Source organism: Dromiciops gliroides, chromosome 3 (assembly GCF_019393635.1).
Source record: "Dromiciops gliroides isolate mDroGli1 chromosome 3, mDroGli1.pri, whole genome shotgun sequence".
NCBI classification, from domain to species: Eukaryota; Metazoa; Chordata; class Mammalia; order Microbiotheria; family Microbiotheriidae; genus Dromiciops; species Dromiciops gliroides.
The window spans coordinates 188,951,872-189,096,050 of NC_057863.1; the positions used below are offsets into that span (position 1 = coordinate 188,951,872).

Here is a 144,179-nt window from a genome sequence, read left to right on the forward strand (position 1 = left end):
TGCCAAGAAAATTCTAAATGGAATCACAAAGAGCAGGACATGACTGAAAAACAACCCCCAAACTCCTTAAAAAGTAGAACAGAAACCATTCTGGACAGCAACTCAGAACTACGCCCAAAGGGCTATAGAACTATGTATGCCCTTTGATCCAGGAATACCACTGCTAGGTTTATATCCCCAAAAGAGAAAAAAGACCTATTTGTAAACAAATATTTATAGCAGCTCTTGTTGTTGTGTCTAAGAATTGTAAATCAAAGAAATGACAATCAATTGGGGGAATGACTAAAGAAGCTGCTATATATGATGGCTATGGGATATTATTGTGCTATAAGAAATGACAAGCAGGATGATTTCAGAAAGGTTTGGAAAGACTTGTATGAACTGATGTATAGTGAAGTGAGCAGAACCAGAAGAATGTTGTACATAGTAACAACAATATTGTTTGATGAAAAACTGTGAATAACTAGTTAATCCAATGATCCAAGACAATCCCAAAGGACTATTGATGAAGCACACAATCCACCTCCAAAGAAAGAACTGATAGTGATTGAACACAGACTGAAGCAGGCTATGTTTCACTTTCTTTCATTTTTTCTTTTATTCAAGTTTTCTTATACAAAATAACTAATATGGTCATGTTACATAATTACACATGTATAACATATTTCTGATTATTTACCACTTCAGGGAGGGGCTCGAGGAAGAAGGGGGGATAGAATTTGAAACTCAAAACTTTAAATAAAAAATGTTTATTATTTAAAAAATAAATAAATAAAATATAGGCCAGACTTCCTAGGAGGTCACAGTTGAAAGCAGGTCCAAGGATAAGTATGGTTATTTGTTGTTGTTGTTCAGTCACTCAATCCTGCCCGACTCTATGTAGCCCCATGGTTTTTTCATCCATGAAATTTTCTTGGTAAAGATACTGATGGTTTAATATTTGCTTCCCCAGTGTGTCCCTATTTTACAGATTAGGAATTGAGGCAAATAGAGGTTAAATGACCTGCCCAGAGTCACACAGTTAGTGTATCCGAAGCTAGATTTTAACTCAGATCTTCTTGGCTCCAAGACTAACGCTCTAACCACTTCACCAGCTAGCTGCCCCAAGTGTTATAGACTGAGCCAAAATGGATTTGGTACTAGCAAAACATTTAGTATTTTAAAGAGTATATTAAATCTCTAAAAGTCATTCTGAGAAAAAAAGTAAGAATTTAGAGTTTGTATCAGAGGTGTTTCAGTTTGTGAAGTCTCCTGTCAGTCTGTATGGAAGTACTTTGTGAGCCTTGCTGTTACCAAGGAACAGACATAATGACAAGGCCTTTGCCATGTTCAGTCTTAAAAACCATTTGCCAAAATCAAGAAGAAACAGACATGTAATCAAAGCTCAAGGAAAACCCATGGACCTGAATCAAGGCCAGATCTACTCAGTCATTTTAACCAAGCAAACAAAAAAGAGCTGGAAACAACTGAGAGAGGTTGTGCGTATCTTGCAAATTTGTAAGCCCTCTGTAGACCCAGGGAAACAACTTCAATGCTGCTTGTCAGTGAAGCTGCCCTAACCCATTCCCTGTCTCATGAGATCTATGACTGAATAAGAATATATGCAAGGATGAATGAGTGTGTGGATATGTTTTTATGTCTAAGGACAGAAATTAGATTTCTGAATCAATTGCCTATTGGTCCTTATCTCTCCATTCTCAAATCATCTAACAATACTACTTGATTTGGGACATAGATTATTTTGGAGAGTATACAGAAAGATCCTGGGGCAACGCAGAATAGCAAAACCACCACAATTTCTTTGCAGAGATGGGGTACAATGAGTGTGGAACACTGCATATAATGTCATACTTTTTTCAGTGTAATAGTTGGTTTCCTCTTTTTTATTCTGGTTGGTTTTGTTTTCCTCTTTTTTTGTTGTTCTTTGTTTAAAGGGATAACTTTCTCGAAAGGAATGAGGACAAATAGATCAGAGAATGTGTTATATAAAAACAAAAGATCAATAAAAAATGTATTTATAAGATGATAAGGATAAAAAACAGTCATGATACATGCCCCTTTAAGTTTTGGGAAGTATTGTTCTCACAAGAACTCTGTGTAGGAGGGCAACATAAATATTTCAGAACCTATATTGCAGAGGAGGGAAACTGAAGTTTGAAAGACACAGTGATTGCTGAAGCCATGTGGTTAAGTAAATACTTGAGCCAGGATTCAAACATAGATTGCCGGACTCGAGTTTATGAAGCAGCTGAGTACCACAGGGAAGGAAGATATGTCTAACCACATTGGGAATTTCAGGTTGGTCAGGCACGGGTAGGTGGTTCTACCTTTTGCTTTCAAGCCTAAGTTTCACAGATCTTTGTCTTTGCACACAAAGCTGACCAAGGAAGACCTCAATGTGCCCAAATAGGCAGTTAGAGTATCATCAGCCCTGCAAGGAAGGTCTGCCCCTCTTTACCATGCTTAAGGACTGGTTAAATACATAAAAGAAGATGAAACATGATGAATCACCAGCTCCACTTCCGGCAGTAGCCAAGTCTCCTTTGAAGGCCCTGGCTCCATCAGGGGCCCACAGCTGCAGAGCATAGCATGTGAAAGCTGATATAGTCATGACACATAGAGGTCTGTCTGTGAATTACCCACCACACACCAGAAGCAACAATGACAGTTACCTCTTTAAGCCTGTTGCTATTTTTAAATTACAAAATTAATAGTGTGAGGAGATCCTTACCAACCTTTCTAGCAAAGTAAAATCAATAACAAATGACAAAGATAAAACCTTTCACCATAATGGCTTGAACTAGCTTACTTTCCATTGGTTACAATTCAGTGCAGCTTTCTTCCTTCTCAAAAAATCATGAGCTTCAGAAGCCTGAACTTAGCTGGTCCAGCACAGGCATTCAGAAACTTTTTTGTCTGATTATCTCACTTCTAGCACTTACCTCACAGGGCTATTGTAAGAATCAAATAAGATAACTTATATAAATACTTTGTAAAAAATTAAAATGCAATATAAATGTTATTGTTATTTCATTTTTATTTTCTTATTATTTCCTTTTTCTCTTGTTAATTTAGCAAGCTAATTCTTCTCTTTTTTCATTCTCAGTTAAATGGTTAACACAAAAGATTCTCCTCCTCTCTTCTCCCCTACCTTCTTTTGATTGTTAGGGTTTCTTTTCTTTTTAAAAAAAATCTTTCTCTTAGAAAGATATCTTTATTTTGTTGTCTTCATTAATTATATTACCTTTCTGTCTATTCTGAGATTTTATTCTTTGATTCATATTTTTATTTATTTATTTTTTAAATTTGTGTTCCTCATGAAATGGAAGGTTCTGAAGTATTAAGTTTGAGATCTCTTTAACCAATTTCTATGTTACTACTTTTTTAGATCTCACCCCATCATCCCTTTTTCTAATATTATTAAAAGTAAATTAATTTAAATTAATTAAGAAGTAAATTAATTAGTAAATTCTTAGAAGTAATGATCATAGAACCATTGTCCTATCACAGAAATTTCCCTGCATCCAAAATTATTTTGTCCAGTTCTACCCATCTTCTCTATTATCATTCTCCTTCCCTTCTGTTATACAGTCAGCATTTATCTTGCCACTGGACTCTGATGACTCTGGAAGAGAGAGGGTGAGGTTGGTGACTTTTCACAGTTCTGCCTCACTTAAATCCATTTCACCGCTGTGCCCAAAGGGACGGAAAACTGTGCATAACCTTTTATCCAGCAATACCACTGCTAGGTTTATATCCCAAAGACATTCCCCCAAAAGGAAAAAAGACCTATTCATACAAAAATATAGCAGTTCTTTTTGTGATGGCTAAGAATTGGAAATCAAAGGAATGTCCATCAATTGAGGAATGACTAAACAATGTATGATACATGATTGTAATGGAATATTATTGTGCTTATAGCACATTTCTTAAAGAAATGACAAACAGGATGATTTAAGAAAGGCCTAGAAAGACTTTTATGAACTGGTGCATAGAACCAGGAGAACTTTGTGCACAGTAACAGCAATATTGTTCAGTGAAGAACTATGAATGACAACTATTCTCAGCAATCCAATGATCCAAGTCAATCTCAAAGAACTAATGATGAAGCATACTATGCACCTCCAAAGAAAGACATGATATTGATTGAACACAGACTGAAGCATGACATTTTTCACTTACTTTCACTTTTTTCTTTTGTTTTCAAATACAAAATGACTAATATAGTAATGTTTTACATAATTGCACATGTATAACCTATATCTGATTGCTTACTGCCTTGGCCGGGGGAAGAGGGAAGAAAGGATAGAATGTGGAACTCAAAACTTTAAATAAAAATGTTTATTTTTTAAAAATCCAATTTACTTGCAAGTCAAGACATCACCATCCTGATTTCATTGGTCCTCTTTGAGAATAAAATACAAACAAGTCTCCTTTCTATGTCTGTGTCCTCCCTTCTTCCTATTTGGTGGTTACTCACAGGAGCTCTGATTTCCCTTTTCATAAACCAGGATGTTGTGCGTGGATGTACAACACTCTCAGAGGAAGTGGTCTGCTGATGTACCAGCTCTTTCAAGATTAGAAACATTTAAAGATTCCTATCTCCCATTATTTATGCTTTCCTTTGCAGGAAAAAATATTTACCTTTCTTGTGATCCTGTTGTTATGCATGCTTGAAAGTTGAATAATATGCTCCTACCTAGTTTTTATTTGTTTTATTTATTTTGTTTTTTGAAATGCTTCAAAAATCTCTCTTATTAAACATCCATCTTTTTCCATTAACAGTGAGGCTTACTTGGGTTTGCAGGCTATATAATTTTGGCTTGCATCTTGTGTTCCTTTACTTTTCATAATATAAATATTTCATTCTTTTCTGCTGTTTGTAATGAGTTCAGAATAGTCTTAGGAAATACAAATATCCTTTCCTTTATATTTGAAGATCTTTCTCTTAACCACTTAACAAATTTGTTGTTTGCTATTGGAATTGTCTTGAGTTTGAAGTTATAGGCTTTGTTTATTTTGTTTGCTAGAGGAAAACTATGGATCTTTGTTTTCTATGTTCTGAAGTTGTTTTCTTATATTATTACCTGGAACATATTATGATGCGTTTGATTGCCTAAAAATGAGAAGCACAGGAGCTGAGGATGGCATCTGAAGAGACTGGTGAGAAGTGGTAGCTGGAACACAAAAATATGGTTTAAATAAAGTGTTACATAAATGTCAGATATTCATTTTTACCTTAAGATCCAATCTAAGTTAATGTCAACAGGAGAAAAATAAATCAGTGAGATTTTCCCATAATGGACCATTTGTATTTTTGTTGTGAAGATGAATCACTTTATCCTTTAAATTAAGAACTTTTTGACGATTGCTCCAAAAAACATCCAAATAATGCCATAGGACAATGCCTGGAGCAGCAAAACTCACAGAAGACTGTGCTGAAATCATCTTCTAACCAAGAACAGCTTGGAAGGTCAGAAGGAGGGAGCTGCTGTGCTGATACAGCCGTCAAGCCCAACCCCACAGTCACCCTGACACAGATCCAATCCCAGGAAGGCCTCACCAGAGAAGGAGACCCCCAGAGCCTCTGAATCAGCTGAAGCACCAGTGTCATCTGGAACTAAGCTGGTGAGAGGGCTGAGCCCTGGGCAGGGGAGACTACAAGGGTCTATGCTGATGCTGAGGCAGAACTTGGATTTTCACCCCTGCTGAGAAGCAGGAGGTAGGCTTGAGGAGCAGTGGCCCAGGTAGGGGAGGGGCACAAGCTCATCGGAGCTGACAATCACAACACGCAAAGCTGGTTGATTAGCAAGTTGGTCTGGGGTCATCTATGGACCAGGGAACAGGCCAGGTGAGTAAAGAACCTGATCCTCCTTAAATCATACAACTTGGGACCTTCTGAAGCTTGGGATACTGCAGTCTGGAAACAGTGCCCTACTTTAAGGAGCTAAACATCAAGTAAAAGGCAAGATGAGCAGACAGAGAAAGGTGAGGATAATAGAAAGTTTCTTCAGTAACAAGGAAGATCGAGGTGCACTCTCAGAGGAAGATGTCAACATCAGGGCCCCTATATCTAAAGCTTCCAAGAAAAATATGAATTGGTCTCAGGCCATAGAGGTGCTCAAAAAGGACTTTGAAGATAAAGTTAGAGAGGTAGAAGAAAAAATGGAAAGAGAAATGAGGGTGATGCAGGAAAGACATGAGAAAAAAGTCAACAGCTTGAAAAGTCAAATTGGCCAAATGGAAAAGGAGGTACAAAAGCTCTCTGATGAAAATAATTGCCTAAGAATTAGCATTGAACAAATGGAAGCCAGTGACTTTATGAGAAACCAAGACACAATAAAGCAAATCCAAATGAATAAAAAAAATTGAGGGCAATGTGAAAAAACTTCTGGGAAAAACTGCTGACCTGGAAAATAGGTCCAGGAGAGATAATCTGAAAATTATTGGCCTACCTGAAAACCATGATCAAGGAAAGAGCTTAGACATCATCTTCCAAGATATTTTCAGGGAAAATTGCCCTGAAATTCTAGAAGCAGAAGCTAAACTGGAAATTGAAAGAATCCACCAATCACCTCCAGAAAGAGATCCCAAAAGGAAAACTAGGAATATTATAGCCAAATTCCAGAGCTCTCAGATCAAGGAGAAAATATTGCAAGCTGCCAAAAAGACAAAATTCAAATACTGTGGAGCCCCAGTCAGGATAGCCCAAGATCTAGCAGCTTCTACATTAAAGGATTAGAGGGCATGGAATATGATATTCCAGAGTGCTCATGGGGAAAATGGGGTAGGGGGTTAGAGAAAGGAAAGGGGTTAGGGGTCTTTAGGAATCCTCTTTAAAGAATTACACCCTCTTACACACAAAAGCAGTTAGAATAAGATAGTAGTTTACTTAGAGGAAGGGAAGGGAAAGGAAACCAAGAGAGAAATCTTTGACTTCTTCGCATGGGGAGAAAGGCATGGCACAGAGAGTGGCTCTGAGATACCAATCTCCTCAAGCAGGAGATAGGCAGGTACTTTTATAGAGGACTGATGGGGGTGACCATCTGACTGTGGAAAGTTCCCTTAGTGAGGGAGGACCATCCCCCAGTGGTGGTGGCTGGAGGAGTTGGGTGAGGAGTGGCTGCAGATCTCTCAAGCCATCTTTTTCCTCAGGACACAAAGGAAGCAGCCACACCTAATCTTATCTCCCCAGGGTTGAGGAAGACTAGAATGAAGGGTGGAGGTCCTGAAGCTAGCTCAGTCTGATCTGGTTCCACTTATTTCTTTAGGTGTGTCTGTCCTTTGGTTTAGCTTCTCAAGGAGAAGGTTCTTTGCTGTGCCTCAGAGAACTTCTGGGGTGGCCTGGGCCCCATAACAAGAGGGCAAAGGAATTGGGATTACAACCAAGAATCACCTACCCAGCAAAACTCATCATAATATTTCAGAGGGGAAAAATGGGACTTTAATGAAAAAGAGGACTTTCAGGTATTCATGATGAAAAGACCTGAACTGAATGGCAAATTTGACTTTCCAATACAAGACCCTAGAGATCCATAAAAAATTGGAGTTGGGGAACATACCTGGGGTCGTGCAGTGGGTGACTGTCTTGGGTCTGAGGACAGGTTTGGGCTGGGACATCCTGGTCAAGGGTGGATGTTTTGTCAACTGTGTCACCTAGCTCCCTCATGATGATATCGTTAGGGTTAAATTGAGGGGTGAAGGAATGCACTGGGGAAGGGGGAAGGGCAGAGGTGAAATCCTACATGAAAGAAAACAGGAAAAGGTTTATGACTGAGGAGCAGGGCAGTAAATGAATTTTATAGTCATCAGAAAAGGCTCAAAGACCTTAAACTCATCAGAGCTGCCTCAAGAAGGGACTAACACACATCCCCAATTGGGTGGAGTAATCTATTTAATCTGGGCAGTAAATGAGCCTAACACTCATCAGAATTGGCTCAAAGACCTCAATCGCATTAGAATTGGCTCAAGGAAGGAATAACATACACTCAATTGGATGGAGTAATCTCTCTAACCTGCAGGAAAATTAGGAGGGAAGGGGACCAAAGAGAGAGGGGCAAAAGAAGGAAGGGCAGATTGGGGGAGGGGACAGACAGAAGCAAATCCCTTTTGAAGAGGGATAGGATGAAAAGAAGAGGGATATAGAATAAATATCATGGGGAAGGGAATAGGATGGAAGGGAAACAGTTAACAATAGTAATCATGAAAAAGAGAAAGGGGGGAATACTTGTACAAAAAATATTTATAGCAACTCTTAGTGGTGGCTAAGAATTGAGAATCAAGGGAATGTCCATCAATTGAGGAATGATGGAAAAAGCTGTGCTATATGATTGTAGTGGAATGGTCTTGTGCTACAGGAAATAACAAACAGGATGATCCCAGAAAAACCTGACAGACTAATGAACATTGATGTATAGTGAAGTGGGTAGAGCTGGGAGAACATAGTGACAGCAATTCAATGAGCAATTATGAATGACTTAACTACTCTCTGCAATGCAATGATGTAAGACAATCCCAAGGAACTAATGAGGAAGCTTACTATGCACCCCCCACAGAAAGAACTGATAAAAAAAAAGCACTTGTGGATTGTACATATATAACCTGGTTTTGATCTTGTGGAGGGGGGAGAGAAAAGGGAGGGAGAAAAATTTGGAACTCTAAATCTTATGAAAATGAATGTTGAAAACTACCTTTACATGTAACTGAAAAAAATAAAATAAATGTTTGTTGCTGAAAAAAATAAATTAAGACCTTTTTGCCTTCATTAGCACCTGTAAGCAAATAATTAAAAGTATAGATCTATCTACATAGTAAGTTTTCAGTAATTATTTGTTGAATTTAACTGAAGTTTGACCTTCACAAAGATATTAGTGCCCTTATTTATGTGATAGAATGGTTCTTGTAAAGTTATTTATTTAAAGTTATTTGCAGCAGCTCTTTTTGTGGTGACTAAGAATGTGGATACTAAGGAATGCCCATCAATTGGAGAATGGCTAAAGAAGCTGTGGTGTATGATGGTGATGGAATATTATTATGTTATAAGAAATGATGAGCAGGATGATTTCAGAAAGGCCTGGAAAAACTTCTATGAACTGATATATAGTGAAGTGAGCAGAACCAGGAGAACATTGTGCACAGAGAAAACAATATTGTTTGATGAAGAACTGTGAATGACTTAACTACTCTCAATAATCTAATGATCCAAGACAATCCCAAATGACTAATGATAAAGTATACTATCCACCTTCAGAGTAAGAACTTATATTGATGGAACACAGACTGAAGCACACTGTTTTCCACTTTCGTTCATTTTTTTTTTATTTGAGTTTACTTGTACAGAATGACAAATATTACCGTGTTTCTACATAATGACAGAAGTATAACCTATATCTCATTGCTTACCGACTCAGAGAAGGGGGAGGGGAGGGAGCAAAGGAGGGGTAAAGTTTGGAATTCAAAAGTATAAAATAAAAATGTTTATTCTTTAAAATATTTAAAAGAAAAGTTATTTGCCCAACACAACCCACAAAAAGGCTGCCCAGGTAATCTTCCTAAGTCACTACTCTGATCACATTACTTCTTGTTCAAAAATCTATAATTCCTTATTATTTAGTTAACGAAGTCCAAGTTCACTAGCTTGGCATTCAAGGCTCTCATCAATCAGACTCAATCCATCTTTCTGGCTTTATCTCACACTATTTCTATTCTCTATATTTTGAGCAGACTAGTTTATCTGTTATTCTCTAAACATCTCCTATACTACCCCACTTCTATGTCTTAAAGAACAGAACAATTACTTCACAGGGTGAAGATTAGTGCCTTGGACAAAAGGCTGTATTTGTAGTCATAGGGCCTGGATGTAAATCTTAGTTTGGCTTCTTTCTATTTGTGTGACTTTGGATAAGGTCACTTAACCTCTCTGTTTTCCTCATTTGTAAAAATGAATGATTTGGACTAGATGTCTTCTGATTCCCTTCCAGCTCTATGGAGGATCTATAATCCTATCAATCTGGCATGAGGTCCTTTATTCTTCATTGTGAGTCAATATAACATGAAAGAAGATTATTACCCATAAATCACTACCAGAGGGCGCTGTTGTATTGTAGCTATTTCTATTTTATCAACTTCGTTATCCTGTTTGTTTTAAGTTTATCCTGCCTGGAAAACAGAAGAAAACTTTATATTATACATTGTTATATGTGGGCTTCTGTTGGTCCACGTGGTCTTGATGCATATTTTTTTCTTCCTTGTAGGATCATAAATTTAGAGTTACAAGGAACCTCAGAGACCATTCAGTCCAATGATTTGACAAAAACCGTAGAGGAAAATGGTCTGTCTGTCAGAAATGAGAGAACACTTCACATCCATACATCAAAAGAAGTTTCAAATAAATGTATAACTTAGACACTAAATGTGACACCATAAGCAAATTAAGGAAGGAAGGAAGCAATCTCCTTTCAGATTTGAGGACAGAGGAAGAGTTCATAACCAAACAAGAAATAGAGAGGATTACAAAAGACAAAGTGGACAAAATACAATTTAGTTGAAATAAAAGAGAAACTGGGAAAAATCTTTGCAGCAAGTTTCTCTGATAAATGTTTCATATCCAAGATATATTAGGAACTGATTTAAGTTTATAAGATTACGAGCCACTCCACAACAGTGAAATGGTCAAGGATGAGAAAAGATAGTTTTCCAAAGGAAGGATTCCAAACTAAAAACAATCATATTTTTTTAAATAATTCCAAATCACTAGAAATTAGAGCAATATAAATTAGGGTAACTCTGAGATTCTATCTTATACCCATTAGATTAACAAAGATAATAAAAAGGAAAAATAACAAATGAAGGGGCTGTAGGAAAAGTGATGTTGGCGGAGCTGTGAATTTTTCTGGTCATTCTGAAAAGGAATTTTTAATTATGCTCCCAAAGTCATTAAGCTAGCTACATCTCATATCATATGGTATTTGTTAACATAGGTGTACTAACAATACTTAGTAGCAATACTATATCCCAACAGAGATCAAAGAAAGAGGAAAAGGATCCATCTATACAAAAATAGTTATAGTAGTATGAACATTTTTGTCACTGTCTTCAAATAATTTCCAAATTGCATTCCAGAGTGGTTGTACCAATTTGTTGTTGTTCATCCTTCATTTTTTGAAGAGCACCAATGGCTTCACAGGGTGATGTCTTGACTTGTGCATGAATTGGATTTAAGTAAGGCAGAACTGCACAAATTTCAACAGCCTCACTCTCTCTTCCAGTCATCAAAGCCTAGTGGCAAGACAAAAGTCAGGACAACTAGCAATTGTCCAGAATTCAATGGATGATCTTGCATCTTCAATGTCTGACCAGGCTCTAAGCTCATGGAACCTGCTTCAGCCACCTTCATGGACATTGGAACAATGTTTTCATCTGCCCATTCTGACAAAGGAAGTCTTCACATGCTTGGAGTACACATCCCCCAAACTCACCAATGGAGTTGAGGCCCATTTGTCTATCCTTATCCTGATTTTGTTTGTCTGAACAGTTTTACTAAGGTGAAGCCAGCAGCTTCTTGGATCTGTGGATAAAAGAACCAATTTAAAAGTTCCACCAGTAATGCATTAGTATTCCAGTCCTTCTGCAAGAAACATCTTTTGTCATCTTTGCCAATTTGCTGAGTGAAAGGTGAAACTTCAGGGTTGTGTTGATTTTTATTCCTCTTTTTATTCGTGATTTCATATCATTATTTGTAGTTTGTAATTTTCTTTTGGAAGTTATTTGTGTATGTTCTTTGACCATTTATCTATTAGGGATTTTGGTCTTATATATTTCCATTAAAGATAAGGACTAGACTTGTGATTTCATTGTCATAGGAAATTAAAGGGGATATGACTTCCTTTACCTGTATAGGTTAGCACTTTCCCTGAAATTTATTATTCAAGAACATTGAGATATTAAGTGACTTGTCTAAGGAGACGTCAGAGGTAAGACTTGAACTCAGATTTTTCTGACTTTGGAGCCAGCTTTCCATCCACAAGTCAATGCTGCTCTGGGCAACTCCACAAAACTACAAGTTACAGAGAAGGTGTCTACCTGCAAAGGTAGAGTCAGTTTCCTCACCTGAGAATTTCCTATATCAATGAAAACACAGGTTTAGTCCATATGCCTATGATTTTTAGTGTTCAGGCCACATATCCATTTTGATTTACAGTGAAATATGACAAATTTAATTTCTCCCAGAGTGTTTTCCAGTTTTTCCAGCAGTTCTTTTTGGATTCAGAGCTCTTTTCTAGGTAATTTATATTTGGGGAGTTCTCAAATACTGGATTATTAAGATCCATTATTTCTGATCCTCCCTTGTTTTGTCTGCTCCATTGACCCATCTTTCTATTTTTAAGCAGTACCAAATGGCTTTGATTAAATAATCTGCATGTATTTTTTGTTGTTATTCAGTGATTTCATCCATGTCTAACTCCTCATGACTTTATTTGGGGTTTTCTTGGCAAAGATACTGCAGTGGTTTGCCATTTCTTTTTCCAGATAATTTTACAGATGAGTAATTGAGACAAGCAGGCATAAGTGACTTGCACAGGGTCACACAGCCATATTTAAACTCAGGAAGATGAGTATTCCTGACTCAAGGCCTTGTATTCTATCCATTGTTTACTTTGTTTGAGATATGTTACCTGGGAAAAGCAAATACTCACACACACACACACACACACATACACAAACGGCAGCCCAGTAAATAGAGTGCTGGGCCTGGAATCAGGAAGACTTACCTTTTTTTGCCTGGCATTTAAAATCCCTCCACAAACTGATTCTAACCTAACTTTCCAGACATATCACTGTATTTCATTTTAAGATTTATCTTATATTATTAGAAGTTTACTTACCTGGTCTTTTCTTTTCCTATTTACATGTCTTTACTTATGTAATTCCCTACTTATATGTATCTAATAAAAACAGTTCTGGAAGGTTCTATCAAGCTTAAGCATCTTCAAGTATGGGCCTGTTGATGGGTCCCACACTATTTGTCCCAGAGCAGCTGGTGGAAGCAGGCAACACTCATTTATTATGTTCTTACGCTGTGCTAAACACTGGGGAGATAGATTCAGGTTAAAAAAAAAGGCAATCTTTTTTTTTTTTCCAAAAAGTAAAGTGGACAGAATATGAGACTTGGAGGCAGGAAGATCTGAATTTGAATGCTGCTTTCACATGTTCTCATACCTAGTTTCCTCATGTATAAAATGGGGATAATAACAGCACCTCCCTCACAGGGTTGTTGTGGGAATCAAATGAGGTAACATGGAAAATTATTGGCAGGGAGTCCAGCTTGGATGTATGTACACACATGACATCCATTTGATATCTCTTGAAGGTTTGGGGTGACACTATAGGTATGAATTCTACCATATCTCTTGGGGGAACTGGAAACTTCAGGCCCTGCTGAGAGGCCAAGAAGGCTGTCTGCATCATTCTTGGTTGGGTCAGATATCTAGTGGATCCAGAGGGGACAGTGCCACTTTGCTTTTTTGTTGTGTCTGACTCTTCATCTTTAGGGTTGTCTTGGCAAAGATACTGGAGTGGTTTGCCATTTCCTCCCCAAATCATTTTACAAATGAGGAAACTGAGATAAACAGGGTTAAGTGACTTGCCCAGGGTCACTTATCTACTAAGTGTCCGGGGCCATGTTTGAACTCAGGAAAATGAATCTTCCTGCTCCGGGTTATGATGTGCTCTATCAAGGGCACCACCTGACTGCCCTTGCAAATTATTAAAGTGCTATAAAAATGCTATATTGCTACTAGCTGAGTTCAGGGATTATGATCATGAGGTTGGGTGCACTGGGTTAAATTTTTGGTCTACAGCAACTCATCAATTCCAACTACTGACCTCTAGAGGGGCCAGGAACCTGGGAGGTGGGATGGGGTGAAGGAATTGGTGAGGAATACTTACTAATGAAATTACAGCTACTCCAAAGCAGAAAGAGTGCTGAACTTGAATTCTGGGAACTTGGGTTCAAATCCTTACTGCCATACACTTACTGCCTTTGTGGCCTTGGCCAAGTCACTTCACTTCTCCAAGGCTGTTTTCTCATCTGTTAAATGAGGTGGTTCGACTAGATGCCTTCTAAGGGTCTCCCTTCCAGTTCTTTGAATGTAAGATGCTTTAAAGTAAGACTTTGGGAAGAAGTGTGGAGAACAATCCGAGGACTATTCCATGCTTAGCCTCTCTTCCTTATCCAGGTAGATCCTTCAATGCCTGAAAAACTCTTGTTTAAGCCTGACAAGGTGATCTGAGCTCCTAAATTTGCTCCTCAGGTACCTATCTACTCCCTTCTTGTCCAGTCACGCCCAGCTAAATGAGAACACCTAAGAGTCCCAGGCGTCTCCTCTATTTATAGACAAATGAGGAAGTTGCTGTAAGGAAGGCTGGGAAGCTCTCACCGAGGGAGCTGCTGCCTGCCCCAGGTACTCCTACCTTCGCGGGGAACAGGTGAGAGGGGGCCAACCAGTGGGCGAGAAGGGGACTTGGCGCTGGAGGGGAAGGAGAGGTAGCACGTGGCGGTAGGGGGTGGGGCGGGCTCTAGCACCTCATCCGCCACTGGGCTGTGGGCACTTTCTTTCGTGGCTCCGGAGAGCCTGGCTTAAGTGTGGGTGCGAGCAGGTGCTTGCTAGAGCAAGAAACCAAAATTCAAGGAGGGGATACGCCCAGACGCACGCAGCTCCCCTCCCCTCCTTCCCAACATTCATTCTATATCCGGGGGAGTTGGAACGATGGGAAGCCTTGGGGCTTGGGGACCCTTCTGGGGACAGTCTTCCCCGCATCTCTAGGGGAACTAGAAATTCCAGGACTTGGTGCGAAGCGGGGAGGGATGTTGGTTGCGTGTGGCACCCCGACCTCAGGACCCTGAGAGGAGACCCTGCTAAGATTTCGACGGATGCTCTGAGGTCGGGGTAAGGGGGGCGGGGAGAAGGGAGAGAAAAGCTCCAAGGTGGAATCGTTTTTGTTTGTTTTGAGAGGAAACTTGTGGAACACTCCTAACATTTGTCCCCAGTGCACAATGCAGCTTCTTGGACCTAGAGTTCCCTAGGAGGAGGGGGCTATGCAGAATCCAGCTTTGCCTGCACACCTTGCTCCAGGAACACAGAGGCGGGCTTCCAGTTGCAAACATTATCACTCCTGGCTGTTTCTCTGGGGACCCATCCTTTGGCCCCGGGTACTTCGTGGGGATCCTAAAGCCGGAAAAGCTGGGTGACTCCAGGCTGCCAGAATTGGCTTTCAAAGCACGCCCTGTCCTCTCTGTAGCCGAGTATGGTGATTCTGTCCTGGCTTCTTTCCGGTTTCATCTTGGCTTTTCTTCACTTTGCTAGAGCAGGTAAGATGAATTTAGCAAATAAGCATTAGGAACTTGCGTTATATACCATTTCTTTCTGAATCTCTCCACCTCTTTGAAGTCTAGGATATCAGCCATTGTCCCATGAGAGAGATCTCTATCGATTATTAGAACTTTGGGGGCAGCTAGGTGGCCCAGTGGATAGAGCACAGGCCTGAGTCAGGAGGACCTGAGTTCAAATCTGGCCTCAGACACTTGACACTTACTAGCTGTGAGACCCTGGGCAAGTCACTTAACCCCGATGCAAAAAAAATTTTTTTAGACCTTTGGAAAGAGGACCACATTAACCAAGCATCTGATTGATCATAGAATTTGAAGTTAGAAGAGACATTAAAGATAATTTAATCAAAGCACCTCATTTTACTCATGGGGAAACTGGGGCCTAGAGAATTTAGGGAACTTAGGTTACATAAGCAGTAAATAATAAAGCAAGAATCTGAATCCAGGCTTTGTGGCCCTCCAATCAGGACTCTAAATTACATCCTGAGTTGGGTCCCCATAAGGCAAATCCACCTTTAATGAAATGGAAAGAACTCAATTTGGAGTCAGAGAACCTGGGTTTGAATTCTTACATGTTAGAGAAAGTATGCTTAATATTTGAGTTATTTTTTTAAATTACACATTATTTTACTCACCGACCAAAATGAACAGATGTTAAATATGGATACAATAAGGTTTATTATTATATTATTAATATATACTACATGAAGTCAGTCAAGCTATCACATGTTGAAAGATATGGATTTGTAATATACTTGGAAATACCAGAATGAAAATGCTCTCCTACTATGTCTCTATCAAAGTTTAAGTGAAATAAATACATTTGTGATCTTATGGTAAGATAAAAAAGTATAAAATAGAAGTGGTTAGTTTCTAGAAATTTAGGAATTTACGAAAATGACCTCTAATGTACTGGTATTTGGGGGAGTCCATTTGTGGAGAAAACAAAAGGAAACCTTGGAATTTGCCAAATTGTGAGGAAGAGGAATCGAAAAATAGATTGCTTGAAAGAGTATGCAATTGATCAGTAGATTAAATTTTGAGCCAGATTTGAAGGACATCAGAGATTTAGCCAGGCAACATGTAAGACTACCACAGGGGGTAAGGTAAAGGTATGTGTAGAAATGAGAGGAACTATGTGATATGTATATGACATCTTTGAAGAACTCTTTAGGATCTCATTCAACTAACTGAAACTTTCTCTACAAATCTGTCCTTATTTTCAAACATTCATTTTAAATGTAATTTTAACTCTGAATTATTGTAGACCAAATAATGCACATAATCAGCTTCCCAGACGACCCTTGTACTGACTAAAGGGTCAAGGAAAGGCAGCTGAAGTGATCAAGTACTTACAGAATGAATAAAAGAGTGAAGAATTTTCTTTGCAGCTTACCCCTCCACCTTTTTTTTTCTTTTCCCAATAGAAGAATGCAAAGTCAGCACAGAAAGTCAACATTTTGTGGCAGGGCAACCTTTTGCTCTTTCTTGCACAATCACAGAAATGAAGTACAATGTGACTTGCTATAAAAATTCTAACAAAACTCCAATAACTCTGGACAGAAATTCCAGAGTCCATCAGTATCAGGGCCAGATTTTATTTCTTCCTTTGACATTGGAAGATTCAGGAACATATCAATTTGTCACAAGGTAAGTTTGCAGTTTAAAAGAAAGAAATATACTCAAAAGATGCTCTATTTGTCTTGTAGGAAAACTCTACTTAAGTAGAGAAAATGGGACAATGAATTGAATATTGCATTCTCATTATTGTGATATGGGTTGAGTTGAGATCATAAAATCTAGAACTGGAAGACCAGAGAGAATTCAACCCCTAATTTGCAAACTGGTTATATATCTAAGAGTTTGTCATTTTGGCAATTGGAAGATGTTTTCTGTAGAATCAGTGTTATAAATATTGATTAGATTCCAATGAAAACCATCCCAAAAGCCAATTTAACTAATTATATAGCTATAATTTGATGCTAATAGTCAATCAATAGACATTTATTAAGTACCTACCTTGCTAAGTGCTGGGGACACAAAAGGAAACAAAAGACAATATCTGCCCTCAAGAAGCCTAGAACCTAATGAGGGAGATGACAACAACAACAACAAAACCAAGCTACATGCAGGAAAAATAGGAAATAACAGAGCAGAGGCACTAGAATTAAGAGGGATTTTAAAAAGGTTTCCTGTAGAAGATAGGCTTCTAATTGGGACTTAAAGAAGCCAAAGAAACCAGTAGGCAGAGGTGAGAAGGGAGAGCATTCCAGGCATGGGGGACAGCCAGAGAAAGTGTCCAAAGCCAATGTCACTAAATTAGAGTATCTGGTGGGGAATAAAGTGTAGGAAGACTGCAAAGTTAGGAATAGGAAACCTATTGGGGGCTGGGGGGAGGGGGAGAGGGAGGGTGAGGAGTCATATGGTTGGACCTGTGCGTTAGGAAAATCACTTTAGTGGCTGAATGGAGGATGGATTGGAGGGAGAAGAGACTTGAGACAAGCAAACATAGCGACAGGCAAAACACCAGATGTGAGGTGATAAGGGCATGAAATGGAGGCAGTGTCAGAAGAGAGAAGGGAGTATATTGGGGAGATGTCACAAAGGTGAAATTGACAGGTCTTGGGAACACTGGATATGGGGCAGTGAGAAATAGTGAGGAGTTGAGGATAATGCCCAGATTTCAAGCCTGAAGGTGCAGAAAGATGGTGTTTCCCTCTATAGTAATAGGGAATTTGGGGGGGAAGAAGTTTGGGGGGGTGGAAATTTTGTTTTGGACGTGTTGAATTTGTCTGCAGGACATCCAGTTTGAGATGTCTGAAAGGCATTGGAGGTCAGCAGAGTTTGAAGCACAATAGGCAGATTTGAGAATCATTAGCACAGTTAATGAAATCCATGTAATCTAAGGAGCTCACCAAGTAATATGAGGGAGAAGAAAAGAGAGCCAAGGACATATATGTATGTGTGACACCTGTAGTTAGAAGAGGTAATATGAATGAGCATCTTTCAAAGCAGGCTGAGAAGGAGCAGGCAGGAGGATAACTAGGAGAGAGTAGTGCCCCAAAACCATAGAGAGAAAAGAGTATCAATTTTCTTAGTTTTGAAATCTAGATACTGGGAACATGTTTTCCCTTATTAATTTCTAGGCTTTGGAAGTAGGGATTCCAATCGCAGACCCTCAGCCAAGCTCCTATTGGGCCCCTAAATGGTGAAGTCTGAATTCCCTGAGTTCAAATCTGGTCTCAGACACTTAGCTCTAAGCAAGTCACTTCACTCTGCCTCAGTTTCCTCATCTGTAAAATGATCTGGAGAATGAAATGGCAAACCATTCCAGTGCCTCTACTAACTAAATCCCAAATTAAGAGTTGGACACAATTGAAAAATGACAAGACAAACAATTGTTTCTTTAATGCCCTTTATCATACTAAAATAAGAGATGGGGTGTTATATATGAAGAGTTGGAAGAAGTTTTGCTAGACTGGAGTGTGCATGAAGAGTTATAGTATTTAATAGGGGTGGAAAAGTAAGTTGGGGCCAGGTTGTGAAGGACTTTACATGTCGAATAGAGGAGTTTATATTTGACCCTCAAAATAAGGAATAATTGGAGTTTATTGAATGAGAAACTGACACACCTGTGCTTTAGGGAAATTCTTTCTGCAGCTTTGAAGTGGAATGATTGGTGAAAGAAGAGCCTGGAGGCAGGGGGACCAATTAGACAGTTTAGGCAGCTTTTGCAGTAGTTTAAATGAGAAGTGCTGCAGGCCCTAAATGGGGCAATGGTGACTTTGTGACTAAAGAGACAGATGTGAAAAAACCTGTGGAGGTAAAAATGATGATACTCAGCAACTGAAAGGGTGTGAGGGGTAAAGGAGAGTAAGAAGTTGATGATGATACCAAAAGGTCACAAATCTGGGAGACTGGAAGGTGGTGGTACCTTGACAGAAACAGGAAGTTCAGAAGAAGGGTTAGGAGCAGGAATAAGATAACAATTTATGCTCTCCAAGTTACCTGTGGGACATCTAGTTCACAGTGTCCAATAGACAATTACTGATGTGGGACTGTAGTTAAGGAGAAAACTAGGGCTGGATATATGCATTTGGAGTCATCAGCACAGAGATGAGGTTACCTAAAGAGAGTACGTGTTGAGAGAGAATAGAAGCAGAGAGAGTTATTGGGTTTACTAATAATTAAAGGGCCTGATCTGGATGATGGTTCTACAAAGAAACTCTGATAAAGAGTCATAATGGTATAAGAGAATCAAGAAAAAACATTTGTTTGAAAGCCCTAGAGAGAAGAGAGTATGTGGGAGGAGACAATGGTCAAACATTTCACATGCTGCAACAAGGTCAAGAAAGATAACCATTGCAGGGGGAGGGAAGCCATCATATTTAGCAGTTAAGTGATCATTGGCATTTTTAAGGAAGGTAGTTTAGTTGAGTGATAAGGTAAGGAAACAGACCAGGTTTCTATTAGTTAAAGACTTTTTTGTAACAGAAGGCAGCTGAGCATGGATTTAAAAAAAAAAAAATTGGGGGGGGAGAGGGGAAGGAGGGTTAAGTGACTTGCCCAGGGTCACACAGCTAGTACGTATCAAATGTCTGAGGCCGGATTTGAACTCAGGTCCTCCTGAATGCAGGGCCAGTGCTTTATCCACTGTGCCACCTAGATGCCCCTTAAATATCTTTTAAACAAATAGTATGATATTTCTTACAGTCATTTGAACAAAAATTATGCTGGGTGACAGAAATGGCTTTGGTGACCTGTGAAGCTTTTTAAAATTGCAGTGTCTTCTGTTTTCTAGGTATTCAATAATTATTGATTGATTGGCATTTACGACTCTGACTCAAGAATTGTATGATAACTCTTCTCTTTTACTCACAGGGGTTTACATACCTGTCAAAAAATCTTCGTGAACTTAACTGTTCAAAATAGGAGTAGTGGTTGGTGTGGTGATTCCAGCAAAGACCTAGCAGGGCTAGCAGATAATCACCACCAACAAATATTAAACGTGGGGACAACTGGCATTCTTGTGTGCCATATAATTACCTTCCCAAACAGTACTTTTTAGCCCAACACAGTGGTATAAGGTAAGCACAAATATACTCATTGCTTTCTGTCTATGTGTACTCCACCCTCACATGACCTTCTTTTTCTTTCCTAATATCAAATTTGTCTTGAAATAGGATTGCTAGAGGGATTTATTTAGAACCATAGTATCACAACAGGCATCAAATAACTGAGACCCATGTCATATAATGGAATTCCACTTTTACTGTGACCTGTGGCATTAAGCATTTAGATCTCTCTCTCCCTCCTTTAAGACCATTCCTAAAATGTAAGCAATAACACATGAGACAATTTCAACAAAATCATTTTGAAGAAAGTTGGGCCCAACAAGTACTCTTTTAATAGATGAATTAACATTGTATAAAAAACATATTTTTCTTCTTTTGAATTTTAAGTAATTTGAAGCAGTGATGTGTATGAGCTATATGAACCCGGGCAACTCACTTAACCTCTCTAAGCTTCAGCTTCTCTGTAAATTGTGGAGAATAATACCTGCACCACTACCTTTCAAAGTTGTTTAAAGGAAAACACTTTGTAACCCTTAAATTGATATCTCCTAGTTACTACCACTTATGGATAGTTAAAATAAATTTACCTTTTTGTTCAGTATTTTTTTCAGTCATGTCTGGCACTTTATGATTCCATTTGGGGTTTTCTTGGCAAAGATAATGGAATGGTTTAGCTCATTTTGCAGATGAGGAAACTGAGGTAAACAGGGTTAAGTGACTTGCCCAGGGTCACACAGATAGTAAAGTCGCAGTCTGGATTTGAACTCAGGTCTTCCTGACAGCAGGCCTGGCACTCTATCCACTGTGCCAATACTTGTGTGGGGAAAAAATTATTTTTATCTAGTATTTCTCTTCTCCCACCCTCCTTTCCACATATTACCACTGAAGGGAACAAGAATATCTTCTTACTTTAATATGTCAATGGATCCATCTCCTTCTCAATGTAGATAATCCCTTGAATGACACAGATTGCATCAATCTCTACTCATCTTTTCCATGTCCTTCTTATTCATGGAGACTAATTAGCACAAAAGCTAGCCATCACTTCCAATTTGTATTTCTGTCATGACATCATTTATTCCACTTTTCCTGTGGAAGTGCTCATTTGTAATGTGTTGCACCCACCCAGTCTCCCTGGACTTTTGAGTGACCTTCTATCTCAGTTCTTTGGAAAACGTGTTATTCCTTGTCTTATAACCTAAAATGTCACCATATAATTATTAATATTAAAACATTTGATTCCTTGTCTCGTGGAGTGTTGAGGTCATTAAAAGAACTAGGTACAGTTTCTGGGGTTGGGGTGGCACGGTGGCTAAAGTACTGGTCTTGGGGACAGGAAAATTCATCTTCATGAGTTCAAATTTGGCCTCCAACACTTATTAGCTGTGTAACCCTGGGCAAGTCACTTCAACTGTTTTCCCCAGTTTGCTCATCTATGAAATGAGCTGGAGAGTGAAATGGCAAACCACTCCAATATTTTTGCTAAGAAAACCCCAAATGGGATCACAGAGAACTGGACACAACTGTACAGCAACAACAGCAAACTTTTTCCTAAAGTACTCCAGCCTTCTCTTCTTTCTCTCTAGCTCTGGTCTCACCTCATTGTTTGTATGCACTGTCTGTCCAAGATATTTGCATTAATGAACAAGTGCTCTGGGCTGTCTTTTTAACTGTATAATATAATCAGGACAATGGTTACTTCTCTCATAGGATTTTCCTGTGTGGTTAGTTGAGCCAAACTCTTTTGTGTGATTATAGATCTCAGGTAGGAGACTCTCATTATTTATGTTGATGCAGTCAACACAATGTCATCTGTAAGTAGGAGCTTTAGAAGATCTCACTCCTCCTAGGGAATTTCAATCACTTAGACAGATTCTGTCTACACATCCTCCATGACAGTGGCAGACACTATGAACAAAGATAATTTTAATTGATTATTTTTAATTATTAATATAAATTCAAGTATAAATAGAGAATTATCAACTAGTAATACCTTTTGATAAATATTTTAAAGATTTTTTTGTACAATTTGTATAATTTTGATAGGTGCATTGGTTTAATTGGTTTGCTTTTCCCAATCAAATACTCATGTTCATTCGATAAACAGTGGGTTTGTAATCTTTATACCTCTCAGCCAATTGTGTGACTGTAAAGATGTCTCTTTTTGTGAAAACCTGTATGTTAATTCTTAAAAACGTCATTAAAATTTCTTTCAACACTTGTATTGGTTAGCCTCATTAAAGTGTTGTAGAAATGCAAAAGTAGATATATGAGTCAGTATTCATTATGCTCTCAGACATCTTTTGGGGCAGTAATTTTCTCCATTTTTTTCTCCTTCCTTCTCTTAGGGACCTTGAGAATGAATTCTTTCATATCTTCAAATTTGTGTCCCCTCCAGCACTTATGTTCTATATGTACATTTGCTCTAATCCTGCCCCTCTTCCCATATTTATTTTCTTTGGCTTTCACTTTCTCACATAGCATACAGGGGACAATGATATTTCATTCCAGCTGAGGTGATTGCACTGCCCTTGATGGTGAAGAAAGTATATGACAAAAATTTTTGTAGATATTTTTCATTTTTTATCTTTCATATCCTACCATTTCCATTCTGAAGTGTCCTAGACTTATTGGTCCTTTTGCCAAGCTTTCTTGATAATTTGTTTTTCCTTCCAATGCCTCTCAGGGTTTTATGACATGTTACTTTTCATAATTTTCCACCCCCTTATTCCATAAATTTTTTACAAAGGAGTTCACATTCTATGTTAAGTTTTGTTTTTTTGTTTTGTGGGGCAATGAAGGTTAAGTGACTTGCCCAGGGTCACACAGCTAGTGTCAAGTGTCTGAGGCTGGATTTGAACTCAGGTCCTCCTGAATCCAAGGCCAGTGCTTTATCCACTGCACCACCTAGCTGCCCCTGGAGTTCACATTCTAAACCATTATTACCTTCAAGTGCCATATCTTTATCCTTGGCAAGGAGGGCTAGGGTTGCTGGCTGATGTTGTTTCTGGGTTCTTTGATTCTCCTTGGCATGACAAATGATTTCTACTGGTTAAATGTCTTTAGGCAATTATTGTAGTTGATGTTGATGTCTGTTCTCCCAACTACTTTCCATTTTTTTATTAGCAAGTTGATATATATTCCCTAATTTGCACAGGTAAATAGCTCCAAACTTTACTATCTTCATAAGTGATGGTATCATCTTCATTTTATAGACAAGGGATTTGACCAAATTCATACGGCTAAGCCATAAATCCTTCTCTTCTGATTCTAAACCTGATTCTTTCTAATTCCTTGGCATCTTTACTTCAATCTGCCCATTTCTTTTGAATTATCATGGATTCATAAAATCATAAAGCAGGAAGTGCCTAGCCACATCATCCAGCTCAGCCCTGTCTTAGTAAGGAGCACAAGTCTTGTGACTCCAAGTTCCATTCTTTTTTCTCTATATCACATTGTCCCAGTTGTTGACCATTTGCATATCTTGGTTCAGTGTGAGACATCCTTATTATTGTTCAAGTAATTTTCAGTCAAGTCTGACTCTTTGTGATCCCATTTGGGGTTTTCTTGGCAAAGATAATAGAGTGGTTTACTATTTCTTTCTCCAGCTCATTGTACAGATGAGGAAACTGAGGTAAGGGTGACTTGTCCAGGGTCCTGCAGCTACTAAGTATCTGAGGCCAAATTTGAACTCAGGAGGATGTCTTTCTTTTTTCTTTTTCTTTTTTTCTTTGTAAAAAACACTTATTTTATTTTTTCCAGTTACATGTAAAGGTAGTTTTCAACATTCATTTTCATAAGATTTAGAGTTGCAAATTTTTCTCCTTCACTCCCGTTTCTCCCCCCATGCAAGACAGCAGCCAATCTGTTATAGATTATATATGTACAATCCACAAGTGCTCTTTTATTTTTTTGTCTGTGTTCAGTCAATATCAGTTCTTTCTCTGGGAATGGATAGTATGCTTCATCATTAGCCCTTTGGGATTGTCTTAGATCACTGCATTGCTGAGAGTAGTCAAGTCATTCACAATTGCTCATAGAACAATACTGCTGTCACTGTGCACAATGTCCTCCCCAGTTCTTCTCATTCACTAGACATCAGTTCATATGACTCTCCAGGTTTTTCTTAAATCATCCTGCTTGTCATTTCTTATAGCAGAATAATATTCCGTTACAATCATATACCACAGCTTCTTCAGTCATTCCCCAATTGATGGACATTCCTTGATTTCTAATTCCTACCACCACAAAGAGTTGCTATAAATATTTTTGGACAATTTTCCCCCTTTTCTCTTTTTCGCAATTACTATTGTTAACTGTTTCCCTCCATCATATCCCCTTCCCCAAGATATTTATTATCTATCTTCTTTCACCCTATCCCTCTTCAAAAGGGATTTGCTTCTGATTGCCCCTTCCCCCAGTATGCCCTCCCTTCTTTTGCCCTCTCTATCCTCTTCCCCTCCTATTTCTCTGCAGGGTTAGATAGATTACTCCATCCAATTGAATGTTTATGTTATTCATTTCTTGAGCCAATTCTGATGAAATTAAGGTCTTTGAGCCAATTCTGATGAGTGTTAGGCTCATTTACTGCCCAGATTAAATAGATCACTCGACCCAATTCGATGTCTGTATTAATCCCTCCTTGAGCCAACTCTGATGAGATTAAAGTCTTTGAGCCTATTCTGATGAGTGTAAAATTCATTTACTGCCCTGCTCCTCAGTCCATAAGCCTTTTCCTGTTTCTTTCATCTGGGATTTCACCCTATGCAACCTCTCCCCTTCCCCTGCCCCAGTGCATTCCTCTCACCCCTCAATTTTACCCTAAAGATGTCATCATGGGGCACCCACCCTGGACCCAGGAGGACCCCAGCCCAAATCCAGCCTCAGACACTAGACACATACCCACTGGATGACCCTGGCATGTCACCCAACCCCAACTACCCCACAAAGAGAGATAAAGAAAAAATAAATACTTTGCAGATATCATCCCTTTATAATCAATTACCATCAGTGCCCTCTATCTAAATTTATTTCTATCATCTGCCCTAATACTGAGAAAGTTCTTATGAGTTAGACATATCATCTTCCCATGTAGGATGTAAACAGTTTTAACCTTTTAACATCCCTCTTAATTTTATTTTTCCTGTTTACCTTTCCATTCAGTTCATATATTTTCATCACAAATGCCTGAAAGTCCTCTTTTTCATTGAAATCCCATGTTTTCCTCTGAAAGATTGTAATCAATTTTGCTGGATAGGTGATTCTTGGTTGTAATCCCAATTCCTTTGCCCTCTGGAATATCATATTCCATGCCCTCCAATCCTGTAATGTAGAAGCTGCTAGATCTTTTGCTATTCTAACTGTGGCTCCACAGTATTTGAATTCTTTATTTTTGGCAGATTGCAATATTTTCTCCTTGACCTGGGAGCTCTGGAATTTGGCTATAATATTCCTGGGAGTTTTCCTTTGGGATCTCTTTCAAGAGGTGATCAGTAGATTTTTTCAATTTCTATTTTACTTTCTGCTTCTAGAATATCAGGGCAATTTTCCCTGACAATTTCTTGAAGGATGATATCTAAGCTCTTTCCTTGATCATGGTTTTCAGGTAGTCCAATAATTTTCAAATTATCTTTCCTGGATCTATTTTCGAGGTCAGCAGTTTTTCCAAGAAGATATTTCACATTTATCTCTATTTTTTTTTATTCATTTGGATTTGCTTTATTGTGTTTTGGTTTCTCATAAAGTCACTAGCTTCCATTTGTCCAGTCCTAATTCTTGGGCAATTATTTTCCTCAGAGAGCTTTTCCATTTGGCTTTTCAATCTCTTGGCTTTTTTCTCATGTCTTTCCTGCATCACCCTCATTTCTCTTTCCATATTTCCTCTACCTCTCTGGCTTCAAAGTCCTTTTTGAGTGCCTATATGGCCTGAGACCAATTAATATTTTTCTTGGAAGTTTTGCATGCAGGAGCCCTGATATTGCTATCCTCTTCTGAGGGTGCACCTCAATCTTCCTTGTCACTAAAGGAACTTTCTATGGTCCTCACCTTTCTCTGTCTGCTCATTTTGGATTTCTTTTACTTGACTTTTATATCCTTTAAATGGAGCACTGTTTCCAGGCTGCACAGTCCCAAGCTTCAGGGGGCTCCAGGGGGTATGATTTAAGGAGGAGCAGGTTCTTCATTTGCCTGTCCTGTTTCCTGGTCTGTAGATAACCTCAGGCCAACTTGCTAAATAATCAGACAGCAAAACTTTGTGTGCTGTGGTTGTTAGCTCCAATGAGCCCCTCCCCCACCTTGGCCACTGCTACTCAAGTGAAAACCCAAGTTCCCCCTCAGCGCCAGCAGAGAACCCTGTAATCTCACTCTGGGCCAACTACTCAGCCCTCTCACAAGATTGTGAGCTTAGTTCCAGATGACACTGACTCTGCAGCTGATTCAGAGGCTCTGGGGGTCTCTTTTTCTGGCAAGGCCTTCCTGGGACTGGATCTGTGTCAGCATGATTATGGAGTTGGGCTCCACTCCTGTCTCAGAACAGTAGCAACCTCTTTCAAACCTTCTAAGCTGTCTTTGGTTGGAAAAATCAGGAGGATGTCTTTCTAACTCCAAGCCTGCCACTCTCTACACTGTACCACCTAGCTGCCCAATTATCTTCCCTGCATAATATTCTAGCTTTCCATTCTTGTAGGGCATTGTAAGATTTTTGGTTATTAAGTTCATATATCTGATTTACAGAAGTGTGTCTATTTTCAGTTCTTGTGATAGTTTGCCATGCTGCCATAACGTTCTGACTTTCTTTTGGTATTTTTTGCCTTGACTCTTAATATCAGTACCTTTTCTACTTCCTTTTCTGCTAGGGGCTACTGATTATATGAGTCTTCATTTTTCTTTCTATGCTTTATTGCTATCCTGGCTCTTGATTCTATGAGTACCTCCTTCATCAGACACAACATGAGGTTCCTTCTGGAGCTTGTACCAGCACTGCTGTCTGAAGGAAAATGGAATTCATTTCCTCTTGGTACTGAGACAGTGTCCAGTCTTATGTAAGGAATAGTCATTCCATAAGGTCAGGAATACTATGTCAACCCTACTGCAATACTAAATACTGTTAGTTACTCAATAAATACTTGCTGACCCACAATGAATTTTTGTATTTAGGAATGTAAGCCTATTGGAGACAAAGAGAAATATGTTCCTAAGAAATTTTATCTGCTTATAAAAAATACATCAACTGAGAATGCAGGAACATATTTATGCAGAACAAAGCTAACATACATGGGAAAACATTATGATATTTTAAATAGAATTTCTACAACTTTATGTAAGTATGATATAACATGACAGCAATTTTCTTAGAGTTTTAGCAAATGCTTATAGTACTTTGGCTTTCCATTTAGCATCATGTGAATGCCATGGTATTTATGTGGTGTTATTTGCCAAAAAATTTTTCTCACACAGTCAGCAAGATTCAGAAGTTTTCCTTGCCAAAAATCATTAAACAATGAATGAGAAGAAGCATTGACTAGTGGAAGGGAAGAGTAAGAGAATCACAGAATTTCAGAATTAAAAGTGACATCAGCAGCCACCTAGTCCAAGCCATACACAAAAGGGATACTCACTATAACATACCTCAGAAGTGTCATCCAGCCTCTCTGCCTGAAGACTTCCAAGGAGAAGGATCCAACACCTCTAAAGCAACTTGAGATTTAGTTGTCTTTAATTGTTAGGAAGTTTTTCCTGATATCAAGCCTAAATCAGCCTCTTTCAAACTTCCACCCATTGTTATTGGTTCTGCCTGAAGGGACCAATGGGGGGGGTGGAGAAGTCTTGTATCATGACATACCTTTTTCACTTGAAGACACCTCCCTCCTGAGTTTTCTTTTCCATTGGCTAAACGTGGCCATTTCCTTCAAACAATCCTCATATCTTTATCAACCTGGTTTTCCTTCACACACACACACACACACACACACACACACACACACACACACACACACACACACACACATATATACATATATACACACACACACATATATATAGCGTATGAGATCATATATATATATGTGTGTGTATATATATATATATGCATATATATATATATATATATATACACACACATATACATACAGCATATGAGAGCTAATGAGGACAAAGTACAGTCCTGTCCCTATTCTTGGAAGTCATGACCTTCTTAATACATACAAAGATTACAGAGTCAGAGAGAGAGCCAGAGACACAGAGACAGACACATGGACAGACAGACACAAAGACAGAGACAGAGATAAAGACAAAGACAGAGACACACAGACAGAGACACAGAGGCAAGGAGACAGAGAGACACTGAGGCAGGCAGAGAGACACACAGGCACAGAGACAGACAGACAGACATAGAGAGACAGAGACAAAAAGAGACACAGACACATACGCACAGATACACGCACATAGAAAGACACACTTGCACATATTCACACACATGGACATACATAACATGTCCGTGTGTGTGTGTGTGTGTGTGTGTGTGTGTGTGTTGTGTGTGTAGGGCAGAGGGATGGGGGTTTGGGGTTTGGGGTGAATATTAGGTTGTATTATTTATAACCAATATTTCTATATGAATCCATCTTCTCACATGCTATCTCTAAGCCTTAAGCTTACTTATTACTTCCAGCCCCCAAGACTCTGCTTGGGCAGGGACCCTAGCTTTTGTTTACCCCATAAACAAGTTAACTTGAGCTAAGCCCCCGGGCCCCCCCCCATCCCAGGGAGATGAATCTTGTGTCTCTGCCTCTCCTAATCAAATTTGGGGTGACATGGTAAAAAAAAAAAAAAAAAGGAGGGAAGACAAAACCAGTAAAAACCTGATGATGGCTTACGTTTTTTTTAGCCAAGATAGCTAAGGAAGCTGGGTCCCTGGGGCAGTTTACATTCCTTGAATGTTAAATACAGTCATAATCAGCCTCATCTGAAAATCAGCCTTCTTTCACTGGCTGCAGATTGATCCTGAGGATCAAATAATAGGGAGGAGCTGAAAGCTATTAACCTACATCCTCATTAAAATGTCTGCCAGTCAAGGTTGCTTTATGTTTGCCAGGAAAGGGCCAAATGGTGCATTGTCAAGCCAATCAGAAGGGAGACCCATCTAAGTTTAAAAAACCTTGTTGGCTTTCACTCCAGGTCTTTGCCACAAATGGAGGCTAGCAAGTAAGATTCCTTTGTTAACAGGCTGCATGCCCCTATAGTAAGGGGATCTTACTCAGAGAATTGCCTCAGTCTACCCTTTGTTAAATTCCAACCAGGACAACATGTATGTATACACACACGCATAACACATATAAAAAGATATAAATATGGACTTGTATATACATGTACATGCATGAATGTAATACATTGATGTAAAATGTTATGACTTATTTGTAGAATTTATTAATCATTTTTCTTATACAGATCATTGTGGCCTTTTCTTAATGCTCCTTTTTTGAAACCAGTTTTCCCACTTCCTCCATCTCTCCAGTTTTATTAGACATAAAGCTCATGTCATATAAGAAACCTAGTTATAGCCTCTTCTCTCTTCATGATGCCAGAATGATTGTCTGCATTTAGCTTTCTATATCCTAAAAAGTGTCATGGTGATATGGAGGGGGGGCATACTAGAAGCTGAAATGTGATGTGTGAATTGGGATTTTTGAGATTCTGAGTTTTCTTTGACATTATTGAATATGGATAATTTGTTTTAATTTCCAACAAGATAGGTGTATGCATATGTTTCTTTTCAGGGGACCAAGTAGAAGGAAGCAAAGAACCTGAAATTATCTATCCAAGAAATAATTCTATTGAAGTACAACTTGGTAAGTAGAGTGAAAAACCACTAAATTATTGACTATTGAGATTATAAAAATGGTGCTGATAACATGCTGCTATGATGCTGTTATGACAATTTTGGAATTCTAGTCATCCTGTGTTAGAAATGCAATTATAATGGAATGCCCTAGATCTAGATCAAGATCTAGTAAAAATGAGATCCTAGAAAAGAATAGGGCAGCTAGGTGGTGCAGTGGATAGAGTGCTGGATAGAGGCAGGAAGACTCATCTTCCTGAGGTCACATTCAACCTCAGACATTTAATAGCTGTGTCACTTATGCCCAAGTTCCAAGTGGCTAAACAAGTTGTGGTATATAAATGTAATGGAATTATTAAGCCAAAGGAAATCATAATGGACAATTTCAGAGGAAATTGGAAGGATTTCTATGCATTGATGAAGAGGGAAGCAAACAGAACTAGGAAAATAATTCATATAATAAAACATCATAGAGAAAAACAGTTAGGAAAGACTTTAGAGTTTTGATCAATGCATAAGAAACCATGAATCTAGAGGACAGAACATGAAATCTCACTCTTCCAAGTCTTTCAGAGGTTATATATGTGGGCAGCTAGGTGGCACAGTGGATAGAGCACCAGCCCTGAAGTCAGGGAGTACCTGAGTTCAAATCCGGCCTCAGACACTTAATACTTACTAGCTGTGTGACCCTGGGCAAGTCACTTAACCCCAATTGCCTCACCAACAAAAAAGGTTATATACATAAAATGCAGAGAGAGACAGAGAAAGAGAGACAGAGACAGAGAGAGATGCATTGATACATTGATGCATTGCTACATTTTAAGGTATGGTCAATGTGGAAATTCAGTTTGTTGGACTATGTACAATGGGGTTTGGGTTTGTTTATTTTTTATTGTTCATTGGGTAGTAGTGGGAGTGAGTGATTATAAATGTTTGTAAAAACATGTTTAAAGTAACCTGAAGTTTGCTTATATGATGATAGATTCTGATTTATGGCCTTTTGGTCTGGTACTGTTCAAACCAAAATAGCCAACAACATTCTAGGCACCATCAGGACTTTAAAAAAAGTCAATCATAGCATTTCACCTTTCTAAGAAAATCAAGATCTCTCTGAACTTGTAATGGTGTTTGCTCTTCTAGCTACTTGATCTTTAGGAAAACATAGCAGAGCTGGCTAAAGTCCAGAGAAGTGTAACTAAAATAAGAAATTGGCATCGATAGGAGAATAGATTTCTTTTGGAATATCCTCAGCAGTAGAAAGATCAAGTTTAAGCAAGTCTTATGATTGAGGCTTTTAAAATCATGAAAGCACAGATTGAGTCAAGATGAACTTACTGACTAAATTCCCAATGTTCTAGAGTAAGGAGTCTACACTTAAAATTTGGAGGAAGAAACTTATGGACAAATAAAAGGAAAGTATCCTTTATGAAACAAATAGAAAATAGGTGGCTCTTTTGAACTCAAAAGTGAGGAGCTTGTGGACTAAAAAACATAAGTAGATATAGGTAGGTTTAAGGAAGGTTCATTATGATCATGGTTTTAGTGATAGAAGTAGAAGTCCACCTTTCCCTGACCCTAATTTTATAGATGATGAAATATGTGCCCTGTGGCATCCCTTTAGTACAGTACTTCCGGATGGATCCCTGAGAGAATGACTATCCCAAGTTCAGTGTACTCTGTAGGTCCATACTCCTAAAACTACAGCTTACAATTTCCCTTTTAAGTGAGGTATCCTTAAACCATTGATTTATATCTGGAAGGGATCTTAGAGGTTATTTAATCCTACATTTTACAAATGAGGAAATTTATTAGGCCCAGAGCATTTAGGTGACTTGCTCAAGGTCACATAGATAGTTAATGAAAGAGTTTGTATTCAGACCTTGGTCCCTAAATTCAAATATAGTGCTTTTCTCACTGTACAGATTTTCTTGTTTGGTCTTAACTTTTTGAGGTTTATAATGAAAAGGGAAATGAATTCCTTGGTGCCTCTGTCTGAGATATTAGGTTGGGTGGATGGGCCACTGATATAACCCATTTGGGATTTATGTTCTTGTTTTTTAAAATTATAAAATATTTTAAGTAGAAAGAAAATAAATTGCTAAATAAAAATCTGGCAATCACGAATCCCTGGGACTTGATCCTTTTGTCTCATCTGCTAGTTGCAAGATTCAAAATATTTACTTTTGGTCAATCTTGCTTTATAGGTTCTCCTCTTATTATAGACTGCAATATAAAAGATGGGAAAGAGAATTTAAATCATAGAAGTTGGAAAGTCAATGACACTTTAGTGGACTTTCTCAATTCTAATCGAATTAAAGAAGGAACTGAGTAAGTATTCATAGTCTTAAGGAAACTCGGAGATCTTTGAGGGCAATCCTTCTAAATATCTCCCCCCAAATGGTCATTTAGCCTGTTTGAAGACTTGGAATGAAAAGGAAGTCAGCTCTAATTGTTGTGAGGCAGCAAGATCTGTGCAGATTCAGGCCTTGCTTGTGATACAGTCTGTGAGACCCTAAGCAAGGCACTTAATACCTCAATGCTCTTGTGTAGATAACTCTCTGAGACTGTGAGTTGTGAAAGTGTTGCTATGAATTGGTAATGGAGTATAAGCTCTAAAAGGTCCTATGAAGCAAGATTGCCTTCCTGTACTAGGCAGGCAGTAGACTGCCTTTCCCTATCATGGTTTTGATATATGCAGGTTGGCATAAGAAATTAAATGGGGATTTGGGGAGAGTTTTGCAGAAGCCCCAGGTGACACACAACGGGCAGCAGAAGACACAGAAAAAGTTTACAAACTCAGAAATGACTAAAAGATATGTGTAGTATTATATAATATCAACCCAAATTTTGGAATAAGGTACTGTAGACACCCTATAAAGAAAAAGAAAAAATATTAGAGTCCTTCTCTGGTACAAAGGGAGGGCCAAAAAATTTTATGCAGATTTCCTAGATCACATGGGGTGCTGAACCCCTAATCCCCATGATGTGGAAGGGATAATTATATGTGTCCCTCATCTGAAGACCCTTCTAGCTGAAAGGTTGGTTTTAGACAGTGGTATGCTGGTGACTGGTTAGTGACCTGCTCTTTGAAAAAAAGAAAATATATGCATGGTACACTTTTTGTGTGTGTGAGAGGCAATTGGGGTTAGGTGACTTGCCTAGAGTCACATAGCTAGTAAGTGTTAAGTGTCTGAGGTTGGATTTAAACTCAGGTCCTCCTGACTTCAGGGTCGGTGTTCTGTCCAGTGCTCCACCTAGCTGCCCCCATGGTACACTTTTAACTTGAATCTGTATTTGCATTTCCTTCATCACTTTCTTCAGTCTAGACAATTGGCAAAAAATGATAATCAGCTTCACTTGTAGCATTTGCTGATTTCTAAGGTGAAAATGTTCACACTGAAAATTTAACAATTGCTCTAATGAGCCCATATGATTTGGCTTCAGTACAGCCTTGGTTGTAGGGTATGTAGGGTACTGAATTTTCCAGCCAAAGCAATTTTCTATAACCATCTGCTAAGTTCATAGTATTGTAAGATCAGAGCTCTTGAGCTGGAGTGCACCTCTGAAACCCTGAGGGCAAGTGAACTGGCCAGGGTCACATAGGTAATAGGAGTAAAAGGTTCTCCAGGTTGTTCCAGGTTCTCCAACTCTAGGATCTCTCTTTCCACTGGGGGGATATGATCTACAACAAAGTAGGGTTCACTCTCACCAATGAAGTTAGAGGTCTTGCAGGTATACAAATATACAAAAGATAGATATTTTCTCAACAATGTAAATGTCTAAAATATAATTTTCTCTATCCTTTCACAGATCAAATGTTTCTTGTGGGGAAAAATGCATTTTCTATACTGTAAATATCAGCTTCTCAGAAGTGAGACAAGAAGATTATAACCGTCCCTTTATATGTATGTCTGGATCAGCAGCAGCTTTTATTATGCTCAAGCATCCAGGTAACGTGACAAAATGATAGGTGAAATTTAGAATGTGCATTTATAAATCATAAATTGATTTATAACATAAATAGATTTATAAAAAGGAAACTGATGTGAGAGAAATGAGATTGAGTGTTTCAAGTTGCGTTTATTTTTATTTTATTTTATTTTTAATTTATGAAATAAAAAAGACATTTCCATAACATAATAGAATTTTTAAAAAGCTGATTACACATGAAACTGTAAATCGATTATCTATTATTCCTTTTAAATATATAATTAAAATATTATATAAATTTCTTTTTTTTTCCTTTTTTCTTCTCTTTTCCTCTTCTCCTCTACTTTTTCACTTCCCCTCCCCTCCCTTTTCCCTTTCTCACCCCTCTGTATTACCAAGGGACAGCTAGATACTGGAATGAATAGAGTGCTGGGCCTGTAGTCAGGAAGGACTCATCTCTCAAGTTCAATCTCTGGCCTCGGACACTTGTCCTCAGACACATGTGACCCTGGGCAAGTCACTTAACCCTGTTGGCCTCAGTTCTTCATCTCTACAATGATCTCGAGAAGGAACTGTCAAACCACTTGGCAAAGATTGCCAAGAAAACCCAGATGGGTCATGAAAAGTTGACAGTACTGAATAATAGCAACTGTATATACAAAAAATTGCCAGAGGGACAGGTGCACCTGGAAAACCTGGAAAGGCTTCATGTATTGGTATTTGAACTGAGCTTTGAAGGAAACTAAAGATTCTAAGAGGCAGCAGCTAAAGCTTGTACAAAAGCTTGTAGAAAGGAGATGAAATGATGGGTGTCAGGACAACAAGAGGTCCAACTTGGCTGTATTGTAGACTGCATAAAGGGAAGTCATGGACAAATAGGTTAGAGGTCAAGTTGTGAAAGACTTTACCCCAAAAAATTGGAGCTTCTATTTTATCTCAGAGGTATAAAGGAGCCAGTGGGATTTATTGAGTTATTGGGCAGGGTGGTGATGTGGTTTCACACACTTAACATGATTTGTTTTTCTGTCCTGTTCAGTTTTTTGTGAAACATATTCCCTACCTGTAAGTCTGGTTCTTGCCTTGGGTGCAATGCTAACCTTCTTCACTTCTTTTCGAAACTGTTAGCTTAGTCTCTCTAGTAGCCATTAATCCTCAGTGACTAGTGCCATGTGTACCTGAAGCCCTATGCAAAACACTAGTCTCTTTAACAGTCAGAAGTCAAAACCAGTTTTGAAGTTTGTACTCCATTTTGTGCCTGCTCTCTGAGTTTCCAGTTTCCTGAGAATTACCTCCTTCTTTTAACTGATTTTCAGAGCAGGGTAGGTACTTATGAAAGATTCAAGTTGCTAATGCTCGTACTCTACTGAGATAGCTTTTCTGACTCTCACGCAAATGCCTCTCAGGAAGTGGTCTATCAATATCCTGTCATTTAAAATTCTATGACTCCATAATAACCACAAAAGACTTTAAAAGGAACAGACATAATTCCATCCACTCTCTTGCCTAGTCCCTCTCATGAATCCCAATATGCGTTTTGCAAGATTGTTGACCAGAAAAAATGGTAGTAGTGAAAAGAATACTGCACTGGAAGTATGAAAACCTAGATTCATGTCCATATTCTTCCTATAGAAATATTAATGAAAGGATGGAAAGTATGGGACTGAAGGAATCAGTTTCAGTTTCTTGCTATTTTAGGAAGAAGAGAATAGAGGCTACTGGGTTGCCTTGAAACTGAGTCCTTAACGTAAGAGGTGATTCAGGGATAGTGATATTCTAGGTAGTCACTTACCATTCTATGATCCCTCTCTCCTTAGAATTCTTTCCTTTGAAGTTTTTCCATAGTTTATGCTCTGATGAAAAATCCATATTTTCATGGGTAAACATCCTCCATAGTGCCTTTTATTCCTTCATTTTGCCAGCACCAATATTTGCCTTTGACCCCTGACTTTCTTCATTCTGTTCTTGCTTTCCTTTTGCTGCTTTCTTGATGTCTTTTTCTTCTCATACAGACCGTGCCTTGCAAGTCTGTGCTTTGGTTCATTTCTCTTTGCATAGTCAAGGGAATCATAAATCATGCCAAAGCCTGTTGTTTTGCCACCACCAAAATGGGTTCTGAATCCAAGGACAAAAATGATATTTGGAGTTGTCTTGTACATCTTGGCCAGTTTTTCTCGAATTTCAGTCTTGGGCACTGTGGCCTTTCCAGAATGAAGGGCATCTATAACCATCTGTTTATGCTAAAGAAATCTGTTTGTCATGAACTTCCTGGTTCTGATGGTTACAGTGTCATTCATGGTGGCAGCTGGCTCCTTGAGCAGCAGGAGAGGGAAAAGGCTCCTTAGAACTCTTTTACATTCTTTCCTGTGTCTCACCTTAAAGTTCTCCCATGAGCCAGCAGGAAATGCTCATTTTATAATCCCATTTCTTCATAAAATTCATTTAACTGTGCTCTTCCTTTTGGAAGACTATCTAGACTCCAAGGTGTTTTTTAGAATGTTTTTTATTTCCTTGAGTTCCAGATGAATTCCTTCCTTCCTTTTGCTATCATCTCCCTTTCTTCCCCACCCCTCTCCATCCACCTGTTTTTTTCTCTTTCATTGTTTCCTTTCCTTTTTGTCTCTTTGAAATCTTTTGACAAAGCAGAGTAACTTATGAATGTTTACTCTAGTAATTTTATCTCTCTATCCTACCATACTCAAGTTCTCTAGGTGGGGAGAGAATGCAAATCTGACTAGAATCATATGAGAGTTTGTAGTTTGTAGTTAGAGCCACAGTTTCAGACATGGTTCATGACAGATTCAGAAGAATCTGTTAACTGATTAGTTAACAAGCATTTATTAAGTGTTTAGCAAATACCGGGTAATTTTTCTGTGTTTGATACAGATCTTGATACAACCCAATTTTTGTTGTCCTACTTGTTAATAGAAAATGCCTGTTTGAAAATTCTACTGACATATAATTCTTCCCAGACTATTGTTAAAGAATATTTCACAGGTTAATGACATAGGGGGGACAATAGAGAGTGAGCTTTAGAGTCAGGAAGCCCTGTATCTGATTTAAAAAATATTTTATAGGTAATAAAGTATTGTTTGGTATATATTGGCTCTTTCTTATGAATGCCTTGACTAAGCCACTGGGAAATATTTCTGTTATTGGTACCTGGTTCTAAACTATTAGGGAAGAAATTAAAGCCACTGTAGTCGACCGTGACTAGCTTTTCTTTTCTGTCTACTATACCTCCCAAGATGCCTCTTTCAAGACTAGGGAACAGTTTTCCAGAGTGTTTTTCAAGAACCTGACACCATTTCTTGGTTTAATATTTTAAAAATACTTGGAGCATCATACTTATATCCAACAGATTTTAAGAAGCCATAATTTTTGATTTCTTAAGTGATCTCTCTTAAATATATTCTTTTTTGGGGGGTAGGGCAATGAGGGTCAAGTGACTTGTCCAGGGTCACAGAGCTAGTGTCAAGTGTCTGAGGTCAGATTTGAACTCAGGTCCTCCTGAATCCAGGACCTCTATCCACTGTTCCACCTAGATGCCCTCTTTTAAATATATTCTACAATTATTTTGTATTTTTGTCTTTTTCTTCCTGGACAGCTCCCGATATTCAAAGGTACCTGATAGGAGGGTCCATTGTTGTATTGGGCATGATTATGTTTATTATGTGCACCTACCATATTGTCAAGGTTGACGTTGTGCTTTGGTATCGGAGCACCTTTCATTCTACTTTGAGTAAAGAAGGTAAGTTTGGGTGATTAAAGGAAAATTATCTTGTCACTGTCTTTTTTTCAATCTGGACCTGTGATTTCATTGTTGTAGGAAATTCCCAGTGAGGAAAATCCCTTCATATTGAGAACTTCTGCAACTTGTAGTATTAAATATTTTGTTTCAGGAAGCTTTAGAGGTCACTGGGAAATGTCTGCAAATATCTGTGTTTAAGTTAATAGACCTTGGAGTAAATAGAACCCAAAGGTCCTGCCTCCATCTCTCTGTTACCTGCCTCCCCATACCCATCTCCTCATATAATTTCTGGACCTCCTAACTAGAGATGCTGCTTAGATAGTAGTTATAACTAGGGCTAATCTTCATCATGTTTTCTTTCATTTTAAACATCTCCCACCTTTTTCATTTTTATTGTATTTTTAAAGTAAAATAAATCAGAAAGGTTTTTGAAATAAAACCACAATGATTTGCCATAATTAAGCAGAGTGGAAGCTATGGAATCATACTATCACAGATTTCTAACTGGAAGAGACCTTAGAAATCTTTCCCTTCAACCTTCTTATCTTAAATATGAGGAAAACTGAAGCCTGGAGACCTAAATATGAGGAAAACTGAAGCCTGGAGACCTAAAGTTTCTTTGCTCATATTCTCCCAGCTCCCATAGGCAGAGCCAGGATTTGAACCCAGATCTTCTGATTTCAACACTTTTTCCATTGCACCATGAAGGAAACATTAGTTTAGTATGTCTGAATTATTGCAAATTCAAAATTAGTGATGTTTGATTTAATGAAGTTTTGTTAATTGGGCAGAAAGTTGGCATATACTATTTTATAATCCAACAAGCATTTATTAAGCTGATCACATTCTAGCCAGTGAGGGTGCTAAGACAAAAATGAAATATAGGCGATTACACACAAGTTTGTGGATCTTTGTAAAGCACTTTACAAACCTTAAAGCACTATATAAATACTAGATGATGATGTTCTCATTGTCATCATTGTAGTGATGACAATTGCAGAGATTACTTACTGGCCAGTGCCCAGCTCAAGTTATGAGCTCCGACAGCAGACATATTCTATGATTAGGCCCACCTGACACCAATTTTTTAAGAAGGGAAAAAATTAAATCCAATTCTTAATGTGCCTGTTTTTAAAAACTGAGCTGATCAGTTGTTTTCTCATGACAGAGAACATTGTTCAATGGAACTTAATCGCTTCCTCCTATTTATTCCATTGGACTCAATGATAATGAATGCAAAGGTGACTCATATGTTTTGCAAATAAGCATGACAGAAATTTCGCAATGGAAGTCAAGTTTTGCAGATGCGACAAAGAGGGTGTGGAGGTGGCAACTCCTTCAAGCCAGTATGATTCTAATAGTAAACTATGTCACTCAAGCACACACACATACTCTTACACAATTCCACTCTATGCTTAGATTGGGCTATATCCAAAAGGCAATGGGAGTTGGATTTTGAGATAACCTGATTAGGAAAGTTGCTTTGATAATTCAGGGACCAGCATAATATAGTTCAGGGGTTCTGATTTTGGGGTCCACAGACCACCTAAAAGATCTGTGGCTAGATTTCAGAGGCCTATAACCTCAGGGGAAAAATTACATCTTTATTTTGAATAACCACTAAGTGGAATTTAGTTTTTCCTCCAATTGTGATTTAAAAATAAATACCACCACATTATTCTAAAAAGGGATCTGTAGACTTCACCAGACTGCCAAAGATGTCCATCACACACAAAAATTAAGAACCCCTACTGTAGTAGAACTTTTCTGGAGTCATTTAGAGTTTGGTTTTTGCAGGTAGCAATTGTTTTCAGTGCAAGGATATAATCAAGTCAATAAATATTTATCAAATACTAACTGTATAACAGCTAGATTGGTGCATTGTTGTTGTTCGTCCTTTGTTCCTAAAGAGGACCATGACATTGGGATGATGTCATGACTTGAACTGAAGTGAATTTAAATGAGGGAGGGCAGTTCAAGGTCACCAACCTCACTCTTTCCTCCAGAGCCATCAAGACAACTGGAGATGGCCCTGGATATTTGAGGAAAATGGGGTTGTGACTTGCCTAAGGTCACACAGCAAGTATCTGAGGTGAGTTTTGAACCCAGGTCCTCCCAACTTCAGGGCCAGTGAGAACAGCATGGAGGAAGGCACAGAGGCCTGAGAGCACAGTGTGTATTTTTGGCAGGGCAGAGAATAGTTTAGCTTGGCTGGGACTTAGAGTACATACTGTTAATGAGGGGTCCCTAAATCTTATTGTGTCATGGACCCCTTTTCAAGGCAAGTTAAGACCTTGGACCCCTTCTAAGAATAACATTTTTAAATAATTGAAAGAAATGCTAAATGTTAGATATTAGTAAAAAGTAAAGATGTAATTTTTTCCTCATCCAAGTTCACAAACTCCCCTTGGTGTAGAGTAATAGGAAATAAGACTGGGAAATGGCTTTGGGGCCATATTGTAGAAGACTTTGAATGCCAGGCAGACACCTTTGAATGTTATTTGGTAGGCAATGAGAAGTCACTGAAGATTCTAAAGCAGAGGAATGGGATGAGCAGATGTATGTATGTATAAGGAAGATTAGGCTGTCAGTGATAAATGGTTGAATGGGGTGAAGTTGAGGTGGGAAGATCTTAGAGAAGGCCATGGCAGTAGATTATGGGAGACAATGATAATGAGGACCTGTAGGAACAGAGAAAAGGCAAAAGATGTTGCAAAAGTAGAATGGTAATTCACTGCTTAGGAAAGGTGAAGGGTAGTGAAGAATCTAAGACAGCATTAAGGTTTCAGACATGAGATGGGCAGTTCAGTGGTGTGTTGAAGAGAGGGTAGGGCCTAGAGTCAGGAAGATCTGAGTTCAGCTCTGGCCTCAGTTATGTATGACCCTGGGGAAGTCACTTGACTTTTTTTTCCCTTCAGTTTCATCATATGTAAAATGGAAATAATAATAGCATCTATTTTCCAGGGTTGATATTTGTAAAACACTTAGCACTGTCTGGCACATAGTAAGTACTATATAAAAATTAGTTCTTTACTATTTTTGTTAGTTATACTGAGTGAACTACATAGGTTGGGGGGAAAATATAATGAGTTCCATTTTGAATGTGAGTTTGAACTGCAAGTGGAACAATCAGATCGAGATGTGCTGATGGAAGGATCCAGAGATCAAAAGAGAGGTATGGTCCAGAGATGCAGATCTGAGTCATTGTGGTGGCCATTGAAGTGAATGACATTTGCCAGGAAAGAGAGAATAGGGTGACTAAAGAGTGCCAAGAATGAACTCTTAAAGAACACTTATGTTAAAGGTTCAGGAGTTAAGTGAAAAGAAACAGTGCAGCAGCATGTCATTTCTGTATCCAAGAAAGAAGACAGTATTGAATAGGAGGGAGTGATCAACAATATCAAATTATTTAGACACGTCAGGGACAAAGACTGAAGGACCATTGAATTGAGCAGTTAGGAAGTCATTAGTATCTTTTAAGAGCACTCAGTAAGGGGTCCAGCAAAAGCCAGAATGCAAGGGCTAGAGGAGGAAGTATATATTGAAGAAGTAGAGACATCAAATATAGAAAATTCAATATGCTACCTTTATGTAGTTCTCTTTTTATGTCTATGCCCACTAGGTTCTAATGTGTACTAGAAGAACACTGATTGGATTAAGACCTAGGGAAGCTGGGCTTAAATTTCAGCCCTGACACTTATTGTCTATGTGACTTTGGGTAAGTCAAACTATGAGCCCATGATTCCTTATCTGTAAAATGAGTTGCTGAGACTAGATCACCCTCAGATCTTGTGCATTAGGGACATGATACTTATCTTCTAGTATTTGAGGGGCTGACCTATGGAAGAAAGATTAGACTTGCCCTGCTTAGTCTTAGAAAGCAGATCCAGGAGCAATAATTAGAAGTTGAAAAGAAACAAGTTTCAGCTGCCTTAATATGGAATCAGGGCAGCTAGGTGGCACAGTAGATAGAGCATCACTCTTGGAATCAGGAAGACTCCTCTTTCTGAGTTCAAATCTGACTTCAGACATTTACTAATTGGGTGGTCCTGAACACAACTTAACCCTGTTGGTCTCAGTTCCTCCTCTGAGCTGGAGAATGAACTGGCAAACCACTCTAGTGTCTTTGCCAAGAAGACTTCAAATGGGGTCACAAAGAGTCAGACAAAAAAAAACACCCTTCAGTTAGACAGCTGATCAGCTCTGCCATCCTGATTCATTGTTCTCTCTGACTTTTTGAACTAATTTTGCAGCTAAAAGACTTCTCGTTGAGTCTGTCCAAGCATTCCAGAAAACCATGGCTTAAAGCTGAAGTATTAGTAGCACATACACTATATCTCCATCCTTATTCTTTCTGAAACTAGCATGGTGCTTAAAAACAAAATCTACTTTAAAGTCAAATAGAAACAATGTATCTTATAGGCTAGTTTTGCAAGAACTTTAAGAGTTCATCAATGCCAGAGGTTGGCTATCAAATGATTGACATTTTTTAAAAAGTGAAAGAACTCTATGAACACAACCACCAAACACTCTTCACACAAATCAAATCAGATCTAAATAATTGGAAAGATATCAATTGCTCATGGATAGGCAGAGCTAATATAGTAAAAATGACAATACTACCTAAATTAATTTACTTATTCAGTGTCATACCAATCAGACTACCTAAAATTATTTTATAGAGCTAGAAAAAATAATAACAAAATTCATCTGGAAAAATAAAAAATCAAGAATATTCAGGGAAATAATGAAAAAAAAATTCACAGGAAGGTGGGTTAGCAGTACCAAACCTGGAGCTTTACTATAAAGTGGCAGTCATCAAAACTATCTGGTACTGGCTAAGAAATAGAGTGGAGGATGAATGGAATAGGCTAGGTACAGGAAACACAGTAGTAAATGACACTAGTAATGTAGTGTTTGATAAACCCAAAGACTCCAGCTTCTGGGATAGGAACTCAGTATTTGACAAAAACTGCTGGGAAAACTGGAAGATAGTTTGGCAGAAATTAGGCATAGACCAACATCTTACACCTTATACTAAAATAAGGTCAAAATGGATACATTATTTAGACATACTATAGGTAAATTAGGAGAGAAAGGAATAGTCTACCTATCAGATCTTTGGAAAGGAAAACAGTTTATGACCAAACAAGAGATAGAGTATATTATAAAATGCAAAATGGATTTTGCAATTTGATTGCATTAAATTAAAAAAAAATTTTGTACAAACAGAAGCAATGCATCCAAAATTAGAAGGGAGGCAGAAAGCTGGGAAACAATTTTTATGGCCAGTACTTCTGATAAAGGCCTCATCTCTAAAATATATAGGGAACTAAATCAAATTTATAAGAAGCCAAGTTATTCCCCAATTGAGAAATGGTCAAAGGATATGAACAGCAGTTTTCTGATGAAGAAACCAAAGCTATCTATTCCCATGTGAAAAAAATGCTCTAAATCTCTAATGATTAGAGAGATGCAAATTAAAACAACTCTGAGGTACCACCTGACACCTATCAGATTAGCTAAAATGACAAAAAAGGAAAACAATAAATGTTGGAGAAGCTGTGGGAAAATTGGAACACTAATGCATTGTTGGTGGAGCTTGTGAACTGATCCAACCATTCTGGAGAGCAATTTGGAATTATGCCCAAAGGGCGATAAAGCTGTGCATACCCTTTGACCCAGCAATACTTTTGGGTCTTTTTCCCAAATCATGGAAAGGGGAGAGGGACCCACATGTACAAAAATATTTATAGCTGCTCTTTATGTGGTGGCAAGGAATTGGAAGTTAAGGAGATGCCCATCAATTGGGGAATGGCTGGACAAGTTGTGGTATATGAATACAATGGAATACTATTGTGCTGTAAGAAACGATGAGCAGGAGGAGTTCAGAGAAACCTGGAGGGTCTTGCATGGGCTGATGATGAGTGAGATGAGCAGAACCAGAAGAACACTGTACACAGTATCATCAACATTGATCTACTGTGATTCTTCTCACCAATGCAATGATACAGAAGAGTTCCAGGGAACTCTTGATAGAAGAGGATTTCCAAATCCAGGAAAAAAAAAAACAACAACTGTGGAGTATAGATTCTGAATGAACCATACTATTTCTTTTGTTTTTGGTGCTGTTGTTTTTCTATTTTGAGGTTTTTCATCATTGCTCTGATTTTTCTCTTATAACATGACTAATTCAGAAATATGATTAATGTTATTATGTATATATTATATATATACATATAACCTATATCAGATTACCTGCTGTCTAGGGGAGGGGGGAGGGAGGGAAGGGAGGGACAAAAATCTGAAATTGGAAAGCTTGTATAAACAAAAGTTGAGAACTATCTTTACATGTAATGGGGAAAAAAAAATAAAATACTTTATTAATTAAAAAAAAAAGAAAGAGAGGGAGTTCAAAAAAACCGAATTAAGGAAGTTCATTCTATTCCCTATGGAAGAATTGGCCTTACAATGGTACTTAAACCAATGTACTTAGAGTAAAGCACTTTCCAACCAAAAAAAAAAAAGTGAAACAACTCATGAAAATGATCTACTAAGATATATAGGTTTGTGATCTACCGTTATCCCATAGTAGATAATAACTCTAAAGCTGGAGGGACCCCAGAGTATATCTAGTCCAACCCCATCATTTTACAGATGCAGAAACTGATGCCAGGGAGGTAAAATATGTGTCACTGGATAGACTGTTCCCATGGATGAAATCATGCATCCTCAAAGCATTAAACATCATGGACATTAAACATCTTGACTACAGGGTTAGTATATTTCCTGTGTTTTCTCTCTATTAGTGTGTCCCAAAGGACTTACAAGTTTCATTTGAGTTTATTTCAGAGGATAATTAAAATTTTTCTTCTGATAAATCTCATCTTTTTTATAGGAGAAAACATTGATGATCCAAATTCTGAGACTTTCATCAATTAATTTGTCAACTTGGGCAAGAGGTGAACTCTCTGGCTCTTAAAATAATCGTATTGGCTCCAATAATTCCTAAAGTCACTCCTGATCCTAAAGTTTTAGGATTCATTCTTTCTTCTTCCTCTACTTCAACTTCCCTTTGAAGCTGATGAATTGAACTAAAATCATAGTGCTGCAACATTTTCATTCTCTCCTTTACTAAAAGAAGAGTTACTATGAGTGTGTCTATTTGGGTTTCAGATGGCAAGCTTTATGATGCTTATGTTTTGTATCCAAAACCTAAAACTGAAAGCCAGAGCCAAGATATGAACATTTTGGTGCTGAAGATCCTGCCTGAAGTCTTGGAAAGACAGTGTGGGTACAGACTGTTTATATTTGGAAGGGATGACTTACCAGGACAAGGTATGTCTGAAATTATTTAATCAAAGAAACCCTCCTGCCTAATTTTTCTAAAGAATATTTTCCTTGACTTTGCAAAATGTATTAACTCTGCTTCCATTCTCTTTGGAAAGCTCATAGACCACAGCATGTAGTTGACATGAAGAGGTATTTGATTCTAACCTTATGTTAAGATCATTCTGAAAACATACTGTGCTTATTTCAAGTCTCCTTTATCAAAATAATGTGACTCTAGTTTTGGTGGTAGGGACTGGATTACCCATTTGGACTAAGGCTTGGAAGGTAATGGAGCTCTTAAAAAACTTACAAAAAAGAAAATAGCGGCCATTTGTCTTATCATTTTTTGCTAGCATTTTATAGCTAAGTATCCCAGAGATAGTGTGGTATAGATGAAATCCTGTCCCTGGTGTTTACTAGTTATGTGACCTCGTGCAAGTCTGGGCCTTAGTTTCCTAATCTATAAAATGATGGGATTAGAAAAGATGGCCTCTGAGGTACCTTTCAATTCTTGGTCTATAATCCTATGACTGGGTCCAGGTTATAGTTTAGATATTCAAAGCTGATTCCTGTTTTGAAGTAGTGATGCAAACAGGTAATATGCATGACTCATTATCCCCACGCTTCTCCATGGAGTCTATTCTCAAATGACTGAAAACACATATTCTCTCGTGTGACATGATGTTCTCCCTTATTTTTGATTTGTGAGGATTTAACATTTTCAGATTTGAGTTACAAATACATTTTGGTTTTCCTTGGTATCCCATTCATACTGTGGAACTTTATTATGGATGAAAAGACCCCTTCAAGTGCTTTAAATTTTGAAATTATTTGCCCTAAAGAAGTAGGAATTAAACCAAATGTTTATCCCTTGCCTCATTAGCAAACTTGCATTATCATCATGCATTTGCAAACCATGTGGATGTTCCAATTTTATTAGTGTCACAGTAAGAACAGCTTCTGAGTCAAGGGACATTGGGATCAAGTTTTCTTTTGTTTTTAAAAAAAATTGTTAGATATGCCCCCACCTCATAAGGTCCTTCAGGGCAAGATCTACTTCACTATTGTCTCTGGTTCCTCAGAGCCTCACGTATAGTAGGCATTCAATAAATATTTGTTGGATTAATTAAGGATACTTCAAAGGTCAATTAATGTGGTACAGTGTTTGATCTATAAGAAAAAAGAAAATAGCGATACTATGATAAAAAAATTCATTTCAAAGTAAATTTATAATATCTGCTTGTAATTATTTGGATTTCCTCTCACAAGAAGTCTTTAAAAAGAGACTGGTTACAAAGGTGTTTTGGAAAGAATTAATATTTAGGTACAGGTTGGACTAATTAACTTGTGACATCCCTTACAGCTCTGAGATGGATTTCATGCTTTATTAGAAATAGATTATTAGTATCAGTCATTTGAACTTCCTTTCAATCTGCTTAATAGAATTGATGACAGAAAAAGACAGACAGTATCTTTAAGTTGAAGGATTCCAAATGTCTACTTAACTTCTTCCATTATTTTCAGCTGTGGCCAATGTTATTGATGAAAATATTAAGCTAAGCAGAAGACTGATCATCATTTTGGTCTCAGAATCTTCAAGTTATGGTCTATTAAAGAACATGTCTGCAGAACAGATCACTATCTACAATGCTCTCATCCAAGAAGGAATGAAAGTCATTCTCATTGAATTGGAGAAAATCCAAGACTATACAGACATGCCAGAATCAATTAAATACCTTAAGCAGAAACATGGGGTGCTGCGGTGGAGAGGGGGCTACACAGAGGGATTACAGTCAGCAAAGGCAAAGTTCTGGAAAAATGTAAGATATCACATGCCACCTAAACGGTCCCCATCTTTACCAGACAGCTGCTGGAATCAGCAGCCTTCAACTACTCAGTGAACCAGAAGGAGCTAAGTTGGACTCTACACTGAGTGATACACAGCCTGCTCCTGTGGCTTTATTGTTTATTGGTGATTACACACCATCAAAGTTTGTCAATGAAAAAAGTATTTCATTTGGGCCTACCAGTTAGAGGTTGGGTGATTTGCTCAAGGTCATACAGATGGTAGGTATCCAAGGGAGGATTTGAAAACATATTTTGCATATACAATTGATATCATATTGCTTGCCTTCTCAGTGTGTGGGGGCAAGAATGGCAAAGAGGGAGAGAATTCAGGACTCAAAAAATTGTTTAATTTAATATTAAAGAAAAAAATATATAGTTCTAGTTGAGAGGCAAATTGGTTACCTTGGGAGAAGTAACACAGTTTATTAGTATCCATTGCACAAATTAGCAGAATTTACTTGTCTGATGGAATAGGAGGCACGGGTAAGTTTTGGTAAGAAATTGGAAGACATAAAAATCTGCAATGTGGGATAGATGACAAAGGAGTTGTGTCCCTGATCATCTGGCTCCCTGAGCTGCCAATATGATACTATCTGGGTACTGCATGTCTAGCAATGAGGAATAATGGCTGAAGTGGAGGCTGGTATTTAGAGCACCACATTTTGCCTGCTTTGTACATTTCAGTAAGGCTAAAAGTCATTTACTGAACAGCTCTGACAGTTCAATAGTCTGATCCTTTTGCCTCATGCTTTATTTTATCTGGTCTTATTTGAATTAGCAGTAGGACTGAATATAAAGAGGATATTGGATTGTTAGAGCAGGAAAGAGTCTTAAAGATGATCTAAGCTGCTGTTTCTCTCACCTGGAGTTCATGGGAAGATATCTGAGACATTCTGCAAATAAAACAGTGATAGTGACAGATAATAATAAGAGGCAACTGTGAAGTATTAGAGTTTGTTGTCTTTAATTTTAAGGGATGAGGGTCATAGGATAGTATGCATGATGCATGACTGGGAATCCTGTCTCTGAAATATACTCAGTGTGTTTGTGGCCAGGTCACTTAACTTCTCGATATTGCAGGTAGATCTCAATATGAATCAGTGGGCGGAAGGAGGAAAGGGGAAGGGGAATTCCCTACATTGATGAAATCACAGGTCTATATTCCCCATTCTCTCCCCCCATCCCATTAAGACACATAGGGAATGCACCCATTTTTTCATCTGTGTGAACTGCCCATGGTGAATGGGCTCAGTTAAAGTGGAGACCCATCAAAATACTGGTCAAAACATTAAATTCTTTTTTGTTAAGATTTTAAAAATAAACAAACTAATAATAAATAATAGTTAACTGAGGTTATGTCAGAAGGATGAATGTAAATTAAAGTGCCCATTTATATTTTTAATTTTTTACAATAATTTTTATTCTAATATCTCTTCATTAACAAGAAGATAATATTAGGAAGACTGACAATGGAACAGATGTCCCTGAATCTAGTTCAAACAATCAAGTCCTAAATAGAGAAAAAAGGCAAACAATAGGACAACAGCTATTTCTGATTTTCATTTACTTACTCCTGGCATTCCTGACGTCCAACATGTGTTTAGCTGTTCAGTTTTCAAGTTTCCTGATTCTGGAAGTTTCAAAGACACAAATGAATCACAATTAATTTGAAAACAAAACTCCACTTTTTCATATAAAAATGTGATGAACTGAAACTGTCCCTCTATGTTTTTTTAAAAAAATAAAAATCTTGAGTTATGTAAAAAGGGGGGAAAAGAAAATTGTTTCAATATGACATCTAATATTGTTCCTGATTATAAAATAATTATTGAGCACAAACAATCCTGTCCTGTACAGAGTTTGTCAAGTCAGAGTTTGTTAGATTTGAAATAAAAGTGTTTTCTTGATGCCTTGTTTTTCTATCGTGGTCTTTTCAGGATACCACTTATTTCACTTTCTTTTCTTTTGTAGAAAAGAAAAATAATGATGCAAAAACAACTTACACGATGACCTCACCTGGCAATATATGTAGCATTTTGGCCCTAGTCCTCTGCCTAACTACCAAGAGGAGGAGGGAAGCAGGTTTCATTTGTTCTCTGGATCTAAATAATTATTAAAATCACTTGGAGTTTATCTTCTTTTCAGTTGCTCTTTTCACTTACATTACTGTGGTCATTTTCCATATTGTTCTTCTGGCCCTATTTTACACTATATCAGTTCATACAAGTCTTCCATTGTTTCTTCAAATTCCTTGTACTTGTAATTATACTCCATTAAAGGCACTATTACACAATTTGCTAAGCAATATTCCCTGATAGATTCCTCTATCTTCCTATGCCTCTCCCTCTCATCTTCCAATGAATGTCATTGACAGTTGATTAGAGAAGGGCAAAATCATAGTTCATCGTTCTCTCCCTTCCTCCTTCCCCCACTTCTGGGTTGAGTATTTACTGTCCATATCATACTTCTTATCAGAACAAACCTCATGTCCTCCTGGTTGTTCCCATGTATCCTTCTGAGGCTACCTGGGTGGAGTTATTCAATTTATACAGGGATGCTTCCCCTAACATAGATTTAGAGTTGGAAAGGACTTTAGGGGTCATTAAGATTAACATTTAACCAGTAAGAAAACTGAGGCCCCTTAACATTCATTGAATTGCCCAGAGTCACAAAGTCAATGAGTGTCCAAATTGGAATTCACACCTAGGTCTTCTTGAATTTAAGACTAATACTTGATCCAGTATGCCCCACTCTCCACCATGGTAGAATATGAATACTTCCAATAAAGCAGGATGGATTGGGGGAAGCCAAGCATTACTTCCATGAGAATTGCAGTACAGTGGGGAAAGGAAAATTTATAGTCTCTGCTACATTTTCCTCTCAGTCAAAAAATGCACTGTTATGACAACATGGTCTTATCACAACTTTTAAAAATGGAGTAGGACAGGGGGCAGCTAGGTAGTGCTTTGGATAAAGCACTGGCCCTAGATTCAGGAGGACCTGAGTTCAAATTTGACCTCAGACACTTGACACTTACTAGCTGTGTGACTCTGGGCAAGTCATTTAACCCTCATTGCCCTGCCCCCCCAAAATTTTTTTAAAAGAGTAGGACAGTTTAATAGTATGTCTTATCAATACACTTAAGTGGTATCCTGGGTATACTGATAGCCAATATAGTCTATACCCTTACTTCCCTAACCATCCATGACAGTGCTTAGGTCTATAATTATGTGAATTGCCCCTATGGCATTATAATTCTAGACCAGATTAGACTTTTAAAGAGGTAGAAAAATTCAACCTTAATTCCACTCAACAAGCATTTATTAAGCTCCTACTATGTGCCAGTCATTGTGCTACTTACTATGTAAATTAAAAAGAAAAAAACAGTCAAGGAATTTATATTCTATGGAGGAAAATGTATACAAGGATAAGCAATTATGAAATATATACAAAGTAAATATAAAAGGTGGAACAGTGGATAGAGCACTGGGAAGACCTGAGTTCAAATCTGGCCTCAAACACTTACTAGTTGTGTGACCCTGGGCAAGTCACCTAACCCTGCCTGCCTCAGTTTCCTCTACAGAGGCAAGTGATGCTGAGTGAAGTGAGCAGAACCAGAACATTGTATATAGTAACAGCAATATTGTGTGATGATCAAGTATGAAAGACAATTCCAAAATACTCATGATAGAAAATGCTATTCACATCCAGAGAAAGAACTATGGAGTCTGAATGCAGGTGGAAGCATACTATTTCCACTTTTTTTGTTGTTTGTTCTTTCTTATGGTTTTTCACATTTGTTCTGATTCTTCTTTCACAGAATGACTAGTGTGGAAATTTGTTTAAAATGATTTTACACATATAACATACATTATATTGTTTGTTGTCTTGGGGATGGGGGAGGGAGAAGGGAGGGGAAAAATTTGAAACTCAAAACCTTATAAAAATGAATGTTGATTTAAAAAGATGGGTAAATGCCCTACTATCCTTGTCCTCTGTAGTCGTACCATTATATAGTGCAATCAAATCTCAATTATGTGTACCAATGTTTAATTAGTACAGATATAATAAAATAGTAGATAACCTTGCCAAGGTTTTCTTCTCTGCCCCAGTGGCAGCTGATTTAAGTTTCAATATGTTTGTAGGACTCTTCTGAATTTTGAACCCAAAGCATCTACATTACCTTCCTGCACAGAATTTATAAACTACTAAACATTATAGTGGGGGCAACTAGGTGGTGCAGTGAATAAAGCACTGGCCCTGGATTCAGGAGTACCTGAGTTCAAATCCGGCCTCTGACACCTGACACTTACTAGCTGTGTGACCCTGGGCAAGTCATAGCCTCGCAAAAAAATAAAAAATAAAAAAAAAAACATTACAGTGTGCTTTGACATACTAATATATTTAAATCTCTTCAGACATAAATAATGAAAGATGGAAAGGGACAATAATTTTGTAAATAATTGCCAATATTTCTTTATTTTCACACTAAGATACTTACTGCCATTTTATATTCGCACAAAATCTACCACTTTTCATCAGAAACCACTGGAACTAATGTTTCTGAACATGGAGAGAGCAACTGGGCAGTTCTTCCTTTTAATGTACAGCACTTTAGCATAGTGCCTGGTACAAAGCAAGTGCTAGGTAAATATTAATTATTATTATTATTATTGTTAGAATTACTGACTTCAAAAATTTTCAAGTTTTCTCACTTATCTGCAATACCAGAAACATAACTTAAGCTCATAAATTGATGTCTTTTTCCATATATGTGTATTATGTCAACCTAATTTAGAAATGTCTAATAGATACAAATTCATTTTAATTAGTCCATCTTTGTGATGTGCATTCTGATGCAGAGAAGTTCTGCTCATATTCAGGAATAAAACAGCTCCAAAGAACTATTCATTAAATATTATTACCTTGAGAGATTTGATCCACCAACTCTTTCTCCATGCTCCTAGTGCATAATGGGATAGTGTTTAGCATGGTAATAGGAGCAGTGCTTGGACAGGGACTCAGTAAAAATCCGTTCAAGATTTGAAGCATAAGAGAAATCACCATAATCATCATCATGATCATCATGACATATTAAATTTGAGATGTCACTAGTGTCACTAAAATCTACTGAGTGGCTTTTCCTGTTTTAGTGGCCTTTTGCATGCAGTTTTGTCAGATCAGGGGAGAGACTGGAGTTGTATAAAGCTCTGGAAGTTAACTGTATAGAGCTGATAATTAAATTCATTGGAGCTGGTGATTATTACGTCATGTTGATAATTAAAGGGAAGATTCTGGAAATTCATATTAGAAAGTATAAACCAATGCAGAAGGAAGTGGGCAGAACCAGGAGAACAGTTAATACAATGATTCTTGAACCCAAGAAGGAAGCCACACTAGGTCTCTGTGGTAGGCACTGGTTGGATTGGAGAGAGAGGAAAGATAAAGAGGAGAGAAAAAAGAGGTTAGATCAAACTTCTGCCATCTGGCTTGGGTTGCGGCTCTGTAACCTCAGCTTAATTGGTACTAGAGGAAAGGAAGGGAGAACAACAGCAACTGCACTGGCAGAAATGAACCTCACTGTTCCCATGCCCTTCTGATGAATACAGTCTGCAGACTGCATTTTTAGAAGCTATTGCAACATGTTATATTTATACTAGACTTACATAAACATATATGATGTTATCAACATTAACAATATGCATACATGTATTTGTTTTGTTTTTACTTATACTCTTTAGTTCCTGGAGATCTTGAAAGACAAAATGTTCCAAACTTACTAATGTTGGAATCTTCCTGTCATATTCCTTTTTCCCGTCATCTTTCTCTTCATAACTCTAAGCATAATTTTTCTTTATTATTGTCTACTTAGATTCTATTAATTCTAAAATGATTTTATTGTTGTTGTTTTTTAGCATTGCCTACATTTTCCAATGTATCTTGGTCCTTCCTCCTCTCAGAAAACCATTCCTTACAAAAAAGAATAAAAATGAGAAAAAAATAAAGTCAGGCAAAACTAATCACAACAACAAACTTCTGGGAATTCATTATATATAGTTCTGGCCAGGTTCAGGAGAAATGATTCCTTTGGGTCCTTTTCAGTCCTAGAATTTAAATAAACAAATCAACATTCTCAACAACTAAGTGCTCGTCCTTCAAATATCAGTTGAATCTTATAATGCTTCACAGGTTGAACAGGTTTAATAACTGGCTTAACAACACTGGTTGTGTTGAATTATTAGATGTACAGACACAAAGTGAACAGGTTTATCTGGTTTAATGTAATGGAACTTTCCTTTGTCAGTTGAAACATATTCTATATATAATAAGGTAAGCAGATTTTGGTAAAAGAAAAAGTATTCTCTGATTTTCTGGAACTGAAGAAATTTTATCCCATACAGAATAGAATCTTAAAGATAGAAGCTACCTTGAAAGGATGCCTCCCTCCAGGGGTAACAAGAGGGAAGACCAACTGGATTTATAGGTTAATTCCATCAAATATTCAAGGGAAAGTTAATCCCAATATTACTTAAATTCTTTGTAAAAATTAGGAAAAATAATTGTAGAATTTTATTCTTTCTCCAATGGTATATTATATGAGTTTTGGGCAGAAAACCTTTTTTTCCAGGAATGATGGCCAAGATCAAGGTTTCACTCATTCTAGTCAGTCCGTGTGACTGTAATCTTTCATTGCTTCAGGTCTAAAATGTCCATACGTCTAATTTTTAACAGATAATCCTTTACTTGAGGTTTTAAATTATGTCCTTAAAATATGTTTGTTATTGAATCATTTCAGTTGTGTCCAACTATTCATCATCCCATTTGAGGCTTTCTTGGCAAAGATACTCTAGTGGTTTGGCATATTCTTTTCCAGCTAACTTTACAAGGAAGTAGGAGGGGAAGGGGTCAAAGAAAGAGGGTGTAATAAAAGGGAGGGCTGATAAAAGAAGGCAGTGGTCAGAAGCAAAACAGAGCAGGGATGGGATAGAAAGAGAGAGAGAATGATAAACAGAAGAAAATAAGATGGAGAGGAATCCACTGTGAATGTGAATGGGATGAACTCACTCATAAAACAGAAGCAGAAAGCAGAATAGAATAGAAACCAGAATCCAACCATATGTTGTTTACAAGAAACATAATTGAAACAGAGACACACACACGGAGGAAAAATTAAGGAGTGAAGCAGAATCTATTATGCTTCAGCCAAGGGAAAAAGGCATGAATTGCAATCATGACATCATACAAAGCAAAACAAAACTATACCCAATTAAAAGGGATGAACAGGAAAACCACATGTTGCTAAAAGGAACCATAGACCAAAGTAATATCAATATTTAACATATATGCACCAAATGGCATAGCATCCAAATTCTTAAAGGAAATGTTGAATGAATTATAGGAGGAATTAGGCAGTAATATTATTCTAGTGGGGGGACCTCAACTTTCCCCTCTCAGAGCTAGATAAATATAACTATAAACTAAATAAGAAAGAAGTTAAGGAGATGAATAGAATTTTTAAAATGTTAGATATGATATACCTCTGGAGAAAACTTAATGGAAATAGAAAGGAGTCTTTTCTTAGCATACCTTTATAGAAACTGACCATGTATTATGGCACAAAAATTCCAAAACCAAATGCAGAAAAGCAGAAAAATTAAATGTACCCTTTCCAGACCATAATGCAATAAAAATTACATCCAGTAAAAGCCCTTGGAAGCATAGATTAAAAATTAATTAGAAGTTAAGTAATCTAATCCTAAAGAATAAGAGGAGAGATTGTGGCAGGCAGACTAACCAGCAGGCCAAGGCAATAGTTCAGACACAAGATAATGAGGGACTGCACCAGGGAGCTTGCTCTATTAGAGGAGAGAAGGGGATGAATTCAAGAGATGTTATGGAGGAATAATCAACAAGCCTTACTTATATAGGGAATAAATGAATGAGTCAAGATTCAAAGCTAGGTACTTTGACTCCAAATCTAGCTCTCTTTCTACTGGACTAGTCCCAAATGGGTGTGATGTAACTTTTAAAATTCACATTTTGATTTTATTTCATAGCAAAGATACAAAGAGTCTAGAAATGCCTTCTCCCCCTGCCCCTGGCCAACCCCCCCCCCAACAAGCCACCACCAACAACCCATAATTGTACAGCAAATAGAGCAACCTAACTTAAAAAAATCAGTTCATTGATTTGTATAAATTTCTTCTGATTTCCATTTTCATCATTTGTGTAGGATCTCATTAGTTTGGCTAAACTTTTTGCAGTTCTATTTCATAGTTCAGGCCTGGCAATGTGAACTTAAGATAGAGATATGGGTGAGGAAAGAAACAGACTTTTAGACAATACGAACCATCAGATTTCTTAATAAAGCTACAAGTTTAGGACAACTTTATTGGAAAACAAATACATTGGATTGGAACCAATCAAAAAGATTGCTGCAAATCATAAACTTGGTGTTTTAATACATAAAAATATAAAAACATTCAGCATCTGCTGAAGTTACACAAATGAACAAACATATTTCTATCATGAAACATATAAACAATATACTTTATCAAAAAGGTAATATCTGACACTGAAAAAAATGGCTCAATGCTTTTCTTTCTGCAGAATGAAAAGTAGGACGTATATTGTTCTAAAGCCATTCTAAAATCTCTCAAGGATGTCACCTTGCTTGATTTGTAGCACTTTTTATACTAAAACTGTCAGCATCATAACTAAAAGTACAATTTTTTAAAATCTCATTAATTTGAAATGTAATGGAGGGGAGGATATAGTCTTCTGAGGCAAGCAGGAAAAATAAAGTTTAATAAGGCAAAGGGAGATCACCCAGAATGAAAAATTAAATTTTTCCTCCCTGAGAAGCCAATGTAATTAAACCTTCCTGTGTTAGGGTCTTCTCCACTTGTATTCCTCAGCTCTTCTTGAAAATCTTAGTGTTCATTCTTTCCCAATTATTTTCTTCTCTTTCCCTTTCTTTCACATCATATAAATTTCTAAGTTACAGCCAGCATGTTTTAGAATTAACTTTCCTAGGGCAGCTAGGTAGCACAGTGGATAAAGCACCAGCCCTGGATTCAGGAGGACTTGAGTTCAAATTCAGCCTCAGACACTTGGCACTTACTAGGTTTGTGACCCTGGGCAAGTCACTTAACCCTCATTGCCCCGCCAAAAAAAAAAAAATCATTTTCCTGACACTCCCAACCTACTTCGCAGAACATTATAGATAAAATTTATTATAAGGCATTCAATAGGAACCTTTTTCCTCTTTCTTTTTTGTGTGACATTCTCATAAGTACTATACCACTGTATTATAAGAAATGCTTGCTGACTGACTGAGGTTATCTGGAACTCCCATCTAAAATCTCTATGTATGCGATCTTATAAGAAGAAATCTATTTTTCTCTAAGATATGTTTGTATTTTTATTTCCTTTGAGGCCAGCCTCTAAAAAAAACTATTATGTGTTCCAGTGAAATCTTGACCCAGATATAAAAGATAACTTCCTTTTTTATTTTTAGGTCACTATCACTACAGAAACCTAAGGTAAAATGCCATTTTAAAAGCTTTGCAGTCCAAGAGAATTATTTTAACCACTAATACAATTAAAAGTCTCAATATAAAATTCTCACTCATTCTTTGCAAACTGCCAGCCAGCAGTAAATGTGAATGGATCGAGCCAGTACAAAGTGGATGTAAAGATATCTCTGAAATTCTTCCTTGCTGAAATGCTGTTTGCTCAAGAATTTAAAACAACAATAACAACCCAGTTTGGGGAGGAATTTTCTAGTTGCTTTGCCTTCTGAAGCTACCAGATACCTTTTCTAAACAGTTACTGGTTTTTAAATCTATCCTCAATTACTGCATATTCCTCCTTCTTAGTTTTATATTTTATGTGCTGGTGTGTTTCATAATGCTGGCTTTAAAAGGAGGATTGTAGAGGTTTTCCACCCTCTCCTTCTTTCCCCTATTTAATATTCCTTCACTTCATCGTGTCCCTCATCCATCCTTGACCTAAGTTCCTTCACTGTTAATGATTTGCTCCTCTATGAACTACTCTTAACACTGAAACACAAACACACGCGCACACACACACACACACACACACACACACACACACACACACACCTCATGACTGGAGGGACAGTGTGTCCAGCTTGGAAATCCTTTAAGGCAAACAGGCAGCTGGTCATGTGTGCAATCTTTCAGAGAGCTTCCCTGAGTGCTCAAAGTACCATGTGCTATTTCTTCTTAGAGTTCAGCACAAGAGTCTAGGACCAGGGGTTCCCTTGTGGAGAAAGAGTCATGACACTGTGCTGGCATGTGGTACCTGACACATCTCCAAAACTTTGTCTTTGCAGATGGGGCTTCTCCCATGATATCCCCTTTCCATCGAATGACACCATGCTTTTGTCTGAGGTATTTAATAGATTCTGGCATATTCCCATAGCTCTTAATTTTTTCTAGTTCAACCAGGATGATTTTGATTCCATCTTGGACAAGAGCATTATACATAGCTATTTGCTGTTCTGATGTGTTTCCCAGCCAGTTGTAATTTGATTGCTCTCCAGATAAGACAATAATAAGTCTTCTGCTTTTCAGAATGTTTTCATTGGTCACCATGATAGCATCTGAAAAATACAAAGTGTGACATGGTGTACAAAGTTTCAAGTCATCATCCTTCTAACCTCTTTTCCTGCTTATACACTCTCCCTTTTGGATCAGTGGCTCTTTCTAATTTGACTACGCCATTCCCTTCATCAAAAACCTTTAGTGTCTAGAAGACAAGTAATCAATCAATAAACATTTATTGAGTGCCTAGCATGTGCCAGGCAGCGTACTATGCATTGGGATACAAAAAGAGACAAAAAACAGACCCCTGTGAAATAACTTAGATGACAAAATGCAAACTCAAAACTCCTCCATTATCTGCCCCCATAGAATGCAAATTCCTTCATTTCTGTCTTTGTATATTTGTAAACCCAGTGCCTAAATACAGTGATTGGTTTAAGTGACTTAATCACTTAAAAACTGTTTGTAGACTGACTGATTGATCTGACTCCTATCTTATTGAGCATTACTTCCCCTTACAATTTTAGCCAAAATGGACTATTAGATATTTTCCACTTTATGCAGTCATTTTCTGACTTTGCATAGCCATATCATTCAGCATGCCTAGAATATACTCTTTTGTAAAAATCCTTTTCATCTGTCGGGGCTCAGTTCAGGTGCTATTTCTTTCATGAAGCCTTCTCCCCATCCTCCCAACCTAAAGAATAAAAGCTTCTTCCAGCACTCTATCTGGATATCCTAAAAAATCATAATTGAAAGAATCTTCCTGTGAAGACATCTTGTCCAATCCATACTGGACAAGAGACCATCTAATCTTTGTTTGAAGGCATTTAATGAGGGGGAATCTTATATTCTCTAATGCAGAACATTCCGCTTTGGGATAGCTTCAATTATTGGTTTGTTTGGGTTTTTTTTTTTCCTTCCAGCATAAATCTGCCTCTCTGTAACATCCACTCATTGCTCCTAATTCTTCCCTCGGAGGTCAAACAGAATAATTCTAATTTCTCTTTGTAACCCTTTAAAGTGCTTTGCACTTTAAAATGCTTCTTTTTTTTTTTTAGTGAGGCAATTGGGGTTAAGTGACTTGCCCAGGGTCACACAGCTAGTAAGTGTTAAGTGTCTGAGGCCGGATTTGAACTCAGGTCCTCCTGAATCCAGGGCCGGTGTTCTATCCACTGAGCCATCTAGCTGCCCCTAAAATGCTTTTAAAATTTAACTTAATAGCATCTCTCTGACTACCTGAAGGGAGCAATAATGTCCCCATTAAGTTTTTTCTTCCTCAATCTAAACATCTTGAGAAAAATTATCATTTCTTTCACATATTAGCTAATTATTTAAATTGGAGAGACCCTGGCTCTCTTTTCCTATCCTATTGCCTTGTCCAATCTCTCAATGACAGGGCTTATAGAAGATAGGATTAATATTCTCCTTATTCTGGGTATTGATACTCTACCCAAATAGCTCAAGCTTGGGTGGCGGATACAGATTCTTTGTCTAGATTGCCCAAGGCTGGGAGTGGTCTGGGTATAGGGATAGTCTCTCTCTGTCCAAGAGTGACATGATATCACTTTCAGCCCCTCATTGTTAATTGTTAACCAATCAGAGTTGATTGCCACCATCAGGAATACCCCTCTTTCAAGGGCATGTTAGTTAACCCACTGCCATGATAGTCTTTGGCATTCAAGAGAGCCACTTACCTCCTTTTGTTAATAAACATTCTGGCACAATTAGTAAAATGGTCAAATACCCATCTCTCAAACTTTTTAAATGTCACAATCTCCAGTCTGATCCTCATATAGCCCAGATAGATAGATAGATAGATAGATTGATTGACTGATTGATTGATTGATTGATTAAGGTCTTCTATCATCTTAGTAACACTCTTCTGGACACTATAGAGCTTAGCTATATCCCTCCTAAACTATGGCACTCATAACTAAGCATAACCCTCTAGCTGTGGTCTCACTATGGCAGTAGAGCAAAACACTGTAAGACTAGCATTTCCTACTCTGGATACTATGCTTCTCTTATGGGAGCCTTGGGTAATATTTTATTTCAAGGTTGTCATAAAGTTCAGTCAAATCGTATTGAGCTTGAAGACCTCCAAAAACTCTAGAACATTTTTAACAAATAACAATGCCTCATTCATCTTGTACTTGTCCCATTGCTCCTCATTACAAGAACTAGGATGAGATTTTTTTTGAAAGTTCCAAATTTCCACTGTGTAGGTCATGAAAGATGGTGAATAGAATTCATTTCTTTATAGCTTAATGATCATTCTTGAGGAAATACTGAACCTGAAGAGTATTCTACTTCCATGTTCATGAACTCTGAAATTCCTTTATCTGATCATAATCTTCTGTCATTCTATCTTCCTTTTCATTGTGACTTCCAATCCCTTCACCCTATAGTGCTTCTCCAGGCTATCACACTCCTCCCTTCACTATCTTGACCTTTTGGTGAACCAGTTCAGTTCTACACTATTCTCTGTACTTGTCCCCTTCCCTCGGTCCTATCTTTAATCAAGCCTTGCCAACCCCCAAATTCCGATTACTCTCACAATCCACAACCTTCATTCACTATTATTCATATGCTGCTGAGAAAGCTATATAAAGCCATAGAAACCATGCTGGTTGAACCCATCACAAATTTGTTACATAATCTCAACTGGGTTGGTTCAAGACACCTCCCTAATTGATTTGCTCTCCCACAAACCAAAGAGGCTATTCCAAACTCTTCTTAAGGCTCCCATCCCACCACCACACTCCGTGCTCCCACTTTAAAGGGAAAATATTGAGGCCATTCACTGTGCTTTTCACCCCTCGACATCTTACATCTCTCAGACATCTTTGCCCACTATATCTTCCTCAACTTCAGAAGAGGTGAGCCTCCTCATTGCCAAGGCCCTTTACATGTACCCTTGATCCCATCTCTTTCGGTCTTCTCCAGCAGATTTTCCACTCTATTACCCCCCATTCTCTTACTAATCCACAGTCTCTTCCTGGCTGCTTCTTTGCTGCTTACAAATATGACTATATCTCTCTTATCCTTACTTGATCCTACTGTTCCTGTTAGGTATCATTCTTCTTCACTTCCTGGCTAAACTCATTGAGAAAGCTCTCTACAGGGGGTAGCTAGGTGGCAAAGTGGATTCAGCCCTAGATTCAGGAGGACCTGAGTTCAAATATGACCTAAAACACTTGACACTTACTAACTGTGTGACCCTGGGAAAGTCACTTAACCCTCATTACCCCATGAAAGAAAGAAAGAAAGAAAGAAAGAAAGAAAGAAAGAAAGGAAGGAAGGAAGGAAGGAAGGAAGGAAGGAAGGAAGGAAGGAAGGAAGGAAGGAAGGAAGAAAGGAAGAAAGAAAGAAAGAAAGAAAGAAAGAAAGAAAGAAAGAAAGAAAGAAAGAAAGAAAGAAAGATGTCTACATTAGGTGACTACATTTGCTCTTCTATCTCTCCATTCTACATACCCTCTGCAATGTGGTTTCTGACCTCACCATTTGACTGAATCAACTCTTTCACCAAAGTCACCAATGATCTCTTAGTTGACAAATCTAATAGCTTTTTCTCAATCCTCTACACAGATTTTGACACTTGAGCACCAACTTCTTTTGGATACTCTTCCTCTTTAGATTTTTATGTCACATACTCTCCTAATTCTCTTCCTATCTGTTTGACTGGTCCTTCTTAGTTTCCGTTGTTGTTGTTGTTCATTTGTTTTTAGTCATGACCAACCCTTTGTGACCTCATTTGGGGTTTTCTTGGCAAAGATACTAGAGTAGTTTGTCATTTTCTTCTCCAGATCACTTTACAGATGAGAAAACTGAGGCCAACAGGGTTAAGTGACTTGCCTAGGGTCACACAGCTAATAAGTGTCTGAGGCCAGATTTGAATTTAGGAAGATGAGTCTTCCTGACTCCAGGTCTGGCACTCTATTCACTGTGCCACCAATTAATTCTTATTCCAGGTCTTGCCAACTACTGTGTGTTCCCTAAGACTCTGGTTCCCCCCCCTCTCAACTTCTTGCATATTATCTCCATTGGTTATCTCATCAGCTCCCAGGGGTTCAATTATCTTCTCTATTCAGATGATTCCCAAATCTCTATATTGAGTTCTAATCTCTCTCCTAAGCCTCAGTCTCAAATTTCTAACTGTGTCTTGGACACATTAAACTTGATTTTCTGTACACATGTCAAACATAAAACGTCCAAAACAGAACTCAGTATCTTTTCCCCAAAACCCTCCACCCTTCCTCACTTCCCTGTTACTATTAAGATAACCACTATCATGTCAGTTACTCAGGCTCACAATCTGTGTCATCCTTGACTTCTCTTGAACTTAGTCCATTAGTCCACAAATCCCATCTGTTGCCAAGTATTTTCATACCTTTCTTTACAACATCTCTCACTTCTTCCCCTTCTCTACACTCACATAGTTGGTAAAACTCTTATCATGTCCTGCCTGGACTTTATGGTTAGTCTCCTTGCCTTAAGCTTCTACTTATTTCAATTCATTCTGTACTCAGTTATCAAAGTGATTTTCCTAAAATGCATGTGTGGCCATGTAACAACCCATTCCTCATTCAATAAACCTCTGGTTCCCTATTATCTCCAGGATCAAATATAAAATATTATTTTTGGAATTAAAAGGCTTTCACAACTGGGTCACTTCCTACATATCCAAGCTTCTTATACTTTACTACCCTCCACATATTTTATGATCCAGCATGTAAGTCTTTCCAGGTTTTTGTGAGAGCATCCTGCTCATCATTTCACAGTTACTATTTCTGAGTTTCCCCCAACCCTACTCCCTCCCCAAGTCATTTATTCTCTATCTCCTTTCACCCTTTCCTTCTTCAAAGGTGAATGCTTCTGACTGCCCCCTCCCCTAATTTGCCCTCCCTTCTATCACCTCCCCCCCCCCATTCCCCTTCCCCTCTCCTACTTTACTTCAGGGTTAAGATAGATTACTATACCCAATTGAGTATGTATGTTATTCCCTCTTTGAGCCAATTCTGATGAGAGTAAGGTTCACTCACTCCCCAGCACCTCCCCCATCTTCCCCTCTATGGTATAAGCTTTTTCTTGCTTCTTTTATGTGAGATACTTTACCCTATTCCACTTCTCCCTTTTTTCCCTTTCCTCTCTCACTCCTTAATTTTTTAAGATATCATCCCTTCGTATTCAACTCACACCTGTGCTCTCTGTCTAAATATAATCCATCTACCTGCCCTAATAATGAGAAAGTTCTTATGAGTTACAAGTATCATCTTCCCATGTAGGAATGTAAACAGTTTAAACTTTTTAATATCCCTTATGGATTGTTTTTCCTGTTTACATTTTTATGCTTCTCTGGAGTCTTGTATTTGAAAGTCAAATTTTCTATTCAGCTCAGGTCAAGCATGCCTGAAAGTTCTCTCTTTCAATGAATTGCCATTTTCCCCCCTGAAGGATTATACTCAGTTTTGCTAGGTAGGTATTCTTGGTTGTAATCCCAGTTCCTTTGCCCTCCAGAATATCATATTCCAAGCTTTCCAAACCCTTAATGTAGAAGCTGCTGTGGCTCCACAATAATTGAATTGTTTCTTTCTGGATGCTTGCAATATTTTCTCCTTGACCTGAGAACTTTCCAATTAGGCTATAATATTCCTGGGAGCTTTCATTTTAGGATATCTTTCAGGAAGTAATCAGTGGATTATTTCAATTTCTATTTTACCTTCTGGTTCTAGAATATTGGGGCAATTTTATTTCTTGGAAGATGATGTCTAGGCTCTTTTTTTGATCATGGATTTCAGGTAGTCCAATAATTTCCAAATTATGTCTTCTGGATCTATTTTCCAAGTCAGTTGTTTTTCCAATGAGATATTTCATGTTGCCTTCTGTTTTTTATTCTTTGGATTTTGCTTTATTGTTTCTTGATTTCTCATAAAATCATTAGCTTCCATTTGCTCAATCCTATTTTTTTTTTGTTTTTGTGGGGCAATGAGGGTTAAGTGACTTGCCCAGGGTCACACAGCTAGTACATGTCAAGTGTCTGAGGCCAGATTTGAACTCAGGTCCTCCTGAATCCAGGGCTGGTGCTTTATCCACTGCACCATCTAGCTGCCCCCTCAATCCTAATTTTTAAGGAGTTATTTTCTTCAAAGAGCTTTTGTGCCTCCTTTTCCATTTGGCCAATTTGGCTTTTCAAGGCATTCTTTTCCTCATTGGCTTTTTGTACCTCTTTACCATTTGGCCTAGTCCAGTTTTTAAGGTGTTATTTTCTTCAGCATATTTTTGTGTCTCCTTTACCAAGCAGTTGACTTTTTTCCCCATGATTTTCTCATTTCTCTTTCCAGTTTTCCCTCTCTTCTCTTACTTTATTTTCAAAGTCCTTTTTGAACCCTTCTACAGCCTGAAACCAATTCATATTTTTCTTGGAAGCTTTGGATCTAGAAGCTTTGACTTTGTTTTCTTCATCTAAGGGTGTATTTTGATTTTCCTTGTCATCATAGAAACTTTCTAGGGTCAGCATTTTTTTCTGTTTGCTCATTTTTCCAGCTAATTTCTTGACTTTTAACTCTTTGTTAAAGTGGGGCACTGCTTCCAGGGTGGAAGGTACACTGCTTCCAAGCATGGGGGTGGGTGGGTGGTGCAGCTGTTTTTAGAGATACTTCTAGGTATTTGTAAGTTTTTAGTTCTTCCAAGGTGGTTTGATTTAAGTAGAGGTATGTTTACTACTCTCCTGGTCTGTTCTCTGGTCTGCAAGCAACCACAGGCCTGCCTTTCTGCCCTAGAACTATGAACACAATCCCATTCCACTGTAGCTGCAAGCTCTGGTGTGCTTGTGTTCCTCCCTTGCTTGGGACCTCCACACAAGCCTGTTGCCCAGATTTAAGTATGGGCAAAACAACAGAGTCCTGCCTCAGTGCTAGCAAAGAGATTCCTGTAATCTCCTCCTTGCCAATTTTTCTACCCCTTTACCATCTGTGAGCTGAATTCCAGCAGCAGTTGCTGCCACTGCTGAATCAGAGGCTCTCAAGGCCTACTCCTGGTTTGCTATAGCTGGGGCTGAGTCTGTGCTGGCATGGCCTGTGCTGGGCTGTGCTCCACTCTCACACAGGTAAAAGAGATCTTTCTCTTTCTGAGTTGTCTTTGGCTGGAAAATTATTTCACCCTGTCTTTTTGTAGGTTCTGTTGCTCCTTATGGCATTATTTGAAGATATTTGGAGGGGTCTTGGGGAGAGCTCAGGCAAGTCACTGCCTTTCCTCCACCATCTAAGTGTTTTATAAATCTTAAAGCACCTTATAAATTGTAGGTAGCTAAACATATTAGTAGTGGTGGTGGTGGTGGTGGTGGCAGTTAGGATGTGCAAAGAATAAAGCGATGGGCCTAGAGTGAGGAAAACTCCTTTTTGTGAATTCAAATCTGGCCTCAGAAATTTATTAGTTGTGTGACCCTGGTCAAGTCACTCAACCTTGATTGCCTTATTTTCCTCATGAACTGGAGAAGGAAATGACAAACCACTCTAGTATCTTCACCAAGAAAACCCCAAATGGGGTCATGGACACAGCTGAAAAATTACTCAGCAACAAGTAATAGTAATAATAGTAGTAATTGTTCTAAATCTATCATCCTATGAAATATAAAATATTACATATGTTATTAGAAAGTTCTTTCCCCCATTTTAAACATACCTTCTCCAACAAGGTCATCCCTTCCATAGATGAACAGATTATATCCGCATTGATTTTCTAAGACTTCAGGCAAGATTTTAAAGACAAAGATGTCTGAGATGTAAGTGGACCCTTCTTCAAAATTTTTTGGATATAATATATACGCATCATAGACTTTTCCATCTGAAGCTAAAGGATGAAATATAATGTACTTAGCATTCAAAAAGTTGGATCTGACAAAGCAGAGATCACAAATTTTTATTTCCAAATTAAAATTGATAGTTTTTTGGCACCAGAATGTGAATAAAAGAACAACCTCTAAAAAATGTCTCTAATTATTCAAATGTCATTAAGTTTTCTTATTGACAAGTTGATGGCTCAGTTGTAATAGTTGAAAAAATAGTCTTTATCTTCTTAGCATAGAAATGCACTTTGGAAATATAGTGTCCCTATTTCTTTGGAAATAGTCAAACCACCAACTTGGAGGCCTGATTTTCCCACAGTAGCCCCTGTGGGGCCAAAAGGGAAATTCAGAAAACTTTCTATGTTAAGTGACATGATTATTTTTGTAATACTGCATTTAGGGGCAGCTAGGTGGTGAAGTGGATAGAGCACTGGCCCTGGACTCAGGAGGACCTAAGTTCAAATCCGGTCTCAGACACTTAACACTTACTAGCTGTGTGACCCTGGGCAAGTCACTTAACCCCAATTACCTCACCAAAAATAATTAATTAAATAAATGAATGAATGAATGAATGATACTGCATTTAACATGATGCACATAGATATTATGGTCATTCTGGCCAAAATCACTGACCTAGAGCTTTAAAAATAAATAAAATAAAGAAAATTTGCCAAAGTGTTCTGTCGTGGAGAATGTTTAGAATACATAAACAATGTATATTTTTCTTTTAAAAATTCATTAGTTTCTTATAATAAAAAGTGTCAGTAGAAGAAAATATGCATGCATCAACCCTCCTCTCCTTCAAGTGTAAACACTGTGATGCAATTAACTTGAGATCTAAAATAAATTCAATTTTGGGACCCCTTAGCAAAGTTTCTATAACAGGTACAAGCTTGTGATTTCCTATTCATTGCCTCTCCCAAATGTCTCACCCATAAATTCCACCATCCTCTCCTTTAAGTAGACTGGTGAGTGATTAGTTGTTGTTTTTTCCTCTGTGATGCTAAACAAACAGAATTCATCTGGGATGCCCCCAGACCTGTTCATTTCTTCCTCTGGAAGGCAGATGGCAGCACAGAGATCATGAAGAACTATTAAAAATAGCCACCACACCCCTACCCCAACAAAGCACTTTTAAAATGGAGAAAATTCCAATTACCAAGCTTAAAATATTTTTTACCAATTTGATTTATATTCTATGGACAAAATGACCTAACTTAATACTTAAGATATTCTTATCTGTAAGTCTATTAAACATGGACCACAACTGACTTTACCAACTAAAAAACAAAACAAACAACAAGGGCAACAACAAAAACCTGACAGTCACCTCCTTGTCTGATTTACTAATATTCAAAAGATGATATTGATCATTTAAAAACCATAATTTACCTTTTTTCAGGAAATAAGGATGGCAAGAATCCCTATACAAAAGCACAATTTCAACCTTGAAGAATTTGTAGAGAAATATAGAGAATGCAACCATTAATGCCAAAGCGCTGAATCCTCCAATCAGGTACATTCTGGAATCTGAGACTACCTCAGACAAGGAAGTAAATGCAAATATTAAACCTGAGATAATCATACTTTAAGCACACAATCATCAACAACATCTGAATGAAGCAGAGTTTTTAGGTTTAATTTCTCTGGTTTCTTATAAAATCAAGTCTCTTGTTCCTATTATGTAATAACTACCAATGCTTCTATCCATAATTCTCCACTAAAGACCATCTGTTAATTCATAAAAAGGTTTTGATCTGCATCAGTGAATGGAGTTTGCATACCAAAGAAATTACAGATTTTAAAGTATTTAACTAAAACATAAATCTATCTTGCTAGTAGTAGATGATCTTTATGAATTGCTGTGTCCAAAAAAACCTCTCACCTGGTAGCCAACCTTCAGGTGATGAGTTTGTCTACATTTAGCAAGCCTGTCCTCAGATAAGTGATGCATAAGCTGTTTCTGGGTCCATGCTTAAAGACTTTGCACCAGAATGGTACCTTCTAGAGCTTATGCTGTGATGACATAGCCTTTAAGAACCCAAGGTCACTTTCAGACCATGATAAAACATTATACTGAAGTTTTAGCAAGGGGGAAGAAAACTTATCTAGTTGAAATATAGCTTTAATTCAGGTACCAGCTTTACCAGCTGTCATTATTGTTAATTAATAACAACACTGCTCATCCTGGTAGTCAAATACAGTCTTTTAAATGATTCTAGCTGACTGATTTACTCTTTTCTTTCACCTAGGAAGAAGGATGAGTGTATAGATATGGAGAAGTTGTACACAGTCTGGCCCTTATAAAAGGCTTCTTTCTCTTGATATTTTCCTGGTACCTGCTCTAAAAACTTTTTTTTTGCCCTCCTCAGTTTCTACCACTATTACACATAATACAAGAAAATTAATGAAACATTCATTTTGATGAGATCAATTGGAGTCCAACTTCAGAAACAAATTCTTCACTAAAATAACAAGTGAACCACAATCATCACAGGTACATTTAGAAAAATAGACAAAAGCTGTCTTTTTGAATTATTTCAAAGTCCCAGATAACCTGTCACTGAAATATGTAAACTTCACTATTCTCCTTTTTAAGTGAAGGGCTTAGCACAATACAATGTAATTATAGTTCAGATAAACAACCAAATTGCTTACCTGGTGGTCTCAAGGCAATATATGTTGTAACTATACCAGCATCATTGATAACCCAGCATAAAAATGGGTACAAATAATGCCTACTTTCCACTTTTAAAATGACCAGCCTGGAAACCCTTGTAACAATGTCCGTATTGTTTAAATTCAAAGCTCTAGTCAAGGAAGAAAGAAAAAATAAGGCTATTTACGAAAACTTTGACACAAATAATCTCAATTTATTTGGTTTCTTTCTTTTTCATTAAAATAAATTGCTGCATATGCAATGACAAAGTCTTCATGCTATTATCTATGTTGTCAAATTGTGATTTCTCATCCCTAGTTTTATTTCAGCACAAGCTTGAGAGATATGATAGAGGGTTTTTCCATATGGGGCAGGAGGATGAGACTACATAACTTCTAAGGTCCTTTCCAACTTAAAAACACTGACAAATGCCTTAAAAACAACACAACTTTGTTTAGGTCATACAAAACAGTGTTGTAGGTTTCATGCCATACCGGGACAACAAAGCCTTCTAAAAGGGTCCATATCAGTGCTAAGTCCTACATGGTAAGACCACGGAGAAGGAATTAGTGACAGAAGGAATATAGAAGGCTAGTAGAGAGATATTAGAAAACAGAGAATATGAGGAAACTGAAGAAGCTATAGAAAAAAAAAACAGTATTTTGATTAGGAAAAATTAGGAATGCCATAAAGGTTTTGAAAGCTGGGGAGTAGAAGATGAGGAACAGAGATCAAAGAAGGGATGACATGAAAGTTTCTTTTGAACATTTACTTGGGTGGGATGCCAAGCATAACAAAAAATTAATTCAGAGAGATTTCTATAAGAAACTGACTCCAAGGAAAGCTGGCAAGTTCATATAAATTGAAATAGAATTAGTTCAACCTGCTATGAATGGATGAGGCCCCCAAACTCTTTGCTTTCTCAGTGAAGAAGGGAATGAAATGGAATAATCCTGATTGAAGGCGGGGGGGGGGGGGAAGCCCAAAGAAAAGAACTGGGGAATTAAATTGGAGATGAACAGTTAAAGTCCAATTTATTGTGCCAAAATAAAAGTGAAGATTTTTTAAATCAAGATTGTAGTTAGGATTTTCTACACACAAATACAGTCAGGCACTTGGATCTTTACACAATATAGTAACCAGTAGTTATACTGTATGAGCACTTAGAGAATGAACTGTGGGCACTAAGGAGAACTCAGTCCAATAGGGCAAGGGAATAGGAAAAGCTGTAGATCTAAATATCCAATTTTTATAAAAGTAACAATAATATCTCTCAATTATTAATTATTTTACAGTTTACATAGAATTTTACCTACATTCACCCTATGAAATAAGATATGTGTCATTATTGTTGCTCCATTGTGTCAGACTCTTCGTGACTCCCTTTAAGATTTTCTTGGCAAAGAAGATAGAGTGGATTGACATTTCCTTCTCCAGCTCATTTTACAAAATGAAAAAAGTGAGGCAAACAGGGTTAAGCGACTTGAGCATGGTCACACAGCTAGTCTGAGGCCATATTTGAGCTCAGAAAGATGTCTTCCTGACTACAGGCTTGCATTCTATCCATTGTGCCACCTAGCTGCCCAGTTCTAGCATGCCCCTGCATAAATGTCTTTACATTTTAACTACAATAGAGCCTTGAAAACTGGGAGTTTCAGAATACCCTAAAACCTGATGAGGATGATCTTACCTGGTGAGTCTAAGGCTAATATTTAGAGACTCCCTTCATTCCCTATCAAGAAGTTGGTTTTTGTTCTTCATCCTCAAAGAGGACCATAACATTGGGGTGATGTCATGACTTGCACTGAATTGGATTTAAGTGAGGGAGGGCTGTGCAGTCACAAACCTCACTCTCTTCTCCAGAGCCATCCATCAAGAGAACTGGAGATGACCCTTGATGTTTAAGGCAACTGGGATTAAGTGACTTGCCCAGGGTCACAAAAATAGCAAGTATCTGAGGTAAGATTTGAACTCAGGTCCTCCTGACTCAGGTCCTGACTCAGGACCAGTGAGTGCTCTATCCACCTAACAGCCCCAAGAAAGGCAGCATAATCTAGCAGAAAGAGCACTCATGTTGGAATGGGAGATGGGAACTCTACCACCCAACTTTATGAATTTGGATAAGTAACTTCATTTCTCAGTTCTCCATTTTTGTTTTCTTTTTTTTCTATAAAATTAGAAGATGATTGACAAACTTTTATTTTTTATTTTAATGCTCTTTAATTATAATTTAAGATGCTAAAAATAAGGAATTTTGACCATTTCTTAGACTAGTGAAAATTATATTGCTGGTTTAACAAAATAGCAACAGGATTTTTAAAAAAATGAACAATTTCTCTTCCTCTATATTCACATAATGACCAAATACTTACGGAAGTTCAGACAATGTAATATTAGGTTCATAGGAAGCAAATGATCCATTCCAAGTCCAATATTGAAGGTCATTCTTTTGACCTGTGAAGTTGCAGTCCAAAAGCAATTGAGATCCTGTTAAAAAACAACAACATTCAAAAACTCTATGGTGACAAATATAACAAAAAAGGAAAATATTGGATGTTGGAGGGGATGTGGGAAAACTGGGACACTAATCCACTGTTAGTGGAGTGAAACTATCCAACCACTCTGGAGAGCAACTTGGAACTGTGCCCAAAAGGCATGTTAAAAAAACAAAAAACTTCCAAATGTCCTCTAATACACTGATGTGAGAGGGAAATACATGCATTTTATAAACAGAAAACCAAATGCTGACAATACTTACCAAGTTTCACTTCCTTTGTTGTGTTTTTTGGAGTTAGAATCACTGGCATAATTTTCTTTCCTTTATCTAAGAAAATAAAATAAAATAAAGGTTATTTTTCAAAGTGATTTCTAAGGAGTTTCAAAGGATTATCTATCTCAAAAAACTGGCTAGATCACATCTGGGCAAATGATCATTCAAGTCTCCAGGCAAGGCAAGGTAGTTAACATGGGGTTAGATGTATGGAGGAAGTAGCAAATCTGCCTGTACATGCCTACGCCAAGATCACACCCTAAACCCCAAAGCCACTGGTATTCTCAGGGGTTGGCCTTCCTAATACTACAGAATTCATGGACAAGACAACTTTAATAAGCAGAATTAATGTGTCAGGTAGTGACAGACTAAGACACTTTTTTTTCAAGACCTCTAGCTCTACAGTTTCTCTTAAGGGGACTGTAATTGTATGAAAAGACAAGGGTGGGGACAGAGAGGAAAAGAATAAATAAAGCATTTCCTTGGATGGAGAAGATAAGAGTAAAGGTTTCTTAGGGCAAAGTAGGGCTTGAGCCCCCTGGAAAACTATGACTTGAATCCGAAGCAGAGAAGGGAGTGAGATAAACCAACTTGAAGCTGGGAAGATGGTGTGTCAATATCTTACATAAAAAATAAAGATGAAAGGATGATTCAAACCAGCCACTTCCTTCAAAACTTGGCTTTGCCTGGAACTTGTAGTTCTGGTTATTATACTGTCCCAAAGAAGATAAAATTGAGGTTGAAGTTTAGATTGAATGACTTTGTCTCTCTAACACATGAGATTAAGCTTTATTTCCCTTAAACCTCAGGAAGCAGAAGCTACAGTGCTTTGGGGTACATTGTCCCCTTTAAGAGCACCCAGATATCAAGGGTACTCTGTTCCCCTGGAATATGGTTAATTTTATTCCATGTGTTCCTAAGGTAGCAATGGTCAATTAGGTACTAAGCATCAGACAATGGAAAATAAAGGAAGAAGAATGATTGGTTGTGTAACTGTGGATATGCCATGTCACCCTCCTTAAATATCATATTTAATATCATCTGGACTATGGGACAACAAAACTAGTCCATCCCTAAGGTACTTTTCAAAGTTCTTAGATTTTTTGACACTTACCCATAATATTTAGCTGTATTACCCGAGAAATGTTATAATGCTTCCCCATATAGCCATAGGATATAAGGCAAGTATAGTGCCCCTCATCTTCTTTCTGTACATTATCTAGGTAGAGATTATCTTTTAGTCCATTAAATTTTGTATTGCCAAGGAGAGGTTTGCAATCCTAGATGAAAAAAAAGTCCCTTTAAATATTGAGAAAAATAAAACTACACATATATGTGTATACATGCACACATGCACATAATACACATATGTACATATACATTCACCTACATACATACATATATGTATACACAATATACATTTGTGTACATACACACACACACACACCACAGGAGTAACTTTAATCCCTGATCTCTCCTCTCCCTCCCCCTTATTGTCACCTTCTAGTATATACTGAATTTCCAGAAAATAAGATTTGTATACCTTTGGAACTTACAGGTAAAGTGGGAAAGAATTTCTTTACAATTTTATTTATTTAATTCCTAGCCACCTTAGTGACTATAATGTTAATAGCTCCTTTCTTAATGCTACTTCCTTTCTTATTTTTCTTAACCTGTATTTCTTATCTTCCAAAAATCCAATCTTAACTTCCAACAAGCATGTCAATGTAGTGAACATTAATAGCTCTCAAAGAAACTCAACATGTATCTAGGCTTTAGTTGCCCCAGTCTGTGCTGTTAAATTAAATGTAGAGGGAAGCAAGTAAATTCAAGGACACCATTTCATTCAAAGTAAGCAATACATAAGCAAATAATCCCCTAATGTCAATTTATAATATCTTTCCCCCCATAATTTATCTTTCTCTCAATTTTAAAAACATATGGAAAAGAAAAACAAATTATGGCCCCATGAGCAAAAGTTAAAATACTTTTGCACAATTCCCAACTTTTATAGAGTTTTGTGCCCCCATTTAATTTGAGTTTTTATAGAGATTTCCTCAGAAGTGTCATCCCACAGCATAATAATACAATATATAACTTGAAAATTTACCACTTTGTCTATTTTCAAATTTTCACAAAATTATTCAATTTATTGGGGGGAAGGGTAGGGAAGAAATAATACTATTTTTAAGAAAGAAAATACCTTAAACCACCGAACTTTAGGTAGATTATAATTTTCATCTTTAAAAATATCCAAATGGGGACACACAAGGTAACCACCAGATCCTAGAAGTAATTTTTGTTGATATTCAGATAGCTTATCATAACACGTTCCAGGATGTTTCTTCAAAATTTCTACCTTGAGTTTCTTTTTGTGGCAGTGGGTAGAATTTCTACAATGAAAATAAAATGGTTAGATCCAACCCTTTTACAAATTTTATTCTCTTTCCCCCAATTTACTATGGGTATGTACCATCAGCCCCACCAGTAAACTTGGGCTAGCAAGGTCCTGCCCCAGGCATGAGAGTGAGGGAGTCTTGTGCTTTGGGCGACCTTACAAGACATCACCACAAAGAACTTGTGAGATGTCATGTTTTCCTGGAATATCTGAAAAATAGTCTTATGATTTAGGTCGTATGGGGATTCAATCTTTAATGATCACTTACTGTGATGCTAGGAATTCCATGAGTTCTTACTGTAGCCCATACATGTTTAATCAGGTATCAATGTGTAGCTGACATTTACTGATACTGAACTTTTTGTGTATAAAGGGAGAATTTCTAGTAAAGGTACCATGAAGTGAAAAATTTGAATACCTTTGAAGAAAGTATACTTTAAATTTAATATAATTATCACAACATAATTATATTATAAAATATTATAATACCATAATTATATTACAATTATTCTAACATAATTTAATTTTACTTTGTAAAAAGTATTCTTTTAAAGATCCAACCATTCTGGAGAGCAATTCGGAACTATGCCTAAAGGGCTATAGAACTGTGTATACCCTTTGAACTAGCAATACCACTGCTAGGTTTATGTCCCAAAGATATCCCCAGAAATTTGGAGAAAAAGACCTATTTGTACAGAAATATTTATAGCAGCTCTTTTTGAGGTGGCTAAGAATTGGAAATCAAAGGAATGTCCATCAACTGAGGAATGGCTAAACAAGCTGTGCTATATGATGCTGATGGAACATTATTGTGCTATAAGAAATAACAAGGCCTAGAAAGACTTGTATGAACTGAAGTGAGCAGAACCAAGAGAACATTGTGAACAGAGACAGAAATATTGTTTGTTGAAGAACTGTGAATGACAACTATTCTCAACAATACAATGACCAAATCAATCTGAAAAGACTATTGATGAAACATACTATCCACCTCCAAAGAAAGAAGTGATATTGATTGAACACAGACTAAAGCATGCTATTTTTCACTTTCTTTCATTTTTTTCTTTTATTAAAGTTTTCTTGTACAAAATGACTAATATGGTAATGTTTTACAAAATCGTACATGTAGAACCCATATCTGATTGCTGACCACCTCAGAGAGTGGGGAGGGGAGGGAGGGAAGGAGGGATAAAAATTGGAACTCAAAACTATAAATATAAATGTTTATTATTTAAAAAAAATAAAGCCACTCATTTCCCCAAGGGAATATAAAGGTCAAGAAGCCTCCAGGAGGGGTCTTTGGTTTACCAGAGAAAGCCAAATGACCACCCTTTTATTAATTATTCACTAGCCATAATTTATTAAAGTGATTAATTATAGGAAAAAAATTAAAAATATTCTTTTAACTAATTTTAAGTTTACTTTAATTTACAACAGAGTAGAGTGCTGGGCTTGGAATCAGGAAAATTCATCTTCCTGAGTTCAAATCTGGCCTAAAGCACTCACTAGCTGTGTGACCCTGGACAAGTCACTTAACCTTGTTTGCCTCAGTTTCCTCATCTGTAAAATGAGCCAGAGAAAGAAATGGCAAACCACTCCAGTATCTTTGCCAAAAAAAACCCAAATGGGGTCACAAAGAGTTGGACACAACTAAAAAAACTGAACAACAATATGATACATCACCATATCTCCCATTCACCCATGAATTTTATAATAGTTTTTAATCGAATCGTTTATGTAGACAGAAGTCCTGCAAAAAAATTTGCCTAGGGTCCCAAACATGCTAGAGCCCACCCTTGTGTATTACCCATATCATTAACTTCATTCAGGTTTTTTTTGGGGGGGTATTGTTTCTGAAGAAAACAAAAACAAAATAATTTTACCTTTCAACACAGTAATAATATCCTGAGTCATCTGCTGAAGCTGGAACAAACCAAAGCATCTCTCTGTGCTGGTGAACCCTAGAATTCTGATCCATAGAGATGACAGTATTCCCATCACTTCCATACCAACTTATGTTTCTGTGAGAGTCATATATGTTCAAACTACATTTATGAATAGCAAGTTCATCTTCAGAAATAACAAGTACTATATTATCTTCAGACTCCACACAAGGACCTTTTAAAAAAAGAATGTCCAATTATGGATTATGTCCTTCAAAGCTTACTACATAAAAGGAGACAAGCATAATATAGCAGATAGAGCATAAGACTGGGAATCAAGGACAACTGGGTCTGAATCTCACACAGGGAACTAGATGTGTGACACTGGCTGAGTCACTTACCCTCTCTAGTCCTCAGTTTCCTCATCTGTAAAATTAAGGGATTAGATTTGATGAACTCTAAGGTACCTTCCAGTTCTAAATCTACATTCCTATTATGATATAATATTTGCATTAATCTATTCACTATTTTTAAAAGGGCAGGAGTCAGCTCAGTGGTGCCATGGAGAGAGCACTATTCCTGGAGTCAGGAGGACCTGAGTCCTCACTAGCTGTGTGACCCTGGGCAAGTCATTTAACCCTGATTGTTTCTCAAACAAATGAAAACCACTACTGCCTAAAAACTCAGCAATTATCAGCCAAATGAGTTCTTTAGGACATGGAAGAGTGCTAGGTAACCAATTGACCCAACCTCTTTGTTTTGTAAATGAGAAAATTGAGCGTCAGAATGGAAAAGAACTCCTATTCATCTTCATCACTGCTCAATCGCTGCTTCCCTTCATCCTAAGGAATAAATGACTTCTCCAATAAAGATACAACTCATCTATATAGTGAACTTGAAGTTTAATAGGAGTTAGGTTTTAAAGATGAGTCAAAATCACCCTTGAAAACCCTTAAAGCCAACTAGGTGTTGCAGTGGATAGAGCACCACCCTTGGAGTCAACAGGACCTGAGTTCAAATCTGGCCTCAGACTCTTACTAGCTGTGTGGCCCTGAGCAAGTCACTTAACCCCATTGCCTCACCAAAAAAAAAGAAAAAGGAAAAAAAGAAAAGAAAAGAAAAGAAAAAAAACCTTTAAATCACTCATAAAGGATAGACTATAATTTCATGGGTATAAAAAGCTCCTAGGAAAAAAATTTCTTCTTCAACATGGGTCAGCACCTTCTCTGAAACTTAGTCTTAGAGTAATGATTCCTGTTTAGTGGTTCTCAAACTCCTTTGAGGTTTGCAATGATGGTACATTCATTCATGCACACACACACACACACACACACACATATACATATACATATACGTGAATACATATTCATGCTAAAAATTTTAATGGTACCTTAAGCAGTAAATAATTGGGCAATTTTATAAGTAGCATGTTATTTGTTGTTGTTGTGGAAAGGGGTTTGAAGGACAAAAATTATTGAGAACCACCATCTTAGTTGCCTAGAGAAGTGGTGTCAAACTGAAATAGAAATGGATCCCTACATGTTGACTTAGAAAACTACAAAGGAACATGGTTTATGTTGTATTATATATTTATTTATTTTGTTAAGTATTTCCCAATTACATTTTAATCTAGTTGCTGCCCACTGGGGAGTTTTGTGGGTCTTGAAAGTAATACTTCTAGTGTAGAGCACTCAGGGTTCAAGTGACTTACCCAAGGTCATATGGCCAAAAATACAACAACTCAAGTCTTCCTGGCTCCAAACCAAAATTAACTCTCTATCTACTATATAGCACTGCCACTCATAATATAGTATTGTGTCTTTAAACAGCTCTAGGTAGAAAGCAGGGCTGCCACTCCAGTATCTTTGCCAAGAAAACCTGAATGGACATGACTGAAATGAGTGAACAGTAACAACAAAGGTAGAAAGGTAGGGCTTCTGGATCTGTGGTGGTTGCTACAGGAGGCGGGGGTTGGGGGAGGGGGTGCGGCAGTAAAGAGAATGAATGTAAACTATTTTTTACTAGGCCAGGACAGATAGGCAGGAACCAGGGTTTTCTACTCTCAAATAGGAAAGAAAAAAAGAGGCAAAGACTTAGCTGGTAGAAAAAGTGATGATTGAGGGGAAATACTCTTGAAAGGGCTTCTTACATAAATAGGTTTATATGATTTCAGGGGTTTTGAACCTTGTTTACGTCATGTACTCCTGGTGACACCTATGGACCCATTCTCTGAATAATATTCTAATCCATAAAATACAATATAGAATATTACAGAAGAAGTCAAAGACAAAATGATGTCAAAACTTAAAACAAAACAAATTTTCAGACCCCAAGTTAAGAAGGTCTGTACTGGAGGGTGATCACAGCACAGATAACTAGTTCCATAATTAAGATAGCAGCTGGCATTTATCTAGCACTTTATGTTACTGCCTTTGATCCTCACAAAGGCCTTGTGAGGTTGGTGCTATTATTATCCTCATTTTACAGATGAGCAAACTGAGACTAAGTGACTTGTATGGAGTCACACAGCTAGGAGGTGTGTGAGGTAGGATGTAAGCTAAGGCCTTCCTGACTCTTAAGTCCCACTCTCTTATCTAATGCCTAGCTGCCATGGAACAAGATAGGACATAAGGAAATCAAAGAAAATTCAACAGGGTCCTTCTATCTAACCAGAAATGGTACAGTGGCAACACAATGGATAAAGTGCCAGGCCCGAAGTCAAGAAGACTCTCATCTTTCTGAATTTAAATCTGGCTGTTGACATTTACTAGCTGTGTGACCCTGGGCAAGCCACTTAACCCCCTTTGCCTCAGTTCCTTATCTGTAAAATGAGCTGGAGAAGGAAATGGCAAACCACTCCAGTAGCTTTGCCACAAAAATCCCAAATGGGTAATGAAAAGTCGGAAACAACTCAATAACAACAATGGTTGGAAGGCCATGCGAGGCAGTTCTCTTTTGTTCTCTCTACCAGCCTAAACAAAATGAACTGGCTATGGACATGAAGAGAAGAACCCAGATTCATACTCAAGTATCATACTGTGAGAGGTATGAAGGAACTGACAGATCCGTAAGGTTTCTTCCAGCTCTTATATCTATGATCCTCTGTTGTAAATAGCAATAGAATGGGGAAATAAAATTCATGGATGCTAATTGAGAGGAATGGAAGGCTGAATCACCCACATTAAATAAATTATTTTTTTCTGTCTCTTTTTTTTTCAGTGAGGGCTTATAAGTTGAAAATACAAGTCCATTGTAATGTTTTTTCTTAATTTTAAAAAATCTGTGTATCTTAGGGGGCAGCTAGGTGGCTCAGTGGATAAAGCTCTGGCCCTGGATTCAGGAGGAACTGAGTTCAAATCCAGCCTCAGACACTTGACACATACTAGCTGTGTGACCCTGGGTAAGTCACGTAACCCTCATTGCCCCACAAACAAATAAATAAATCTTAAAAAAAAAAATCTGTGTATCTTAATCATTCTTTTGTTTATAAAGAATCACCATACCATAAAATCAGTCAATAATTACTTACACACCTAATTTAAACAGGAACACGTCTTTCACAAATTTGACAAGAATTTCTGTTTCTAAAACACACAGAAAACTTTTTTTGTAGGATACACACTGAAAAAATTTCTTATTTAACTTACCAGCTTCAAGAGAAGGAATAGATAGAACTATGAAGCAAGCATACCAAAATAAAGTCATCATACTTTCCTATAAAAAAAATAAGAAAACATTACTGCTTCTGCAAGATTTCTTTAAAAAACAAGCCACCATTCCTTCACTTAATCAAGTATTCATTCAGTGCTGAAAAAATCCAGGGAAATTTGAAGACTTGCTTTTAAGGTCCTTGGGGCTCTTGATCTTCTGACAGATTTAAGAGATACCTAGGACAGAGCAGAGGAGAGAGGGGGCTTTCCATTTATGGGGCAGCTGAGGCTGGTCTCCAGTATAGACCAAAATGATATTAGAGCTTCTGTATATGTTTATATATTTATTTATAGCTACAAGTACTAATTCAAATGCCTGACAATAACTCTGTCTCAATTTTTTAACCACAGGGAAACCATCATTTTAGATGTGTGATCATTTGAATAGAAACTGAGTTATTTGGGGGTTTGTTTTCCCTTTTGTGGAATTTCACTCACTTAAGAAAGCAAACAGTTTAAGTATTTCAAATAATTTATATGCTAATCACCCATAAGCTTAGCTATTCATTGTAGCAGATCTCTAAACTGGTCAACACTTTGTAAGTCTACTTCAAGACTCTGATTATGCTAGGAAGCAATAAATTGCATCTAATAAATCTGCAATTCAGATGTTTTACTAATCCAGACTAGCCTTCAAACAAATTAAGTCAAACTAATGTTTCTAAGTGAACTTTCCTAGGACATCAGTATGATTAAACAAGGCAGCCATTAGAGTAGAAATAACAACTGGCTTGTTGTCTTGCACTCTGAACTTACATTAAAGAAAAAAACCCAACAAATATTTTATTCATGTTTTCCTTGCAATTACCATTTCCATTCCGATCATACACATTACATTTTTTCTCTAAGGTATTATGAAATAAGCTAACTGGTTTATGTTCTTTCCAAGAGTTGGATATTTCCAAAATCCACTTGTTTAATTACAAGATGGAGAGGTTAAGACACAATTTTTCCCCCTAAGGAGTGAAAGGAGGAAGTAAAATAAAGTACCAAGCTTAGTTTTTATACAGGTGGTTTATCTAAATTAGCCCAAAGTAACACTAAATTCTCACCTTGTTGACCAAAAGAGATAGAAAGGAAATGAGTCAAACAACTTTGGACTCACTCCACAAGGTTATTTGACTTGGGCCAAACATCTGAAATTTAGGTTGTATCAGGCTACACTGAACCTCCTCCGGTGGCTATGTACAGTTCTCTTCAGCTGCAACCACAGGGAATTCCAAGAATCTCAATGATATTCTTGCTACTTCGAAGACTCTAAAGGCAGGGCTTTCTGTTAGATAGATGGCTCATGATGCTTGGGAGACCCTGGGCTAATCCAAACCCCCCAAAATAACAAAGACAGCAGAAAGAATGGTGGCCCTGCAGTTTAAGGACCTGAATTGAAATTCAACCTAAGATGCTTGGGCAAGTCACTTAATCTTATAAGGCCTCAGTTTCCATATCTGAGAAATGAGCAGGTTGGACTGCATGGTATATAAGGGCTCCATCCAGTTCTCTATCAATGATCCTAGCACGTAGCAGGAGGGAAATGCAGAATCAATAGAGTCTTCTGGGTCTAAGGTCCATGAAGGATGGAATTTTCAATGACAAATAATCCTTCTTCCTAAGACCATTGCTAATGGGAACAGACTGGGTTGCTCTGATATTGACTAATATGCCAGAGTTGTAGTTGGAATAAGACTGCTTCAGAATGGCAAGAATTTGAAGAGCGAAAATAAAATGTTCTGGAGTATAATATGTCTCACTCCTTGACACCCAGAAGCAGGCCACAATGTACCCTCCCCAAGATGTCAACTATCTGCTTCAGGGATAGCTTTCCATTACCTAGTAGTTTCTGTGCTTGTTCCTATGCAACATGGTACAATTTGTTAGGTTCTGGTCACCAATCCTAAGGGTTATGTTTGTCTGAAAGAGAAACAATACATATGTGTGAATTTATCTCATGCAGTCAACAAACAAGTCAAGAAACCCAACTGTTCAGTTCTTCTTCATTATCCCAACAATGCTTTCAATTAATTCAAATTTACTGAAAATATTCAAATTCTTACCATGACATTTATAATAATGATTTTAATTGGACAGGGTTTACAGCTTGAAATCATAAATCCCAAAACACTGGTAATTATTGGGTTAATAAACAACACTCACACATGCAATGACATAAATTTACAAAATTCCAGATTTGGGAGCAGTATGCATGAAAGGGACAGTTAAAGCAATAAAAATAAAGGACCAGAAAGGGGGGAAAACTTTGAGAGAGACTAGGAGAGCCAAGGGCAGAACGCTGGGGATACACATATTGAGAGACCAGGAAAAGAATGATGGGCCAGTTAAGGAGGTAGAGAAAGAGCAATTAAGAGAGGTAATGTGTCAGTATCCAAAAAGAGATACAAAACAAAAAGTTAAAGGACCTACATGTACAAAAATATTTATGGCAACCCTTTTCTGATGCAAAGAATTCAAAATTGGGGAGATGCCCATCAATTGGGGAATGGCTGAAAATTGCGGGATGAGATTATGATGGAACAATGCTGTGCTGTAGGAAATGATGAGGTCTAAGAAAAACATGGACTTATATGACCTGATACAAAGTGAGATGTACTGTATGTAAAGTAAGAGCAATATTGTAAGATGATCAGCTGTGAATAACTTGGCTATTTCAAGCAGTACAGTGATCCAAGACAACTCTGAAGGAATTATGAAAAATTCGATCCATCTCCAGAGAAAGAACTGATGGCATCTGAACACAGACTGAAGCATATTTTTTTTTTAGTTTTTCGTTTGTTTTTTGCAGGCAATGGGGGTTAAGTGACTTGCCCAGGGTCACACAGCTAGTAAGTGTCAAGTGTCTGAGGCCGGATTTGAACTCAGGTACTCCTGAATTCAGGGCCGGTGCTTTAACCACTGAGCCATCTAACTGCCCCCCCCCCCTAGTTTTTTTTTAATATTTTTTAATCTGTTTTCTTTTACAACCTGAATAATGTAAAAATGTTTTGCATGACTACACATGTATAACTTATATTGAATTGCTTGCATTCTTAAGGGGGGAAGGGAGAAAGAGAATTTGGAACACAAAGTTTTTAAAATGGTCATTAAAATTGTTTTAAGTGTAAATGAGGGGAAATAAAATTCTAAAAGAGAAAAAAAAGAGAGAGGTAGTATGGAGATAATAAGGAAAGCTTGTTTTTTAAACTAAGGATGAAGAGAATATACAACAGATGAGAATGGTCAAAAAACACAGAGATGTCAAAGATCATAACTGACATACTGGTGACCTTTAAGAAAACAGTTTTACCAGAGTTGAATGAGGGAGGGAAATCCCTTTCCTATAGCACAAAATTAAGAAGGGAATGGGTGGTAAGAAGTGAAAACATTTAGTCTATCCAACTTTTTCTAGAAATTTGGCAATAAAAAGCTGAGAGGTAGGCACAGAGCTACAATGTGCATATCATATACATATACATATACATGATTGGAACACAGTTATGGGAGAACTATAGGGAACTCAGGGCAAAGGAAGAAATAAACTTCAGGGCCGGGCTGGATGCTATCAGGAAATCAGTATGGAGAGAGAACTGGAGACTAAATTTGATTCAGGATTAGACAAGAGAAAGGTAGGTCCCTAAAATGGAAAGGAGAGGTACAGAATGAGGATTGAGAAGACTTTATTGTCCCAGTTATAAGGAACAGCAACTCCTTGCCTACCTAGAGACCATATATCTGTCAATTTCACCCAAGCCATTTGTCCCAAATTTTCCAGGGCAGTCCCAATCTAAGGAAAATAATATACACATACTTAACAAGCAAAAGGAATATCCCTTTCTCAGATCATATGTCCTGATTTTTAGTTTAGAAAATACGGCTATCATAATTATTTGGAACAGAGCCCAAAACACGGAATTTAAATGAAGTTTGGGAGGCAAGGAAGTGTACAATACGTTTTAGAAAAATTTCCACCCAAAGTAGTGGCAATAGCCCTTAAAAGCAACAGTTATCAGGGCAGCTAGGTGGCACAGTAGATAAATCGCCGGCCCTGGATTCAGGAGGACCTGAGTTCAAATCCAGACACAGATAGATACTTGACACTTACTAGCTGTGTGATCCTGGACAAATCACTCAACCCTCATTGCCCCATCAAAAAAAAAGCAGCAATTATCTGAAACAAAATTCGTCTCTTCCAAATACTGACAAATAGATGAATTATTGCTTTGTTGGGGTCAGGAAAGACTTAAGATCATATAAGACTACCAGCAGTGAGGAAAACACCTGTCAGGGCTAGAATATTATTAGGAACTATGCCATTTCTAGAAAGGGAGAATAGCTTGGGTTGAGAAGGATGACTCTTCTCTAGGCTGACCTCATAGGGTAATGGAGGTAAAAGAAAGCTCAGAGGCCATCTCTGAGGATCACTCCAAACTGCCCCCCCAGGCTTGAGGATGGTAAGTGACTTGCCCAAGGTCACAGAGATATGGCCTTTGAACTTAGGTCCTTTAATGTCACAGCCAGCACCAGATTTCCTGATTATTGTATGTTGATTATGGGTGGGTGAGACCAGAACTAAGAGCTATGACAAGAGAAAGCATGCAACTGAAAAACAGGTTGTTATTAGTAAGTGGAAGGAACCAGGTGATAGCTGTCCAGACCTAATGCAGACTTCCAAAAACTAAAGCAGAAAAATCTGAGGAAAAAATTTAGTCTTTGTTCAAGTTCAGTCAGTAAGGAGTTGGGCTGAGCTACTATATAAACAAACATCAAATCAATCTGTTAATAGTTTTATTAACAGTTATATGTCATACAGTTGACAAAAAAAAATCTAGAGCACTTTGTTTCATTTTGACAAGAAGCAGCATTTCATCCATGAAGGGTTGTTTGAGATGGCCACCTGGAGTGTTAGATATGAATTAAACACAAGGTGGTGCTCTAAGTTCAGTGGATGTGAAAAAACCCATCCTGGTGGGTTGCTCTACCCAATAAATCAATCAATAAACATTCAAGTGCCTACTATGAGCCAGGCACTGTTGAGTGCTGAACGTACAAAAAGAAACAAAAGCCAGTCCTTGATCTCAAGGAATTTACAATCTGTCTAGAAAGTATACAAAGCTTCAACTATATACTACCTCATTCTTGGCACATGCATGAAACACCACTAATTTGTTGTTGGGTTATTTTTTTGTTTTGCTTTCCACTAACCTTGACTCTTCCCAGTGTTCTCCTAAGTATTCTATCTAGGGATAGGAATGACTCAAATGATAACTCATAAATCTCTCCTGGTTTGCCATCTTCCCATTGAGATTGTAATCTCCCTAAATCATAATGATCACTTCCTCATCTGTAGATCAGACATTTACTAAAGCAGAACTAAAATGAGCAAAGTACAGAATTAGAAGTCTAGAGTGACCTAGCTCTTGGGTAGAGTCTGAAATCTCAACTTACCCATCTAGTCTTTTGTATCTGGTTTTCCCAGGTATACCCAAAGATTTTATTGGTAATGAACTGCAACCCCTGACCCTCACCACCGTGTACACATATGTATTTTGGCCTAAAAGGGAAAAGGTATGAGATAGTGCCCACCTAAGTCCATTCCCTTTCCACCGTTAGCTGTTCCTGTTAAATGCAATTCAGTCCCTCATGAACTCTTTAATGTCTTTCCAGGAATCAGTTAGGCAATGTTATTTCTGGTTATCTCACGGGGGGGGGGGGGTCACTGGAGGCCATTCTAATGTAGTACTTTGAAGGGGGAAGGGGGGGAGAAGCACTATGCTTTATGAAAGAGGTGCCAGTGGGAGCCATTGAATGCTTATGAGGAAGAAACTGAGATGGTACCTGTGAGATAACCAAGAGCAATATAGTCAGACACCATCTCAGTCTCTTCCCATAGCTCCCTCTAGCACCTTTCTCATAAAGCATAGGGCTTTTCCTCCTCCCCAACCCCGCCCATCCCCTATTCCTACATTAGATGGACCTCAAGTATCCCAGTTCTATTATTCATCCAAAAGCCATCTCTGCCTAATTACCTATTCTTTCTGGCTCCTAAAGGAGCTTTCTCCTGAAGGATAAGCTACTTCAAACAGAGTTTACAGGTCCTATACAGGTAAAATTCAAGTCCTCATTGTTATGAATAACTGTGTGCCAGCAGAATATATTACAAACAATAATAGTGCCTTATGTCCCTGTCTTTTGTAATGAACAAACTTATAGGTCTGGAGTAAATTTACTAGTAAATTTATCATACAATCTCAATTGGTATAACAGGAGGATTTGGAGTAAAATTCAAGGAAGGTCGCGTTTTTAAAAGTATTATAGAAAGAAAGTAATGGTGTTGTCCTATGTTTCAAATACTTCAAAGATCCATAATTTCATCCACATGTATGCTTCCCTCACCGTGGCGGATTGTCTTGTTCCCACACCTTACCACCTGGTAGCTAACTGCCTGGTGATTAATCTCTCTTAAAAACTAGGCTGGTCCTTGGACAAAGATCATCATGCTCACAGCCTTTTCAGTTTAGTAGAAACTGCCATGTATTGCTTTCTTTGACCATAGTCTCTGAGAACCCAGCATTACTTTCACAACACAAGGTACCAAAGTAACAACTCTCATAGTAAAGAATATTTCTTTACATATTTTTCAGATAAAATACTTTTAAGAAAAGTATTATTTCAGTTGATAAATTATATAGCTATAATATATTAAGTTTGTCTTATTTTGTCATATTTTTATCTTATAAGACCTGAGTTCAAATACAGCTTCATACACTTAACCAAGTTGTGTTACTGTGGGTAAGTCATATAAACCCTGTCTGCCTCAGTTTCCTCATATGTGAAATGAGGAAAATAATAGCACCAACCCGTCAGGGTTGTTAAATGAGATATTCGTAAAACTAAAAGCAAACTTGCAATATCTGTAAACATGAAAGCACTAAATAGATGGTATTGTGATTATTGTTATTGTTATTATTAAATAGAAGGTGCCAGGCTATCCTGAACCATGCCTGCCTAATTTAATGTAATAAAGCAGAGAAGGTACTAGGTTTGGAGTCCAAGATCTGTGTTCAAATCCTGATTCTACCACTGTGGACACTGCCAAGACTCTTAAGTCTCAATCTCCTCATCAGTGAAATGTAGCTCATGAGATCATAGATATGAAATTTAGAGATCATAGAAGACATCCAGTCTATCTCCCTCATTTTACCAATAGGGAAACTGAGAACCAGAGATGTAAAATCATGGTCTCACAGGCAGCAAATGGCAGAGAGAAATTTAAGCCCAATCTTCAAAGTCCAAATCCTTTCCCACTACACCATGCCTATCTCAAAGCACAATTATATGGAAAATGCTTTGTAAACTTTAAAATGCTCTACACATATTACGAGTTTTAGTCAGAAGTCTAATATATGCATCATGGACATAATTTCCTAGCCTTACTGTTCTTTAGTTGTTTATTATTATTATTAATTACTCCATAAAAAAGCTATCAACTGTTAAGGGCCTAAAAATCACCTTTAAAAAGAACACTTTTAATAATAAAACCTCCAACATACTAATTTTATTAAAATTTCAGAATCTCATTAAATAATGACCTGCCACCCAATAGTACATGTGGATGATGTAAAAACTTATAGTTTTAAAACTTTTCGATGTTCTAATATAATTTTTCTTTAAAATTTTTGTTTTTCTTCAATTACGTGTAAATAAAACATTTTAAACTTTTTTCTTAATTTTGAGTTCCAAATTCTCTCTCTCTTCCCCCCTCCTTGAGAAGTAAAGCAGTTTGATATAGATTATACATGTGTCATAATTGAGTAGTTTTAGTCATGTCCAACTTTCCATGATCCCATTTGGAAGTGTCATGGCAAAGATACTGGAGTGGTTTGCCATTTCCTTCTCCAGCTCATTTTACACATGAGGAACTGAGGTGAACAAGGTTAAGTGATTTGTCCTAGATCACAGAGCTAGTAAATCTCTGGGACTCAATTTGAATGCAGGTCCTCCTGACTCCAGGCCCAAAACTTTGTCCACTGTACTACCTACCTGCCCCAATTATACATGTGCAATCATGCAAATCATATCCACATTAGCCATGTTGCAAAAGAAAACATAGACAAAAAAAGAATAATTTAAGAAGTTCTTAATGGTGTGCTAAAATCTGCATTCAGACTCTTTTTCTGGATTTTTTGCATTCAGGTTCTTTTTCTGGAGGTCATTCAGAATTGTCTTGGATCATTGTATTGCTGAGGCTTGCTAAGTCATTCACAGTCAATCAATACAATTTTTTTTTTTTTTGCGGGGCAATGGGGGTTAAGTGACTTGCCCAGGGTCACACAGCTAGTAAGTGTAAAGTGTCTGAGGCCGGATTTGAACTCAGGTACTCCTGAATCCAGGGCCAGTGCTTTATCCACTGCGCCACCTAGCCACCCCCAATACAATTATTTTTAATGAGAATTGTTAAAGGTCATTGTACAGTAGAAACATAAAATAAATTTCTGTCTAGCCTACTAATGATATCCCTCAACATGAATTCAATTCAATGGATAGAAAATCTGAATAATTGGAAACAACATATCCTATTCTCATCTACTATAAAAAAGTGCTTTTGAAGCATGTGACATTTCATTTACTAGAGCTCTTCCTTTGCTTCACTATCAGAAACACCATTTTTTCTCAAAAATCTCCATAACAGAAGTACAGTTCAGGCAAAGACAAAGAACAGCATGACTCCAGTCAGGAAGGCCTGAGTTTTTATCCCACTTCCAACACTTTACTGGCTGTGTGATCCCAGGCAAATCACTTAACCTCTCTGAGACTCAATAATTACTACTTCACAGATTTGTAATAAAGTTGAAAAGAGATAATATATACATAGATCATGGCAAATCTTAAAGCAGTATATGTGTTAATTAACATCTAAGCAGCAGAATCCCAATGTAATCTACCCCAGTAGGGAGAACCAGTGCACTCAGTAAAGCTGGAGGGAGGTGCTCAATCATGAAACCTAAAAAGCAACCATACTTTTTAATCATTGACATATCACTTCCCCCACCCCTCATCTCCCTAAAACTTGCCCTGGACTTGCTTTCAAAAAGATATGCATACCTTCAATTTAGAGCAGCCCTTCATTCACAGAAACACTGAATGAAGAAAGGGAGAAATGTTACATCTAGATTCCAATTCATTGTACTATGCTTCTGTGTCACTCTGTGTGAGTCATTCAGTAGGGAGAGTGGGAGTGAGAATCTCAAAGATCATAAGATCATGGATCAAAGATGGTTTGAGGGTTGGGGAGGGTAGGAGTGAACCAAAAACTTATAAAAATTTTATACCTCCCCATCTTATTGACATTGTGACAACTCAGTTGGAAGAGAAAAATGGGAATTGTACCATTAAATATGAAAATATGTCAATCCTCTATGATCTATTTGTTCTTCATAAAAGTCCTACTGCAACACTGCTTCAAAGCAGAACAGAGGCTGGTGAGAAGACTGGCACAAGTTTTGACAAGTTCTATCAAAATAAAAGGCTTTAAAGTATAATCCCACTGTACTTTACTACTCTGTCTACTGTCTGAAGACCAGCAAAGCTTAATGAAGAGAGATTATAATTCAATCAATCTATCAGCAACCATTTATTTATTTATTTATTTACCAAGGTGTTAACCAACAAGTTAGATATTCTGGCCATGGTAATCCATGAAACATACCAAAAAGACAAAATAGCTATTAATCATATGATTAATGACAGTCCATTCCTATATCAGTAATGAAGTGATACAAAATGGCACAGAGGGTGCCAAGGATTACACACAGTCATTGAGACAATGGATAAGCATAGGTTTAATGGCCAAACACTTCTTAAAGTGATCTCAAATATTTTTTTCAAGAAAAAGTAAAATTTTAAAGACAAGGTGAAAAGGTTCTCACAGTTAGGCAACCAAATATTTCCCAGAGTGGATCCTTGAAGGTTCTCTCCAATGTCTAAAATTTGATGACACTGTAGACACTTGGGAATACTGTTGCTGATTCGAATTCAATATTTCTAACTGACCACATTTTCACTGTCATTCTCTTTTACATCAAAGAACAACAGAAGATGAGTGGATATGTTAGGAAATTATGAGCTTTCAAGGTTTTCATGAATACACAGTCATATTAAACATAAAAAACAGAAATTTTTTCAAATGAATGAATGAAAATCTAACTTAATAACTACTGAAGAACTCCTTCAATAGATTCCATATTACTCAAGAACTATAAAATGATCTTGATGGTGACTGATAATGTTAGCACTCCACTTTCTAAATTATTCATAATTTGTTGTTTCAATTCTATAGCACAGAGAGATCATATAAACCTGAACCAAAACCCTCAAAGCCTAGGTTTCTTTGCTTAACAAACAAAAATTGTGTGATCAGGATTTTTCTCAAAGGGAATATGTTTTAAGTGGATATGAGCAAATAAAGAAAGGCTGTCATAGGACCAAATGCAATCTCTTCATTCAAGAAACCCCAAGAAAAAGAGAAAACAAAAGAAAACCAAGAGTTGAGGCCAAAACAGTCCAGGACACTCATCTAAACAAATTAGGCAAGGGCACATTGTTGCATCAAATGAGATATGGGAAATGACTTTGAAAAATAGGAAGCATGATACAAATATGAGCTATTACAACTATCAAGAAGGTCTAAATCATCCACCTCAACTCCAATCAAGTGATTAGCAGCTTGATGCAGTGGAAAAAAAACCAATCTAGGAGTTGGAAAAACTTGGGATTGAGTCCTATTCCTGACACATCCTGGCCCCAGCAAGTTCTATAACCTCTCAGTGCTAATACATTGTATATAGCAAGTGCTGATCTGCATTGGTAGAAAGGGATTCCTCACTGGCTGTTCTTTATGCCAGTGAAATTACATTCACTCTCCTACTTCCAAAAGTAGGAACCCAGGATTGGGACCTGGAAGAGACCTCAGGGATCAACTAATCCAATTCTCATATTCTCACAAGGAAACTAAGGCCCAGAAAGGTTTCATGATTTAGGTAGCTAGGTGGCACAATGGATAGAGTGTTGGTCCTAGAGTCAGGAAGGACTGAGTTCAAATCCAGCTTCAAACACACACTAGCTGTGTGATCCTGGGCAATTCACTTAGCCTTGGTTGCCTCAGTTTCCTCATCTGTAAAATGAGCTGGAAGAAGGAAATGGAAAATCACTCTAATATCTTTTTTTAATTTTATTTATTTATTTATTTTAGTTTTCAACATTTTTTTAGATAAGATTTCCAATTTCAAATTTTTCTCCCTCCCCCCCCTTAGACAGCAGGTAATCTGATATAGGTTATATATATATATATATAATAAAGATATATATATATATATAAAGATATATATAGGTATATATATAAACATTAAACATATTTCTGCATTAGTCATGTTATACAAGAAGAAACAGAGCAAAAAGGAAAAACCTCAAAAAAGAAAAACAACAGCACCAAAACCAAAAGAAATAGTATGGTCCAATCAATGTCCATATTCCACAGTTCCTTTTTTTTCTGGATTTGGAGAGCCTTTTCCATCATGAGTCCTTTGGAACTTTCTTGTTCCGATGGATTGATGAGAAGAATCTAGTCTATCACAGTTGATCAACACGTAATGTTGATGATACTGTGTACAATGTTCTCCTGGTTCTGCTCATCTCACTTATCATCAATTCATGCAAGTCCTTCCAAGTTTCTCTGAACTCCTCCTGCTCATTGTTTCTTACAGCACAATAGAATTTCATTACATTCATATATCACAACTTGTTCAGCCATTCCCCAATTGATGGGCATCCCCTCAATTTCCAATTCCTTACCACCACAAAAAGAACAGCTATAAATATTTTTGTACATGTGGGTCCTTTTCCCTTTTTTATGATCTCTTTGGGAAAAAGATCCAAAAGTGGTATTGCTGGTTCAAAGGGTATGCACAGCTTTATAGCCTTTTGGGCATAATTCCAAATTGCTCTCCAGAATGGCTGGATCAGTTCACAAGCTCCACCAACAATGCATTAGTGTTCCAATTTTTCCACAGTTTCTCCAACATTTATTATTTTCCTTTTTTGTCATTTTAGCCAATCTGATAAGTGTCAGGTGGTACCTCAGAGCTGTTTTAATTTGCATCCCTCTAATTAATAGTGATTTAAAGTATTTTTTCATATGGCAATAGATAGCTTTGATTTCTTCATCAGAAAACTTCCTATTCATATCCTTTGGCCATTTCTCAATTGGGGAATGACTTGGATTCTTATAAATTTGATTTAGTTCCCAATATATTTTAGAAATGAGGCCTTTATCAGAAGTACTGGCCATAAAAATTTTTCCCAGCTTTCTTCATCCCTTCTAATTTTGGATGCATTGCTTCTGTTTGTACAAAACCTTTTTAATGTAATTAAAATCATCCATTTTGCATTTCATAATATTCTCTATCTCTTGTTTGGTCATAAACTGTTCTCCTTTCCAATGATCTGAAAGGTAGACTATTCCTTCTTCTCCTCCCTCTAATATCTTTATCAAGAAAACTCCAAATGGAGCCATAAAGAATTGGACACAGGGGGCAGCTAGGTGGTACAGTGGATAAAGCACTGGCCCTGAATTCAGGAGGACCCGAGTTTAATTCCGGCCTCAGATGCTTGACACTTACTAGCTGTGTGACCCTGAGCAAGTCACTTAACCCTCATTGCCTCACAAAAAAAACAAACAAAAAGAATTGGACACAATTGAAAAATGACTCAACAACAACAAATAATAATCTATGTGATCAAGGCCTCAACTGAGGTGAGCCTTGTGAGTGGAGATTAAGGGATGAAACTGGGACAGTTTCAGATGTGTGAATATAGTCCCTTTTGGAAAAAGCTACCACTGAGACTTTTTTATCTCACTGATAAAGAAAGATGTACTAAAAGTCAGCATCTCTTCAAGTGATGTACCCCAAACTTTGCCAATCTGATGCAGTTTCTTCCTGGAGCCCTACAATTATGCCATGCTGCTGGAAATTGTGCATCAGCATATCTTTATCCTAATATGTATCTTCCAATGAAGTCCTATTATGCAATTATAATATGTGAGAATATAAGAATTGGATTAGTTGATCCCTGAGGTCTCTTCTAGGTCCCAATCATGGGTTCCTATGTTTGGGAGTAGGAGGATGAGTATAATTTCACTGGTATAGAGAACAGCCACCCAGTGAGGAACACCCAGTGACCCTGGGACCTCCAAAAGCATACAAACCATATCATGTTCTAGCAACTAGGAAAGGTTCAGAGGATCATACTGAATATGAAGCTTTTGTCTATCATCTGAAAACCAAGTCAGCTGGGCAGCAGAAGGGTGAGGAACTTTTTGGTCACAGCAACTCATGAAAACTGTCCCCTAAGTTGCAGCTGGGTTGAAATTGGAGTTGGTGGGAAGAAGAAGAATGAACATTTATTAAACACTTACTATGTACCAGGCATTGTGCTAAGAAGGACACTAGTGGCTTACTCTTCAATCATATATAATCTCAGTGCTTAAAGTATTGATGATGTGTCCTTTTCTAATATTCAGGTTGTCCAGGTAGAGCCACCAGGTCGAACTAATTGGACATCCTGATTTGCCCAGGTGTTGCTCAGTTGTTATGATGAGCACTACTACTCTGGTACCCTGACAACATCCCAACCCCTCAATGTAGTAATCATTTCTTATTCTATAATGTTAACTGCTACTTATAACTAGCAATGATGATGAAACTGCTTAAGATACCTGAGAGGCAACAAGGTCTGCAAAACCATGAGAAAGTTGTGTTATAATTTCCCTATATACCTTTATCTTAACAGTAATAAAGTTACAGGAAAGCAAATTTCAAATCTTAATTCCCTTGATTGACTCTAAGAGCATTAGCTTCTTCCCACTACCACAACCATCATTTTTGTCTGAACTTGTAAATCACAAGTGTATCCTTCAGTGTAGGAAGTGCCTAAAACTCACCTGCATTTAGAAACTTCCTCGATTGATATAAATAGGAAATTGTTGTTGTTTATTGTGTCTGATTCTTTGTGATCCCATCTGGGGTTTATTTGGCAAAGATACTAGAGTGCTTTACCTTTTCCTTCTCCAGCTCATCTTACAGATGAAGAGACAGGTAAACAAGGTTAGTTAAGTGACTTGTCCAGGGTCACACAGCTTGAAAGTCTCTGGAGGCCAGATTTGAACTCAGAAAGATGAGTCTTCTTGACTTCAGGCTCAGCCATCTAGCTGCCCCTTCAATTAGGAAAACTATTCTGTAACTTAATGGCTTTTGGAACTGTCTGAGGCACTGAAAGACTGAGTGACTTGCCCTAGGTCACAATGCTGGTATATGTGTCAGAGACCCAAGTCTGGGTTGCTCTCACAAGAGTATGGCCCTCTGGGCCAACTAGGTGGCACAGTGGATGAAGCACCTGCCCTGGATCTGAGTTCAAACCCAGCCTCAGACACTTGACACTTACTAGCTGTGTGATCCTGGGCAAATCGCTTGGCCCTCATTGCCCCCCCCCAAAAAAAAGTATGGCCTTCTGTTCATTATACCCTGTTCCCTCTCACTAGCATAAAGAACTTAAACCAGAGATACTAATTGGCACTAGACCTGTGATACTAATTAGTCTTAGACAGTTTCCTAGATACTGGGAGGATGTGACTTGCCCAGGGTCACATTTGCCTAAGAGGGGACGTAAGCCCAGGTTGTCTAGGCTCCCAGGCTAGCCTACCTGGCCATTTCACCTATGTTACATGGTTAATTTATAAGGTAGCTTTCCATTTGATGTTGTGCTTCTTCAAAATTAGAATCAACCAAATCTATCAATCTATTTGCTTCATCTGGCACAAGCACAGTCTTATGCACTGACTGAAGCCATAGGTGTGAGTTTCTTTGTGTCAGAACTTTCCTCTCAAAGCTCCTGGGTCTTCATCTGCTTCAGGCAATACCTTTGAGTAAAGCATTCTCAGGCACTCTCATAAGTCATTCTGATTTTTGTTATTAACCCCTTCAGAGGGAAAGAATAGAAGAAGGGCACATTAGACCACTCTTCTGACTGGTAACCTAAGTTGATTTCCAGTCCTTCCTTTTGAGAAAATTACCTCCACTACTGAGTGGAGTCCCTTCATCCATTTGAGGAAACATAGTGGAGGGGGGGAAATGGCATGAGCATCAGAAGAGACCTTTTTGAAATCCTATTTCTGAGCTGTGGTAACCATGAATAAGTCACCTCAACTCCCTAGATTTAGTTTCTTAATCTGGAAAATGAGGATAGCAATACCTATTCTGCAAGGATGTTATTAGGAGCTAACAGGATAATATATGTAAAATGTTATTAAAATGTCCCATCATTGGTGAGACAGACCTGCTGGGGTTTGACTCTCCCTCCAGGTTGAATATAATTTGAGTTAACACAAATAGGCTGATAAAATGAACTTAAAGCATTTTCTTTTAAAGTGTCCTACCACTACACTCTTTTTCAGAATTACCAGAAAATAAGAGAACTTTCCACTGCCCTTCACAAAGATAAACAGGTTAAATGTCAAGGGCCAACTAAGAGCAAACCTTTGGAGGTCCAAACCACAAAGTTAGTCAGTAGTATTTACTGAGCAAAATTCTAGTCCCAAACACTGAGCAACAGTACAGAAAGACGGGAGTTTGTCCAGAAACACAGGCCACAGAACCCTCCCTTTAGAGTCCAGATTACAAAAGAAACCAGTTATTCTGAACTGCAGTTGTAAAAATATTTTTAAATAAGACAAATTCATGAATCCCAGGCTAAGAACTCCTATAAATCATTTGGTGAATTTGCCTCTCTCTCTCTCTCTCTCTCTCTCTCTCTCTCTCTCTCTCTCTCCCTCCCTCCCTCCCTCCCTCCCGCTCTGTCTGTGTCTGTCTCTCTCTGCCGCTTTGTCTCTGCCCTTCTCTGTCTCTGTTCCTGTCTGTCTCTCTCAGTGTCTGTCTCTGTCCCTCTCATGAACATATATACACTCACGCACACACACATACCTGATTATCTAGCTCAGCTTCGACCGCATGTCACCCCAAAATCCGGAATAACTACTTGAGGTACCAATCACCAGCCCGACCACAAGCCTTCTGAGCCGGTGGACTAGACGGGGGTGCGCCGAAGAAGTTAGTGGAGGCAAGTGTCAAGCCCAAGTCTCTGACAGCACAATTTCAGACCAACCCTGAACTTAACCCCCAGCGTGCCCCGAGGAGTCACACCCACTCTCTGGTACAGCTACTTCTGGGGACAGCCAAAAGGGCCAGAGGGTGGAGGGGCGGCTGGGCTAGATCGCCAAGATGACTGACAGCGCCCACCTCTTCACTTGCCTGTGCCGTGCTGTGCTGCGGAGATTCCCTCCCTTTCCCGGCCCCCAGCTCCCTGGGGCGCGGCAAAGCCCTCCGCCGGTGAACCGCCGACTCTGATGTCTTGGAGCTCAGAACTGCTAACTGCACTTACACAGCTTGCCTCGGGAGAAACAGGGAAACCTCCGGCCTCTCGGGGCCTCCCGCTGCGCTCCGCGGATGCTCCCAGGGCCGCCGGGCCGCGGGTGCAGTGCGAATTTCCTCCCTATCCCTCTAAGGCGTCCAAAGCCAGTCCTGGGCAGCAGAGCTCTGCCATTTGGACTCTTCCATCTCGCTTCCTGCGCCCTCTTGGGGAGGCATGGATCGGCCGCACTAGCCAGGAGCTGGAGGATTTGGGAGGCTTGAAGTCGAGCTTCTCTTCAACAGGGCCTCCCCTTGTCTCCCAGCTCCCCGCATGGAGCTCCCTCCCACCCAGCCTGGCCACTGGCCTGTACTCCTCCCCTTGCTCGGCTGGAGGGGGGGAAGGCAGCAGCCCTCTCCTCCTCCGTCTGGACGGCTGGGAGGGCTGTCCAAACCCAGGATTAAACTCAGGGGCTAGAAATGTGGCACTGCTTCCTGCCTGGAAAGTTTCCTTTGGGAGCTCCTTTGAGCCTAGGGAAGGAATGAAAGTCCACTGGCCTGAAGCCGTGCCCTGGGGTCCCCCTCTGGAGCCAAGCTGTTCCCAAGTTCCTTAAGAACAAGGGAGTTTGAATGGGCAAGGAAGGAAGGCTGAAAAAGTTGGTGTCTTTGGCATCTTTTAGGGCCTTCTATACAAATCTCTGCGTCTTAGAGTCATGGATTTCAAAAAGGACGTTGGGAAGCCACCGATTCCACCCCCACTTTCCAAATGAAAGTGAGACAGAGAAAGGCACATTTAACAAATGAGCTCCCCACAGGCACACTGCAATTGTCCTGACTCTATCCAGTGTCTTATCCACTACACTAAACTGGCTCTCTCCTCCTCCTCCTCCTCCTCCTCCTCCTCCTCCTCCTCCTCCTCCTCCTCCTCCTCCTCCTCCTCCTCCTCCTCCTCCTCCTCCTCCTCCTCCTCCTCCTCCTCCTCCTCCTCCTCCTCCTCCTCCCCCTCCTCCTCCTCCCTCTCCTCCTTCTCCTCCCCCTCCTCCTCCTCCCCCTCCCCCTCCTCCCCCTCCTCCTCCTCCTCCTCCTCCTCCTCTTCCTCTTCCTCCTCCTCCTCCTGACTCTGAGATAAACATTATTTCCGGAGTCACAAGACTCAGACCTTTCAAGGTTCGCACCCATAGCAAATCAGACTGCCAAGACTCCAGAGATTGGATCCTCTGTCGGACTGCCAAAGACGTCCCCACCCCAGAATTCCAGTGTCCTCTGCTCAATATCTGTATATGGATTATGGCCATTCCAAGGTTTGTTTATATTCCAAACCTTCAAAAAATACACCTCCAAACTTAGTTTTATCCCGGGGATTATTTTGGAAGAGAGGAAAAGGAATCATAATTTCCTTGGTTTAGAGCTGAAAAGGACTTTAGAGGTGATCTAGTCCAACCTTTCATTTTACAGATGAAGAAACCCGAGTTGAGGGGCAACTAGGAGGAGCAGTGGATAGAGCACCGGCCCTGGAGTCAGGAGTACCTGAGTTCAAATCCGACCTCAGACACTTAACACTTACTAGCTGTGTGACCCTGGGCAAGTCACTTAACCCCAATTGCCTCACTAAAAAAAAAAAAAAAAGAAACCCGAGTTGAGTGACTCACTTAAGGTTAGGCAGGTGATAGATTTTAAACCAGGGACTCCAAACCCAGGATGAGGTTCATTGTGACCCAATGGTTACCTTTCTCAAGGAGTTTTAAGAGCAATAGCTTATGGCCTCAGTGTAAGAATTCTCTGAGCTTCAAAAAGATAGGCCCCTGTGGGCACAACACATTCAGAATCCAAAAAATCCAAATAAAAACAAAAAGCCTTGCTATTTTACAAATTTTGCAGAAGAGGAAATTGAGAGAAACAAGGGTTAAGTATCAGAATCCTACAGCTAGTATGTTTCTGAAACTGCATTTGAACTTGACACCAACTTACACACTCTATCCACTAAGCTGCCCATAACATAAGTTAAACAGGGATTCATTACAGGACATTGATTTACCAGCTTTAGCTAGAAAGGCATACATGCCTTTCCAAGAGAGAGAGGACTATGGCTTCCCTGTCCAGTTTTTCTGCTTTGCACTATCCACATCTGGAAATGCTAGCTTCTCATCAGTCAGACCTGCCCTTGTAATATCTGCACCAGAGAGAAAGCACAGCGACTTGTGGAGAGACTGGTATATACACTCACCAACTTTGTTAAACAGAAGATTTCTTCACAGAATTCATTCCTTGAAATATCATCCTAGTAAAGTCATTTAGTATATGACAAACTTATGGAATAATTTCATTGTTTCATACTTTGTTAAATAAATAATTTAAAATAAATAATAAATACATTTGATAAAATTGTTATTCCATAATTAAAAAAAAACCTTATGGCAAAAGTTTTTTTGTGTGTTTGATCATAAATGGAACTCAACTATATAACTTGTGACCTGAAAAGATTTTTTAAACTTGTGTTACCTATTTTTGTTGTTTTTTTATGGAACTTACTACTGATCTTCTCTAGAACCACAAGGTTCCTTGGAACAAATTTTAAAACCACTGCCCTAGATGGACTTCCTCCAACAGCCTAGCTCTTCTTATACATTTTCCATTCTCCTAACCTGAATTGAACCACTTTTTATTTCTATCATTAAACCTTCTTTATCTTCAAAACCATTTATTCATGACCTCCCATCCCCAAGCAGTTGTCTGACTCTCTATAATTGATTCTGCTTAATATATGCCATCTAGAAAGACCTAAACCAGTATTGTTGACGAGTCAGACAATCCTTAGCTATACTAAACACAGGAACTAGGAGTAACAAGTCATGGCATACTGTGAACAATTTATGTTTTCACAGGCATTAGAATGGGCCTTTCAAATTCTGTGCTCTGTTTGTAATCAATCAATCAAAGCTTTTAATAAGCACTCATTTTATAAAGAACATTGTAATGGGCATTGGTAGTACAAAGACAAAAAAATAGTCTGCCATCTCAAGAAGCATACACTCTATGGAACGAAACAAGGTCACGTAGAAGTGAATATGACCTATATGCAAAATTGTTGTTCTGTCATGTCCTACACTTTGTGAGCCCATTTGGGGTTTTCTTGGCAAAGATAAGGGAGTGGTTGGCCATTTCCTTCATTGGCTTATTTACAGATGAGGAAACTGAGGCAAACAGAGTTAAGTGACTTGCCCAGGGTCACACAGCTAGTAAGTATCTGAGGCCGGATTTGAACTCAGGAAGATGAGTCTTCCTGACTCCAGGCCTGACATTCTATCCAATGCACCACCTAGATGCCCTATGCAAAATTAAGTACAAAGTAATTTTGGTGGGGGGCACTAGCATTTAAGATGATCAGGAAAGGTAATATGGAAGATGTAGAAGTTATGGATAAATTCATGCAATAATTTTGATAATTGACTGAACTACTCTACACCTCAGTTTTTCCATCATTAAAATGAAATGTATTATTAATATGAAATCAATATGACAATTGCCAGATGCTGCTATACATTTGTAGAAATCAGGTGTCCCATTTGTCTTTAAAATGTGCCCTCTCCAGCTGGTGTTATTTTCCATTGTATCTACAAATATTGGAAAAAATGTCATCTGAAAAAAAAATAGACTTTTTATAGCTCCAAAAGGGAGAATTAGAGATTTTGGAAAAAGTTAAAGGGGGCACAGAAGAAGGAACTTCCTATCCAATAGTGAAATGGACTACTTCCCAGTAATATAGATCCTTTCACCAAAAGAATGTAGCAGATAGAGGAGGGACACATTACCAGGAAAAAGAGGGGTAGGATGCCAAGACCACCAGTTGTCCCTTAACAGGGAATGAGGTGTGTAAAGATTGGAAAAGGAGGAGGAGATTAGGTTATGAAGGGCTTCAAATTCCAAATAGGATTTTGTATTTGACCATAGGCGATAGGGAGCCACTGAAGTTTTTTGAGTGGGGCGGGGTACTGGGGAATGGAGGTGGCATGATCAGACCTATGCTTTAGGAAAATCACTTTGGTTGCTGAATGGCAGGTGAAGAAAGCCTACATTAGAATTGTGTCAGTGTCAGAGAGAGAAAGGGACATATGGGAGGTGACAAATAATATAGGAATAGAAGAACTCCTAGATTGTGAGTCTGAGGAACTGGAAGAATAGTGTTGTCCTCTACAGTAACAGAGAAGAGGGGGGGTGGGATTTTAGGGGGAAAGATAATTCGTTCCATTTTGGACATGTTTAGTTTAAGATGGCTACTGGAATTGTCTGAAAGACATTGAATATGCAAGAATAGAGATCAGCCGAGAGGGTGGGGCAGGATACAGAGATCTGAGACTCAGGAACATAGAGATGTTAATAAATCATTTGGAGGTGATGAGATCACTGAGTAAAGTAAAACTTAAAAACAAATTGCATATAATAAAGACTTGAAATTTCATATAAAATCCCCTTATATTTGTCTTTGTGTATGAACATGAAATAAACATGCCTGCTGGTATTTTTCAAGTTCATAACAATAAAATGTGTGTTTTTTTAAAGGACTAAGGGAATTGCCACTACATAGGAAAATGACAAATGTTCTGATTGTACAAAAAAGGGAAGAGGAAGAAGCTTTTGCAAGCTATACGCTGAAGATCTTGAGTTGATCTCTGAAAGAATTCTAGAATGCATTATTAAAGAGATGATTAGTGCATTTTAGGAAAATGAATTTTTGATCACTAAAAGGCAGCATGGATAGCTTCATCAAAAATAGATCATACCAGACCAATCTCATTTTTTTTTGACAGGTCTAGCAGCCATAAGTGAATCAGGACAATGAAGTAAATAGACTGTAACTAGATTTCAATAAAGCATTTGACAGTTTCATATGCTATCCTTTTGGATAAAATGAAAAGATATGGATTAGATGATAGCATTGTTAAGTGAATTAAAACTTGTTGAATGACTACATAAAAGAATAGACATAAATCAATCAAAGTCAACTTGGAGGTATTATAGTGGAAGGCCATTGGGACCTGTCCTTGATCCTGCTTTTTTTTTTTTTTAATATATTTAATCAATGGCTCATTTAAAGACATACAGGGCATCCTTACTTTATACAGATGACACAAAGCTGAAAGGGATCGCTAAAACATTGCATAGCCAAATCAAGATCCAAAAATATCTTACCTGTCTAGAATGATAAGTAGGATCGTGATGATGAAATATAATGTTGCAAACTTGGGGCTTAAGAAAAACAAATTCATGAGTATAAGATGTAGGAGGTATGACTAGTTTGTCTGAAAAAGACAACGATTTTAGTGGACTGCAAGCTGAGCCAGAAAAGCTAATATAATCTTGGATGCATTAAATGATGGTACCCTAAATGATAGTGTCACCAAACTACACCCTGGTTAGACCATCTGAGGAGTGCTGTGTTTATTTCTGAATGCCAAATTTTAGGAAGGGCATTGATAAATGGCAGAGAATACAGAACAGGGCAATAAAGATAGGAAAAGGCCTTGAGAGTATGTCATAGGAGGAAAAGTTGAAGGAACTGAGGAGGCTTAGCTTGAAGTAAAGAAAATTTAGAGGCCATGTGATGACTGTCTTTAAATATTTGAAAGGCTATAATATGGGAAAGGGATTAGACAGGTGCTGCTTAAATAAAAAAACCAGACTAGAGACAATGGGCAAACACTGCAAAAAGGCATATTTAAGCATGACATCCAAAAACATCTTAACTATTAGAGCTTTCCAAAAGTCAAATCTACCAGAAATGGTGGGCTTCCTTCCCCTTATTGGAGAGGCCAGATGAGTACTTGCTGGGTATGATGTGGTGTTGTATAAGGGAGTCATAATACGATCACTAATAACAATATAATTTATGTAATGCTTTAGTACTTTTTATATTTTGTGGATTGAATTTGATTCACAAATAATTCTGTAGGATGTTGTTAATATCCTTGTTTTAGAAATGAGGAAACTGAACTGAGAGAAATTAAGTGACTTAACAAGGGTCACTCAGGTAGTACAAATCTAAGTCAGGATATGAACTCAGGTCTTTCTGACTCCAAATTCTGCCCTCTATCCACTATGCAACCTAGAAGTCTAGTCTCCCTTAGGCATGTTCTGGAATAGATGGCTTTTAAGATCCCTCCCTTTCAATAGGAGAATCTGTTACTAGATTTCTAAGAGCTTTTCTATGTCATTCTCACTTTATACCCCAACTTACCCTTTCCAAAATACTTTTGAATCCATTGCCACTGGCCTCCATTGCTATTTTGCAAACAAAACATTCCATCTCCTCTGACTCCTTCCATTTTTGCTTGCCTGTAGACCCTGCCTAAAATCTCTGCCTCCTGGTATCCCTGGATTTCTAAATTCCCACCTTCTATAGGAAGCCTTTCTTCTTTGTAGTCATTTCAGTTTGTGTCCTACTCTCCATGACCCCATTTGGAGTTTTCTTGGCATACTGGAGGGGTTTGCCATTTCTTTTTCAAGCTCAGTTTATAAGTGAGGAAACTGAGACAGACAAGATTGAATGATTTGCCCAAGGTCACACAAGTAGTGTCTTCAGCCATATTTGAACTTGGGTCTCCCTGATTCCACCCAGCATTCTATCCACTGTGCCATCTAGCTGCCTTTCTTGATTCCCCATTAATTTTGGTGTCTTTCCTCCAGTGATTTATTTCTAATTTATCCTAATCTATATAGCTCATTTCTACATAATTATTTGTATGTTGTTTTCCCCATTAGACTATGAGCTACTTGAGAATAGAGATGGTCTTTTTTTACCTTTCTTTGTATCCCCAGTACTTAGCGCAGCGCCTCACACATAGTGGGTGTTTAATAACACTTTATTGCCTAACTCTTTGGAAGGATGAAAATAGCCCATATTCTTCTCAAGCTTCTCTAACATTCACAGTCTGACTTGTATTTGTAATATTTTTAAGTTTTATATTAAAACAAATGTTCCTGATTTCATTAAGAGGAAAAACAGCCCACACATTTTGCCCTTAGTATTACAATGTTGGCTCAAATTCAAGCCAGAGTTATGGCCAAATATGTGGGAGAAGGAAAAGCTTTGGAAAAATCACAGTCATACTCATTTTTTATATAAACTCAAAAAGCTCAAGAGTTCAGGAAAAGTTTCATCTAGGCTATTTGTATATGCATTTGCTTTATGCCAGAGTTATGGCCAAATATGTGGGAGAAGGAAAAGCTTTGGAAAAATCACAGTCATACTCATTTTTTATATAAACTCAAAAAGCTCAAGAGTTCAGGAAAAGTTTCATCTAGGCTATTTGTATATGCATTTGCTTTATTTTGAGTAAGAACAAGGGAACTAGGAATTATAGATCTGGATCTCAAAGTAGATTCATAGCTTTAGAAATATGAGGAACCTTAAAGATTGTCTAAATCTAAGCCCTTCATTTTACAGATGAGGAAACTCAAGCTGAGAGCAGTTACTGAATTACCTTTGGTTACACAGAACTAGTATTAAACCTGTGAAAATTTATTTTGATTTGGGGACCCTACCTTTAGGCTGAGATTAGAAAACCTTAGGCCCTCAGGGTCTCTTCTGTGTGGGAGGTGCTGGTGCCCCTCCCCCTCTGCTTCAGTTGAGCTAAAAAGCCCTGTGGGCTGTACAAGACCCCAGGTCAGACAGCTGTGGGGAGGGAGCCCCAGCTCCCTCCACCCTGAGCGGAGCTATCCCAGAGATGCCTGGCTCGTCCAGGCCTGGCTCTGGTGTAGCCTGTGCTGAGGCACGTGAGAATCGAGCGCACCACCCCCCTCCACCAGCCGCAGCCCTGGCTGGCAGATTAGCTTGGTCTGTGGGGGTGCAGGAAGCCCCGAGATTTGAATGGAGAGAAGAAAAGATATATATATAGACCTGGGAGTTAAACAGAGGGGGGCTACAAGGACGCAGGAGAAGGCTAAAGGACTAGGAGCAGAGAAGAGGAGGCCGTCAGATAAGACTGAGGGACACTGACAAGATTAGGAGAAAAGAGAGGCCTACAGGTTGTACATTTTATTTCCCCGTATTCTTAATTTTAAATAATATCTCATAAATAAACTCTGCTTTGATTATTTAGTTAAGAGGCTTCTTAATCCTTTGCTTATCAATTTTGGGAGTGGAACAGTGTGGTGGAACTTTCTTTTTTTTGTGTGTGAGGCAATTGGGGTTAAGTGACTTGCCTAGGGTCACACAGCTAGTAAGTGTTAAGTGTCTGAGGAGGGATTTGAACTCAGCTCCTCCTGAATCCAGGGCCGGTACTCTATCCACTGTGCCACCTAGCTGCCCCGTGGTGGAATTTTTTAAACGGCCCATGTTAAATTAATAGCAGTCAGATAGCCAGTTAGTCAAAAGTCCACAGATTAGTCCCCCCAAATTAGGCCTAGTTAATAAAATATTTCTACATTTGAATGGCGACCGCGGCAGGACTTATGGCCCAATTATAATTTCTCTAAGCTTATAATTTTTCATAAATCCAATAATATAATTTTTCAAGATTAGATTAGCTAGAGAATAATAATATATTTTTTTTTACAAACCCAAGGCCTCTGACTTTAAAACTAGCACACTTTCCACTGTATAAAATTTTTTTGTTTTTTTTTTTCATTTTGCTACCCAACCCAAATTGTATTTCTATTTTGTAGTAATTGAAGAAAAAGAAGATGTCAACAAAACAATTTTTCCCTCTTGGTTTTCTTGCCATTTTACTACATGGTTGGATTCTTTTAAAAATTATTTCCTTTGGGGTGGAGAATATGGCAAAGAAAAGTCAGGAAGTTGCCTGAGTTCTCCCAAATTCCCCTCCAAACTACTTTAAATAATGCTGCCAAAATTGTTTCTTTTTTAAGCTTGGTGCAAAGGGTATAATGGGAAGGGATTCAAGATGTGTAGGGAGACTTCCGGCGTGGAGCCAAGATGGTGGAGGAAAGTCAGTAAGCCCTGGAACTCACTACAAGATCACTTCAAAAAACATCCAAATAATGACATAGAATAATTCCTGGAGCAGCAAAATCTACAGAAGATTGTGCTAAGATCATTTTCCAAACAAGGACAGCTTGGAAGGTCAGAAGGAGGGAGCTGCTGTGCTGAGACAGAAGTGGAGCCCAACTCCACAATCACCCTGACATAGATCCAGTCCCAGGAAGGCCTAATCAGAGAAAGAGACCCCCAGAGCCTCTGAATTAGCTGCAATGCCAGTGTTGTCTGGAACTAAACTCACAATCTGGTGAGAGGGCTGAGCCCTTGACAGGGCGAAGAATACAGGGGTCTCTGCTGGTGCTAAGGCAGAAATTAGCTTTTTCAACTCCTGCTGGGAACCAGGAGGTAGGTTTCAGTAGCAGTGACCCAGGTGGGGCAGGGGCACAGGTTTGTTGGAGCTGACAACCACAGCACACAAAGCTGGTTGATTAGCATGTTGATCTGGTGTCATCTACAGACCAGGGAACAAGCCAGGTGAGTGGAGAACCTGTTCATCCTTAAATCCTGCCACCTGGGACCTCCAGAAGCTTGGGGTAGTGCAGCCTGGAAAATGTGCCCCACTTTAAGGAGGTAAAAGTCAAGTAAAAGAAAGGCAAAATTAGCAGACAGAGAAAGGTGAGAACCATAGAAAGTTTCTTTAGTGACAAGGAAGGTCAAGGTGCACCCTCAGAGGAGGATGGCAATATCAAGGCTTCCAAGAAAAATATGAATTGGTCTCAGGCCATAGAGGTGCTCAAAAAGGACTTTGAAGATAAAGTTAGAGAGGTAGACTAAAAAATGGAAAGAGAAATGAGGGTGATGAAGGAAAGACATGAGAAAAAAGTCAACAGCTTGAAAAGCCAAATGGAAAAGCTCTCTGATGAAAATCATTGCCTAAGAATTAAGACTGAATAAATAGAAGCCAATGACTTTGTGAGAAACCAAGACATATTAAAGCAAATCCAAATGAATAAAAAATAGAGGGCAATGTGAAATATCTTCTTGGAAAAACTGCTGACCTGGAAAATAGAGACAGGAGAGATAATTTGAAAATTATTGGTCTATCTGAAAACCATGATCAAGGAAAGAGCTTAGACATCATCTTCCAACATATTCTCAGGGAAAACTGCCCTGATATTCTAGAAGCAGAAGGAAAAACAGAAATTTAATGAATCCACCGATCACTTCCTGAAAGAAATTCCAAAAGGAAAACTCCCAAAAATATTATAGCCAAATTCCAGAGTTCCCAGGTCAAGGAGAAAATATTGCAAATTGCCAAAAAGAAAGAATTCAAGTACTGTGAAGACCCAGTAAGGATAGCACAAGATCTAGCAGCTTCTACATTAAAGGATTGATTAGAGGGTGTGGAAATTTATTTTGATTTGGGGACCCTACCTTTAGGCTGAGATTGGAAAGCCTTAGGCCCTCAGGGTCTCTCCCCCGCCTCCTCAGCTTCAGCTGAGTGAAAAAGCCCCGTGGGCTATACAAGACGCCAGGTCAGACAGCTGGGGGAAAAAAAAAAGCCCCCAGCTCCCTCCGACCTGAGCGGAGCTATCTGAAGGATCCTGGATGGCCTGTGCTGAGGCATAAGGCTCGAGAGCACCCCTCCCCCCACCAGCTGCAGCTCTGGCTGGTGGATTAGCTTGGTCTGTGGGGGCGAAGGAAGCCCTGAGATTTGAGTGGAGAGAAGAAAAGGTATATATAGAACTGGGAGTTAGATAGAAAAAGAAGGAAGGAGACTAGAGGGAGACGGAGTAGAAAAAGAAGGAGCGAGGACGGACTAAGGAAGGAGCGAGGACAGACTAGAGGATGGGCTGAGGACGGATAGATAGACAAGACTCAGGGATTCGGACGGACAAGAAGAGGTCAAGAGGCGGCTGAGGAGACAGCAAAGATTGGAGACTGGAGACGGGGCTACAAGGACACAGGAGAAGACGAGAAGGACTAGGAGCAGACAAAAGAGAGGCCGAAGAGCAAACTGACAGAGCAGACAGACAGAAGGTTACAGGCCTTAATACAAACCAGGGAAAGTGTAACATGCCCTGAGGCTGGAGGCGGCTAAGGCCCTTATTGTATTCAAGAAGTTCGAAGAGCAGCAGGTGGGAAAGAGACGCAGTAGAAAGAGACCGCAGGAAAACAGTCAGGTTGTACTTTATTTCCCTGTATTCCTAAATTGAAATAGTATCTCATAAATAAACTCTGCTTTGATTATTTGGTTAAGAGCCTTCTTAATCTTTGGTCTATCAGTTTGGGAGCAGTGTGGTGGAACTTTATAAACGGCCCATATTAAATTAACGAAGTCAGATAGCCAAATAGTCACAAGTCCCAGATTAGTCCTCCAGTCAGCTTTAGCCCCCCAAATTAGGCTAGTCATTTAAAATATTCCAACATTTTAATGGCGACCACGAAGGGACTTACGGCCCAATTATAATTTTTCTAAATTTATCATTTTTCATGTAATCATAATTTTTCATAAATCCAATTATATATAATTTTCCAGGATAGTTATAGTTATGAATAATTAATATTTTGTACAAGGGCATGGAATATGATATTCCAGAGGGAAAAGGAATTGGGATTACAACCAAGAATCATCTATCCAGAAAAACTGAATATAATCTTTCAGAGGAAAAATGGGACTTCAATGCAAAAGAGGGCTTTCAGCTATTCATGATGAAAAGACCTGAACAGAATGGAAAATTTTACTTTCGAATACAAGACCCTAGAGAACCATAAAAATTGGAGTTGGGGGACATGCCTGGGGTCCCACAGTGGGTGACTGTCTTGTGTCTGAGGCCAGATTGGGGCTGGGGTCCCAAGGGTCCTACATGGATGCTTTTTATATTGTGTCACCTAGGTAGGTGATGACATCTTTAGGGTAAAATTGAGGGGTGAGCGGAATGTACTGGGGGAGGGGGAAAAGCAGAGGTAGGATGGAGTGAAATCCCACATGAAAGAAACCAGAAAGGGCTTATGGAGTGGGGGAAGAGATGGGGGAAGAACATGGCAGTAAATGAACTTTACACTCATCAGAATAGGCTCAAAGACCTTAATCTCACCAGAGTTGGCTCATAGAGGGATTGACACACACACCCAACTGGGTGAAGTAACCTATTTAAGCTGGTCAGTAAATGAGCCTAACACTCATCAGAATAGGCTCAAAGACCTTAATCTCATCAGAATTGGCTCAAGGAGGGAATAACATGCACACTCAATTGAGTGGAGTAATCTATGTTGCAGGAAAACAGGAGGGGAAGGGGATAAAGAAAGAGGGGCAAAAGAAGGGAGGGCAGATTGAGGGAGGGGACAGTCAGAAGCAAATCCCCTCTGAAGAGGGACAGGGTGAAAGAAGATAGATAATAGAGAAAATATCATGGGGAAGGGAATAGGATGGAGGGAAACTGTTAACAATAGTAATTGTGAGAAAGAGAAAAGGGGGAAATTGTACAAAAAATATTTATAGCAACTCTTTGTGGTGGCTAAGAACTGGGAATGTCCATCAATTGAGGAATGACTGAAGAAGCTGTGGTGGTATATGATTGTAGTGGAAATGATAAACAGGATGATTCCAGAAAAATCTGAAGAGACTCATGAAATGAACAGTACTTTGAGGACATTGTGCATAGTGACAGTAGTATTGTTCTATGAGCAATTGTGAATGACTTAACTACTCTCAGCAATACAATGATCCAAGACAATGCCAAGGGACTAATGATGAAGCATGCTATCCACTCCCATAGAATGAACTGATAAAAAGAGCACTTGTGGATTAAACATATATAACCTATACCAGATTGGTTTGGTCTTGTGGAGGGGGGAAGAAAGGGAGGGAGGGGGAAAAATTTGGAACTCTAAATCTTATGAAAATGAATGTTGAAAACTACCCTTACATGTAGCTGGAAAAAATAAAATAAATGTTTGGTGGAGAGTTCTGTGGAGAGCAGTAGAAAAACTGGTAGGAATCAAGGCCTTACTGAGGGCATCATTCAAAACAAGGGATGAAAGAATCTGTCATGACATGGTTTTAGAGGCAGTTATTGGTAACATTTCTAGGTAGCTAGAGCAAGAGGTCATTAAGACCATCAGGGATTCATTGAAATTGGGTCCTAACAGAGATTAAAACCAGAGTTAGTCCTTTTTTTAAAAAAAAAAATGTCTGTAGCATAACTTACATCCATAGACATAAGCATCTCAAAGTAGTAACCTAACAGAGGAAGTTAGGTGGCACAGTGAATAGAGGACTGGGCCTGGAGTCAGGAAGGACTAAGTTCAAATTTGGCCTCAGATACTTGCTAGTTGTTTAGCCCTAAACAAGTAACTTAATCTCATTTTCCTCAACTGTAAAATGGAAATAATAATAGTATCTACCCCCTGCCAGGGTTGTTGTAATTATCAAATGAGATATTTTTAAAGTGTCTATAGAATGTTGGAGGCAGCTAGGTGGTGCAGTGGATAAAGCACCAGCCCTGGAGTCAGGAGGACCTGAGTTCAAATCCGGCCTCAGACACTTGACATTTACTAGCTGTGTGATCCTGGGCAAGTTACTTAACCCTCATTACCCCACCAAAAAAAAAATAATAATAAAGTGCCTATAATAGAGCAAGCCCTTACTAAGGGGAAGGGAATATAAGCATTAACATAGCACCAGAAACTGTGCTATGTACCTGACAACAACCCTATGAGATAGGTACTGTTGTTTTCTCCATTTTTACAGTTAAGGAAACTGAAGTTAAGTGAGTTGCCCAGGATCACACAGATAATAAGTATCTAAGGCTGCATTTCAACTCTGACATCCCTGACTCCTGGCCCAGAGCTCTATCTACTGTGCCACCTAGCTGCCCCTAATAAATACCTGTTTCTCTTTCATATCATCATGAGAATTTACTGGGTCTTTACTGAGTACAGGCAGCTGGAAGTCTGACACAAACACTCAAAGGTTATACAAAACACTGGAATGTCTTACAATAATAATTCTTGGAGTAAACCATTTCTGTTTTCCATTCTTCACCCCCATAGCTGTGTCAAGAACCCTTCAGTCAACCCAATACATTATGTACAAAAAAAAAAGGCAGGAAATATGTGATAAAAGGACCTGGATTCAAATCCTGACTCTGCTATTGCTTGTCTATATGACCTTGGACAAGTCATTTAATCAAAGTCACCAAACATTTACCAATCACCAAAGGTACAACACTCCACCCCCCCAAACAGTCTTGCCCTCAAGAAGCTTCTCTCAGTTGAAGGTAAACTCAAAAACTTTCAATGGCTCTTCCATCTTTCCAGAGTACATTCCTGGAATGGTTTATCTGGGACATTCTAGGCCAGAATTTTAATGGCAAAAGAAATAATAAGTAAATAAAACTATGGGCCCCCCATTTCCTTATTTGTAAAAATAATTCCCCTCTAAATCCCTTGTTCCAGAGGGCAGCTAGGTGGCACAGTGGATAGAGCATTGGCCCTGGATTCAGGAGGACCTGAGTTCAAATCTGGTCTCAGACACTTAACACTTGACACTATCTGTGTGATCCTGGGCAAGTCACTTAACCCTCATTGTCCTGAAAAAAAATAATTAAAATAAAATTTAAAATCCCTTGTGTTCTGTGAAATTTAAAATTGGATATTAGATCATAAATCTCCCCTACTTAACTTTTCCCTTAATTTATCTCCCAGACTAGTAAATGGAAGCTTCTGGTTTTCTAGATAGAGCCTTTATTGTATATAAGGTGTTGTTGATTAGAAGGATAGGAAAGTAGAAATACAGTAGAAATCGTCTTAAATCTAGGCTTAGTCTATATTTCTTATAAAAACTCACCAAACCAAAAAAGGCCACCTTTGGAGTGAGGGAGACCGTCTGTGCTGCGCCGCCAGGAGTCCCGCCAAGCAGGCAAAAAAAGGCCTCTCCCCTTCTCTCCACCCCGGAAGTCAAAAAAAAAACCCGGCAGGCAGTCTGACATGCGCAGCAGGCGGACTGCACCCGGCAGGCAGTCTGACATGCGCAGCAGGCGGACTGTTCATCTCCTCCCCAAAAGGGTGGTCCTTGAAAAACTGGCGTCCTTCAGTTATCCTAACCGACTGTTAAAAACTTTCATATTTTACTACATTTCCCCCCTTTGCTTCCTCAAGAAATGGAATGTTTCCTTGATGGAACAGTAAAAAGAATATAATAACCTTTGCTGACTAATAATATGCGAACAACAATACAGAAAAGGAAGAGAGGAAAGTTTTGTCCAGAGGGGCGATTTTTTTTTTTCTTTCCTCATGAACCGACGCTTTGACATTTGTCTTGCAAAGGGAGAGCCTCTGCAGAGAGTACATGTTACAGATAGTATATAACAGAAAGGAGATAGTAAAAGCTAATAAAGCAAAACAGTTCATATAAAGTCTCTGAGTTCTCTTGTCTTCTTGAAGTGGTAAGATGTCATCAGGAGGAAACTGGATTCTGGTCTGGAAAACTGGATTCTGGACTCTGGTCTGGATTCTGGACTCTGGACTCTGGTCTGGAAAGCTGGATTTCTTCTTTAACTGTTTGAATTGCTGTATTTTTTTTTTTTTTTAACTAAACCTTAGCATAGCATTTTGCAATCAGTAACACTTTTTACCACCATGTGTCTGGATCAAAGCAAATTTAGTATGTGTTCATGACACCTGAAAATGTTATGGAAAGGTTATCATACCATATCTCATGGTTCCGAGACAGCCAGTGATTGTGCTAGGCCACAGGTGAGTTCAACTGAGTGAGATAAAAAGATAAATAAGTTCAGTTAAATTAGGTTAAATTAGGAGGGAGAGAGGATGAATACTGGACTGTGCCTAGTAATTGTGCTCTACATAGTCACCATCATAAGCAAACCATGGACTTATGTATACCTGTCTCTCCTTATATTCTCTCCAGGGCCTGCATCAGAGTTCACAGCAAGTTAGTCTCTGAAATGATAAGTTTCCATATTTCTGAAATCTCATTAATTTCACCAAAGACAATATGATGGTAAAAATGTGTGCTATGCTGCATAACTGAGAATATATTAGTGATATATACAATAATTCCAAACCATACCCAGAGTATAATGACATATAAATAATAAATGAATGTAAATAGCTGATTATATTAGACATTGTTACATAATCTTCTTTTAGACATTATTACATAATCTTCTTTTAGCAAGTAGACCACATCATCTTATACATGAATTCTCTAGTATAACAGTAGCAGATACTTAAAGTGGTGATTAATTCATCAAAAAGAAATAAGACTTCAATTAGCAAGATTCGATATTCAATAGCATATACTTAAAATGTCTTTGAAAAGTCACTTAGTTTACAAAATCGGGTTTTTAAAGAAAAGCAAAAGAAACAAAAGTAAAAAAAAAAAAAAACAAAGCAAAACCAAAAACCAAAAATAAAAGGCAAAAGATTCGCTAAGCACCCTTTTGTGCTCTTAAAGAATTTAAAGGTGTGGTGAATTCCAGGTCTTTTCAGTGCCTTTCAAAAGTCAAAACAAAACAAAAAGCAAAAAGGATTAAAAAAAAATAGGTATAGGGTAGGGAAAAGGGTGGGAGAAATTGAGGTGGGCCAGAAAACTAGGCCATGTGCTTCAGTGCTTTTGCCTGTGGAAGGAAATGCTTGTTAAATTTTAAGGTATTTAAGCTGCTAGAGTTTGGGGTATGCCACATTGTTTTAACTGGTTCCCCAATTCTCTGCATGCCAAAGTGGCAGGGGTTTCTGAATTGTCATTGATCTTTCTAATGCTGTCATAATGTTCTTTATGGTAGAAAATGTGGAGTTCTCTAGCATCAGTTTTGTCTGTGCCACTGATTCTCAATAAAGGCTGATTTAATTGATGAACCACAACATTCAGCTGATGCTGCTTAGCAAATGCTACAATTGTATCATTTCCTCCCCACTTTCCAAATTTCTTTAATTCATCAACATATTCTTCAAAAGGGGAGTCATTTACTATAAAAGACTCAAACTCTTGTCTATGGTTAATCATATAAGAAGCAGCTTCTTGTCTGTGTCTGAGATGATTTCTACAGTGACCTTCTAGCTGGTCTGCTAAAGCCCTAAAAAGGCAATTTCCGTCTCCTGATACTTTACGAAGACTGAGTCCCAAAGCATTTAACTGATCAGTGGGATTCTTAAATGGGAACTGCCTGTTTCCTCTCAACTTTCTTTGCTCTTTAACAGTTGCTATCGTTAGGGTTTTTACCTCTTTAGCGTCTACCTCAGGTCTATCTGAAATCTCTTCACCTATGAATGGTGCAGGCTTTATATGAGAGCAATGAATCCATGAGTCTTTTTCACCAATTTTAATGGCAGTAGGAGTTGTCAATAATACCTGAAAAGGTCCTTCCCAGGCAGGTTGGGTTCCACTGGTTCTCTGAAAATTCTTTACATATATTTTATCTCCTGGGTTGAAGTTATGCAATGAAAAGTCTAATGGTCCTGCCTGGACCACAGCTCCTGCCTCATGGAGTTCACGTAGCCTGGTTTGTAATTCCTGTATATAGGAAGCAACAGAAGTATCACCTCCCACCAGTGATGTATAAACTGGGGAAAAAGTTTTAGCTTGGATAGGAGGGTGACCAAAAAGCATTTCATAAGGAGATATATGAAGTTCTCCTCTTGGTCTACTTCGTAGATAGAATAATGCCAATGGTAGAACATCAGGCCATTTCAAATGGGTTTCAGTACATAATTTGCCAATCATACTCTTAAGCTCTTTATTCATACGTTCAACTTGGCCTGAACTTTGTGGATGGTAGGGCGTGTGGAATTTTGGAGTCACTCCCAAGAAAGAGTAGATTTGGGATAAAATCGAATCAGTGAAATGTGTGCCTTTGTCAGAATCAATGCGGGCTGGTGGGCCAAAACGAGGTACTATCTCTTTAAGGAGAATTTTGGCAACAAAGGCAGCTGTGGCTCGGGGGCTGGGAAAGGCCTCCACCCACCGAGTGAGCTGATCAACTATAACAAGGCAAAATTTATAATGTCCTGCTTTTGGCATAGTAATATAATCAATTTGTAAGTGCTCAAAAGGTGTATATGCTAGAGGACGCCCTCCATAAGCTTTGGCCTTAAAAGCATACTGATTATAAGACTGACATGTGGAGCAGCCCGAGCAGATTCGAGATGCTGTATTAGTCACACCTGGTGCTATCCAGGTTCTCTTAATAGAGTCTACAATGCCTTGTGTACCAAAATGGCCTTTTCTGTGAACAGAGAGGCATACCTGGTGGTAGAATTTCCGGGGAAGAAATGGCTTACCTTCCGGAGACACCCAGATGCCATTGATCTGCTTCGCCTTAAATTTCTTTTTCCACTTTTCTACTTCAGAATCGTCATAGGTTAGGTTGGAAGGAATATCCTCAGAAGGTGAAAGGTTAAATACATGTTCAGGAGCTTCTAATGCAGCAAGCTTGGCTGCAGAATCGGCTCGTGCATTTCCCTTTGAAACAGGATCACTATTCCCTGTGTGGGCAGGGCAATGTACAACAGCTAGGGAAGAAGGCAGTTTCAGGGCATCTAAGAGGTCCTTGATAAGGTCCCCATTGGCAATAGCCTTGCCCGAGGATGTTAGAAAGCCTCGTTGACGCCAAATCATACCAATAAAGTGGCATATGCCAAAGCCATATTTCGAGTCAGTAAAAATAGTGGCACTCTTACCTTTGGCTATATTACAGGCCTGTGTAAGAGCCACAAGTTCAGCAGCCTGTGCACTAAAATGGCAAGGCAGAGAAGCTGCCCAGAGGGTGTCATAATCAGAAACTACAGCAGCTCCAGTAAAACGGGTTCCCTCTCTCATAAATGAGGAACCATCTGTATAGAGGACAAGATCAGGATTTTCTAAAGGTGTATCAAAAAGATCATCACGGGGTTTTTCAGCCATATCAACTAAAGAAGCACAGTCATGCAACGGTTCCCCCGAGAATGGTAAATTAGGGAGTAGTGTTGCTGGATTAAGAACTGTGCAGCGTTTTAAAGTGATATTCTCATTACCTAACAGGGTTATTTCATACTTAGCCAGCCTTTGATCTGAAAAGGCTTGTGTCCTGTGACGTAGTAAGAGAGCCTCCACTTCATGAGGGCATTGCACAGTTAGAGGGTTACCTAGGACCAAATCAGAGGCTTTTTCTACCAAAAGCGCTGTGGCCGCCACTGCTCTAAGGCAAGGTGGCACTCCAGCCGCTACAGGGTCCAGCTGAATTGAATAGTAGGCTATAGGACGCTGGTTAGGCCCCAGTGACTGAGTCAGGACTCCAGAAGCCACCCCCCTTTGTTCATGCACAAAGAGAGTGAAAGGCTTACTATAATCTGGCAGTCCTAGGGCAGGTGCTGATAACAAGGCCCGTTTTAATTCTTTTATGGCTGAGAGATGCTGGGGATCCAACTGTAAACTGTCTGGAACAGAACTTTTTGTAAGAGCTATGAGGGGTTTAGTAATTTCACCAAAAGAGGGTATCCATTGTCTACAGTACCCGGCTGCTCCTAGAATGGCTCTCAACTGCCTCTTAGTAGTGGGGGCAGAGAGTTGTTGAATGGCCTGGACTCGCTTAGAAGAGACAGAGCGAGTTCCAGCAGCCAAAATAAATCCTAAATATTCTACCTGGGGCAAACACCATTGTACCTTTGTCTTGGAAACCTTGTGTCCTCTCTTGTGCAGCTCCAGCAGTAAGTGACGGCTATCTTCCTGACAAATTTCAGCATTAGGAGAGGCCAAAAGTAAGTCATCAACATATTGTACTAGTGTGGAGGCTTTAAAGGTAATAGAGGCCAGATCCTGCTGTAAAATTTGGGAAAATAATGTGGGACTGTCTACAAATCCCTGTGGGAGTCTAGTCCAGGTCCACTGTCTATTTTTCCAGGTAAAAGCAAATAAATATTGGAAGTCCTCATGTACTGGTATGGAGAAAAAGGCAGAGCAAAGGTCTACCACTGTGAAACATGTAGATTCATAGGGAATTGAGGAAATTATCATAGCCGGATTTGCGACTATAGAATGTCTAGGAATAACATAATTATTAATCGCTCTAAGATCTTGCACAAAGCGATAAACAGGTTTACCATCTGGCCCAGGCTTGGGTTTTTTAACTGGCAAAATGGGAGTATTGCATGGAGAGTGATGACATGGAATAATAATACCCTGGCTTTTCAAAGCCTCAATTATAGGGGTGATCCCTTCTATTGCTTCCCTAGACAATGGATACTGTGGAATGGAGGGGGGTGGTCCCCCCTTAACTTTAAAGGTAACAGGCATGGCAGACTTAAGGAGCCCCACCTCATTAGGGGATGAGGCCCATAAAGACTCAGGAATGTCAGAGGGGATTTTGGATACCTCCCCTGCTGTTCCTTGAGCTTCTGTAAGTAAAATTGGTAATAAATGAACAGTATCCTCTGGCAATTGTAAGGAGACAGCCCCATCTGGAGCACAAGATATGGTTGCTCTAAGCTTGCAAAGGAGATCACGACCTAATAAATTTACAGGGGCATCAGGCATGAGTAAAAATGAATGTTCTACTGTTAAGGGCCCCATAGATACCATGCGAGGATTCAATTTTGCCACTCTCTGGCTCTTTCCTGAGACTCCCACTACATTTAAATATCCTACAGGTCTACACCCAGCATCTGGTTTGCTTACTAATACTGATTTAGAGGCTCCTGTGTCTAGCAGACAATCATAATAAGTCTCCCCCACTTTTAAGGTGACATGTGGTTCATTACTCTGGGGAGGTGAATGGACTGGCACAAGTGCATTCAAAAAATCCGGATCTGGGAATATATGGCTTTCATTATCTATGTTCCATTCCTCCCCAAGACACCGTCATTCCTGTGTCCTCTTCTGAGGGGGACCTTGGTTACCATTATTCTGGTACTGCCTTTCTGTATTCCTCCGAAAAGATCTATTTCTATTTTGATTTCGCCTGTAATTAGAATTAGAATTTCTTCTCCAAGTCCTACATTCTCTCAATTCATGCCCCTCCTTACGACAGTAACAACACACCTTAGTGTCCTTGCTCCGGTGTTCACATGGCTGACTAGGAATCGCTGGTGCCAGAATGCTCTGTTTAGGGTGATCTGGATCTTCCTCACGTGAGTCAAAGACATAATTTGCAAGTTCCTTAATTCTATCTACTGTGAGATTTCTCCAGTCTGGACATTGTTTCAGAAAGTATCTGCGTATTTCTGGCAGTGAATTATAAACAAATGTGTTGAGAACGATATAGGAATCTCTTAAATCTACTGGATCCAATCTGGTGTACTGTCTAGCGGCCTCACAAAGTCTATCATAAAATCTGTTTGGTCTTTCATTAGCCTCCTGAGGTAGGCTTAAAAATTTCTGCCAGTTTTCCGGTTTTCTAGAGCAAGATTCCATTCCCTTCAGAAGTGTTTCTCTAGCATCTTTTAATCTTTGGAAATCCCTATCATCATTATAATTCCACTCTGGATCCTTTAGAGGCCATTCCACATTGGCCTTACCTTTCGCAACAAGGGCATTTCCTGCTGAGATAATATCTGTAATCTCAGTTGGGGACAGTAAAGTTTCCAAAAGGCAAGTAACATCAGCCCAACTGGGTTGATATGCATTAAATATAGTCCTTAACTGTGAAATTACAGTGTTTGGATTTTTCTCAAAACTAGGGATGAAAGATTTCCATGCGCTCAAGTCACTTGGTCTAAAGGGGCTATATTTTCTGACTTGAATTGGCACTCCCTTTTTACTATGTTGTATAGCTTCCTGCAGAGGGAGTAGTTTCTGTTGATCTGATTCTAAACTTGGATCATCTCTAGTAGAAACAGCCATTTTGAGGTCTCTCTCCATATGTGAGAATTTCATTTCGAGGTCTCTCTCCATATGTGAGAATTTCATTTTGAGGTCTCTCTCCATATGTGAGTATTTCATTTTGAGGACTCTCTCCATATGTGAGAATTTCCCCCATATCATAACAATGATAATAACAAAAACAAAACAAGACAAAAAAAACCCAAAAAAAATAAAATCCTTAGTCGTATGAACTATGGATGTGGTATTAAAAGGTATTTCAATTGCAGGCATAAAATTTCTACTTATATTAAACGTATTTTCCCAAAGATTCTCACTTATACTATTATACAAAAAACTTTTTGCTGCCTGAATGAGGAAAAAACCAATAATGTTTTGAAGGACCATTGAGTAAACTATTCCTCTAAGTCGGGACGTTATGCTGTCCCAATACATTCCGATGAGAAAAATCAAAGGGATAGTAGAATATTCGAGCATCTTGCCCTTTAAACTGGGCTGGCTTTTCTGTTTAAAGCAAGACTTTTAGAGGCTTAAAGTCTTTAAGGGAGATTAGACAAAGGGAAAGTCCGTGGCGGGGGGGGGGGGGGGGGGGGGGGGTGGTATTCGGAAAATCCACCGAATTAGCCGGCTTATGGCCAAACTAGGGAGGGTGGGAGGGTCCTTAAGGTCCCTTCGGGGTCGCCAAACTGTGAAATTTAAAATTGGATATTAGATCATAAATCTCCCCTACTTAACTTTTCCCTTAATTTATCTCCCAGACTAGTAAATGGAAGCTTCTGGTTTTCTAGATAGAGCCTTTATTGTATATAAGGTGTTGTTGATTAGAAGGATAGGAAAGTAGAAATACAGTAGAAATCGTCTTAAATCTAGGCTTAGTCTATATTTCTTATAAAAACTCACCAAACCAAAAAAGGCCACCTTTGGAGTGAGGGAGACCGTCTGTGCTGCGCCGCCAGGAGTCCCGCCAAGCAGGCAAAAAAAGGCCTCTCCCCTTCTCTCCACCCCGGAAGTCAAAAAAAAAACCCGGCAGGCAGTCTGACATGCGCAGCAGGCGGACTGCACCCGGCAGGCAGTCTGACATGCGCAGCAGGCGGACTGTTCATCTCCTCCCCAAAAGGGTGGTCCTTGAAAAACTGGCGTCCTTCAGTTATCCTAACCGACTGTTAAAAACTTTCATATTTTACTACAGTTCCTTATTACAGTAGGAAGTTGTGGGATCTATTAAGTAATGACCAGGTAGCTCCTGTGTATAAAGCACCATGTGAAGAACTATGGAAACTTTTTTTAAAGTGTAGAAGATTGCCTCTGACTAGAATGAGTTTGCAATCTAGTTGAACACACATAACACACACACAAATTTTAAAAAGAAGTTAACAAGAAAAGCCAGTATATAGGAATCCAGAAGCCAATATATAAGTGCCAAATAAGTGTTACTGATAAGTACTATAGGAGTCCAGAGGATAGCAAGATCACTGTGGATTTGGGTCATCAAGAAACATTTCATTAAAAAAGTAGCAGTTTCCACTGGACCTGGAAGGATGAATAGAATTCACATTGGCAAGTAGAGGATAAAATGGTATGAATAAAGATGAAAAAGTGAGAATTTAACAGGCAAAATCAAAGGATAGTAAGTAAATCCATCTAGTTGAGTGAATGCTTCTAGGTGACCAGTAATGGAGAATAAAATTAGAAGGCAGTGGGATGCGGGTGGCAGAGGATCTGAATGGTCAAATAAGATATTAAGAAATCAAAATATTTTGAGTAAGCATAGAGGAATATGGTGAAATTTATATTTTAAGGTTAATTGAGCTATGTTATATTGAACAGATTAAAATCAATTTCATCAAGAAGCATTTATTAAGTGCTGACTATGTGCCAGGTCCTGTGCCAAGCACTGGGCATGAAATAAAGGCACTAGCCTACTTGTCTCTCATACACTGTGCTCCATCTGCCACTTCTGCGCCAGTATACCAGGCCCCATGCCTGGAATCGTCTCCCTCTTCATCTCTGCCTCTTGGAATTCTTACCTTCCTTCAAGGTTCAACTCCAATACCATCTCCTACAACAGACCTTTCCTGATAATTACTTTATATCAGTAATTTAGCACAGATTCTGTAGTTGTTCATTTGAGTATGAACAACTTGAGCACTGAGACTATTTCTTTTTATTCATCTCCTCTTAGCCTAGCATGGCCTCTGGCACATAGTAGGTCCTTAATAAATCTATACCACTGTCTATGTGTGCATGCTAACTTAACTTCTCAAGGCCTCAATGTTCTCCTTTGTAGAAAGAATATAATAATTACAGAATTGCTGTTGACTAATTGGTTTTTCCCAATACAATGTATGTTCCTGTAGAGCAGGGACTATTGTCAAGTTTTTGTTGGTTTGTTTCTTTGTTGTTGCTGTTGTTTAGTCTTTTTTATTTCCAAAACCTAGATATGTATCCAATACATATTAGGTACTTAATAAATGTGCTTTTAGCTATCTACAGCCATATGAAAAATGTTCTCAATCACTACTGATTAAAGAAATGCAAATTAAAACTACTCTGAGGTACTATCTCACACCTATCCAATTGCCTAATATGACAAAAAAGGAAAATGATAAATGTGGGAAAATTGAAACACTAATGCACTGTTGGTAGATCCAACCATTCTGGAGAGCAATTTGGGACAATGCCCAAAAGGCTTTAAAACTGTTCATACCGCTACTATATCCCACAAGAGACCATGAAAAAGGAAAAAGGACCCACACATACAAAAAGTATTTATAGCTGCTCTTTTTGTGGTAGCAAAGAATTGGAAATTCAGGGGATGCCCATCAATTAGGAAATGGCTAAACAAGTTGTGGTATGTGAATGGAATGGAATACTATAGTGCTATAAGAAATGATAAGGAGATGGATTTTAGAAAAAACCTGGAAAGACTTATATGAATTGATGCTGAGTGAAATGAGCAGAACCAAGAGAACATCATACATCAATAATACAGATTTTCACTTTTGTTGTTGCTTTTTTGTTATTGTTTTTGTTTATTCTTTCTTGAATTTTTAAAATTTTTGTGCTGATCTTTCTCTTACAACAATGTGGAAATATGTTTAACATGATTATAATGTATAGCTTATATGAGATTGCTTTCTGGCCTTGGGAGCGGGAAGGGAAAGGGGGGGTGGGAGAAAAATTTGGAATTCAAAAAAGTATCTTTACATATAATTGGAAAAAATTTTTAAAATAAAAAAATTCACTTTATAAATGCACTTTTATATCTCCCAAAAGAGAAAAAGACCTATTTGTATAACAATATTTATAGCAGCTCTTCTTATGGTGGAAATCAAAGGAATGCCCATCAATTGAGTAATGGCTAAACAAGCTGTGGTATATGATGGTGATGAAATATTATTGTGCTATAAGAAATGACAAGCAGAAAGACTGAAAAGACATGCCTGGAAAGACATGTAAGAACTGATGTATAGTGAAGCGAGCAGAACCAAGAGAACATTGTGCAGAGACAGCAATATTGTTTGATGAAGAACTGTGAATGACTTGACTATTCTCAACAATCCAATGATCCAAGACAATCCCAAAGCACTATTAATGAAACATACTATCAACCTCCAAAGAAAGAACTGATGTTGATGGAACAGACTGAAGCATGCTATTTTTCACTTTAGTTCATTTTTTTCTTTTAATCAAATTTTCTTGTACAAAATTACAAATATAGTGATGTTTTACATAATCATACATGTATAACCCATATAGGATCAGTTGCTGCTTCAGAGAGGGGGGAGGGGAGGAAGGGAAGGAGGGATAAAAATTGTAACCCAAAACTATAAATAAAAATTGTTTATTACAAAAAAATTATATTAATCTAATAGGACACTATTTCAACACACACACACACACACACACACCCCATATTCCAGGCTTTACCATGGTTCTTGACACAGACACTCCCAAAAAACTGACCAGGCATATGTAGAGCACCTTTTGTCTGAAATAGAGCAAGAAAGATAGTGGTAAGGGACATTACAAAAAGATTGACTCAGATGTGATGAGGTAAAAAGAAGAGTCAAAATGATTCCAAGATTTTGAACCTGGGAGACTGACAGGCATTGAAGTCAAGAGAGTTTGCCCTATTTAAGGGCAAAGCCTGATGCAAACTTTATGCGAACCTATACCCCCCTAGTAGTTGTCTGATGGCCTGGGGAGAAATAGGTACTTTTCCATTCCACTTCTGGTCAGAATAATAGTGAGAACAGCCATGGCAGGTTGACCATGCCTTTCTCAAGATATCCCAGAAGACAATCAGTCATTTGAAACCTCACCCACAAGCAGCTCACACACATAGGCTGTCATCATAAGAATTCACTGGGTCTTTTGAGTGGTGGCAGCAGTCTGACACAGTTACTCAATGGTTATGTAAATGATTAAAATGGATTACAAACAAGATTCCTGGAGTAAAATATTTCTGTCCCTTAGGACTTATGCTAGTTGTACCCATGGGTCATACCAAGTACATTAGAATTCTGTATAAGTAATGACTACATATGTGTGTGTGTGTTGAAATGATTTTTGGTTCTTCCCTTTTATTTATCATTGCTGAGTGGATATGGTGCTCTAAACTAGAAGACAGACAATCCAGGTTCATTCCTTTTCTCTACTATCTGTATGTGTGTGCTCATTTAACCTCTCAAATTCTCAATGTTCTCCTTTGTAGAATGAATGTAATTTTTTTCCTTTTTTTTTTTTGATTAAGTGACTTGCCAAGGGGTTCACAGCTGTGTCTGAGGTTGGATTTGAACTCAGGTCCTCCTTTCTTCAGGGCTGATGCTCAACACACTGTACCACCTAGCTGCTCCAATGAATATAATAATTATAGAATTCTCACCTGCCTCTCAAGGCTATTATCATAATCAAATAGAATACTGATGTGACAAGTAATTAGGAAATTGCATAACACAATATACACGTAAGGAATGATTGTCTTCATCAAGAGAATCTTACTCAGTGAACATTCCATGTATAATACCACAGTGGCTCAGAGCTTTCTGGTAGACAAGAAACAATCACTCAGTCCCTGGTCTTTCTGCTGGATCAATCGCACACACCCTAGCAGCTGCCGGCTCCACTGAGCTTGTCCCTAAAACACCAGCTAAAATCACACTTGGAAGCTGCAGCAGAAGCATTCCCACTGACAATGCCCTTCACCGCTTATAAATGAATCCCACAGTGACCAGTCTTCTGTGTTTTAGGACTAAGCACTATTAGCCATCCAAGCAGCATTCCAAGAGAACCAGGGGAGAAAGGAAAGAAGGAAATATTTATTAAGTGCCTGCTATTGGCCAGACCCTGTGCTAAGCATTTGATCATCACAAGAACACTGCGACATAGGTGCCATTATTATTATTCCCATTTTACAGCTGAGGAAACTGAGAGAAGCAGAGGTTAAGTGACTTGTCCAGTGTCACACAGATAATAAGTATCTGAGGCTAAATTTGAATTTGGGTCTTTGCTGACTGCAAGGCCAGCATGCTATTTACTATATTACCCAGTTGTTCCCAAGGATTGAAGGGAAACAAAAGGCCAGAGTGCAACAAAAAGTTTCACAACATTACTTACGTCAAGACAGAAATTTAATTGTCCTGATGCCAGAATGTCTGTTCTTTGTCATTTCCAGAGTTAAAGTTTTTATCCTAATGAATCATTTCCTGTCTTGGTTATGATAACCCCTTCTTCCTAGCTGCCTTGTTACTGTATCAGTTCAGAAAATTTAGCCAAAGGAAAGGTTGCCTCTTCTTGATAGGAACAATAATGTTTCTCTCTCCCTCCTTTTCCTTATCAACCTTCTACTGTATTAGGTTCTGTATCCTATTTAAATTGTCTTTCCTTTCCTTCAAAATTACTTGCTATGTTTTCTTTCTCTTTAAACAAACAGTCCTGGAAGGGATCATTGAATACAACCTTTACTTTTTTTTTTTTTTTGCAGGCAATGGGGGTTAAGTGACTTGACCAGGGTCACACAGCTAGTAAGGGTCAAGTGTCTGAGGCCGGATTTGAACTCAGCTACTCCTGAATCCAGGGCCAGTGCTTTAACCACTGTGCCATCTAGCTGCCCCACATTTTTCTTTTTTAAAGAAATACATTTATTTAATATTTTATTTTCCCCAATTACATGTAAAAACAATTTTAATGTTCATTTCTAAAAAATTTAAGTTCCAAATTCTCTCCCTCCTTCTATGCCCTCCCTGCCCACTGAGAAGGCAAGCAGCTTAATATAAGTTGTACATGTGCAATTATGCAAAACATTTCCATATTAGTCATGTTATAAAAGAAAACACAGATGGAAGGAAGGAAGGAAGGAAGGAAGGAAGGAAGGAAGGAAGGAAAAGAGAAAGAGAGAGAAAGAAAAAGAGAAAGGAAGGAAGGAGGGAGAAGAAAGAAAGAAAAAAGGAAGGATAGAAGAAGGAAGGAAGGAAGGAAGGAAAGAAAAAAGAAAGAAAGAAAGAAAGAAAAATTTTTAAGAATATGCTTGAATTTGGGGCAGCTAGGTGGCACAGTGGTTAAATCACAGTGGTTAAAGCACCAGTGGATGGAGCACTGGCCCCAGATTCAGGAGGACCTGAGTTCAAATCCGGCCTTAGACACTTGACACTTACTAGCTGTGTGACCCAGGGCAAGTCACTTAACCCCAATTGCCTCACCCCCCCAAAAAAAAAGAGTATGCTTGAATTTGCATTCAGGCTTCAGTTCTTTCTCTGGAAATGGGTACCATTTTTATCATAATTTCTTTGGAATTATCTTGGATCATTGTATTGCTTAGAATAGCTATCATTCACAATTGTTCATCATACAATATTGCCATTATTGTGTACAATGTTCTCCTGGTTCTGCTCTTTCACTTTGTATCAGTCCAGGTTTTTCTGAAAGCATCCTGTTCATCATTTCTCATAGCACAATAGTGTTCTATCACAACCATATACCACAACTTGTTCAGTCATTTCCCAAGTGATAGTCATCCCCTCAATTTTCAATCTTTGCCACCACTATAAGAGCTGCTATAAATATTTGTGTACATATAGGTCCTTTTCCTTTTTTATCTCTTTGAGATATAGACCTAGTAGTGGTTTTGCTGGGTTAAAGGGTATGCATGGTTTTATAGCCCTTTGAGCATAGTTCACTTGAAGGCTTCTGATTCCATATTTAATGTTATCTTTTTACATACCAAATTATACAGGAAAAGGTAGACTGATACATATTCACAAATGATAAGGCCTAAAGTCCTTTACACCAAACACAATTCCAAATTTGCTCAAAAATGTTCTCTCCCTGCCAAGAGAAACCCAGGAACAGAATGATAAAATATTTCTCACACAAATAAAGTCAGAGCTAAACAACTGGAAAAATATTAATTGTTCATGGGTAGGCTAAGCTAATATAATAAAAGTGACAACCCTACCTAAATTGATCTAGTTATTTAGTGCCATACCAATGAAACTATCAAAACATTATCTTATAGAGCTAGAAAAAACCCATAACAAAATTCATCTGGAAGAACAAAAGCTCAAGAATATAAAGGGAATCAATGAAAAAAATGCAAAAGAAAGTGATCTAGCAGTACCAGATATCAAACTGTATTATAAAGCAGTAATTCTCAAAACAATTTGGTACTGGCTAAGAAATAGAGTGGTAGATCCGTGTAATAGAATAGATATGAATTAAACTATAGTAAATGACCGTAGTGTATGATAAACCCAAAGCTCTTGGAACAAAAATTCATTATTTGACAAAACTTCAGTAAAAAAACTGTGTGGCAGAAATTAGTTATAGACCAACATCTCACATCATATACTAAAATAAGGTCAAAATGGGTACATGATTACACATAAAGTACGATACCATAAGCAAATTAAGAGATTATGGGGCAGCTAGGTGGTGCAGTGGACAGAGCACAGGCCCCGCAGTCAGGAGTACCTGAGTTCAAATCCAGCCTCAGACACTTAACACTTACTAGCTGTGTGACCCTGGGCAAGTCACTTAACCCCAAATGCCTCACCCAAATAAATAAATAAATAAATATCCTCTTTGGGGCAGCTAGGTGGCGTAGTGGATAGAGTACCGGCACTGGAGTCAGGAGGACCTGAGTTCAAATCCGGCCTCAGACACTTAACACTTACTAGCTGTGTGACCCTGAGCAAGTCACTTAATCCCAATTGCTTCACAAAAAAAAAAAAGAGAGAGAGAGAGATTATGGAGGGGCAGCTAGGTCGCGCAGTGCATAGAGCCCTGGCCATGGATTCAGGAGGACCTGAGTTCAAATCCGGCCTCAGACACTTGACACTTACTAGCGGTGTGACCCTGGGCAAGTCACTTAACCCCAATTGCCTCACCAAAGAGAGAGAGAGAGAGAGAGAGAGAGATGAATAAATAAATAAACAAATAAGCAAACAAATAAATACATACATACATACATAAAAGAGAGCATGGGATAGTTTATCTGTCAGTTTTATGGACAGAGGACAGCAATACAAAATGTAAAATAGATCATTTTGATTACATAAAATTAAAAAGATTTTGCAAAAACAAACCCGATGCAATCAAAATTATAAGGAAAGCAGAAAACTGTGAAAGAATTTTTTGCAACAAATATCTCTGCCTCGTTTCACAAATATATCAGAAACTGAGTCAAATTTATAAAAACACCATTTATTCCCCAATTGATAGCTGATCAAAGGATCTGAACAGTTTTCAGACAAAGAAATAAAAACTTATAGTCATATAAAAATGTTCTAAATCACTATTGATCAAAAATTCAAATTAAAACAATCTCACATCTATGAGAGTGGCTAATATAACAAAAAAAGAAAATATTCGATGTTGGAGGGAATGTGGGAAAACTGAGAAACTAATCCACTGTTGGTGGAGTTGTGAAAAGATCCAACCATTCTGGAGAGCAATTTGGAACTATTCGATCTTTACATACCCTTTGATCCAACAATACCACTGCTAGGATCATATCCCAAAGACATCCCCAAAAAGAGAAAAGGACCTATTTGTACAAAAATATTTATTGCAGCTCTTTTTGTGGTGACTAAGAATGGAAAATCAAAGGGATGTCCATTGATTGGGGAATGACTAAACAAGATATGGTATATGATTGTAATGGAATATTATTGTGCTCTAAGAAATGACAAGCAGCATGATTTCAGAAAGGACTAAAAAGACTTATATGAACTGATGTATAGTGAAGTGAGCAGAAGTTGTCATTCTGAGCAAGAATAAGTCATTGTGAATGACTTAACTATTCTTTGCAATACAATGATCCAAGACAGTCCCAAAGTACTAATGATGAAGCATACTATCCACCTCCAAAGAAAGAATTGATATTGACTAAACGCATGCTATTGTTAACTTTCATTCTTTCATTTTTTTCTTTTATTCAAGTTTTCACATACAAAATGACTAATACGGTACATGCACATGTATAATTTATATCTGATTGCTTACCACCTCAGGGAGGGGAAGAGGGAGGGAAGGAAGAGGGATAGAATTTGGAACTCAAAACTTTAAATAAAAATGTTTATTAAAAAATTTTAATGTTCTATTTGTATGTGTGTGTGTTTCTTTCTCTGCCTCTCTACTCTCTTTCTCATCTGTTTTGCTGTCTCTGTCTTTCTGGCTTGACTTTCTCTCTCTCTCTCTCTCTCTCTCTCTCTCTCTCTCTCTCTCTCTCTCTCTCTCCCTCCCTCCCTCCCTCCCTCCCTCCCCCTATCTATCTGTCTGTCTCTGTCTCTGTTTCTGTCTCTCTGCCTCTGTCTCTGTCTTTCTTTGTTTCTCTGTCTGTGTTTCTCTCTGAGTCTCTCTCTGTCTCTGTCTCTCTGCCTCTGCCTCTGTCTGTCTGTCTGTCTCCCTCAGCTTTACCAATAAATAAATCCCCTCACCTACAGATACAAAAAGACTCCAAAGGCCTTGATATAGAACATAGACACTTCAAAAAGAATGACCCAGCATACCTAGGGCACCTTTGGCCATAACTTTGATGTTGAGAGAAAGACTGAAAATATTCACTTAGACATATCTATATCCAGATCAGACAAAGTCCAAGTCTCCTCCAAAAATTGGGAGATTTGTTTCTTGTCTTTTCCTATCAGACCAGAGGCTCCTTAACCATGGTATTACATGAAGATGACCTCTCCAAGGTACATTGAAGTCCTGAATCTTAACCAGTGTGAGATTTAAAATTGGATATTAGATCATAAATCTCCCCTACTTAACCCTTCCCTTAATTTATCTCCCAGACTAGTAAATGGAAGAAGCTTCTGGTTTTCTAGATAGAGCCTTTATTGTATACAAGGTGTTGTTGATTAGAAGGATAGGAAAATAGAAATACAGTACAAATCGTCTTAAATCTAGGCTTAGTCTATATTCCTTATAAAAACTCACCAAACCGATTTAGGCCACCTTTGGAGTGAGTCAGACCGTCTGTGCCGCGCTACCAGGAGTCCCGCCAAGCCGGTAAAAAAAAAGGCTACTCCTTCTCAAGCTGTTTTTGGAAGCTTATTTATAGATCTGGAACAGAGGCGGTCCTTACACACTGCTTCAAGGTTATTAAGGGATAGCCAGGTATGATCACAATCCAATTAACTTGATACAATCCAATTAACTTGAAGTAGGCTTAATCAGCAGTCAATCACTCTCACTTGATTTAATCAGTCTTGATTAATCTCCAGGTGGGTCTTTGAGTATCTGCTAAATCCCATTATTTCATCACATTCCCCCCTTTGTTTCTTCTAGGAACAGGTGTTCCTTGATGAAACAGTAAAAAATAATTAAGTCTTTGGAAGTCTTTTCTCAGTTCTCTTGTCTTCTTGGAGTGGTAAGATGTCATCAGGAGGAAGCTGGATTCTGGTCTGGAAAGCTGGATTATTCTTCTTTAACTGAATTGCTGGATTTTTTACTAAACCTTAGCATAGCGTTGTCAATGATCAAATTTAGTACATTCCATTACATTCCCTCCTTTATATAATAGAGAGTTGAGGTAGTTATGCAATCTATAACACTTCTTACCACCATGTGTCTGGATCAAAGCCAAATTTAGTAACGTGTTTATGTCACAGGCTTTTTTGGTTTGGTTTGGTTTGGTTTTTTTGTGAGGCAATGAGGGGTTTAGTAATTTCACCAAAAGAGGGTATCCATTGTCTACAGTACCCAGCTGCTCCCAGAATGGCTCTCAACTGCCTCTTAGTAGTGGGGGCAGAGAGTTGTTGAATGGCCTGGACTCGCTTAGAAGAGACAGAGCGAGTTCCAGCAGCCAAAATAAATCCTAAATATTCTACCTGGGGCAAACACCATTGTACCTTTGTCTTGGAAACCTTGTGTCCTCTCTGTGCAGCTCCAGCAGTAAGTACGGCTATCTTCCTGACAAATTCAGCATTTAGGAGAGGCCAAAAGTAAGTCATCAACATATTGTACTAGTATGGAGCCCTTAAAGGTAATAGAGGCCAGATCCTGCTGTAAAATTTGGGAAAATAATGTGGGACTGTCTACAAATCCCTGTGGGAGTCTAGTCCAGGTCCACTGTCTATTTTTCCAGGTAAAAGCAAATAAATATTGGAAGTCCTCTATTGGTTGGCAATCCAAATCCATTGTTTTGAAGGTGTTCTCAAGTTGAGGTTCACAGTCTAGTTTCTGAGAATTACACCTTCTTAAGGGATAGCCAGGTTGATCACAATCCAATTAACTTGATACATCCAATTAACTTGAAGTAGGCTTAATCAGCAGTCAATCACTCTCACTTGATTTAGACCAGAGGCTCCTTAACCATGGTATTACATGAAGATGACCTCTCCAAGGTACATTGAAGTCCTGAATCTTAACCAGTGTGAGATTTAAAATTGGATATAGATCATAAATCTCCCCTACTTAACCCTTCCCTTAATTTATCTCCCAGACTAGTAAATGGAAGAAGCTTCTGGTTTCTAGATAGAGCCTTATTGTATACAAGGTGTTGTTGATTAGAAGGATAGGAAATAGAAATACAGTACAAATCGTCTTAAATCTAGGCTTAGTCTATATTCCTTATAAAAACTCACCAAACCGATTTTAGGCCACCTTTGGAGTGAGTCAGACCGTCTGTGCCGCGCTACCAGGAGTCCCGCCAAGCGGTAAAAAAAAAGGCTACTCTTCTCAAGCTGTTTTGGAAGCTTATTTATAGATCTGGAACAGAGGCGGTCCTTACACACTGCTTCAAGGTTATTAAGGGATAGCCAGGTATGATCACAATCCAATTAACTTGATACAATCCAATAACTTGAAGTAGGCTTAATCAGCAGTCAATCACTCTCACTTGATTTAATCAGTCTTGATTAATCTCCAGGTGGGTCTTTGAGTATCTGCTAAATCCCATTATTTCATCACATTCCCCCCTTTGTTTCTTCTAGGAACAGGTGTTCCTTGATGAAACAGTAAAAAATAATTAAGTCTTTGGAAGTCTTTTCTCAGTTCTCTTGTCTTCTTGGAGTGGTAAGATGTCATCAGGAGGAAGCTGGATTCTGGTCTGGAAAGCTGGATTATTCTTCTTTAACTGAATTGCTGGATTTTTTACTAAACCTTAGCATAGCGTTGTCAATGATCAAATTTAGTACATTCCATTACATTCCCTCCTTTATATAATAGAGAGTTGAGGTAGTTATGCAATCTATAACACTTCTTACCACCATGTGTCTGGATCAAAGCCAAATTTAGTAACGTGTTATGTCACAGGCTTTTTTGGTTTGGTTTGGTTTGGTTTTTTTTGTGAGGCAATGAGGGGTTTAGTAATTTCACCAAAAGAGGGTATCCATTGTCTACAGTACCCAGCTGCTCCCAGAATGGCTCTCAACTGCCTCTTAGTAGTGGGGGCAGAGAGTTGTTGAATGGCCTGGACTCGCTTAGAAGAGACAGAGCGAGTTCCAGCAGCCAAAATAAATCCTAAATATTCTACCTGGGGCAAACACCATTGTACCTTTGTCTTGGAAACCTTGTGTCCTCTCTTGTGCAGCTCCAGCAGTAAGTGACGGCTATCTTCCTGACAAATTTCAGCATTAGGAGAGGCCAAAAGTAAGTCATCAACATATTGTACTAGTATGGAGCCCTTAAAGGTAATAGAGGCCAGATCCTGCTGTAAAATTTGGGAAAATAATGTGGGACTGTCTACAAATCCCTGTGGGAGTCTAGTCCAGGTCCACTGTCTATTTTTCCAGGTAAAAGCAAATAAATATTGGAAGTCCTCTATTGGTTGGCATCATCCAAATCCATTGTCTTTGAAGGTGTTCTCAAGTTGAGTTCACAGTCTAGTTTCTGAGAATTACACCTTCTTAAGGGATAGCCAGGTATGATCACAATCCAATTAACTTGATACAATCCAATTAACTTGAAGTAGGCTTAATCAGCAGTCAATCACTCTCACTTGATTTAATCAGTCTTGATTAATCTCCAGGTGGGTCTTTGAGTATCTGCTAAATCCCATTATTTCATCACACCAGCCTGATTAGAGCTAGAGTCAGTCAATAAATATTTACTAAGAGCCTATTCTGTACCATGCACTGTGATACAAAGAAAGGCAAAAACAAACAAAAACAGTCCCTGCTCTCAGGGAGCTCACAGTGCAGTTAAGGACCCACCTTTCCTCTCTTTGAACTTCCATCCTGTCACAGTATCAGAAACTTGATGAATAAGAACTGACTCTAGCATCAGAAATGCTGGGTTTCAACTATGACTCTAACATTATTTGTATGACCTTGGGCAAGTCACTTAATTTCCCTAGATATCAGTTTCCTCATCTGTAAAATGAAGAGGCTGGACTAAATGCCCTTATATCTTTTCTAGGTCTAAATCTATGATCCTAAGTTTCGATTCCCACAAAGTCAGGAAATGTTTAGACTTTTCCGCTTGAGCACCTGCTCATCAATCAGAAGGCCCCCAATGGACAAGATATAGTTTGATGGATGGGGGAGAGCTAAGATCCTGGTAAGTGGGGCCAGGAAGGGATTAAGTAAGACATGAGACTAGATGGTCCCTGATGATAATACAACTGGGCAAGTCCCTTTTTTCTTCCTATAGGTTTTTTCTATGCTTTAAACCAAGCCTATGTTTAGTGGCAGTTTCCATGTAGAGGAAAGTATACTTACAGGAATCATGCACATAAATGGATCATATGCATGCTACAGGCATTGAGACAGCATGAGCCAGGTGTATGTTGCCACTGGTCCACCTCATAGGGGTCATGCTCTATGTAGACTTATGGGACACACTTGTACTTACACACTCTATTACTTCTATAGTGGTTAATCATAACTCCTATTTGCCCTTTCTATCTCTGTATATGTAAATATGATTGGAACAATCTGCTGCTGCCATTGGTAGCAGTGCTTTCTAGTTTCAGTGCTTCAAAGAGCTGCAAATTCAATGAAAATTTTTATCCCTCTATACTTTAATATATGGTTTTCCACTAAGGAATAGTATAGCAGGTACCTGGTATTTGGAGAACCAATACCCACTTCATTGCTAATCTTTATTATTGCAGGACTCAAGAGCAGGAGGCAAGATACTAGTATTTAGCCTGGAATTTCTCCATTCCTTATTGCCAGCAAATTAATACTTCCTGCTCTCCTTGTCCTTATGATTCAAAATTGTCTGAAGAGGTAGAAGACACCTTTGCCTATAACCTGAATTCTACTCCCATCTAACCCAAACAATTGTTTCAAGTCCCTTTCCTTTTCTGCTTGCCCCTCCTATTATGCCTTCTTTCTTCACTCCTTGAAACCTAGCTTTCTCCATAAGATTCTATACCCCTGGTCAGCCTCTTCACATGCAAAAGCTGGGAAGAGGAATTGGCATTCTAATTTCTCCTTCTTCCCTTACAGATCATTTCCCAACATCATTAGCAATGTCTCCCGCTTTGAAGTCTACCCCATATGTGAACTGGAAACCAAGAATACCTGGTGGTGAATTGTGTTTCAAGCACTTACTAGAAGTACAACTTTGGGCTAACTTCTCTGACTCATGATTTCCTCATATGCAAAATGAAGGTAATAAGAGCATCTTCTTCCCAGTGTTGTTATGAGTATCAAATGAGATAATACATGTAAAATAATCTATAAATCTTAAAGTACTATTAAAATGTGAACTGTCATTATCATGATTATTCTAATCCAAGTCCAGTGCTCTTTCCAATGGCAGCTAGATAGATGAAATGTTGGACCTTGAATCAGGAAGACCTGAGTTCCAATGTAACCCCAGATACTAGCTGTGAGGACCCTGGGCAAGTCATTTAACTTCTGTCTGCTGGAGTTTCCTAGACCCTAAAATAGGGAAAATAGCACCTACCTCCCAAGGTTGTTAGAAGAATTAAATGAACTATTTGTAAAGCACTTAAAGTACAGTGTATATTTCAAAGTCCAGTACTTAAAGTACACTGCCTGGCACATATAGTAAGGTGCGCCTTTTTTTCAGGCAATGGGGGTTAAGTGACTTGCCCAGGGTCACACAGCTAGTAAGTGTCAAGTGTCTGAGGCCGGATTTGAACTCAGGTACTCCTGAATCCAGGGCTGGTGCTTTAACCCCTGTACCATCTAGCTGCCCCAGTAAGGTGCTTTAATAAATGCTTGTCTCCTTCCTTCTCTCACATACCTTAGATTTCATCTTCACCCATAATGGTGTCACCTCCAGAATCTTGAACTCTGAAATTCCCCTCTCTGGTTAGAATTTTTTGTACTTCCATCTATCCCTTTGCTTCACCTCTAAACCTATTCTTTGTCTGCTGAGAAAGTTGTTACTTGCTCAGGGTCACACAGCTAATACATAGGGAGGGAGTAGAGGAAGGAGAGAGAAAATTTGGAACTCAAAAAAAAAATTTAAGTGAATGTTAAAAATTGTCTTTACACATAATTGGAAAAATTAAATGCTATTTTTAAAAGTCATTCAGTTCAATCCTATCCAAATCATAAATGCCATCTGTGACAATCCCAACAAAGAGTCATCCAATCACTACATAAGATGCTCTAGTGTTAGGGAACTTACTCTTTTATGAGATAGTGTACCATTTGGGGGTAGCTCTAATTGTTAGGAAGTCTTCTATTAGGCAACATGGGATAGTAGGTAGAGGGCTAGCCTTGAGGGTCAGAAAGACCAAGGTTCAAATCCTCCCACCCAAGCATTTTGTTTGTGACAATGGAGGGAGGGAAAGGAAAAGGTATAAGCATTTATGCCTTTATATTTATACCTGTCATGTAGTAGGCACTGTGCTAAATGCTTTACAAATATTATCTCATTTGATCCTCATAACAACCCCGGAATGTAGGTAGGAATTATTATTATTATTATTATTATTATATACCTGGTGGTTAACATAGCTCCTGGCACTTGGCAAATTCTGAATATATGATTGTTGAATGGCTGACAATCCTGGATACCTAGGTTGTCAATCTGCTATCCAAGGCCAAAAGCTTCCATACCACTTCTTAGTCATCTCCTCAACATGCCATCTTCTCCCTGGACATTGTACTCATCTCCCTTCTGCCATGAAAACTTTCCTTGTGTCTTTCGATTCTTATAGGTAAATTTTTTGCCTTATCTTGCTTGGGCCCAAACCTTCCATATAATTTCTCATTCATCTCTGCTCCATTTTTCCTGGCACATAACACTCCTATCTTTTTATGAGTTAATAGCTTTATTTCAACAGACTGTAAGCTTCTGGGGGTATGGATTGTCTTACTCAGGATTTAGCATAGTGGCACATAGCAAGTGCTTAAATTTCATATATGTTTTCTTTTGAATCATTTCAGTTCTGACTCTTTGTGACCTCATTTGGAATTTTCTTGGCAAAGACACTGGAGTGATTTGCCATTTCCTTCTTCAGTTCATTTTACAGATGAGGAAACTGAGGCAAACAGGCTGACATGACTTGCCCAAGGTCACAAAGCTAGTAAGTTTACAGTTTATAGTATAAGATATGTATATGTGTATATACTATAGTATAAGCATGTATTTGTGAGTATACTTCTCAAAAATATGTTATACCATTTTATACTAAGAAAATATATTGTGTGTATGGGAGAAATGTCATAAAGGATAAAATATATGTATGTATGCACAGATATACACATTTATATGTTTTTATTTGCAATGCACACATTTATATGGTTTTTAGAGTTTTCAAAATATTTTCCTTGCAGCAAAGCTGCATGTGTATTATTATTCCTATTTTACAAATGAGTAAACTGAGGCACAGAGAGATTAAGTAACATGTGTACAACACATAGTTAGGAAGTTGTAGCAACAAAAGTGGATACCAGACCGTTGGATTCTATGTCTAAGGCTTCTTCTTCTCCCATTATGTTACTGAATGAATGAAATAAGAGTATAAAAATAGTCAAGGGAGAAAGAAGGGAAGATGAGAAAAATAAATGAATACAAACAATAGGATGTGATGGTGTAATCAGCAGAACCATTCTTTTTCCTGTATCTATGACCTAACCTAAGTCAATGACTTTCATTGCAATTAAAAAATTAACATTTTAGTACAGGAACATGCATATAGAACTGGTGTGTGGATGCTGCTATCTAATGTGAAAGGGGTTAGAAGGTACATAAAAGCCACTCCTGCCCAACTGATACAATCTTTGAAAATCCTACCATTAGAACACTCCTTTGAATTGATGGATTTCTCCCCCAAAGGACTCTGGACTCATCTTAACTAAGCTGGATAAGACATTAACATCCATATTAACACAGTGTAAATTTATCCGAAAGAGCAAATGAAAGATAACAATCAACTAGAGGACATAAATGACATTTTTTCCACTAAACAATGCCCTTTATACAAGATTTTCAGTTTAAAATTATTCACTTTTAAATCATTCTTATAATAATAGGACCTACCCCTCAAGGTTGTTGTGAGGATCACATGAGATCATATTTGTAAAGTGCTTAGGATATTGCCCAGTACATAGTAGGTTCTTAGGGGCAGCCACGTGGTATAGTGGATACAGCAATGGACCTGGAGTCAAGAGGACCTAAGTTCAAATTCAGCCTCAGACACTTGAAACTTACTAGATGTGTGACCCTGGGCAAGTCACTTAACCCTGATTGCCTCAAAGATTCAGGGCCATCTCCAGTCATCCTGATGTGTATCTTGCCACTGGACCCAGATGGATGTGGAGGAGAGAGGGATCCTGGTGTCTTTGCACAGCCCTCCCTCACTTAAATCCAATTCACTGTAAATAATGATATCACCTCCCCATGTCATAGTCCTCTTCAAGAATGAAGGGCAAACAACCAGAAGTAGATGCTTAATAAATGCCTATATCCTTCCTGATGATATCTACATGCAGCACTCAGGCTTGCTGCTGACCCTTAAAGCTAATGGGATTTCAGATGACTGGTTTATGTCTTTTCCTTTTGAGTTTTCATTTTCCTTACCAAATGTCCCTCCCTAACCATCCTCCGGTTATTTGTGAACTGTGAGAGGGATCTCGGCAAAGTGTTATAACAGAAAGAATGCGAGATTAGGAGTTAAGAAGGGCCTAAGTTCCAGTCCCAAGCTCTATAACATAGACAGTTGTCTATGTGATATTGAGAATCTATGTGAATCTATCAATTCAGTCAATCTCCACTGAACCTCAGTATCTTCTTTGTGAGTTCAAATCTAGACTCAGACACTTCCTAGCTGTGTGACTCTGGGCAAGTCACTTAACCCTGTTTCCCTCAGTTTTGTCATCTGTAAAATGAGCTGGAGAATGAAATGGCAAAACACTCCAGTATCTTTGCCAAGAAAACCCTAAATGGGGTAGTGAAGAGATAGACACAAGTGAAAACAGTAGAAGCAACTTCATTAGCCACTCCACAAATAAAGAAATTTAAAGGACACTGAACAAGGTCTAAAATCAATAGGATATTAGCAAAAACTTCTATGGATTGTGCCTAGGCTATTTCTGTGAAGATCAGAACTGCGCTTACCTCAAATTTCTTCCCCCAGTCTCCTTGTTTGAACTAGGTACAAGAAAAGCATACTCACAATCAGGCAGGTGTAAGGAAGACAAAAGAGCTACCAAAGTCAATACAAGGATCTGCCAAAAATGTAAGGCTAGAACTAGGGTGGTATTATGTTATGGAGGCTGAGGAAGGGAGGAATTTCAAGACGAGATATCAGAGCCCACCAGAATAATTAGATTTTGTTTTCAATAAGAACACAAGAAAACACCCAACCTATCCCTTTGCACACATCTGGCACTACCCTTTAAAATCAAATAAGTAAAATTCGGAAGAGTGCAAAATTACCCTTTCAAACATAGCACTGGATCAAGTCCAATAACATAAGGAGTGTTAGCAGGAAAAGCTCTCCAAACAACTATTGGGAAAGCAGTTACTATGAGTATTTATATAAGCCCCATGAGGAGACTTCTAACTTGGGATTTGCAAAAGCACCAGGAACCCCCTTGATAAGAAATATGGCCAAATGTATCGTAATATGAATCCTACCTTGGGATTGCAACTAGGCTTTCTACTTTAGGCTTGGGATTGCTGCCGATGATAATATGAATGATATGAAGAGAAAAAAATTCTTCTATTTCATGAAAAGTTTGCGGGTGAAAGACTGAAGAAAGAATATTTGAAGAGAAGAAATAAATTATTACTAACATAGTAGAACTATATTACTATTCTACTAAATTAGTAATAGTAGAACTATTGGTAATAAGACATATGTACAAAAAAAATAAGACATATTTACCAAGACAAAGAAAAACTTAAGAATGTTCAACCATACAATAGATGCACTCAACCACAGTACCTGGTATTTCATGGCTCCTCTCTTTTTTGTTCTTTTCTTATGGAAGTGTAGCACTTATTTGCCTGTTGGCCAACCTAAAATGTAGCATGTCACACTTGCTTATTACCCTGCCTCTCAGGTGAAATCACTCTTTGTTATCTCTCCATTCTTGCTTTCAACCTTCTTCCATGTTGGCAAGTTGGAATCTTCACAGAAGGAGAACCAATACTACATCTCATTATTCTCAGGGTCCTGAGAGGAACCCTTGTTAGTGATCAATGTTTCTTTGTCTATTTATTTGGGATTTCAAAAAAACTCCCCTATTAGTACAGTTTCTATAAATTAAACCACACTGCTTAAACATTTACTTTTGTCTGTTACTACTATTTTTCTGTCTTATTTTCTGGGCCAGGGAGCTGGGGGAGGATATATCGACCTATTCTTAGCCATTCCAAAATTGACTAATTTGAGGTCGATGATAAGTAACAAATCATAATGTCTGATGTAGGTTGTAATTTCCCACATTACTGCTCTGGGGAAAAAATAATCTGCTCATTCTCTCTAATGAGTCATCTCACTAAATTACCATTTTATGTGGTAATACAAAAAAATGAACATTTAAATTTTTAATCAAATTCATTTAAAAGGTTCACTAATGGGGAGTAACTAGAATAATAAGAAATCAAATATTAAATTATTCTTGGCTTTTATCATGACCAAAAAAATGTAATTGTAATAACTTCTCTACAAATGTACAAGTCTGTGTAGACATTACTTTGGAGCATATGGATGATACTGATCTGCTGTATCAGGTTCCTTCCAACCATATGTAGCAACAGTTCTCTTTGAAGCTCACCAGTGAAAATTTAGCAAAGTAAGAGATTGCTGTTTCTAGTCAGTATCAATTCTATTGTGCTTTTTTTTTTTTGTACTGACAATTTCAGATGATAAAAGAACAGAAATTATACTTTCAGGGTTGACCTGTAGTTCCACCAACTGACAAAATCAAGAAACTGTAGAGTTGAAAAGCGCCTCAGTAGCTATCTAAGCTGACCCATACCTAAAACCAATTTCCACCAAAAGACAACTGCTAAATTGTCATTCAGCCTCTCCTTGAAGACCTGCAATCCATTCCATTTTGGACAGCATCATTAGAAAGTTGTTCCTTTGATATTGACTGAACACAGACTGAAGCATGTTATTCTGCACTTTCATTTTTTTTTCTTTTATTCAAGTTTACTTGTACAAAATGACTAATATGGTAATGTTTTACATAATCATACATGTGAAGGAGGGATAAACTATAAATTAAAATGTTCATTACTTTAAAAAGAAAGAAAGTTGTTCCTTACATTCAAGCTAAACATTTATCTCTGAAACTTCAGGAAGACTCATCTTTCTAAGTTCAAAGCTGGCCTCAGACTCTTCCTAGCTGTATGGCCCTGAGCAAGTCATTTAACTTCTGTCTGCCTAAAGCCACTGGAGAAGGAAATGGCAAACCACCCCAAGTCCCTAGAGAAACAGCTATGAAAAAAGTTAAAAACACTTTCCCTTTTATTCCATTTTTTTTCTCCCTTCCTTCTCATCATCTCTTTTCCTTCCTGCTCCAGTATTTGAATGGAACTAGTGAGTTCCATTATTACTGGGCTCCTTTGCTTATAGCTCTGTATTGTTAAACATTGCTTAAAGGACCTCACATAATGTGTGCTGTGTGGCCTGTGTTCATAGCCTAGATCCCTTAATGGTCTATGGATTCAGTGTAGAGGTTTTCTATAGAGAAGGAAATAGCAAACTACTCCGGTATCTCAGCCAAGAAAAATCCCAAATAGGGTCACAAAGAGCTGGACTTGACTGAACAACAAAAGAGGTTTTCTAAGTTTGTGATGGAATTTGGTGCACTGAAAAAGCCATAATTCAAATCATCAAATAATGTTTGACACTTTTCAATGCTGTCAAAAGTTGATAGTGGTTTACATGCTATTTACTGGTGATTAACACCAGATATATTAGGGGTTGCTTAAGTATAGTGACCCAGGGGCAGCTAGGTGGTACAGTGGATAGAGCACTGGCCCTGGAGTCAGGAGTACCTGAGTTTAAATTCGGTCTCAGACACTTAACACTTACTAGCTGTGTGACCCTGGACAAGTCACTTAACCCCAATTGCTTCACTAAAAAAAACAAAAAACGTATAGTGACCCATAGGTCCTCCTGTAAGTGTTTAATCGTACATGTATAACCCATATCTGATTGCTTACTGCCTCAAGGAGAGGGAGGGGAGGGAGGGAAGGAGGGCTAAAAATTGGAACTCAAAACTATAAATAAAAATGTTTATTACTTTAAAAAAGAAAATAGAGATGATTTTATCTCCTAAAAAAAGACATGTCTGTGTTCTTAACAACTCCCATAATGCCTCTGCCTTTTCTTTTCTTCCTTGAACTCCAGGATTTATCTGACCTACTCATTTAGTTCATTGCCACTATCTTTTCTTCTACTCAAATTCTCTTTTCAGGTTCTTTGTGAGAAGGAATGTATATTTCAACCTTTCTTGCTATTATCAAAGAAGCAGACAACTTTTTCCCCAATTCACTAAGGTTTTTATTGTTTGTAGCTGCAGTAGAACAGATGGGAGTTTGAAGTAGTTAACAAAAGTGATCATAAGATTCAGAACTGGAACAGAACTTACAGATTAACCAATAGAAACCCATTATTTTATAGATGAGAAGACTGAATCCTGGAGAGAGAAAGTAAACTGAGGTCACACAAAAGTAAATGACTTGAAGTCCAATTCTTTCTGCTAATAACAGACAGTGACTAATAGGAATTTATAATGCAAATTGGAATATAGAGTTTAGTTTTTAAAAAGTTGATCATTGAACTTAGATACTAAAATGACAAAGAAAAAGCTATTGGGTAGATTTACTTTTGAGGGATTTTTTGAGGAAAACACAGACAAGATTCACACAAGTGTAAAATGCAAAAATAAGGGAATGGCTGTGACATATGCTTTCATTAAAACCATATTTGAGGAAGGATATTATCATTTCAGTTGCTGTTCAGTTGTGTCCAATTCTTTGTGACACCTTTTGGGGTTTTATAGGCAAATACTGGAGTGGTTTTGCTATTTCCTTCTCATTTTACAGATGAGGAAACTGAGGAAAACAGGCATAAGAGACTTGTCCAGAGTCACACAGCTAATAAGTGTCTGAGGCCATATTTGAACTCAGGGAGATAAGTCTTTCTGATTCCAAACCCAACACTCTATTGTACCCCCTACCAGCCCCAATGTTATCATAAGGTAATGGTAGATTTAGGAAGGAACTTTAGAGGCCATCTGGTATTACCATTTTATACAACAGATTTAAAATTGTGGCTGAGAGAAGTTATGATTTGTCCAGGGTCACACACCTAATAAGTATCAGAAACAGAACTTGACTTCCTGATTCCAACTCTAAGAAATCTATCCACTATATTATGGTGTTTTTCATTGAGCACTTAGTGAGTGAGGAGGGCCACCAGGAATGTGAAGGCCCTTGAGATCATGCCGCACTGAGGACTGGGAACTAGGTCTATTTAGTTTTGAGAAAGGAAAACTTGGGGAGAGGAAAATAGGATAATTTCTTCAAGCATGTGAAAAGTATCTCAAACAGGCAGTTGTCTTGTTCCATTGGCCCTAAGGGCAGAATTGGGTTATTGTTGGCCAGCTTTTTCACTCATGTCCAACTTGTCATTTGAACTTAGGTCTTCCTGACTCCAGGCCCAGGACTCTACCCACTGATCCACTCCATCTACCTCCAGCTATTGAACTGCTAGCTACTCTTTGAATTTAATTTAAGATGAAATGATACCCTTTTCCAATAGAATGTAAATGCCTTGAGGACAAGACCTATACTTGTGTTTGTCTTTGCATGCTGTGGTAAGAAAAAAATGAAAGTTTTTTAACAGTCGGTTAAGATAACTGAAAGATGCCAGTTTTTGAAGGACCACCCTTTCGGGGAGGAGCCCAACGGCATGACCTATGCACGCCAGTCCACCTGCTGCGCACGTCAGACTGCCGGCTAGCACTCCACTTCTGGGGTACGAGCTTAAAAGGCAAGGAGAGAACGGAAGTGGGAACTTTTTCCTGCTCTGCTGGTCTCCTGGCTGCACTGCACAGACTGATGCTGACCAGAGTTCGACTGGGCCCGGCTCGCGGTTACGGTTAGCAGCAGCACGCGCTTGACACGGTCTCTCTCTCTCTCCCCAAAGGTGGCCTTCGGCTTTTGGTGAGTTTTATACGGAATATAGACTAAGCTTAGACTTAAGACGATTTGTATTGTATCTCTACTTTCCTATCCTTCTAATCAACATCACCTTGTGACTACCATACAATAAAAGCTCTAACTAGAAAACCAGAAGCTTCTTCCATTTACTAGTCTGGGAGATAAATTAAGGGAAAGGTTAAAGAGGGGAGATTTATGATCTAATATCCAATTTTAAATCTCACAATGCCCAGTGCCTGGTATGATTCTTTGCACATGGCATGAACTAAATAAATGATTTTTGATGCGATATTCTGTATAACCCTGCATAGATGTTAGCCTGGACTTAAAATTTAAGTTCAACCCAGTGATTCTGCCATTTTTCACCAAAGTCCTACTTTAGCACCATAGTAATCTTTCAATCACCAACTTCCCCCTCCTTTTTAAAGACTAGTTTCAGCCAGGCTGGAAGTGCAGGGGCTACTCATTGGTCCCATCCCCTGACTGACAGAGAAGCTTCAGTCTGCTCCATTTCCAACCCTCCTTAGGCAACTAGTGTGTTCCCCACCACTTCCAGGAGGCTCACTATATTGATACTAAACTTAATGTAGACACTTGAGGGTCATGGCCCATTGCAACTCAGAATTCCAAGCTTAAACAATTTTCTATTCTCAACCCCCACCCCCAGTAACTGGGATTACAGGGCCTTAACACAACTCCTGCATCACCACGTATCTATTAAACATCTATTAAGTGGCAGGTTGGTCAGTTAGGTGGTATTGTAAATGGAGCGTTGGGCTTGGAATTGGAAGGACGTGAGTTCAAATCCAGCCTCAGACACTTACTGTTTGACCTTGGGCAAGTCATTTATCTGCCTCCCCACCATTTGCCTCAGTTCTTCAACTACAAAATGGGGACACACTGGAAAAGGAAATGGTAAACAAGTCTAGTACCTTTGCCAAGAAAACCCATTGGGCAGGGGCAGCTAGGTGGCGCAGTGGATAGAGCACTGGCCCTGGATTCAGGAGGACCTGAGTTCAAAGCCAGCCTCAGACACTTAACACTTAACTAGCTGTGTGACCCTGGGCAAGTCACTTAACCCCAATTGCCTCACCAAAAAAACAAAAACAAAAACCCATTGGGCAAATCCATTAATTAGTATAATTTATATTTGGAATTTTTTCATTTACTCAGCATATCTTGGTCCCTTGTATGTGTGTATGTGTGTCCCTTGTATGAGATGCAGAGAGAAATTTTAAAATGGTCCCTCTTCTGAAACAGCTTACAATATAATGGGGAAAACAGGACATCTTTACATACATAGTAATCTATAATAAGTGCTTAAGAATAATATAAGGGTGCAATTACTTGCAGCTTAGTGAAGTCACTCCATAGAGGAGCAAGACACAACTGAATGACTAAAGAAGTGTCAGTCATTGTGATTATGTTTCAGGGATACAAAGACAAAAATTAAATATTCCTTTCCCTAAACAAGCCTATATTCTATTAGAAAAATATATGTAAAAATACAAGTAAATATAAAATATATACAAAGGTAATACAACTTTGAGGAGGTTACGTGTAGTTATGAAGGTCAGGAAAAGACAACAGTTTTAGGTGCAGATTAGGTAAAGGAAAGGCTTTATTCAACCTCTCAGAGACAGAGAGAGAGAGAGAGAGAGAGAGAGAGAGAGAGAGAGAGAGAGAGAGAGAGAGAGGGAGGGAGAGGCAGATGGTAATTAAAGGACTTACCTTCTGGAGAAGATAGAGGGGGATGAAGTTGAAGTAAGTGGACCCTGAGTTAAGTAGAAAAGTCACTTTTTGATTAGAGAATGGAGTAAAAGTGGAGAGAATGTTGGTTGACATTAAGTACTAGTGACATGTATAGTAGGGATAAGAGAGACCTCATGGGGAGAGGTTTCTATGGTCTAAATATGAGGCAAGGTCTTTTGCCAAGATAACAGGATGAGACAGAATAGAGGCTTAAGGAGAAAGGGAGGAAAGATTTACAATATCTACCAGAAGGAATAAATTATAGAGTGAATTGAGAAATAGTAAAATGCTTTTCCAACCAAGGATGGCTTGGAAGGTCAGAAGGAGGGAGCTGCTGTGCTGAGATAGGAGTGGAGCCCAACCCCACAGTCATGCTGACACAGATCCAGTCCCAGGAAGGCTTCACCAAAGAAAGAGATCCCAAGAGCCTCTGAATCAGCTGCAGTACCAGTGTAGTCTGGAACTAAGCTCACAATCTGATGAGAGGGCTGAGCCCTTGGCAGGGGAAAGATTACAGGGATCTCTGCTGGTGCTGAGGCAGAAGTTGAGTTTTTCATCCATGCTGGGAACCAGGGGGTAGGCTTGAGTTGCAGTGGCCCTGTTTGGGGAGGGGCACAGGCTCATTGGAGCTGACAACTATAGCACGCAAAACTGGTTGATTAGCAAGTTGGTCTGGAGTCATCTATGGACCAGGGAACAGGCCAGGCAAGTGGAGAACCTGTTCCTCCTTAAATCCTACCACCTGGGACTCCCTGAAGCTTGGGATAGTGAACCTGGAAACAGTGCTCCACTATAAGAAGGTAAAAGTCATGTAAAAGAAAGGCAAGATGAGCAGACAGAGAAAGGTGAGAACCATAGAAAGTTTCTTTAGTGACAAGGAAGATCAAGGTGCACCCTCAGAGGAGGATGGCAACATCAGGCCCACTATATCTAAAGCTTCCAAAAAAAATACGAATTGGTCTCAGGCCATAGAAGTGCTCAAAAAGGACTTTGAAGATAAGGTAAGAGAGGTAGAGGAAAAATGGAAAGAGAAATGAGGGTGATGAAGGAAAGACATGAGAAAAAAGTCAACAGCTTGAAAAGCCAAATGGAAAAGGAGATACAAAAGCTCTCTGATGAAAATAATTGTAAAAGAATTAGGATTGAATAAATGGAAGCTAATGACTTTATGAGAAAC

The 144,179-nt window shown here is 38.4% G+C and overlaps 2 protein-coding genes across 6 annotated transcripts; one reads left to right on the plus strand and one right to left on the minus strand.

Moving 5' to 3' along the window:
* The first annotated feature begins 14,612 nt into the window (after positions 1–14,612).
* On the plus strand, positions 14,613–49,022 carry IL1RL2 (interleukin 1 receptor like 2). The gene is given in 11 exon segments (XM_043995264.1): positions 14,613–15,370; positions 16,816–17,038; positions 20,270–20,450; positions 20,452–20,475; positions 27,619–27,781; positions 30,234–30,305; positions 32,500–32,623; positions 34,106–34,245; positions 37,830–37,973; positions 45,150–45,311; positions 46,830–49,022. Coding segments are annotated over 11 exon segments (1,674 nt in total). The 5' UTR covers positions 14,613–15,306; the 3' UTR covers positions 47,207–49,022.
* Positions 49,023–56,130: 7,108 nt separating this feature from the next.
* On the minus strand, positions 56,131–96,255 carry LOC122749876 (interleukin-1 receptor type 1-like). 5 transcript variants are annotated; one of them, XM_043996438.1, is made up of 13 exons: positions 95,340–96,255; positions 80,818–80,898; positions 78,928–78,994; positions 75,281–75,515; positions 73,203–73,392; positions 72,114–72,279; positions 70,988–71,053; positions 70,602–70,716; positions 68,229–68,380; positions 66,963–67,106; positions 66,503–66,625; positions 65,408–65,575; positions 56,131–57,783 (listed from the first exon to the last, which is right to left on the minus strand). In XM_043996438.1, the coding sequence occupies exons 3-13, from the start codon at positions 78,986–78,988 to the stop codon at positions 57,404–57,406; spliced, it is 1,800 nt and encodes a 599-aa protein (XP_043852373.1). In that variant the 5' UTR covers positions 78,989–78,994; positions 80,818–80,898; positions 95,340–96,255; the 3' UTR covers positions 56,131–57,403. The 5 variants fall into 5 exon arrangements, with proteins under 5 accessions (XP_043852373.1, XP_043852370.1, XP_043852372.1 ...); XM_043996435.1 differs by having other exon boundaries at positions 95,328–96,255; XM_043996437.1 differs by having other exon boundaries at positions 95,470–95,609.
* Between the last annotated feature and the right edge of the window lie 47,924 nt (positions 96,256–144,179).

Bases quoted from the DNA above. Each gene is read 5' to 3' on its own strand.
- LOC122749876 (XM_043996438.1), bottom strand. From the start codon at position 78,988: ATGATGACTTTATTTTGGTATGCTTGCTTCATAGTTCTATCTATTCCT. The intron at 72,280-73,202 runs GTATTTTCTTTC...TTTTTCATCTAG, and splicing joins CTAAAGTTCGGTGGTTTAAG to GATTGCAAACCTCTCCTTGG. The intron at 70,717-70,987 runs GTAAGTATTGTC...GTTTTTTAACAG, and splicing joins AACAAAGGAAGTGAAACTTG to GATCTCAATTGCTTTTGGAC.